Source organism: Acanthochromis polyacanthus, chromosome 5 (genome assembly GCF_021347895.1).
Source record: "Acanthochromis polyacanthus isolate Apoly-LR-REF ecotype Palm Island chromosome 5, KAUST_Apoly_ChrSc, whole genome shotgun sequence".
Classification (NCBI taxonomy): Eukaryota; Metazoa; Chordata; class Actinopteri; family Pomacentridae; genus Acanthochromis; species Acanthochromis polyacanthus.
In genome coordinates, this window is record NC_067117.1 from 26662189 (window position 1) to 26784707 (window position 122519).

Below are 122519 nucleotides of genomic sequence, written 5' to 3' on the forward strand. Positions count from 1 at the left end.
GAACACAACAGATTTTACAAGAGGCTAGAGAGCGAACTGAACTGTGTAGTCTTTGTTCAACAATCTGGCGGGGAGTGGAAGGATGAGCCGGTTCTTATTGTTGAGGTGAGTAATCAGAGTGATGTCCCTCAGCTGTCCGGGAGCCGTAGAGGAGGTTGATTGCCTGAGTGGAGTCAGCTGGGAAGCTGAACTCCACTCAGGCACTGAGCTGTATAGGGAGAGACAGGGCAGAGGAGCGGATGGGAGACAGTGAGACAGACAGGGGTAGAAGAGCGGATGGGAGACCGAAGAGACAGAGTGACCGAAACCAAGGGACAGAGAGAGAGGGGAGCATGAGTGGGAGAGGAGCAGGAGAAGGAGAAAGGAGCAGATGGGAAAGGGGGTATTTGGGGATGTCAGGTGGGAAGGACGGGGGTGAGGAGGGAGCCCTGACACTCTTGTATTGATTTATGCTGATATTTATGTCATTTTAACCAGAAGGTGAGCCAGTAGTTCCAGTGAGACTGGTCAACTCTACCAGTCGTTGCTCTGGCAGAGTGGAGATCTTCCATAATGGTCAGTGGGGGACGGTGTGTGATGACATCTGGGAACTCAATCATGCTGAGGTGGTCTGTCGACAGCTGGGATGTGGCGGGGCTACGTCGGCACCAAAAAGGGCCCATTTTGGGGAGGGCAGTGGACCAATCTGGTTGGATGACGTTCAGTGCTCAGGAAATGAGTCGTCAATAACGGACTGTGCACATCAAGGGTTTGGTTCTCACAACTGTCATCATTTTAAAGATGCAAGTGTTGTCTGTCAAGGTAAAGATGTCATTCTTTTTACTGCAGGAAATTAATTACCATTACAGACATGTACACATCAAATATTTAGGTTCCATGGCTGCTATCATGAAGAGAATGATGGTGTAATTTGTGGCAGTAAATGTTTATATACACTTGAAGTATTCCGCCAATCATCTAAGTTGATGGCACGCTACGTAAAGTCTTATTACAAATCTGATTTGTTTTCACATCATACAGCAAAGTTTGTTTATCAAATATTGAGGCTTTGCCCTTTAATTGCAATTTCTTTCATTTTAGCAATTTCAAATACTTTCTCTTTTTTTTTTTTAACATTCCACTGCTTAAGGTGATGCACTCCTCCAGACCTCTCAACTTGTTTGCTCCCGCAATAGTCTCCAAGTTGGTGTCCAGATAAACAGCCTTGTGTCATCTGGTTTGGATCCATTCTCTGGTCGCATCGATACATCTTACTGTTCCAGATACAGAGGGCGTGATGGTTTGGTGTGGTACGAAGTGTCGCGTCGGGCTGACTACTGTGGAACAGTACTCACGGTGAAAACTGATTACGACTTCTTTTTTTTTAAAATTATAATTGTGTCTTCTTTTAATCTCTCCCTTTCTTGGCTCTTCAATTAGTATCATGTCAACTGGAAAGGACACACAATTAACTGTAGCAGCATTACTCTGTTCATTATTTGTTCTTTTCTTTTTCTTCTAGCTACAAGGCGAAAGTGCTAACCACCACGCCATACTGTGCAGCCACTAGGCAAAGATCATTAAGATTATTTTAGAAAATACGGCTCATGTGCCTGAGACAAACAGCAATTACAGACTGGAATGTTGATCTGTGATACCCAGTATGGCTGCTAATAGAAGTTAGACTAATATGTAAGAAGTCCAGGAATAATGATAAAACCAAAGGGTAGTTGATGGACATGCTTGTGAAACCTGAGTAGAGTCTCCAGTAGAGTGAATAGCTGCTGTCTTTGTTAGAAAACTGGAAGGATGAGAAAGTCTCATGCACATCACTGGGTTATCAATCATGAATTCATACTTTTCTTTCAGACCAACAGCACCCATGCCATCTACTCCAACTCCTTGCTTCTCTTCTCTGCAAACAATTATTCCTCAGATATACCTGAGATTATTCCTTTCTCCTGTGCTTACCCCTTGGAAACAAATGCCAGCCTGAACACTTTAATCATACCACAACAGAAGTGAGTCCTCTGTTTTCATCCTTTATTGAAACACCACATTTATTTTACAATCACTGAATAATAAAACTGTCATTCTTTCTTTACAGTGAAAGTGGTCTTTCAGGGTCAGGTACCAAAGCCACAGCCTACATGAATCTATACAGAGACGCCAGATTTTACAGAAGGTACTCATCAGGCTGGGTCATCCTACCAAAGGGCTCTGCCCTACATGTGGAAGTGTCTTCAGACGAGAGAGATTATAGCTTTGTAGTGGTTCTGGAGAGATGCTACACCACTCACTCTTCAAGCCCTGATGATGCAGTGCGAGACACCTTCATTCTTTCCCGGTATGGCTGTTACACATTTGAAATGATTGTTCGTGAAAGACACGTGGACTGAAATGATGAAGTAAGTTATTGATATGCAGTGGTCCTGTTGACTCAATCTGAGATTTCCTCAGGTGTCCTACTGACCCTCAACATGTGAGAATTGTTCAGAACGGCATCTCTCTCCATGCTCGTTTCTCTGCCTTCAGTGTCCAGAGTGACAGTAGATTCATCTTCCTTCACTGTGAACTAAGCCTCTGTGACGCCAGAAACAACATCTGTGTCCCCGTGAGTCAGACGATCGGCCTGTTTATTATCAAAAAGAATCAATCAGTGCTCTACGCAATTAAGTACTGGGAATAGGTCTCTAAACTTTCTACCTGTCTCTCACCTCACAGTCTTGTGGAGACAGGATACCGCGCTCTGTTCCAGATTCAGCTCAGCTTGATCTCCTCAGCATTGGACCAATTGCCTGTAAGTATAGAATATAAGGTAGACATGTATCAGAGCTGATGTCTCAGCAACATGAACTACAGTGAAGCTTTAAAGGCTTTGTGTGCAACATTCAGAACCACTGTATGTCAGTAAAGCACCAAAACAAACAAGCACGTCAACCACGCCTCGTCCCTCCTTTCACATTTCATTTACAGCCAGAAATGCAATGTCCAACAAGAAATAATCAGCTATAAGCATTAACCAACACTAGCACTGTTTCAAAAATACAACAAAAAAACCCAACACAGAACGTCTTAATGAGTTGTTGCCAAGACATCTAACATTATCTTCACTTCACCCGTCTCTCTTCTCTGCTCACACACAGACCAGAGCAGACCAACAGCAGAAAGCAAGTAGCAGAGTAAGCAGCAAAACAGCTGTTAGGATATAATAAAATAAACCACTCTGGTTTTATGTTCTCCATGTCACGGGTTAACATGGAAGGATCCAAATGCAGAAACAACAGACTGGCAGGTTAGAATACAGAAGAAACTTTAATTAAAACAAACTTGGCAAGGTTCCAAAGGCAAGGGAGGGAACTGAAAGGGGCTGAGTGTTCAGGAAAACTAGAAATTTATAGAATCCACGTGAATCTAAAAAAGGTCACTAATCCCAAAACAAAGCTAATGTGAGAACCAGAAATCCGAAGCACAAAATACAAACCTGGTTAACACAAAGAGCACATCATATCCCACCGAACAATAGATGACTGTTGGTGTTGGTGTGATGAAAACAAATTATCATTAAATCTGAACAAAACCAAGTTCATGATATTTGGAAATCATCACATTAAGCATGAGGTATGTTTGGAAATTGAAAATGTGAAAATTGAAAGAGTCTATGAAATTAAGTTTCTTGGTGTTTTAATTGATCATAAGCTATCCTGGAAACCTCATATTAAATATTTGTGCACCAAAGTTTCCAGAAGTATTGGAGTTTTGGGTAAAACTAAATATGTTTTAGACCAGAAGTCTCTTCAGATTTTGTACTATGCACTTATTGATCCATATCTGTCCTATTGTGTTGAGGTATGGGGAAATACTTATAAAAGCTCTTTACATAAGATTTACACTTTACAAAAGAGAACCATAAGGATGGTTCATCATGCTGGGTACCTTGCTCATACAAATCCTTTATTCTTAAAATCAGGTATTTTAAAATTTTGGGACCTAATTAAATATAAAACAGGTCAGACTTTGTTCAAAGCCTGGAATAAGTTGTTACCAAGTAACATCCAAACGATGTTCATGGTTAGAGAGGGAGCATACAACTTAAGAGGAAAGTGTATTTTTAAACAACCGACCATTCATTCAACTCTGAAAAGTATGTGCATCTCGTTTTGTGGTGTAAAACTGTGGAATAATCTGGATGAGGACTTAAAAAGGTGCATTAACTTAAATCAATTTAATAGTAATTACAAAAAACACTCTTGTTCAGCTATACAGAACTGGACAGCTAATGTTACAGTATGTGTATGTATGTATATATATATATATATATATATATATATATATATGTATGTATGTGTGTATGTATATATATATATATATATATATTTTTAATTTTCTTTTTTAAGAATTTATTTTAATCAGGGTTCTATTTTTATGAAAATTGAATGTTTTTAATCTTCTAAGATCATATGGATTATGAATTATGTATCATGTATCTTGAAATTATGTGATGGCGTAAGAGGGGGCTGAACTTCATAAGCTTTGCTTCCTTTAGCCCCTTCTCGAACTTGCACTTTGTCATAGTGTGCCATTTTTTCCCCATTACACATAATGTTTGTTTTTATGTATGTGCTTGTTTGAGAAAAATAAAAATCAATCAATCAATCAATCAATAGACGTCTATTAGACGTCTAGATTTTTTTAGAGCTAATTTCAACCGTCTAGATGCTGTCTGTTTTTAGACGGAATTTAGACATTGTAGTTTAATCGATTATTCTATATCTATTTATTTAAAAAAACAACTGTAAGGTGCATAGTTAATCTCCAAATACTGAACTAAAATAATTATGATAGCCGTTGAGCTATATTCAGTATAGTATAAATATATCCGAGATTTAGACGTTTAAATATCTATCGCATTTCAACGTCTAGATATAGACCGAATCTAGACAACTGAATTAAATCCATCTTTCAAACGTTGTTAATTTAAAACAATAGCTGCATGTTGCATAACTGATGTCCAAATACAGAACTAAAATAATTCTGATGGCCCTCGAGTGATATTCAGTATAGTATAAATATAGCTGAGATTTAGACGTTTAAATATCTACCGCATTTCAACGTCTAGATATAGACCGAATCTAGACAACTGAATTAAATCCATCTTTCAAAAGTTGTTAATTTAAAACAATAGCTGCATGTTGCATAGCTGATGTCCAAATACTGAACTGAAATAAATCTGATAGCCGTCGAGCGATATTCAGTATAGTATAAATTTAGCCGAGATTTATACGTTTAAATATCTACCGCATTTCAACGTGTAGGTAGTCAGGTTGGAACAGGTAGGAGAACTGGAGATGAAGCCACACGGGAGACAAGATGCAGGTGAAACAGAACATCACAATCAAAAGGGAGAAAAATAGAAAGAGACACGAAGTAAAGACAACAAAAGACACACTCAGGCAGGGAATTACAAAATAAAACAGGAAATAAACAGCCTAAGACTATGGCACCTCAGACTGATGTCTGGTTTTCCAGTGCAATAAGGAAGTTCACCCTCTGTCAGTTTACAAAAATGCAGAGGGACAACAGTTTCAATAGGAGGGACTCACACGCACAGTCATACATAACAATACACTGCCAGCTGCCAACACAAGAAACACAAAAGCTGAGATAGCAACACGAATTGAGGAAGTTACTCCATTTTTTCTTTACATAGCAAATAGTTGTTAATTAATTCCCTATTTGTTTTAAAAATCTCCTGTCTTGCACCATTAAAGGCATTATGGAGGATGTTTTTGTTGTTTAATTTGTCTGATTCACATAAAATGAATATACTGACCTTTAGTGGACTTGTATGTATGGCTTCTAAAAGAATAAAAATTAAAAAAAAAAAAAAACTGTGGACATGGCAGGACCTGAAAAACATCAGCCAATCAACGTGCTCGGACCGAGGCGTTTGCTTTGCTCCCTTTCCTGTCAATCAAAAATCTTCCGGCTCAGGCCTAGTTACGTAGATTACGTACACCTTTGACTTACGTGTTTTCTGTATGTGTTGCTTTGGTATAGCTTCGTAGTTAGCTGGCGACTTGTTTTGCTCATCTTTTTTTTACATAATGGCAGATAAAGATCCAGGGGGACCCAGCCGTAAAAGAAAGGCATTTTTTGAGGTCAGAGAAAATGAAAGACAACTGGATCACGAGAATGCAAAAACAAAAGTGATTATTGGCGAGTCATTTGGGTGATGGCGTCAGCTCAAGCAACAAATGGACCTAAAGACAGATGCCTTGGTAGCTAAATTCCTTCTGGACTGCGGCTGTAGGCAACTTCACAAGTCCTACGCAAGTTTCTGAAGGGGGGCGTTTCTTCGTAAATGTTAAGAGGGGGGAGGTTAGAGGGGGGTGAGGGCGAGGTTGTATGTGCGCATGCGCATGCTACGTTCAAAGTCGTAGGAAATTAAATCTCCTCTAATGCCTTTAACTATACTTCCTTTTTGTTTCCTGATCTTTAGGGGACAAGTGACCTGTTAAAGGAGTGAGCTGGGCAACGCTACAAACTGATGCATGCTTTTTTTTAAAGATATTTTTAGTTTAGATGGTGTTTAATTGCATAATGATTAAATACCCTTCATTTGAATAGTCTCAGTGTGTAGGCAGTGCTCAGCACTGACTCTGTTTTAGCTCCCTACAAACTTTGTAATGTCTAAACTGCATTTTACTGTCATTAAAAAAACTATACAATCCAGATACATTCACGGGAAAATGAGTTGCAATAAATATGTGCATGAAAATATGAGTTGTGGCAATTCATGAAATGACTATAAATGTCTGAGATTGATTGTGAATGTAGAAAATGATGCTGTTAGCTGATTATCAACATGAAACTTTGTAATCACAAGAATAAACAGCAGTTAGCCTTTATACATTTGCCCATTTTGGATACTACTTGTAAAGTGTCCTCAGAACATAGACAGAACCAGACAGAGCCCGACATTTGTATTGCATGCTTTTATATGATATCATTGTTTCATTGGTTTTATGAAAAAAAATTTAAAATTTAATTAATCAATTGCTATTGGACTGTGGAAGAAAGCCAGAGTACCCAGATAAAACCCTTATATGCACAGGGAGAACATGCAAACTCCATGCAGAAAGACCCCAGGCACAGGCCAGGATGCGAACCAGGGACCTTCTTGCTGCAAGGCGACAGTGCAAACCACCAAGTCACTGTGCACGGCACCTTCTAAAACCAATATGAATTATTCTTTAATACCAAGCTGTATTATGAAATGACAGTACTGTGGTTAAGATTAGATTTTCGGCATGAAACTGGTCTAGGTACGCTTGGGGAAATATTGTGATTTGGGTTGAAGTGACTTTGTTAACTTTAAAGGATCTTTGTCATTATAATAAAAATAAACATATTGTTATATCCAGGCTGTCAAGTTTAACTAAGGCAAGTATATGTATTAAGAGGATCGATTCCCCATTTCCTCTTCCTGCAGGAGGACATCCTCAGAATCACTTTGACTCAAATCCCCCTTACGGTGGGTGGACTATTTTGCTGTCAAGTGAACTTTCACAGTGAAGAAGTTCCAGCAAAAACTGCGATTATATTCAACAAACCCAGATTATTTATCGGTTTACTGGTGCAAGATATTTATCATTGGCCTCCATTGCTTATACAGTAGTGGAAAAAGAAGTTTCGGACACCCAATGCATTTGTGAAATATTGCATTAAGAATCACTCTTAGGTCTTCAAGCGTAATTTCTTTTAGTAGTCACAGCCAAAATACCAAACAAATCCCAAAGAAGCCATGAAAAACTGATGGGTTCCAGAATAAGAATAAGAATAATGTGCTTTATTGTCATTATAGAGTGTACAACAAAATTGCTACCACATACTGATGGGGGAAGTTGCCATGCAAGGTGCTAACCACAGCTCATCAGGAGCAGTTAGGGGTTTGGCGTCTTGCTCAGGGACACCTCGACCTGAGCACTCCAGGCCAAGGGTTGAACCAGCGACCCTGTAGTTGTAAGATGGCCACTCTACCATTGAGCCATAAGAAATTTTTAATATTGGGTCATTTTGGTACCAGTGATCCACTAATGAAGGTCATGTTTATAATAAAAGACACATTTTTTGTTGCCATGCTTCATGTCTATATAAACCCAGCACGTATTAAAGCTCTTCAGAGGCAAAAATAGCTAAAAAAAAAAAAAAAAGAAACCTAACGAAGGAAACACACCTGAAGATACAGATTCTCCACCAGGAAGGGTATGCTGCTGCCAGATAGCCAGGAAGTGCAGATGCAGTCCTTCAGCACTTGGATACACTCTGCAGAAATACAGACGAGCCAACAACTTGGAAGACAAAGCAAGGGTTTCTTCAGCAAGAAATGACTGCATCCTGAGCTGCATGTGCAGGAAAACCGCTGAATGACATCACAGGAGCTTCAACAACAGTGGTCAAACCAAACCAAACTGGTGTCCAGTGTTCCACCTGCACTGTACGTGGCCGACTTAGATTGTGGCTTAAGGTCATAGACTGTATATAAAGATGGACGTAGCATCTGTCTCCAAAAATGAAGCCCACCCGGAAGTGTCAAAAACTTGCAATATCACACCATCCACTAGGGTTGGCTCCAAAAAGCTTTTGCTCCATAGACCCCAATTCATCACTAGAAAAAATAAAATTTGATAGACTGATTTTCTACAGCTCAGGATTTTTTCCCGTTAGTTTTCATGGTCAGAATGAGAGATCAGGTGGCCGATCTTAAAATAAATCAATACTGAATTTTAAATAAATCGTTGAAGTTGGCGGAGCCAGGGGGCGTGGCTATACTTGATAGAGTCTTGTCTGGAATAATTGACGGAACCATTAGGCTTTTAGCAGTCTGGCTTCAGTCTGGTCCACCCATAGACTGGTCCTGCCCCTAAGTTGCTCTCTGGTCCAGCCTGTTTGATGACGCTTTTTACGTCACTGACTCCAAAAAATCCAAAATAGCTACCAGGAAGTAGCAAAATCTGGGCTTCATTTTCTCGGCGTTGAAACCAACGGGTGACGTCACGGTTAGTTCACGCCTGCCTAAGGTCCTACAAGGCTGTCAAGAAGCCCCTCATCAATGAAAGAGAGATGTTAGCCTTGCGTCATTGAGCTCAAACACATAAGAATTGCACAGCCAGGAAATGGAAGAAGATTCTGTGGTCAGATGAGTCCAGTTTATCTTCCTTCTGCTAATGTGAGGGTACGCAGAAGGCCAGCCGAAGCATTATCTCCAGCATGTACAGTCAAGCATGGTGGAGGCAGTATCATGGTTTGGGGATGCATGAGTGCTGCTGGTGTTTGTCATCTCACTTTCTGTGATGGCACATTGAAGTCTGCCAAGTATTGTGCCATTTTCGAAACCCACATGCTTCCTTTTGCACGTGCACTGTTCCATCGAGATCAAAACTGGATGTTTCAACAAGATAATGCCCCTTGCCAGTTGCCATACATCCAGGGTCAGTAGAACTTGACTGCAGGAGCACAGTATCCAGGTCTCAAAGTGCCCAGATGTCTGAAAACTTTTTTCTACCACTGTGTATGAGCAAGGTGGTCAAAGCTTCAGTCGCAATATTATGATGAAGTAGTATATCCTGGTTTTTGCATGCTGCATGCAAAAGTACGTAGTACTTTGTGAGAGCCACTGCAGTAAGTATGTGATGTAGAAGGCATTGTGAGTTTCTTTGTGCAGCTTTATATACAGTCAGTGATTAGTGTCGAGCAGACAAATCAGAGTTGTTGCGGGTAACAATGCTGGCATGTGGTGACATTTCTGGTGCATGGCCCATGGGAAGCTGAAGCAGTCAGGAGGTAAGCAGGGCTCAGTGGAAAAGCAGAATCCATGAATGGATCAGAGCCTATGGTCCGGCGGGCAGCAAGTGAATGAACTGAGTTTATATACCTGGAGGTGTGTGTGGGAACTGGTGGGTTGAATGGACTGATTGCTGCAGCTGAGTCTCGTCACAGGGGTGTGAGTGAAAAAGACAATCAAGACAGGAAGACAGACAGACGCAGAGGCAGATGGATGCAGAAAGAGGGAGCCAGAGGGACAAGGAGAGAGAGACATACAGGAGAGAGAGACACAGGAAGAGTGAGGGAGAGTCAAGAGAGAGAGAACAGAGAACAATGCGGATCAACATCCCAGCCCATGATCATTGGTTTGAGTATTCAGAGCCAGTGAGCAACGGACTTTCACAATAATAATAAAAACTGCGATAAAAATAATTGTTGGCTTTAAATTATGCTGGATGCAAGTTGGATTTGGGCATCTTGGTTGATTCAAACATAACTCTAGTCAGCTGTTCTCAAAATTTACCACATACTAATGTATCTGAGTAATGGAGAAATACCGCAGCTTTGATTGACTATCAGCACTGTGACACTGCATTGATGCTTTCATTTTCAGATATATGACAAAGACAAAATTACAGCAAAATGCTTGCCTAAATGCCCCCTTTAATAAATGCTGGGTGTGGTGGAAAATAAACCCTTTGTGTTTTTTAAGATAGGCTTTCAACCTGAACCACTGGACCTATTTAGAATGGAGCCTCACTATAGTACAGTATCCTCAAGTTTCAGATTTCTTCCATTGTTCACACGCATCATTGTATCTAGAATTACTGCTGTGTGATTTTTCTGGCACTACCAACCACTGGCATGGCAGTTAACATCCATGTTTGTTCCGGGTCATTGTTAGGGGCACTAGATAAGCGCCACCAATTCACAAACCGACCAGATGTGAAATATGGTCACAATCTTACCTTCAATTCCTTAGTTAGGCTATAAGTTGTTTTAGACATTTTCATGATTTTCAGTAACACGCTAAAAGTGAGTGTGTTTTGGCTAAAAAAAATGCTTTGTGAATTGACAATAAAGTTGTTCTTTGACCTCTGACCACCAAAATTTAATCAGTTAAATGATGAACAATAGGTGTGTAAGAATGTCTAATTTATGCATATCCACAGCTAATGAATCCTTGTAATAGTATACTGGCAGATCCATCCAGTATCTTCAGATACATTTCAGGCAAAGGGGGCAGATCTAGAGAAATATTAATGGTAATGGGGTGGGGTGGCAAATATATATATGTGTGTGTGTGTGTGTGTACCTCTCTGCTCCCTGCATCTTCCGCCTGCCTGCAGTCTTATTTCAGCGATGTGAGTCAGCTGCAGTAATTAGTTCACTCAGCTCATCTGTGCTCAGTCCCATCTCATAGTATATAAGCTCGGTTCAGTTAGTTACTCCCTGTCAGACCATAGGCTGCAATAGCCCTTATGGACACAGTTCCCTCTCCCCTGGATCCCCGTCTATCTGTAAATCTGTCTCCAGAATCCTCCGTCTGCCTTGTCTTGCGTCTTGGACATTTCTGGAAACTCCTGTTTCACTCCCTCCAGTCACAGTATCTGCTGTAGTGTAATATTTTTTGAGTAAGATGTGCTAAAAATAAGAGATGATATAATTATGACAAATGCTATTAGACTGAAGACCAGAAGTAAACCATATGTATTCAAAACACAATGGTGTAAACTTAAGATATTATAATTTTTAACCTATATTGGAACAATGTGCATGAAATCTATCACAAAATAATAAGGGTAAGACTTGGAGCAAAAAATCTGAACATGTCTGGGCATGTTCTCTGTAAAAGATGACCTTGTGGTGCACATTAGATTTAGGTCTCACACACAAAGGGCAGTTTTATTGTGAAGGGGAAAAACGGGGTTTTGAACCTCCAGGTTTTGGCGGAGGGAAGTTGTTGTGTCCCGCCTGAGTTGTGGCAAGAAGCAAGAGTGGAGAGTGGAAAATAAAGTTGTTGAGACTCCTGGCGATTTTCGTCTCCTTTTCTCCAGCCTCCACATTGGTGACCCCGACGTTGAACCTCACCGGACAAGTGGGGACATGTCGACCGAAGCGACTTCGTCTGGTGCGGCTGCTGCTGCTGTGGTTCCACCGGCTGTGGTTCCGCCGGCTGTCTTCGCAGCTACTGTAAAGCTGCCGGATTTCTGGACACACGACCCAGAACCGTGGTTCCAGCATGTTGAGGCCCAGTTTCACCTGTGTGGCATCACCACAAACGACACGAAATATTTTCACGTCGTCGCGGCTTTGGATTCAGCCACTACTCGCAGGTTGATGGGACTGCTGCGTGACCCGCCGGCTGCCGGCAAGTATGCGGCACTGAAGACTCAGTTAATACGGACATACCAGCTCTCGGATATGGAGCGGGCCGACCGACTGTTATCTCTGAGTGGGTTAGGAGACAACAAGCCTTCGGAGCTGATGGAGAATATGCTGGCACTGCTGGGCTCCGGTGACACTTCATTCCTCTTCACCCACTTGTTCCTGCGCCAGCTCCCGCCTCAGGTACGCACTGCCCTGGCCGCCTCTCCCCTCATCCGCACTAAAGATTATAGGGGTTTGGCTGAAGAAGCTGACAGACTGTTGCTAGCATCCCGTCAGTTTTCGGTGCATGCTCTGTTGCCGGGCGGGTCTGACGGTGATAATTCAGTGGAGGTAGCTGCCGTCACGGAGCGTCGGAGAAGGGAGAGCAGCCTGTGTTTCTTCCACCGCCGCTTCGGAGTGAAGGCTCGGCGATGTGTCCAACCGTGTTCCTTTCAGCGGCCGGGAAACGAGCAGACCGGCGCTCGCTAGCAGCTGCGTGCACCGGTGACAACGACAACAAGCTGCTTTTCGTTGAGGACAGCGCTTCTGGATGTCGTTTCCTCGTGGATTCGGGGGCGCAACAGAGCATCGTTCCCCCCTCCTCTGCTGACAATTTGGGACAAGGACAAGGACCCCCGCTGGATGCAGCTAATGGCACACCTATCCGCACCTATGGCACCAGGTTTATGACTGTGTCTTTTAATGGCCGTGAGTTTAGCTGGGACTTTGTGGTAGCTTCAGTTTCAGTACCTATTCTGGGTGCAGATTTTCTGTGTGCATTCAGGCTGTTAGTAGATGTAGCTAACAGATGTTTGATTAATGCTGTATCTTTTGAATCTTACCCGTGTACTCTGGGGTTCGCAGGGCCTGTACTGGCAAACATGCTGGCTAATGGGAACACGTACCAGCGCCTGCTCGCTGAGTTTCCTGCCCTTACGGTCCCCGCTTTTTCTACTGCAGTAGCTAAACACGGGGTTGAGCATTACATCACTACAGTCGGCCCACCAGTTTTTGCACGCGCTGGCCGTCTGGATGCAGCTAAGTTGGCCATCGCCAAAGAGGAGTTTGCCAGCATGGAGCGGCTGGGCATCGTGCGCCGTTCTGACAGCCCATGGGCTTCACCACTACACATGGTTCCAAAGTCCGACGGGGGCTGGCGGCCTTGCGGTGATTTCCGGCGCCTCAACAATGCTACCACTGATGACAGATACCCAGTCCCCCATATTCAGGATTTTTCTGCGCACCTGGCGGGGGCGGTCATCTTCTCCAAAGTCGACTTGGTGAGAGGTTATCACCAGGTACCTGTCCGTTCAGAGGATGTCCCTAAAACCGCTGTCATCACTCCTTTTGGGCTGTTCGAGTTTTTGAGGATGCCTTTTGGCCTGAAGGGCGCGGCTCAGACATTTCAGCGGCTCATGGACTCTGTGCTGCGCGATATGCCTTTCCTGTTTGTGTACCTGGATGACATATTGGTGGCGAGTGCCTCCATGGAGGAACACTTGTTACACCTTCGCAGACTTTTCGAGCGTCTCAGTGAACACGGATTAATTGTGAACCCGGCTAAGTGTCTGTTCGGTCTTTCAGAAATCGAGTTCCTGGGACACTGCGTGTCGCGACGGGGCGCTGTGCCACTCCCTGCCAAAGTCGAAGCAGTTTCGGCTTTTCCACGTCCTAGCTCTGTGAAACCCCTTCAGGAGTTTTTGGGGATGGTTAATTTTTACAACCGAGCTGCACACATCATGCACCCCTTATACGACGCGTTAAAAGGAAAAAAAAGGTAACCAGGACATTGAGTGGACTCCGGAGAGGTTGCTAGCTTTTGAGGAGGCAAAGGCGGCGCTTGCCAATGCTGCCCTGTTAGCTCACCCTGACCCGGCTGCACCCATCGCCCTGACCTCCGATGCGTCCGATTACGCCGTCGGGGCGGTTTGTGAACAATGGTCTGACGGGGCATGGCAGCCGCTAGCTTTTTTCAGCAGGAAGCTGCGTGACTCTGAGAGGAAGTACAGTACATTCGATAGGGAGCTCTTAGCCCTTTTCCTCGCCACACGCCACTTCAGGTTCCTCTTGGAGGGCCGGGAGTTGACTGCTTTTGTGGACCATAAACCCCTTACATTTGCTATCGCTAAGACATCCGAACCTTGGTCGGCATGGCAGCAGCGGCAGCTTTCTGCTGTTTCAGAGTTTACGACAGACATTCGACACGTGGCTGGGAAGTACAACCTGGTTGCTGACTGCCTGTCCCGTGCCCAGATTTCCACTGTTCATTTGGGGACGGACTATGCTGAAATGGCTGCAGACCAGCTGAAGGACCATGAGGTGCAGGTGCTGCGCACAACCGAGTCTAGTTTGCAGCTGACTGATGTCACGTTTCATGACAGCGGGGTGTCCCTCCTTTGCGACGTTTCTATGGGCAAGCCGCGCCCTTTGGTTCCCGCCGCTTGGCGCCGCCGTGTGTTTGAGGCTGTCCACTCCCTGTCACACCCGGGGGTTAAGGCGTCGGTCAGACTGGTGGGGGCCAGGTTCGTGTGGCCTGGTCTCAGAAAGGATGTCAAAGTTTGGACTACTACGTGCATGGCGTGCCAGCGTGCTAAGGTACAGCGTCATGTTAAATCTCCTTTGGGGCCCTTTCCCATTCCTGAGAGACGTTTTGACCATGTACATGTGGACCTGGTCGGTCCTTTTCCCCCGTCCCGTGGGTTTACTCACCTCCTGACCATGGTGGACAGGACCACACGGTGGCCCGAAGCGGTTCCCCTGTCCTCTACTACTTCGCCTGACGTTGCCCGGGCATTCATCTACTCCTGGGTGTCACAGTTGGTGTGCCTTTGGACATGACGTCAGATAGGGGCCCTCAGTTTACCTCGGAGCTCTGGAATGCGATAGCTGGGAGCTTGGGGGTTAATCTGCACCGCACCACGGCTTATCACCCACAGGCCAATGGACTGTGCGAGTGGCTTCATCGTTCTTTGAAAGCTGCTCTCCGCACGTCCCTGGTAGACAGTAGCTGGGTCGATAGGCTGCCCTGGGTTTTGCTGGGTCTGCGTTCCGCCCCCAAGGAGGACCTGCACGCCTCCTCTGCTCAGTTGGTTCTGGGTCAGTCTCTGAGAGTCCCGGGCGAGTTCCTGGCTGATGTCCCAGGTTTGACCCCTGGGGTTGTTGGACGGTTTGGTCAGGAGGGAGGTGCTGGAGTTTTTTCACCAGTTGCTGCGCACCACTGCCTCCCTCAGTCCTATATCCCTAAGGACCTTATGTCTGCCAAATATGTTTTTATCCGGCATGACGCTCACCGCTCTCCTCTGCAGGCCCCTTATGACGGTCCCTTTCGCGTATTGGAAGCAGGACACAAGTTTTTTCTGATTGAGATGGGGTCAGGTCAGGACCGTGTTTCTGTGGATCGTCTGAAGCCAGCTCATGTGCTCCGGGGCGACGATGTGGAGTTGGCTCACCCTGCCCGCCGTGGCCGTCCACCTAATCTGATACAGAACAGTGACCCTTTACCACATGACAGCCCGCTGCGTGGTATGGTTACACGCACCCACACTGGTAGAATAGTTTGTTTGCCTGAGCGGTATGTTTGAGGATTTGCTGCTTGCATGTTCTGTTTTTGTGTTTCCTTTGTGTGTTCTGGGGGGCCTGTGTGGTGCACATTAGATTTAGGTCTCACACACAAAGGGCAGTTTTATTGTGAAGGGGAAAAACGGGGTTTTGAACCTCCAGGTTTTGGCGGAGGGAAGTTGTTGTGTCCCGCCTGAGTTGTGGCAAGAAGCAAGAGTGGAGAGTGGAAAATAAAGTTGTTGAGACTCCTGGCGATTTTCGTCTCCTTTTCTCCAGCCTCCACAACCTAATGATAACTTCACGCACATATCTTCTGTAAAGTGAGATCTAGGGTGAAATATGGTAACCTGATGTCATGATCTGACCAATAGATTGAGAAAAACATAATGGTGTCAAAGCTGTCCTATTATACGCCCTATAGGCGTGGAAAAATGACCAACGCTCAGCATAAAAGATGGTGCACAGCTCAGTATCTTCAGTTCTTCTTGGTGTGCTATCACTGCTAAGAATTACTCCTGGATTTTTGCCGACAAATAAATCCTGCTGTTCACTGAATGCTGGCTTCTCCTGGTAATTTTTTGAAGATCTTTAAAAAAAACTTTCTAGATGTTTGAACACAGTCAAGTCTTTGGCCTTGATTTGTAACTTAGTTTACACTTCATCACTGCCTTGTCTCTGCCATCACGCCAGCTGCACACCACCTCTGCCCACCTCGTCTTCTCTCCTTACTGCCACTATTCCTCCAAAAGTTAGTTCTTTGCCCAATTGCCAAAATCAGTATAGAGTTTTGTGTTTAGCTTTCCTGCCCTGGTAGTGATTGTTTTATCTGCTGTTTAGCTTTCCTGCCCTGGTAATACTAGGTTCAGGTTAGCTCCTTCATAGTTTTCTTTGATGTATAGTTTCTGCTGTCACTCTATAGCGGCGTGTCCGTTTCCTTTGTGGCTCCTCTTCTCTGTGTTACAGTATTGGAGTTTATATTTGCTGTTATTCGTAAGAAGCCTTTTTTCTATTACCATCTGTCTACCATTTTCTGTGCATGCATCTGGGTTCTCTGATCTATCATGTAACACTTTCTGTACAGATATACTCAGACATACTTCAAAAGCATTGGTGTGGCTGAAACTTTTTTCAGTAACACACAATAAATACAATGTCAGAGGTTGCTGTTCTGCATATTAAAGCGTGAATATCATGTTATGTTTTCATAACAACACATCCAAACTTTGTTGAAAAGCTGCAACAAAATACCTCATAAATACAGTATCTCAGATCATTTTACTGTAGGTCACAAAACTAGTGACAATCAATAGGGTCATAACGGATTCTTTATCAGAAACAGTATCACCTTCGCAAATAACAACTCTGCCTTTGATGTGAGAAGAAGCTATTATCTTTGGCACAGGTCTTGTAAAAACCCCTGAGATTTGCAGCACGGATCCTTAACGTGCAACGGTTTAAAAGCCTAACTCTGTCGAAGGACTGCCAGTCTTCCTCCAGGCACTTCCTCCTGCAGCACATGTAGAAAAGGTAAGAAATTGATGATGAACAAGATGATGGAGGCAATAATGAATGCAATTTGTTCAATGCTGTGAAATGTACACACTCATCACTTTGTATAATGTGCACTTTAGCATAATTTTGTGGATTTGTGTTGACATTATCACCTCCAATTTGAGATTTGGTACAGTAATGTGCTAATTTTGTGCAGTTTTCTCAAAATATCATCTTTCTAAGGCATCTGAAAGTGTTGAATAGTTACTGTTAACTAATAAGGAGGGAGCTGGAGCCTGGAGTTGACTAAGAACAAAGGCAGGGGACACCCTGGACAGGTCGCCAGCCTGTCGCAGAGCTTCATATAGAGACAAACTATCACACTCACACATAATTTAGAGTGACCGGTTAACCTCAGTGTGTTTTTGGACTGTGTGAGGAAGCTGGAGAAAACCCACACATGCACAGGGAGAGCATGCAAACTCCATGCAGAAAGATCCCAGGTTCAGATACGAACCGGAGATCTTTTAGCTCCAAGGCAGCAGTCACGGTGCAGCCCTAACTCAAAACATGAGGACAAAAAATGTACCAGAAAAGCGTATATTTCTCAACATTACATACATTATTGTGAACCACATTAAAAAGGAGTGCGGTCTGCAGAAAATAGAAAACTGTACATTATAGCTAACTGAATGGAGAAACCCTGTCCTAACTTTGGACTTCAAAAAGTCATCTCCAATCAGATTATTTTAAAATTCTATTTTTTGTGTGAACCTCTGTGACTATACCTGTAAATTGTTATACTGTTATATCTTCTGCTTTAGTCATAACTGTCTTACACAATATGCTTCCATTTTTTAATGAGATCACATGAATAAATGTAGGTTGTAATGATCATAACATTGCTTTTGTCCTTCTCAGTCTCATTTCCTGGTCGTGGCACATGATCAGGATGACTCGGGGTATTCTGCTACTCCTGGTTTTGCAGACCTTTACAAGATATGCAGGTAAAGTGACATGTCAACATTTTGGGCTAAGTAGGTTTTGTGTCTCTTTCTGCTTCGATTTCAGTCAAATCAGTCTATTAAGAGCAAAATATAAGAGCGTATTGGTGGTTTCACATGTGAAAATGAAACACTACTTCAGTCCGGACTGTGTCAGATATTCAGATATTGATATAAATATATTCATGTAGTAATGGCCAATAAACAAGTGCAAATCATGCATGCACATCAATCATAAGTCAGGTCGGCTGAAGAGAACAATTTAGTGAATGTGAACTTTGAGAGATTTGTGATATTGTTAAAAAAAATACAGCAATGTATAATAGTGACTAAAGCTGTCTTTGTGTCCTTTCTCATTGGGACGTCCTGTACAACGTCTTCTTTCCTCTTCATGCTTAGATTGTTCAAAGTGGCAGTGTTATATAAATTTGAATTATTTTGCAAAGACTGCAGGGGTTGAGAGCAATAGTGAGTCCATTTGACAAGTAGCTGTTAGAATGTGGGGATAATTTAGAATAGATTCTCAAATGTGTCTCCAGTGCCAGTTATGAAATGTGCCATTATATTAATGTGGGACAAATACATCAGTAGTTGGATCAATGTGTTGCTTCTAATCTTGCATCAGATCGTAGTGAAAGTGAGTGTGAACCACTTTAGTATCAAATATCAGCAGCTGATGGGTCAGGCTGAATAGAGCCGTCTTTATTTGCTGAATTTTCCACAAGTTGACTTCCTTAGGGGAATATTATATCGCACACATTGCATTCAGTTTAGGAGACACTTTTGTCCCAAGTGACTAACAATAAGTACATTCATACCACAAAGGTGCGGGAGTTAATTGGATACCTTCAAAAACAGGGATGTATCCCTGTCAAACAATTGGCTACAGCTGTCTTAAAGTTATCCTTAAAGTAGGTCTTTAGTTCCAAGAAAGTAATAAATTCGAACTGAAGTTCTTAAGATGCAGTTTGAAAAGTAGGGTTTTCAGTGACTCTTGTTGCTCGACTTCAGTAGGAGCTCTTTCTGCCACTGTGGAGCCATAATCAGCGAACACAGAGACTGTTTCCCTGATGAGTACACCAAAATCCCTCAGATTTTGTGAAGAAGGACTCCGTAGAAACACGGGGGTTGCACGTGGCGGCGGCGGAGACGGCCCGAATATTCGGATCCGTTCGTGCGGCGGCGCAGCAGCAGCAGCGGAGATGGGGTGATCACATCGACATATGTGTATATGTTATAGACATATGTGTATATGTTTATGTGATGACAGGACGAGATGAGCCGATGTGGGCAGAAGGCGGAGGGAAGACAGTAACGCTGCATATTCTTTCCGCCCGGTGATGTCCGACAGGGGGGGCAATATTCGGATACCAAATTAATATCGGGATAGTGCCGTAGCGAACGAATATTCGGATATTCAGGATATTCGGGTCCAGCCCTACTGTGTGTTTGTATTTGCAAGATGCTTTTGTCCCAAGTGACTAACAATAAGTGTATTCATACCAAAGAACACTGACATATTGCTGCTGCTGCTTCAGGTCTCTCTCCATCTCTTTGATAGACAGCTTAACATGATGGATTTTCATCTTGAGTTCATGTTCTTCTTTTAAATATTGTGACACTCATAGAACTCTAGAGCAAGTTTCTCATGAATGGTCAGCCTTTTCCTCTCTTGGCCTGCTGCCTGGGCTGGAGATACTTTCTGCTGCTGCTACAGATGTAGAGGGCTGATTTTCTTGACTCTGCTCCGGTTCCTCTAACATCTGGTTCAAGTTCAGGTCATTTTTTTCTAAAACAAAACAAAAGAAAAAAAAGTGACTGGATTAGTGTGGATTAATTAAAACGGGAAATCGGGCCATAGAATTTATCTGTCACTGCACAGAAGACCAATCCAGTTGAGTGTTGTGCTATTTAATTTTACAGTTCTGCCTATTGCACCTTTAACATATTTCTCTTTTGTCTTGTTATATTTGTGATCTGTTGTGAGATTTAAGTATGACACTTAAAATGAAATTGTCATGGTCCGTCCCTTCTCTGTGCTGCGCTCCTGTCCAGCTGACAGCTTCGGCTGATTACGTGCGGCTGCTGAGGAGCACAGCCGCTTTCTATCTGCAATCAGCGACGCTTAAAGCCTGGCTCACCCTACTACTCGGTGCTGGGCCATAACTTGGGGTTCATCTGTCTGGGTTGCCTCTGTCACAGTTGATTCTGCCTTCGGCTACTACTGATGCTCCACCAGCCACTCTGTTCCGGTCTCACCCCTGCTCTGGATTTCCCGGTCTGCACAGTCCTGCCCGGCCCGGCTCCGGAACTCTGCCACTGCCTCGGCTATATAGCCAGCTGCAGAACCTGTCTGCCTCCCACTCGGTTTGGATTTTAGTTGTAAGTCATTCCGTTTGTGTTTAGTCCCAGCCCTTGTCATGGCCTGTTCTTTGTTCATTGCTCTAGTTTAGTTCAAAGCCTGTTCTGTTTGTTTAAGTACCTCCTGTACAGAGTTTTTGTTAGCCTTGGGTTTTTGTTTAATTAAAGTCCTTGTCTGAGTATCTGCCTGCCTCCTAGTGCCTGCTTTTGGGTTTGAAAACCCTGCACCTTAACAGAAGGGCCCAGCCAGCCATGAACCCAGCAGGCACACCTGTTTTTTTTGTTTTTTTTTAAGAACTGCCCCCGTCTTCTGTCTCATCCATGGAGGTATTTTTTGTGAATATCAAGAACTACGATTACCTCATGGACTTATATTGTTTACTGGAGATATGGGAAATGACAACCAGTCCGGAGTTCAAGGATGCTGTTACGAATTCGTGGGAGCTCAGGCACAGGAAATGAAATGTGTGATTTATTTTCTCAAACAAATAATGACTACAAATCCCAGTTTGGGAACCACAACAGGGAATAGCGAAAACGGAACTTGGTCATATTAACTAAACATAACCAGCGACAACTAGAGGGTAGGAAGACTTAATGTCAATAACACAAAATCGCTGATTCAAGATGGTGTCTTCTATGCGAAAAAATATCATACGCACTAAACTATCAAACCACAAATGAAGCTAATGCAAAACGCAACTGGACTGTAACAGCGTCCAAAATACTCCTGAAGCAAGGATACTCTAACGTGAGTCTTCAAAAGATCAATACCATTATTTACGTAACTTTAGCTTAGGAAATAAATCGAGTTTCCTTGGATACAAATTAAGGAACGAACTATGATGCTCGGACCGGGTTCCAACGAGACTGGAGGAGCGTGTTGCTGCTGATTTGGGGTCCAGGTGGTAGGGGGTGTGAAGCGGCCGCAGGTGAGTGGAAGGAACGCCAGGAGACAGGATCTGCACAGATGATGATTCTTTACTTGACCATGGACAGAGAAGTAAGGTGGTGGTTCTGGGCTCAAAGTGAGCAGGAGCGGCTAGACCGGGTAGGGCTGTGTTACTATCCGGCACAGAGAGGTGGGTGGCGTCTGCTTATATTGTAGGGGATGAGGATCTGATTGGTTGCTCCCAGCTGCTCCTGCACCAGCTGATAATGACTATGAATGAGGAACACCTGCTGTCACTCTTGCCTGCAGGACCAACCTAGAAGAGAGAGAAGGGTGGCGAGAGAGAGAGAGCAGGGAGGGGCACTAACAGGGACCAGCTGCAGCTGGCCTGACAGATGCAGCAGTGTTGAAGGGCCGCAGGGAGGCTGCTAAGAAGCCTTGGCTGGCTCCTCAACTGCCTGACAAGCTCCAGCGGTTCTTGAAACCTCCCCCGATCAATCTGCCTCACTCGTTGATCAACTCCTCACCCCCGGTCCTGGAGGGGCTCGACGCCACCTCACCTCCGTTCCTGGAGGGGCTCGACGCCGCCTCACCCTGCAGTTCTCCTGGCAACCGACCAGAGCCTGTTCCCCCACTAACTGTGGAGTCACCGGTAGGAAAATCTGGTCATCGAAGGCACGGTTCCAGAAAGCACCGTTGCGCCGCCTCAGTTCCCAAGTGGGTCGACGCCACCTCCCTCCCGGCCGAGGAGAGGCCCCGTATTGCCTCACACTCTCCTGTCCGGGGTCGCCGCCCCGAAGAGGCTTGAAGCCTCCCCTGCAGCCTTGAAGAGGCTTAAGGCCTCCCCTCGAGCCGTGAAGAGGCTTAAGGCCTCCCCTCGCGTCGTGAAGGCTTAAGATAAGATAAGATAATCCTTTATTGATCCCCAGAGGGGAAATCAAATATTGCAGCAGCACAGGACAAATACAAGGATACAAGGGTAGTAGTATGCATTGGGTTCAAGAATTACACATAGTTTTAGGACAAACCAAGGGTGACATATAATAAACAAAACAAAAAGGGGAAACAATAAAATGATCAGTAGCAGCAAACAGTATGAAGTATTCACAATGTCAAAAAAGTGTCATCTAGGACAACTGAGCTATGCAGTGCAGTGAAGTAAAGTGACAGTGATATTAAAATGATAGTGTGAAGGATGATGAGTTAAATACAGTAATCAACAGGAGTTATGTACAGTAATTCCAGGGGGGGTCAGTGCAGTGATGTACTGTGGCCTCCGCTGCTGTTTAAGAGTCTGATGGCAGTGGGCACAAAGGAGCGCCTGAAGTGCTCAGTTCTGCTTCTGGGTGGGATGATGCGCTGGCTGAACGAGCTGCCCATGTCCCACAGCTCGTCGTGGAAAGGGTGAGAGGGGTTGTCCAGGATTGCCCTGATTTTGTCCATGATCCTCCTCTCTGCCACGGTCTCCAGTTTGTCCAATTGAAGACCCAAAACAGAATGGGCCTTCTTTACCAGTTTGTTAAGGCCTCCCCTCGAGCCGTGAAGAGGCTTAAAGCCTCCCCTCGAGCCGTGAAGAGACTTAAGGTCTCCCCTCGAGCCCTGAAGAGGCTTAGCGCCTCCCCTCCAGTCCGTGAGGGGGATAATGCCACCCCAACACCAAGTGCCTCCCCTGCAGTGGCCACCTCAACACCGTGTGGTACTCCCTCCAGCAGTGATCTCCCCATACCCATTTCCAGTTCTGCCCTCAGGGGTCTCCCCAGCCCTGTTTCCAGTCCTGTCCCAAATCCTGCTCCCCGAGGGGTCCCCAGTCCCGTGTCCAGTACTGTCCCCAGAGGGGTCCCACCGCTGCTGGTTCCCAGCCCAGCCTCCCCCCAGGCCTCCAGAGGGGTCCCGCCGCCACCAGTTCCCAGTCCAGCCTCACTCCTGGCCTCCCGAGGGGTCCCGCTGCGCCAGCTGCCAGGTTCCAGTCTGGCCTCCAGAGGGTCCCCATCGGGCCAGCCGCCGGTTCCCAGTCCGGCCTCCAGAGGGTCCCTGTCACGCCAGCCGCCAGTCCTTAGTCCAGCCCCTGGGCTGTCCTCCAGAGTGGTCCCTCCAGCCTGTTCAGCCTCCAGTCCAGCTCCAGCCTGCCCAGCCCTCAGCCCCCCCCCCCCCCCCCCCCCCCCCCCCCCCCCTGTTAATTAAAGTCCTTGTCTGAGTATCTGTATGCCTCTGAGTGCCTGCTTTTGGGTTTGAAAATCCCGCACCTTAACATAAATACAGAATTGATTCAGAGAAAACACTGGTTTTCTTATTGTAAAAAAAATGTAATTTTTAATAGGAACCTTTTCATTTGTTTGTCCATTTATTTTAAAATAGATTTTTAATTTCATGTTTTTATTTCTGATTTTCACACCAACAGTAACCATGTGCAAGAGTTGCAAGAAAATGCAACTTTATTAGAGGGCACAAATGCTATAAACTGCAGCTAAGCATTGATTTTTTTTTTCAGTGAGGCCTGAAATGTGTGTGCAATAGTTGGTTGGTTACCTTTGTGGATTATACAGAAGTCATATGTTCCTTTGAGCTCAGTGGAATTCTGTATAGATAATATATAGGCTGAACCCAAGGCCAGAAAAGAAGGCTGGCCGATAATATTGCAACTGTGTCAGTGTGGAAATTATTAGCCTTTTCAGTTTCACAGTGTCACATTATCATTAAGGCATGATTACATCTGTCTATAGTTTCATGTCTGCATTCCATTTATTTAATGTATTGTTTGGCCATGTTTAACGAGGAACCAGGAACAACACATTTATGAACTTGAAATGAAATCTGTGACTAAAATGTGTTGACCATGTGCAGGCCAGCTCTTATTCTATGATAAATAATCTGTATTGTACTTTGAATCAACAGAGTACAGTGCTAATAGTTACATCTGACAAAGTGAAAAACAAGCAGGACAAACCAGGGGGACTGTGGATCAGATTCAGCAGTTTACACAGAGGAGTCCTGAGTTAGGGTCTTGACTCCTCTGCTGTTTCCAACAGAGCCTTAAAGGAAGAGCAGCTCCAATCATGCTAGTGATTCACTGTTTAGGAAATGATGTTGGATGTTGTCCTATAAAATATGGAATTGTGGATCTCTGGATAGTGTTAAACAATGCGGGAGCTGATCAAACTTATTCTTAATCCTAAATAAAAAGGCAAAATAATGTCTCTGACTGCATCTAATTATTTGTGACTTTTATATATAATGTTCCTTTTAATCATTTCCACAGTTTCCCAAACCACACCTGGTCCAACATCATCAAATTCTACAGTGAGACTCATTGGGTCTACCAGTCGTTGCTCTGGCAGAGTGGAAATCTTCCGTAACGGCCAGTGGGGTACAGTGTGTGATGACTTCTGGTCACTCAACAATGCTCAGGTGGTTTGTCAACAAGTGGGTTGTGGCAGGGCTACGCGTGCACTAAGATGGGCCTATTTTGGACCGGGCAGTGGACCAATCTGGTTGGACAATGTTCAATGTTCAGGAAATGAGTTATCAATAACTGACTGTGTTCATGGAGGGCTTGGATCCCACAACTGTCGACATGATGAGGATGCTGGTGTCATCTGTCAAGGTAAATGCATTTTTCTATTCTAGGTACAGTCATATCATTTCCAGATGAATTCATATTGATTTTATGTCATTATAAACAGAAATTGGGGCCGTAGTTTCTGGAACTGCACCTGATCCAACATCATCAAGTTCTACAGTAAGACTGGTCAACTCTACCAGTCGTTGCTCTGGCAGAGTGGAGATCTTCCATCATGGTCAGTGGGGGACAGTGTGTGACGACATGTGGGAACTCAGCAATGCTCAGGTAGTTTGTCAAGAGCTGGGCTGTGGCGAGGCTACTTGGGCACCAATTGAGGCCTATTTTGGACATGGCAGTGGACCAATCTGGTTGGACAATGTTCAATGTTCAGGAAATGAGTTCTCAATAAAAGACTGTGCTCATGGAGGGTTTGGATCTCACGACTGTGGTCATGGAGAAGATGCTGGTGTCATGTGTGAAGGTAAATGTCTTTTTCTTCTTTAGATGTAGTAAGATTGCTTCCAAATGATTTCACGTGGATTGTTATGTCATTCTGATAAGAAATTGGGGCCGTACTTTCTTTCACCTAGCATCTAGACTGACAGAGAGTTTTTGTTTCATTTTAAGGAGAACTTGGCAACATCACATCCAGTCCCACATCACCAAGTTCTACAATCAGACTGGTCAACTCTACCAGCCGTTGCTCTGGCAGAGTGGAGTTCTTTTATAACCGCCAGTGGGGGACGGTGTGTGATGATATATGGGGAATTGAAAATGCCGAGGTGGTTTGTCAACAGCTGGGATGTGGTGGGGCTGTGTGGGCACCAATTGAGGCCTATTTTGGACAGGGCAGTGGACCAATCTGGTTGGATGAAGTTCAGTGCTCAGGAAATGAGTCGTCCATCACAGACTGCGCACATGGAGGGCTCGGATCCCACGACTGTCATCATGGAGAGGATGCTGGTGTCGTCTGTGAAGGTATCCATTCAGTTTTATCCGCATTTTAAAATAACATTTGCAGTCTATAAATTGGTTCCTGATGTTTTCATTAGTGTACAGCATCAACATACAAGACACAAGCTGTAACTTACTGAGTTTTAGAGGCATTCATTGGTATATTTAATGTAAACAGAAACACTATTTAAATCATCTTTCAACTAGAATCTAGTGTGACAGACTTTTTTGTTTGTCATGAAGGACAACTTGGCAACATCACATCCAGACCAACATCACCAAGTTCTACAGTGAGACTGGTCAACTCTACCAGTCGTTGCTCTGGCAGAGTGGAGGTCTTTCATAACGGCCTATGGGGCACGGTGTGTGATGATATATGGGGAACTGAAAATGCGCAGGTGGTTTGTCAGCAGCTGGGATGTGGTGGGGCTGTGTGGGCACCAATCGAGGCCTATTTTGGACAGGGCAGTGGACCAATCTGGTTGGATGAAGTTCAGTGTTCAAGAAATGAGTCGTCCATCACAGACTGCGGGCATGGAGGGCTCGGATCCCACGACTGTTATCATGGGGAGGATGCTGGTGTCGTCTGTGAAGGTATCCATTCAGTTTCATCTGTACTTTAAAATAGCAATTGCAGTCTAAACACCCATAAATTGGTTCCTGATGTTTTCATTAGTGTACAACATCAACATACAAGACACAAGCTGTAACTTACTGAGCTTTAGAGGCATTCATTGGCATATTTAATGTAAACAGAAACACTATTTAAATCATCTTTCAACTAGAGTCTAGCATGACAGATTGTTTGTTTGACATTAAGGAGCATTGGGCAACATCACAACCAGTTCAACATCACCAAGTTCTACAGTGAGACTGGTCAACTCTACCAGTCGTTGCTCTGGGAGAGTGGAGGTCTTTTATAATGGCCTGTGGGGGACGGTGTGTGATGATATATGGGGGCCAAACAATGCTCTGGTGGTCTGTCGACAGCTGGGATGTGGTGAGGTTTTGGGGGCACCAAATCAGGCCCATTTCGGACATGGCAGTGGACCAATCTGGTTGGATGAAGTTCAGTGCTCAGGAAATGAGTCATCCATAACAGAGTGTGCACATGAAGGGTTCGGATCCCATGACTGTTATCATGGGGAGGATGCTGGAGTCGTCTGTGAAGGTAAATGCAGTTTTCTATTCTAGGTACACTCATGTTGTTTCCAGATAAATTCATGTTGATTTGGATGTCATTTTAACCAGAAATTGGGGCCGTAGTTTCTGAAACCACACTTGGTCCAACATCATCAAGTTCTACAGTGAGACTGGTCAATCCTACCAGTCGTTGCTGTGAAGGTATCCGTTCAGTTTTAACCATATGTTCAAATAACAGTTGGAGTCTAATCACCCATAAATTGGTTTCTGATGTTTTCATTAGTACTACATCAGCACACAAGATACAAGGTGTATATTAATTAGTTTTAGAGTCATTCATAGGCATATTTAATATAAACAAAATGTTATTTAAATCATCTTTCAACTGGAATCTAGACTGACAGAGATTTTTGTTTGACACTGAGGTGAACCTGGCCACATCCCATCCAGTCCCACACCATCAAGTTCTACAGTGAGACTGGTCAACTCCACCAGTCGTTGCGCTGGCAGAGTGGAGGTCTTTCATAACGACCAGTGGGGGACGGTGTGTGATGACATATGGGGAATTGAAAATGCGCAGGTGGTTTGTCAACAGCTGGGATGTGGTGGGGCTGTGTGGGCACCAATCGAGGCCTATTTTGGACAGGGCAGTGGACCAATCTGGTTGGATGACGTTCACTGTTCAGGAAACGAGTCATCAATAACTGACTGCGCACATGGAGGGCTCGGATCCCACAACTGTTTTCATGGGGAGGATGCTGGTGTTGTCTGTAGAGGTATCCATTCAATTTTATTCTTTTTTTTTTTTTTTAAATAGCATAAAAAAACATAATTAAAAAAAAACGTTTGCTGTCCAAACACCCATAAATTGGTTGTTAATGTTTTCATTAGGGTACAACATCAGCACACAAGATACAAGCTGTAACTTACTGAGTTTTAGAGGCATTTGTAGGTATATTTAATATAGACTCAAACAATATTTAAATCGTCTTTCAAATGGCCTTCAGCTTGACAGATGTTTTTGTTTGACATTAAATAGAATCTGGCAACATCACATCCAGTCCAACACCACCAAGTTCTACAGTGAGACTCGCCGGCTCTACAAGTCGTTGCTCTGGCAGAGTGGAAGTCTTCTATCATGGCCAGTGGGGGACGGTGTGTGACAACTTCTGGGATTTGACTGATGCTCATGTAGTCTGTCGACAGCTGGGTTGTGGCAGGGCTATACATGCACCAGGTCGTGCCGTTTTTGGATATGGCAGCGGACCAATCTTGATGGACTATGTTCGCTGTTCAGGAAATGAGTCATCAATAACTGACTGTTCACATCAAAGATTTATTTCTTTTTTCTGTCATCACAGTGATGATGCTGGTGTCATTTGTGAAGGTAAATTCATTGTTTTATTTCAGGTACTCTTGTATTGTTTTCAGATTGATTTATGCTGATATTTATGTCATTTTAACCAAAAGGTGAGCCAGTAGTTCCAGTGAGACTGGTCAACTCTACCAGTCGTTGCTCTGGCAGAGTGGAGATCTTCCATAATGGTCAGTGGGGCACGGTGTGTGATGACATCTGGGAACTCACTCATGCTGAGGTGGTCTGTCGACAGCTGGGATGTGGCGGGGCTACGTCGGCACCAAAAAGGGCCCATTTTGGGGAGGGCAGTGGACCAATCTGGTTGGATGATGTTCAGTGCTCAGGAAATGAGTCGTCAATAACGGACTGTGCACATCAAGGGTTTGGTTCTCACAACTGTCATCATTTTAAAGATGCAAGTGTTGTCTGTCAAGGTAAAGATGTCATTCTTTTTACTGCAGGAAATTAATTACCATTACAGACATGTACACATCAAATATTTAGGTTCCACGGCTGCTATCATGAAGAGAATGATGGTGTAATTTGTGGCAGTAAATGTTTATATACACTTGAAGTATTCCGCCAATCATCTAAGTTGATGGCACGCTACGTAAAGTCTTATTACAAATCTGATTTGTTTTCACATCATACAGCAAAGTTTGTTTATCAAATATTGAGGCTTTGCCCTTTAATTGCAATTTCTTTCATTTTAGCAATTTCAAATACTTTCTCTTTTTTTTTAACATTCCACTGCTTAAGGTGATGCACTCCTCCAGACCTCTCAACTTGTTTGCTCCCGCAATAGTCTCCAAATTGGTGTCCAGATAAACAGCCTTGTGTCATCTGGTTTGGATCCATTCTCTGGTCGCATCGATACATCTTACTGTTCCAGATACAGAGGGCGTGATGGTTTGGTGTGGTACGAAGTGTCCCGTCGGGCTGACTACTGTGGAACAGTACTCACGGTGAAAACTGATTACTTTTAAATTTATTTTTTTAACACTTGCATCCTCTTTTAATCTCTCCCTTTCTTGGCTCTTCAATTAGTATCATGTCAACTGGAAAGGACACACAATTAACTGTAGCAGCATTACTCTGTTCATTATTTGTGTTTGGTTTTTAAAATACTTTACTGTTATTGATGCAGTTATTAGGGATTTCAAACTGACATCTCTGTGAAAACTGTTTTCCCTTAGTCTCCAACAAGAATGCTCTAAAATGAGAGGTATAAATTTAGGGAGACTTTAATGATTGTAGATTGCTGTCAGAGGACATATTAAATGGAAATCCAGTGAAGAATGAAGTAAAACCATTGTCAGCAGCATGTAATGATGATGGTGGCTTTGATCAGGAATAGCATGAAACCATCGTGAAAAGTGTCAGCGATGTGAAGCGCTGAACTTTTATTTTCTCCATCCAAGTGCTGTGTCACCAAAACACCCAACCCGGTCTCACGGGGATTCATGAAACTTTCACGTAAGTTTTAGTTTCGGTTTCGTGCGCACCAACACGATTTCGTCATGTTTTTCGTGCCGCTCACCACGAAATGTTTTTCGCTGTGGTAATCACATCTGAAAGTGGTTTATACCGGCGGATTCATGACGATCTAAGCTGTCCATCGGCGTATACTGCTTGTGTGATTGCGTTTGCGGCCGCCGGCCGCCGGCCGCCGGACATTCTTGAAATTCCTATGCAAATTGGTAAGTGTACCACCGGCTTATGGTTAGGTTATGGTTATGGTTATGGTTATGGTTAGGGTTATGTTTAGGAACGATGTCATGCAAAATATAGCGTTGGATTCGCCACGGTTTTACATTAAAAATATAATATACACATTCTTTTGAAATACGTTCTGAGTGGCACGAAAAGTCCGCCGTTTAAAATACATTGGTGCGCATTTCGTGGTGAGCGGCACGAAAAACATGACGAAATCGTGTTGGTGCGCATGAAACCGAAACTAAAACTTACGTGACAGTTTCACGAATCCCCGTGAGACCGGGCTGAAACACCACAAAGTGTCTTAAGTGAGCATAGACTTGGCAAAGATCATTAGGATTATTTCAGAAAATACAGGTCATGTGCCTGAGACAAACAGCAATTATACACTTGAACGTGTTGATCTGACATACCCAGTATGGCTGCTAATAGTAGTTAGACTAATATGTAAGAAGTCCAGGAATAATGCAAAAAGCAAAGGGTAGTTGGTGGACATGCTTGTGAAACCTGAGTAGAGTCTCCATTCTCCCTGTTTCAGTGACAAAGAGAGGTTAATCATGTATGTCCGTGTCGACATACCTGAAATGGATGTGTTTGTTCAAATAATGGTCTAGATGGAGAACAGAATCTAGAACTGGAATGATGCTTCAGGCAGTTTTGACCTCAGCGACACTTTTTTTCGAACCTAAAAGATCAGTCAGATTGTCTACACCAGGGGTGTCAAACTCAGTTCCTGGAGGGAACATGCTTTTCCTGACATGCTTTTCCTGACACCCCTGGTCTACACCCTTTGACAGAATCCATGTGAGTTAAAAATTACTAATGGAAAATAAATAATTATTCCTTCTATGATATGAATATGTTATGATAAAGATTTGATTTGGTTAAAAGACAGGTTTTGATTAAAATAAGTACTTCTTTAAGGTTAGAGGACCTTTATTGTCATTGATATAATAAACATGAGATTAAATGGTTTGTAATGCTCATTTATGAGTCATTGTTAATGGAAACAATGCATTATAAGTCAGTATGGGAAATTAACAGGGTCTCAGGGTGACAGGATGTTACAGTCCAGTTTTATTGAGCCACCCATCAACCCCAACCTCCTCCATACAGGTACTTGGCAGTTGTTTAACCCAACTTCTTCTTTTGCTCCTCTCATAATTACGACAGTTACTAAAGCGCTTTGTCACTTTTACAGTAACACAACCACGGGAAGTCAGATAACAGGGAGACTGCGTGTGAAATTTCTCAATGGCATCCATTCAGGGTCTCTTCTCTTTAATTAATTTGTTAGTGGGGTTAGATCATTACCTTCAAACCTACACAATTTCTGCCTCCAAAGAGTTGTGGCTATGACAGTGCTGTGCAGCTCATAGGATGAGGATCAAACTTAATAGGACTTTGTGTTGAGAGATCCGAACTCTCAGGACCACTGGGAAGTAAACCGCCTGTCTCTGTAGAAATGGCCAAAACTGACAGTAACATCACTGTCATTGTAAAGTTGGCTTTAAATAAGCGATGTGTTCTTGTAGAAGAAGGAAAAAGCATTCCAAAAGGACAAATCATGTTTTCATGGACATATTTTCTTTTCTGTATGGGCTGTGATAGATGTGGGCTCTGTGGTGGACCATGTGAATAGCTGCTGTCTTTGTTAGAAAACTGGAAGGATGAGAAAGTCTCATGCACATCACTGGGTTATCAATCATGAATTCATACTTTTCTTTCAGACCAACAGCACCCATGCCATCTACTCCAACTCCTTGCTTCTCTTCTCTGCAAACAATTATTCCTCAGATATACCTGAGATTATTCCTTTCTCCTGTGCTTACCCCTTGGAAACAAATGCCAGCCTGAACACTTTAATCATACCACAACAGAAGTGAGTCCTCTGTTTTCATCCTTTATTGAAACACCACATTTATTTTACAATCACTGAATAATAAAACTGTCATTCTTTCTTTACGGTGAAAGTGGTCTTTCAGGGTCAGGTACCAAAGCCACAGCCTACATGAATCTATACAGAGACGCCAGATTTTACAGAAGGTATTCATCAGGCTGGGTCATCCTACCAAAGGGCTCTGCCCTACATGTGGAAGTGTCTTCAGACGAGAGAGATTATAGCTTTGTAGTGGTTCTGGAGAGATGCTACACCACTCACTCTTCAAGCCCTGATGATGCAGTGCAAGACACCTTCATTCTTTCCCGGTATGGCTGTTACACATTTGAAATGATTGTTCTTAAAAGACATGTGGACTGAAATGATGAAGTAAATTATTGATATGCAGTGGTCCTGTTGACTCAATCTGAGATTTCCTCAGGTGTCCTACTGACCCTCAACATGTGAGAATTGTTCAGAACGGCATCTCTCTCCATGCTCGTTTCTCTGCCTTCAGTGTCCAGAGTGACAGTAGATTCATCTTCCTTCACTGTGAACTAAGCCTCTGTGACGCCAGAAACAACATCTGTGTCCCCGTGAGTCAGATGATCGGCCTGTTTATTATCAAAAAGAATCAGTCAGTGCTCTACGCAATCAAGTACTGGGAATAGGTATCTAAACTATATACCCGTCTCTCACCTCACAGTCTTGTGGAGACAGGATACCGCGCTCTGTTCCAGACTCAGCTCAGCTTGATCTCCTCAGCATTGGACCAATTGCCTGTAAGTATAGAATATAAGGTAGACATGTATCAGAGCTGATGTCTCAGCAACATGAACTACAGTGAAGCTTTAAAGGCTTTGTGTGCAACATTCAGAACCACTGTATGTCAGTAAAGCACCAAAACAAACAAGCATGTCAGCCACGCCTCATCCTTCCTTTCACATTTCATTTACAGCCAGAAATGCAATGTCCAACAAGAAATAATCAGCTATAAGCATTAGCCAACACTAGCACTGTTAAAAAAAAACCCACACAGAACGTCTTAATGAGTTGTTGCCAAGACATCTAACATTATCTTCACTTCACCCGTCTCTCTTCTCTGCTCACACACAGACCAGAGCAGACCAACAGCAGAAAGCAAGTAGCAGAGTAAGCAGCAAAACAGCTGTTAGGATATAATAAAATAAACCACTCTGGTTTTATGTTCTCCATGTCACGGGTTAACATGGAAGGATCCAAATGCAGAAACAACAGACTGGCAGGTTAGAATACAGAAAAAACTTTAATTAAAACAAACTTGGCAAGGTTCCAAAGGCAAGGGAGGGAACTGAAAGGGGCTGAGTGTTCAGGAAAACTCCAAACTTTTAGGTCTGGTTTCCCATACGGGGATTAAACCTTTGTTCTCGACTAAATCACATTGTAAACCAGGACTTTCTGAATTGGCTTTCTCAGACATTGATTAAAATAGTCTCAGACTTGTCCTAGACCTGAGTTAAATAGTCTTTTCTCCTAAATGTGAGACTAGAGCTAATCCAGGTGTCAATCTCGATTTATATTAATCCTGAACAGAGGCAGGTTTAGCTTCAGAGTAAAGGCTGTATATCAGGCTTTGCAAAAGTTCTGTTACACGGTTTCATGATCTTTAGAGACTTTACATGTCGGAGTGAAAAATTCCATTAAATAAACTGAAAGTTCTACCTTATAGGCAGGTGTCCTTAATATAATTTTTTTCTCCGGTGAAGTTGTATCAAGATGGAAGTCAAAAGAGTTGAGATATCTGCTCTCCTTCGTGCTGGCCACAACAAGTCTGACAGAGCCAAGCAGCTGAACATCAGCCGGATGACCGTCCACAGAGTCACGGAGAGGCTCAAGAATGGTGAAGATCTTTCAGTGATCTTTCAAGAATGGTGAAGACCTGAAAGATCTTCACCATTCTTTAGCCTCTCCGCAACTCTGTGGACGGTCATCCGGCTGATGTTCAGCACGAAGGAGAGCAGATATCTCAACTCTTTTGACTTCCATCTTGATACAACTTCACCGGAGAAAAAAATTTGTATTAAGGACACCTGCCTATAAGGTAGAACTTTCAGTTTATTTAATGGAATTTTTCACTCCGACATGTAAACGTCTCTAAAGATCATGAAACCGAGTGTAACAGAACTTTTGCAAAGCCCGGTATGTCATGGTGCATGGTGAAAATGAATTACTTTGACCATGTCAATGAAGCTGAAAGACCACGACCAAGACCAGAAAGAATATTGCTCACAATTACCCACACAATTAACCCACTAAATGAATTTGAAGACACAGATTTGCGTGACCGACACAATTCAGCTGAAATCTTGTTCGCTTCAGACAAAGCTTTCATGTGACTCAGTGAGGGGAACCCCTATACCTCCTTCCTTACAAGTACTTGTCACCTTGAGGATTTTGGCATGTGGAACCTTTCAACATGTAACAGTCAATTTGTGTGGTGTGAGTGAATCAGCTGTCTGCAAAATAATGCACAAAGTCCACGAAGCAATATGTGAACTGATAAGGGATTACATCAAGTTCCCTGATGCTGTTGATCAGACCAACCACAAGGTACAGTTCGGTGAATATGGGAACTTCCCTGTAGTATTAGGCTGTATTGATGGATGTCATATTTCTATTAAGTGTCCTTTAACAGAAGATGCTGAGCTGTACAGGAATTGCAAAAACTGGTTTTCAATAAATGTACAAGGTGTCTGCACTCCCACTATGCAGTTCTTCTTCTTTGTGTGCTTAATTTGAGGCAGGATAACACAGTGGAATCGCACTTGGTGACAGTGGTCATGCACAAATAAACTTCTTGTTCACCCCTTACCTTCATCCAGTCAGAGCTCATATCCACATCAGAGGACCAGTAAAGAGCATATTTAGTATCTGGAAGAATTGTTTTCATTGTCTCGGGAACACATTATGTTTTGAACCAATAAGATGCTGTATTGTCATTGGGGCGACAGCAGTGTTTCATTATTACCTCAGTACTTCGTGGCTGTCCAGACACACCAACCGAATATTGCAATGACCCACATGTTCCCATGGTAGAAGTAGTCAATGGCAAAACTGGACACATTGACAGAGACACCTTTGCTTTGCAGCGCTTTTCAGAAAAACTATGTGGAGTGATAAACAAGTGATGGAAATTGTGTGAGTTATATTCATTCAAAATTGTAGTCTATGCATTCCTTTTTTGTTTTCTGTGGTCAAATCATGATGTTTGTTTTCAGTTATGGAGTTCTCTGAAAAGAATTTCCTCTAAATGTCTTCTGTCTTTCACTGAAGTTTTTTGAGCACATTCTTTTTCCTTTCTCCAGATATGGGGTCAAACTCCAGTTACACATCCATACACTGCTAAAACTTATACTGGAATATTCCACCCCAGGTTTTCAGAGCAGCCTCACCTTTGCACCATGACCACATTTGATTTGGCTGCCAAAACATGATCTCAGTTGTCCTTGATTACCTTAATCTGAAAGTCTGTAGTCTGGACCTAGATAATCTGAAGTTAAATAGCATCTCGGAAAGCAACCGGATTAGTGTGGATTAATTTAAACCACATTAGTTTAGTCCTGGTTTTATTAAAGCCCTGAACGCGAAACCAAGCCATAAAGTCCATGTGAATCTAAAAAAGGTCACTAATCCCAACACAAAGCTGATGTGAGAACCAGAAATCCGAAGCACAAAATACAAACCTGGTTAACACAAAGAGCACATGGATCATATGTAGGTAGTCAAGTTGGAACAGGTAGGAGAACTGGAGATGAAGCCACACGGGAGACAAGATGCAGGTGAAACAGAACGTGGCAATCAAAAGGGAGAAAAATAGAAAGAGACAGGAAGTAAAGACAACAAAAGACACACTCAGGCAGAGAATTACAAAATAAGACGGGAAAAAACAGCCTAAGACTATGGCACCTCAGACTGATGTCTGGTTTTCCAGTGCAATAAGGAAGTTCACCCTCTGTCAGTTTATAAAAATGCAGAGGGACAACAGTTTCAATAGGAGGGACTCACACGCACAGTCATAGATAACAATACACTGCCAGCTGCCAACACAAGAAACACAAAAGCTGAGAAAACAACACTAACTGATGAAGTGTGACTTCAGTCACTGCTAAGGATGCCATTACTCCATTTTTTCTTTACATAGCAAATAGTTGTTAATTAATTCCCTATTTGTTTTAAAAATCTCCTGTCTTGCACCATTAACTATACTTCCTTTTTGTTTCCTGATCTTTAGGGGACAAGTGACCTGTTAAAGGAGTGAGCTGGGCAACTCTACAAACTGATGCATGCTTATTTTTTTAAGATATTTTTAGTTTAGATGGTGTCTAATTTCTTATTGATTAAATGCCCTTCATTTTAATAGTTTCGGTGAGAAGGCAGTGCTCAGCGCTGACTCTGTTTTAGCTCCCTACAAACTTTGTGTGAACTGTGAAAAAAAAAAATGCAATAAAGATACATTAACAGGAAAATAAGTTGCAATAAAAATGTGCACGAAAATATGACTTGTGGCAATTCATGAAATGACTATAAATGTCTGAGATTGATTGTGAATGTAGAAAATGATGCTGTTAGCTGATTATCAACATGAAACTTTGTAATCATAACAATAAACAGCATTTAGCCTTTATACATTCACCCATTGTGGATACTACTTGTAAAGTGTCCTCATAGAACATAGACAGAACCAGACAGAGCCTACCCCCATGTGGACTGACATTTGTATTGCATGCTTTTATATGATATGGTTGTTTCATTGGTTTTATGAACAAAACCGCCTTTCTACCTAGCATTTCAAGACAAAATACACTGTGTATCCTCAAGACCTAACATGAAGTTACCTATGCTACTTTTTAAATTATTTTTCTTTAAATCAAACTACATATACAGCTGCAGCTGTAAGATGAATCTGATTTTAGCTGTTGTGTCAAAGTGAGTCAGGTTGTGTCTCCCCTTGCCCAAACCTAAGTCCATCAAATTAGATGATAGATATGTGGTTTGTGCATCCCTTCTACAATGACATCCATACATCCATTCTCTATACATCGCTTTATCCTCACTAGGGTCGCGGGGGGTGCTGGAGCCTATCCCAGCTGACGCGGGCGAAGGCAGGGGACACCAAAGACAGGTCGCCAGTCTTCTACAATGAAATGCAGCAACATATTCAGATCTAATGCCTGTATCATCAGGATAACAATGTATCTGTTCCTTGTAGGAACATCCATCCATCCATTCTCTATACACTGCTTTATCCTCACTAGGGTCGCTGGAGCCTATCCCAGCTGACTCGAGTGAAGGCAGGGGAAACCCGGACAGGTCACCAGTCTGTCTGATTTGAACTGGGGATCTTCTTGCTGCAAGGCGAAAGTGCTAACCACTACGCCACTGTGGAGCCTTATCCATCCATCCACAATCTATTCACAATATGTACTTAATCCTGATTAGGATCGCCGGGGGCTGGAGTCTATCTGCACTGACTTAGTGTGAAGGCAGGGGACAGCCTGGACAGGTCATCAGTCCATACACATAGGGACAAGCAAGCATACTCGCATTCACACCTATGGACAATTTAGAATTACCAGTTAACCTCAGCATGTTTTTGGACTGTGGGAGGAAGCCAGAGTACCCGGAGAAAACCCATGCTGCACAAGGAGAACATTGAAACTCCATGCAGAAAGATCCCAGGCCCAGGCCAGGTTGCGAATCAGGGATCCTCTAGCTGAAAGTCGACAGTGCAAACCACCAAGTCACTGTGCACGGCACCTTCTAAAACCAATATGAATTATTCTTTAATACCAAGCTGTATTATGAAATGACAGCATTGTGGTTAAGATTAGATTTTCGGCATGGAACTGGTCTAGGTAAGCTCTGGGAAATATTGTGATTTGGGTTGAAGTGACTTTGTTAACTTTAAAGGATCTTTGTCATTATAATAAAAATAAACATATTGTTCTGCTCAGGCTGTCCAGTTTAATTGAGGCATGCATACATATGTCAGGATCGATTCCCCGTTTCCTCTTCCTGCAGGAGGACATCCTCAGAACCACTTTGACTCACATCCCCCTGTATCAAAAAATCCTGACCTGCGTAGACATAAGCAGAAGTGATCTGAGTTTCTTCACACAAGTATAAGGAAGCTGCCTTATGGTGGGTGGACTAGACAAAAGGAGTATTTTTGCTGTCAAGTGAACTTTCACAGTGAAGAGGCTCCAGCAAAAACTGTAATTATATTCCACAAACCCAGACTATTTATCGGTTCCTCTTGCAAGATATTTATCATTGGCCTCCATTGCTTACAGTCCTGCCAGTGTTAGGGGACGGTCATGCTTTGAAAAAGTGAAGGAGAGAAAAAACAGAAGACAAACTGTCATGTTAAGATTACTGTTCGGCTGACTTTTTTTGATCCACCTGTCCATGCTGGCCTGAGAGTCATGCTATATATTAAAGATTGGACAGAGCCACTGGGACATCACTACTACTGTTTTTAATTTGGTCTTGGTATTTGGCTGATATCACGTTGGGTCATTGAAACTGGGAGTAACAAGGAAGTGGTGGATCTGACTACATAACCTAAGCACGCTCTGTGTCAATCACAAGGTACAGTAGCCCGAAACCACCTTAAAACATACCCTGATTTTTGTCTCTTTTACTGTAAATGGAACCATATTTTACACTAATTTACAAACTAAACATCATCTTGTATGTAACTCCTAAACTCACTGCAAAAAAATGTTTACTGCAGCAACACATCAAAGAAGAAACAAGGTCATTTTCTCATTGACTTCTGTGAAAATTGACTTCTTTTTGCAACCAGAAGAGACACCCCCTGCTGGCTGTTGGAAGGAACGCAGATTTAAGGCAATTTGGTGTTGGCTTCACTTTTTGAACATGGAGGCAATGTTCATCTTTTATAAGATCTGCACAGAAAACATTGCATTTGTCAGCTTCTTCGGGGAGTAGATGGTGGTGTCTAAGGTGGAGCATGCCTGGTCTGAATATGTCAGCACATGTTCTCTAATCTTAGTTCTAATCCACATGAATGTGTGAACCGACATTTACAAGACTGAGACGCTGAAGTTCATCCAAGCCCAAGTGATTTCACGTCAAATGAACCCACTTTACAGCTGGGATGCATGAATCTGCTGGCAGGTGTAATGCATCACCACTCTCTGACTTTGACTTCCTATAGCAGCAGCATCTGAAAAGACAACAGCAGATCGGATCAGTGGGCAGCACATCTCCTGGCAGGAAAGCTCTATTCAATCAGCGTAGACGATTCAGTCCAGAGGGAAAATGTCATTAAGAAAGTCTTCATTTTCTACCATCCCCAGTGGACATGAATCCAATGCTGCATTCAATGACTGTAGGATACATTCAACTTCAAATGTGGCCTCACATAAGAGACACTGAAGAACAAAATAGAGCCTGAACATAAACTACTGCTTTTTTAAAGAGCAGATTAAACCCAAGTATTTATTAGAAATCAGTTTTTTGATCTGCCAAATTCAGACAGTGATTCATACTTTAGATTGCGATAAATCATTATGATGTACTTTGTGAGGAAATCATGTAAAAGTTTTTTTTTTATGTTGCATACATTTAAGGATTATGAAGCTCATTTGTGCATCAGGATCCTGTGTTAGTTTTTCACTTTAAAGCTCTTCCAAGAAAAAAAAAAGAGTAGATTTTGCTTACATCTTGCTCCTCTCACAATATGAGCTACGTGCTTGGAACAAAGATCTTGAAACTGGAATTTCAGCATAGGACTGGAAATCTGCCTGCTCTGTAACTCATCCAACACACCCAGCTCAGAGTCATTCATTATAACTGGCTAATGCGAACATACATAACCAGATATATGCAATAAATGCCTATATTTTGGCAGTGTAGAAAAATTAAAACATTTTTGGAGAGCCACATGTGAGAAGATTATTTCATATTTTATTTTTATATCCAACAGAACATAACTATCATAAAAATTAACAAATAATGGTGAACCTCAACGTTCTAAATATAACAAAGGACAGAAAGAAAGAAAGAAAGAAAGAAAGAAAGAAAGAAAGAAAGAAAAAGAAAGAAAGAAAGAAAGAAAGAAAGAAAGAAAGAAAGAAAGAAAGAAAGAAAGAAAGAAAGAATAACTTACATATTTTTAAGAAAAACAAAAAGAATGTTAGGAATTTTGGGGACCTTTTATTAATTTTGTGGTGAACTATGCAGTTTCTGTATAGGATGAATTGTAACCTGTTGGTTGTAGAGAGCAGTTTGTTGCTTGTTGATTGTTTTGTTCTTCTTTTATAATATGTCTACATTAAACAAAAAAAGATATTATTTGGGGGGCAGCTTTTTCTCCAACAATATCTTTGTTCTTTTCTTTTCAACAAACATTTACATGTAGAAAAGTAACCGCCTCTCTCAATTAGTAGATAGTTATCCACATTGTCTTCTTCTTTGTTCATCCTTTATTTTATTTTGCTCTTTTTATGTTTAACTGACTGACTTTTGGATCAAACTGTATGTTAAAGCACAACAACACTGCAGATCTGTTTTTCTTTGGTCTGTGTTCTACTTTGCTAAGAGGGGAACAGCAAAAATGATAGTTCAAAAATTGTAGGAACATCAGTCAAAAAAATTAAATTAAAAATGAGCAGGAAATATGCACAGGTTCTGCCATTTTTTTGCAGATTCTTCTGCATGAAGAAAATGCACATATTGCCCCTCAAAACTCAACACTCTTCAAACCTGCATGGCTCTCAACAAGCTACTCCTCTACACATTTACACCATTCATAAAGAATCCCCAAATCGCCTTTTATCTTCTTTGTTTCCCAATATAACCACCCTTTCTAGGGGTAGGTTTGATGACATTTTATTTGTCCAGCGTCCAACAGTTGGTCTGTGAGCCTTTATCCAAAACAGAACTATTACCTTTTTGGCATTCAGAAAGCCGAGCTTCGTCAATATTTGTTGATTTTTATTATAATTACACCACCAGTCAAAAGTTTGGACACACCTTCTTATTCAGTGCTTTTTATTTATTTTATTATTTTCTACATTTTAGATTAATACTGAAGAGTGACCCTACATAACGCCATATGTAATCTTTTATAGTTTTGATGTCTTCAGTATTAATGTACAATATATAAAATAATTTAAAAAATGATTGAATGAGAAGGTGTGTCCAAATATTTGACTGGTAGTGTAGCTGTATCTTGTGGATATAGGCCAATTAGAAACAATATAGCATTTCGCATGTAGCTCTGACCTCTTCCTAAAATGTTTTCATTTTTCTACACTGTCCAACATAGTGAAAGTGTTTCTTTTTGCTCTGTGCATTTAAAAAATGAAGTCATTTTTACGAGCAACACGTGAAGGCGTCATGATGCTGCGCGCGTAATGGATTTCCCCAGCGCTGCTGCTTATCGGGGACCAGGAGCTGCAGCTGCAGCAGTCCGACCACATTAAATTTGCTCCTCCATTTCATGCCGGTGACCTTGGTCGACGGCGATCACGCCTCTCGGTCTGGGCTTTTCTTCTCGCCATGGCAGCAGCGGACGGCCTGGATGAGGACTGCGTGCTGCAGCGGGGAAGATCTCAGAGTGACCCGAGCAGCATCACCGAGGTCCGGCTGGGTGAAGCGCACAGAGCAGGTGAGAGGAGAAGGGGGGCCTGGACGCTTGTTGGACATCAGCTCCTGATTGGGGGCAGGTGGTCAGTTGGTGGTTGGTTTGGAGGCACATCACGGTGTCGGGGTTCGCCTGGATCCAGTCGGTGATCCCTCTGAATTCGTATGCAACAAACGTAGGTTGTGTTGTAAAACGTGCGTCATTTCGCTACTATCCTCTCCATGTTCTGCGCCGCGAGGAGCTGCTGGCCTTTCTATGTGAAGCTGCATTAATAGGAATGTCACCCACAATGACGTGATGAATCAGGGGAGTTGTTGTCATGAAACATCCCGCATGAGATGCTTCCAACTGGTGTCCATCAAATGTGTGCGTGTTCAGCTTTATGACATGCAGATTTTTAACCATTTGGAGAACCTTCGTGTCAGACCCTCACCTTCCAGCTCCTCATCCTCTCATCTAACCATGATTGAAACCTTGCAGATTGGTGCAAAGAAAATCATCAACTTAGTGTCTTTATGTTCCTGTATTTCTGGAATAAGTGTGTTCGTGCAGTCTGCTTGTAGAACTTGCCATCACACACTGACTGCAGTATGTTGAGCTGAAGGTGATGAGAGTGCTGGTTGTGTATTTGGCTGTTTCCATGGTGATCCAAATGGCAGAAGGCAGCGCTTTGGCTCTCCAACTGTGAGCCGACATGGTGTTTGTCTGTCTGCTCCACTGTGCTGGTCTTTTTCTCTTTCAGTGCACTCGGTTGATGTACAGCAGCCAGAGATTTAAGGTTGAAATGCCACTTCGACTGTGAATCGTGTTTATCTGCGAGGTGGGATTCACATTTCCTGCTTGGGAATCACTGCACAGACGGTGGCTATAAAGTGGTGGTCATAAATTTCACTGTTTTGAAAGGGATTGGAACAGTGGATCAACATGAAACCATGATAAATCATTCATTTTTCCCCTTGATGACGCGGTTTTCCTGCCATGTGCTGTACGTTCAACTGGTTCCACAGCAGAACAAGTGATGACTACAGCAGAGAAGTTGACACAGTGCAGCTGTTGTATCTGGACAAAAAAGACACCCAGTTGCTGAATCACAATCTGATGTGTGCTGGGGGTTGCAGCGTAATACCCAAGATGAGATTCTTGGCTTCATACTGTAGCAGAGATGTCCATTTTCATCTGTGTGTGATATTGCAGTCTGTTTGAACATCAGGGGCCAGCTATCTTTAGATAAGAGGGCCACGGCACTGCAGAAAGGATCCTCAAGTTCTCTTGCCAGGGGCGGATATTGTTGTGCTCATGCCCTCGGTTTCCAGTGCTTGTCACGTTGTCATGGTTGTTATGGTTACGTAACGAGGTTGGTGTATGTGGAACTCTGAGACAATGCACGCAGGCCCGTCCTGTGATGTGTTCTTCATTATCATGTCAAACTACACGTGGAATTCAGCCACCCCCAGATATCATCCGGCATCGCAGCATCGGGCAATGCAGCAAGCTAAAACCCGCCCGTCCTCCCCTTCTCCTCCGTCCATCCCCTCCGCTCGGTGCTAACCCTTTCCTAGCCCTGGCACCCCCCTACTGCGGCTTTGATCCCGCCACTCGAAGAACCACATCCATTAAAGGGGAGAAAAGGGGGGAGTGACAGATCTGTGATGGTGGTATTATCATGGCATCCAGCTGGGCAATGTCACAGTGAATCAGCTGCACAATAGACTGGACTTAATATACAAACGACTTCATCTTCCACTGCAGGAAAATGAAATATTTTCTCTACAGCATGTGGTTGCAGAAAAGAAAAAAACAACAACTTGCCATTTGTGCTGAATCTTCCCTTCAGGACAGATTCTCATTCTGCTCTTTTTGATTCCATATGCAGCACTGATTTCACCTGAATTTCCCAGAAGTTTCCGCCTGACAGACTGACAGGCTGAGAATAAAACAGTGCTATTGATTCACATCTCTTTACATGATGTTCTGTGGATGGTTTCATAAGGAGCCACCTTGTCCAGCACATTCAGGTTACATCACTAGTTCTGCTGGAGATGATGCAGAACAGCAAGTGCAGCCAAGACGTTGTAGCTCAAAGGTGGAACTCATGCTGCATTCAAATTTTTGGCATATGCGGTTTAGCCAGCAAGCCGCATATTCATTACTTTCAATGGATGAAGTGAGCCTGTGCCAGAGCAATGTGGCACTTAACGTGCCAGCAGACAGAAGTTGGCAGAGCGGCTCCAGTTATTTCCAGCTTTTACAGTCTATCCTCAAGAAAGACAAGTGTGATAATGAATCAATTGAAGAGACATGGGTGTGTCCACATTCTAACAAACCAACTGTGTGATCAATCAGGAACTATACAATACAAAAAGATCTATCCAGTGAATGGGTTTGGCTTTAAAATCACACACAATTGTTATTTATATCTTGGTACTTAATTGTCAGCACAACTAGAATTTGCTTTGAAATAAATCTAAAGGTCAATGTTTTTGTATTAGGAATGTAATAAAACCCACTGTCTGAGAATTATCACCAAGTTCAGTTCCCCTCAGCTCTATGCAGGATTTTAACTTCTTTCTGTTTGTTGTGTTGGTTTTGTTACTGCTCTAATTAGCATTGTTTCCAACCAAAATAGACCTCTTATTAGTCAAAAAAGCTTTGATAAACCCTTCGTACACTGCCTAGCTGGACCCAAACAGCAGACAAATATAGCTAGCAACTATGTGGTGAACACAGTCTACCATTTAACAGCTGGAGGCACAGATTGGTTTCTCACATGGTAGCAGTTGAGACCAAAGTGGGGCCAAAAAAGGTTTAATTCGACTTAAACTGTGGAATAGATCTGACTTAGGTGAATGCTAAAGTCTGCTAGACGTGTAGTTGTTTGCTCACAGCAATTATGATCTATTATCAGACCATAATCTGTTAATGTGGATGTTAAAGCATGTTTGTTTGCCCCAAAAGTAGTCACAAAAAATAAAAATAAAATGCAATATAGTAAAAGGGTAATTTTGGTTTATTATATTTGATTCTAATAACACTCTTTATCGTCACACAGTCTCACACACACACACACACACACACACACACACACACATGTACACACACGTACACACAAGAGATTATTAGGATGTTAAAATTGAAATAAGTAACAGGGATTGGAGATAGACCACCATGCTTTTTTTGTTGTTTTAGTTTTTTTTAGGGCCGATGCCAAATATTAGCAATCAAGGAGACAGTAATCGGTATTTGGAACGATATACATTTGCAGTAAAGATTAAAAATCTGGTATCAAAATTTGCAGAAACCTCACTTAAATGCCTTTGTTTAATTAAGTTTTAGAATTGCAAGAGAATGAGAATAAAAAGGCCAAAAATAACTTATTAAAAAAAGTTTTAGAAGTTGATAGGCTATTACTTGTGATGTGTAACCAATCAGTGGGTGGTGTGGGCGGGACATAGAGAGAGAGACGACAGCATCAGAACCAAAATTAAGCATTTAAAAATTTATAACTGTAATATTTTTTTTTTGTTTTAAATTATAACAATATCTGAAAGACACTGAATACTGAATCTTAAAATTGGTAGACCCTGAAGGGATACATCTAACAAAAAAAAGAAATAATATTTTATGCATCAAGCTGATTGATAATATCTGGGAATTCAGTGTCATTGTTTGGTTAAGTGTTCTTACAGGTCAAGATTGCCTGTAAGACGATCAAACCTCCGAGTCAGTCAAGCCTGTGAAAACTGCTTCCCAGTCTTCCTGGTCCAATTCTGACTTTACAGCAGCTGTGCATACAGTTTTCCTGTGCAATGGGAGATTATTAGCAGCATTTTAGGTGCACTGACTTTCAATTTTAAGTGATGTGGAGGAACTAGCTTACCATATGGATTGTTGCAACCTGATAAAGAGTTTGAGACCTTTTGCTTTTTGCTCATCAGATTTGATTGGAGTGATGCTACCAGATGTCAGCAGTCAGTTCTGAGTGATATAATGTCTCAGCATCGTCGTCACAATGTGTGTGAGCATGGATGTGCAATGTGAAGTGAGGCAAATTAACTACAACATCGAATGCTGCAACTGTTTTTGCTGCTTGGTACATAAAGAAAACTTTTCTTATTTCTATGAGAAATCTACAAGAGAAGTCTGACAGAATATCCTTCACTCTGACTTAAGGGTTCTTGAATATACAGTGCAAAAAAAACTTTATTAAAAGACATGGAGTTTGCTGACATACATGTGCACAGCGAAATGAGAGAGGAACAGGACAGAAACAGTGAAAAAGGAGGATTTGGTTGCAAAAACAAATGCAGATGTATTGAAATATTCCGGCTACAAAAGGGATGATGCTGATCAAAATAGGTCCTGTGTCAGCGGGGTTTTCAACATTTGAATCGACACCTGAAGCGGAGTTATTCAAATCATCCGTTGAAAATTCTTCTCTTCTAAGAAAATTTTTGCAATATATGTTCTGCTGTCATTTTTTCCGTCATCGTGCAGCCCTATCAACGATTAACTTGTCACACGTAATCACAACCAAGAGAAATGATGGCAAAATCGTGGTTATGAAATGGAATTTTCCACATAAAATATTCATGTTTGTTTTCATTTCCTCTGCTGAAAGTGTTCGTCAAAGGTAGTTTGGCATCACGAAGGCTCCTGCAGTAAAGACACAAAGCTGAAGGACATCTTGATGCTGCCTGTCGCTCCCTGGTGCTGCCTCCAGCCTGGAGCAGCCTCTTCTCTCGCTCCTCTCATCTGCCTATTTAAGTCAGTGCTGCGCTAATCTGACATGCTGCTCTAACATCAAAGGCGTTCTCCCTGGACTCCTTCGCCATCCTCCAACCACTGCCGCCCCACCCGCACCTCTCAGCACAGATAGGCTCAGTTTAGTCCTCACATTCAGTCCGAGGGGACGAAGAGGGCCTGACGAGGAGATTAGGATTCTTTTTATGTGAATCAGGGGGCCTCATGTTTTATTAATCAGGAAGCCTATACATAAGCCAGTTGGTCGTTCCATATTCAGAGCTGTGATTGAATAGAGAGAAAAGCAAACCTGGCACCTGGCAGCTCGGCCCTACATGCATGTTCGGCTCAGCGAGGAGCACGTGCTAAATGTCTCTATAGCCACAGGAGTCGTTTCACAGCAGAGATGAAGCGAGATGAAAGGTGTGCATAGCTGTGAGTAGAGAAACAAAAAAGCAATGTCACTTCCACTGCGCTCAGTTGTCTCTGCGGAGATGTCAGCTGTACAGCGTTTGGCTGCGTGCCTGGTCACACAGTTTTTGTGCTGTTTCTGGAGTCCATGTCATGGACCAGGGGCTCACTGAAGATGTATCTTTGTCATTTTTTCTTCTTACAACACTCAAATTTCACATGCTTGCAGTGTCTGTGAAAGCACCACGGCGCTGTCATGCGGCTGAGGGTCTGGAGATTTTAGCCTGAGATATTCCAAACTACAGAGAACTAGACCCCTGATCTGTAATAGGAAACTTCGAATTTTCAGGTCATTGGGGTCCTGAAAGGTGAATTTTGCCACAGTAATATACAACTTCATTTAGCAAATACAGTGGTCCCTCGTTTATTGCCGGGGTTACGTTCCAGACCCTCCCGCGATAGACGAAAATCAAAGTAGCTACCATATTGTAACCCTTAAATAATGGTCGACTCACCGTTTCCAAGGCTGTGGGTCGGGCGGGTTACAGTTATCTTGTGTTTTTATGCTCATATCTTTTGCTGTCTTCCATGCTAAACATCCCCACATGACAGTTTTCTGCAGATTATATTTACCGCTCAACGCAACAAACACGGACCGCAGTCATCAGCTGCACCAAAAACAGTAAGAATGCGGAACCAAAATCTGGGACACGAGCAGAGTAATAAGTAAACACAAAACAATAAAATATCTGACCAAATAATCAATGAAATAGGATCCATGCACCATGGGAGTTTGGGGTGTTGGGGGTTTAAATGTCATTACTGTGGTTTTTGTTAGGTTTCTAGTGTTCTTAGTGTTTGTGTTTTATTGTGTTTTTGTGGTTTAGTCAGCCTAGTTAGTTTGGTTAAGTGTTATATATTATAAGTGTAATGTGTTTGATGACTTCCTGCGACAGTTTTGATTTTACCGACGTCTCTGTTTCAAAATAAAAGCATCTGGCAGTTGAAAAGTGCATAAAAGGCAGATATCCATTCTGCAGCGCCATTCTTCAACGCAGCTCACCACAAAATAAATGTAGAAAAATATCTATACCACAAAATTCTGTGATGTGGCGAAACGTCATACCAAATACAATTTAAAAAACCATGAAACAGTGAGAAGTGAAGCACGATATGGTGAGGGATCGCTGTACTTTCATCCAAAGCTACAGACATCTGAGAATAGACACAACATGATGTAGACAAGGACAACTATGTTCTTATCATGTATATTAGCCCTGTAAAAGCATGTGAAACTGCTTTAATATAGTGTAATTTATGCTGGAGTGAGAAGAAAACAGTCCTGTAACTTCTATTTTAACAAGCATGACAGTCTAGAGTCATGATAGGTGGCACAAAAATCTAGCTTCTCATGCTTTCGCAGGGCTAACATACATGATAGGCTGTTCAGTCAACCAGTTTGAACATTAATATCAAAGCAAGGTCGCACAGCATTCATTTGCATCAACCATGCTGAAAAAACCTAAACGGATGAATGCAAACATTTGGCCAGAAGACTCATTTTTATGGGCTGCACAGTGGAGTACTGGTTAGCACTTTCGCCTTGCACCAAGAAGATCCCTGGTTTGAGTCCCGGCCTGAGCCTGAGATCTTTCTGCATGGAGTTTACATGTTCTCCCTGTGCATGCGTGGGTTTTCTCCGTGCACTCCGGCTTCCTCCCACAGTCCAAAAATATGCTGAGGTTAATTGGTTACTCTAAATTGTCCGTAGGTGTGAATGTGAGAGTGATTATTTGTCTGTATATGTAGCCCTGTGACAGACTGGCGACCTGTCCAGGGTGTACCCTGCCTTCGCCCGAGTCAGCTGGGATAGGCTCCAGCACCCCCCGTGACCCTAATGAGGATAAAGCGGTGTATAGAGAACGGATGGATGGACTCATTTTTACATCACAGATCAACATAATATATTCACAACACTTAAAGTCGTGAGCAGAGACATTCTCAGTGTTTTCACATCATGCTCAAAGGAAAAATAGCTCATGGTCAGATGTGACAATAGCAAGCAGGAAGTGAGACCAGAGAATTTTTGAAAGGCATCTTCAAAACCTGCATTCCCGGAGAGCTCCAAAAATGCTGCTAAGTGGAGTCAAGAGCAGTTGAAAGGTGAAACGGATGATGAATCTGCCACAAGAGGGCTCTACTTGGCTGACGGCAAGATGTTGCATAAATGAGGTGAGCAGTCACTGTCACGGCAAGTCCAGCACTGCAGTCACCGGATCTCTCTCAAAGAATAGGGACGAATGGTTTGTCCAAGGTCGTGCTGCATATAGAGCGAGAATGGACAGACGCTGGACTCAGGATTACTCAGCACTGCACCGAAAGATTTAAGATGAGTTGGAATTAGTCTTGAAGTGAAATGCACTTTAAATGAAGATTCCCTCAATGCCAAATCAGCCCTCAGGCAGCATTAGAATAAGCTCAGAAATCTTCCGCGATTCAATCAAAAGTGGTTAAAACGAAAAGCTCCGCACAGAAAATGAAACTTTGCTTAACTTCATGTCCTTCTGCGGCTATTTTTAGAGCTGATACAAGCCCTTAGAGTTCTTCTTTTTGGATCTCGTGTCTCTTTCAAAAATGGAGCATCAGAAAGCAGTGGTGCAGGATTTAGCGTGAACAGCATTGCCATGATTAATGTGGAGCATTGCAGAAGTGATGTGACTGTAATCGAGGACTATAAATGAAAATGCTGCTTTGCTGAGATAGTAATAGTTTGTTCAGTGGGGGAATTTTACCCTTGAGTCCTCGGTGCTGAATTGATTCTTGTTTATTAGCTGGCTATGACTCAGTGGCACAGTAATTCAAAAGCACCCCCCACCTTTTTTTGTGCCAACTCATGCCTTATGCCATCGTGCGCTATGCAGAGACGTCGCTGGGTCCCACTGACTACAGGGCCCTGGGGAGCAGCACAGCAGGCGGGACAAAGCATGACGTCAGCGTGGACCAATGCGATGAGCGGACATAAACACTATTATGTAGGGGGCTCTCACAGTGTAGATACAAGGCCCAAAGAAACCCATCGAAGCCCCAGTGAAGCTTAAGAAAACCAGAAATTTCAGTTTGTTCATTTCAAGGGCAATTTTAAAATCAAGGTCTGTAAAAAGCACCTGACCAAATCTAATAAATTTTCTTCAATAATGTCACAAAATCACAGCTTTTTTTTTTTTTAACCTGTGTATCAGAATGATGGTGAGGTTCAGTCAGACCATTCTACATTCACTGTCAGTGTTAGAGAATGGTCTGGCTATATGAGACTATCACTTTCTGTGACTCTTTTCACATTACACATGCCACTTATTTCTCAGTCAGCTATTAACAAATAGTAATTGGATCCTACATTAACACATATTTCTGCTATTTTTTCATATTTATACAGTGTATTTTTCTCCATGCATTTTTGACTGGTTTGTGTCCTACAATCTTGAGTGCTCGCTGTCGATCATATCAGGCCTGCACTATGAAGCAAATTCAACATGTCCAGGATAGCAATTTTTTATCTGGCTTCGCTAAACCTACCAACATCAGTTCGGCTAAACAATCACGGGTTTCTCAGTCTAGCCTTGACCATGTTCGCATAAAAAGGTTGATGTAGATCAAACGCAAACGTTGGCATCTCTACAGCTTCATATTTCTCAAAAGAACAAATTGTAATCTGTAATCCTAGTCCAGTATGACGAGTTAGTCGGGAAGCAAAACTGGAAAAAAATCGTCAGTTTTTGTGAATGTGTACATTTACAGGGTTATCAATATTACCGGTCAGTTGTAATTTTGTTTGATTTAAGTTTATTATTAAAGATTCAAGATTCAGTTTTAATCATAATTATACATCACAAGATTATATGACAGAATTACAGATGAAGTCCCTTTATGCTGCTTACAAAAGCACGTTATTGAATTATTATATTAAATGTACTCATTTATTTAAAGAATAAATAGCCAAGTAATAAAAATAAAACAGTTTTCATAGTGATGTATAGGATGAATTCAGCAATCTCCCATTCAGTCTTACTCTTATGAAAGGGAATTTTAGTTTTATTCTGTCAGTTGCAATCCTGGCAGTGTAAAGAGTGAAAAAATTGAATAAATAGACTTACTGAAGATTTTTTTAAGGACAATATGCTGGATGTAAGGCTTTGATGTAATCAATTTTATCTTAAAAGTTTCTGGTGATTTTTCTTATCTACTCATATTTACCAGATTTTTTATATTTAATTTTGACAACAGTCAATTCTTCAGGGGATTCACAGGAAAATGAAGGAAATTTTCAAAATAGGCTATCCACTTACTAGGGTAGTGCCAAAGTTAGTCACTGTCATACTTTTTTTTTGTCATCTGCATGAATCAATATGTAGTTAATATCAACAGAATAGCATCTGATAATGTCCTGATTGTGTTTCCTGGCGGGTTATCCCTTTCAGACAGAAAAAAAGAACATAGATAGACGGTCTTTGTCTCCATTTAAAAGCTTGATTGAATGGCATCACAAACAGAAATGGTGAAACTGTACCACCCCATCCCCCACTACATGCACACACTGTCTCCCCTCCCCCGACAACAAAACAATCTGAGATCTCCACAATAGCAATAACAAGGATGCTTCACATACATTAGGATTTTAAGATGCCTCTCTGGTGTGTTCAAGTCCTTGGCGGAAGAGGAAAAATTAAAAACAGTGTGACGACCATGAAGCCATGCCCAAAGAGATGAATGGCTTGTGGCTTGTGTTTATTGCTCTGCACGCTGCCCACAGCCAATTTACTGTTTTCACTCCCAACAGTGCTTTGCTTTTATGCTCCACTGTGCTCTCTGTGTTCGTGATTTGTACAGTATTTGAACGAAACAAAGCCTTTATGCATTTAAATAGAAGCTGTTCTGCATGTTTGTCCTTTTGTTTTATGTCCTTAAAGCGTGTAATATGCAGGAATTGCTCGCACACATGCCATAATATGTTTTATTTCAAGAAAGGAATACAGTTTACTATGCAGAGGCAGAGGTCTACCTAGCGACTGGCATGTTGGGGGAAGCTATTTGACTTAAGCTGTCAGCCATTTACACATAATGTATCTTTTATGAATGTTTCATGTGCTGACCTAATTCCTTTCAGAGCCGAGTAAAAGCAATATGTTGCACATGAGGACACACCAGAGCATCCAGCTGATCGTTTTGACATCCAACAACAAGGGGATAGCAAGGGGAGGCCACATGGAAACGGAGTAGCGATGTGATCACTCTGATGCCCTGGAAAAGTGGAGAACAGAGAATCTTACACCACGCCTGCAGAGTTATTTTCAGCCGTTTGTTTTTACTAAATCTACACTGCATCCCACGGAGATGGGGAACAGAAACAGCCTCACGAGGGCTTTATCTCACAAAGAGATACTTTGCTCGCTGTGGCAGATGTAATTAAAGCAAACGCTTAAGCCCAGAGTGGGAACGGAGAGGCTGATCACTCTGACAGACTTGAATGTCTCAGCAGTGTAAGAGAAGGAAGAGGAGGAGGTGGGGGCAGCAGCTGCAGAAATCAGTCTGCTGAATCTGGGTGCTGGTCTTGAACACGTGAATCTCCCTGTAGAAAAAAATCCCTAAAAAGTCCAAATTATAGCTACTAATCAGCACTGAAACGCTGCTTCAAGTGAACCCCATTAAAGAAGTACAATGTACAGCTGTTTTGACAACAAGCATCCCCCAAACACAGACACGTGCCATTTATTCAAATGGATTAGAGCCTTTTCTGTAGTTTTCTGGCTCAGTCAAGAAGACTGGAGCAACTCTGGCTTCATTTCATGAACTCGGCAGGCTGCTGCTGGACCAATTAGTCGCATCATTAATCGACAGAAAGTTGCAAACTGTCCTCGCAGACAAATGGTAGTATTTGTTGTTTGCTGAGATACCTGATACAGTCTGTGTTTAAGTTTGTCTGACCTCCAGTGGTTTTGCTATTTACAATTCTTGTCTGTGAGAAACAAAGCAACAAAAAGCCTTGTAGAGAGAAGGTTGGGCTTGATGGATGGGTCAACAAAGCACATTGGTTGTTTGTTATTTCTTGTAGCCATGACTATGATAGTTTGCTCACCAAGTAGTTACAGTTAGCCACGTTGAATCGATCTATCAGGCTTTCAGTCCACTGCTTTAGTCCAGGCTTTAATATCTTAACAAGTATTGGATGGATTGCCATGGAATTTTGTACAAATGCTCATGATACATTGGAACAACTGGCTTTTCATCCATTGCCTTGTTCTTATGAAGAAATACCTGCAAAATGAATTTCATTCCTGTCTTTGTATTCAGTGCCAGTTGGCAAATATTACAATGCTGAGACATTAAACTAAGATGACTAATGTAGCAAGTATTCTACTAGCTTAGCACTATCATTGACATGGTTTTAGGAGCCATAAAGGAATTTTTGTTGATTAAATTAATGAAGTTAAGGGCATATTAATTGTTGTTTTTGTTTGTTTGTTTATCGTATTGTTTTGTGATTATGTTAAATAGGTTGATAGTGGGTCACCTACATATAGGCGAGGATAATCAAGCAAACATATTCACCTGTTCACATGGCTTGACGTTTTTCTTTGTTTGAGAGGGGGTGAGCTGGGTCACTGTATTTTTTTGTTGACCGCTATTGTTGCTATTTTTCTTTGGTTACTTTGATTATAACTTTGTGCACATTATCATGAGTTGATTATCTTTTTCTTTAATAAAAGGTTACATTTATTCGTTGGAGATTTCAGTGGATTCTTTTGTTTAGTTGGACAAACAGGCCCAGTCTCAGTCTCTCTGTGACTCTTGTTGGTTTAAATCGCTACAATAGTGATGCAACTCTGTGCCTAACTACAGCCTAACAGAGCTGCTAGTATGATTGTAGAGTTTTGTTTTTACCACAAACCCAGACAAAACTAAATTTCTGGATCCTCAAAAAGCCTGAAGTTAAATGTTTGTTTTTATCTTTAAATTTTGAGCATTTTATGCTACTAGCATTATTGAAAATTACATACTTGTATCTCAAACTAAATTCGGCCCCAATTTTGCCCTGTAGTTATTTGCACATGCTTGAGAATGAAAGAACATGCATGGGAAGCGTGGCCCCTATACTTTTGTACTAGAACACAGCTAAGTCATTTTTGTGCTTCAGCCTTTTCAAACCTTCTCCATACCAGTGAAAGAAATCTAAAATTGTCATCTGATCTTCATCGGTTGGTTGCGTAACAATCATACTTGAAGGTTTTGGAAGGAACTGAACAAGCACCTCCTGCTTATAGGAGTGTCAGATCATTCATCACACAAGAAAATACTCTGTCAGTTGAATATGTTCAAGTTTTAAGCTGTTGGTCAGTCAGAAAATCCAATTTGAACATGCCACCTTGGCTTCCGGAAGGCAATTAATCAAAAAAATAGAATAAGTACTGTCCTGCTCAGTCGAGGCAGCATCGAGTCTGGCCTGAGAATCCCGGCCTCCTCCCAACACTGAAACATCCCCTTCAGAGGAATCCCTGAGACTATTCTGTTTGCAGCTCACGCACTCCACGCAGGCGAGGCCATGTCTTCCCTACTGCTACAGTCCCCCATCTGTCACTGTGACACTGCATTGGCTCCAAGGCTGAGCACGCTGTGGCTGTACCTGATGAATGATTCAGCAGATTTAAAGGGGAACAGTGCTGGAGTGGAGCAGCAGCAGCAGCAGGGTTTCGGGAAAGAAATTTATGTTTTAAATCTGGCAGTATTACAGCAACGCAAAGGCTGCTTTAAAAGTCAAAGACGTCACGAAATCACAGTCAGTCTCCCACGTACTGCCTGTGGAGGAGCTCAGAGCCTGACATGACATACCAGAAAATACTGAATCTCTGCTTTAATGTTCACTTCTGTGTCTTTGGGGTGCATATTTGGATAATATGACAGTTTGCTTTGAAAAAAAAAAGAAGTGTAGTTAAGCTATCCATGTATATTTAGTCACAAATATTTCCAAGAAAAATCCTCAAGGAATCTACAACAAGTGTGGTTCTTGGTATGTGTTACATCAATGATATCTCAGGTTTCTTGTAAATAAATGAAAAGGTATGCCATATAAAGCACAAGTAGTTGTACTATAAATGAGCCCTCTTCGTTGGAATTCCAGACTTGCGACTAAATTATCAGTAATTCCTTTTTGTCAACCCTCTGACATTATGTCAGACTATCAATAACTGTCCTCTGATTCAGTCACTTCGCGGCTAATCGCTGAAGCGCAGAAGCTCTCCTGTCGTTGAGAATGTGACGACTCTGCGGTTGAGGTCTGCAATCAATTGTAAAGTGCTTTGGTGCAAATTGCTCCACAAATGGACTCTCCATAACTGCCGGTTTGAGCAGTTATGCTGCTGATGCACGGCGTGTTTCTCCGTTTTCCGTCATCTCCCCAGTGAATGCAAAACACGTCAGCACACACACTTCCAACACCGCATACCTTCACATGCCGCCACCACTCATCATTTGCATGTTATCACCAGTGAAAATGCAAAGGTGCCAAACTGATAAGGCACGTAACAATACACGGCCATCCTGCAAATACCCTCTGCAGTTTCGTTTTTGCTGATAGAAACACACTGATGCATTACGATTGGATACTGAAAAATCATTATTCTAGTGGTGTGTCATCATCTCATTTTGTACAATTTCACATTACCAGACGACAAACAGCAGCATTACTCTCATACACTGTGTGAAGCTTGTGATTCGCACATGCAGTGTTTGGTTACTGTCAACTTCTAACACGTGACTGCAGGTTTTGTTGGGCTGAGTTCAGGACAATTTTGTTGTTTTGAAGGATAATAATACAATTTTTATTTGTTAAGCACCTGAAGCTCAATGAAAGATGCAAGAATTACCTGAACTTATTGCAAACTTAGACCCAATAAGAAAAGCATGCTCCTCACTTTTTGGAGCTTTAGGTGACATAATCAGGTTGCATTTTGTTGCAAAAACCAAAACCCGAGACTTATAAATTGGTCAAATTAAAGACATGCAAGCTTGCTATTAGCAGCTTCTGTCTGCGGAGTATCCAGATAGCAAACTATGGGTGAATCAATGTTGAATCTATGTTGAGACCTAACGTAGAAATTATACAGAAAGCGCAAGGTTGATAAAATGTTGAGTCAACGTTTGCTTACATAGATTACATGTTTGCAAACACAGATTCAACATTAATTAAACATTGACCTGTCAAACATTTTAATGAAACCAAAATACAACGTAGATTCAATGGTATCTTTTAAACACAAACTTCAATGTTAACAAAATGTTGTTGAATCAACGTTGATCCAACCATCAGTCTTCAACCGTAACCACAATTCAACCTTCTTAACCCTAATTCAACATTGATTTAACATCTTTTGCTATCTGAGTAAAGTGTGATTTATGGTTGAAAAGCAAACGTTGACTCAACATTTTATCAACCTTGCGCTTTCTGTATAATTTCGACGTTAGGTCTCAACATAGATTCAACATTGATTCACCCATAGTTTGCTATCTGGGTACCCATTTATGTACAGACAACTATACTTAGACACTGGAGAAATCTTTAAACCTGGTTCTATGATCTAACCATAATTGTGGATGTTGTTCCCTTCTACTCCTGCAGTAAATTCTGATTACCAGATTATACTTCATGACATTCCAATACCAGAATACTGAAACAAGACTGCCATTTGCAATGAATGAGCAATAAAGATGTACTAATTTTCTCATAGTGGAGCTGCAGGCGTCAAACACAGGTGTTATTAGAGCTGTATTTCCTTTAGGTGTTTCAGTTTGGGGACCTTGTGGTGGTGTTGTTTTTTCCAAGGCAGACATTTTAATTTGTCACCACTTGTTAACACATTATTCCTAGATGGTTAGACCCACCACTGACCTTGTTGTCACACCAGTTTAGAAGCTTAAATGAGCTACAGTGGTTCATTAATAAGTGAAATCAGATACAAACAAATGTCATGCAACGCATTTTTCTCTTAACATAGCTGGTCCTACTAGGAATAATAAATATTATTCAGATGTAACCGTCAGCGATGTTGCCATCGTAGCTGCCTGAAACCCCAAGAATGTCTGATTTGGTAAAGCTGGAGCACATTGTTTTTCATTGGCTCCTTTATTGGGATCCACATATCAAGAAGTGTCCATGTAGCATTATTTTCTTTTATAAAGTTGTGTTTGCAAAGGAGGTATCTCCTTGGCTCCAACCACCGAAGTACTAATAAATATTCTCTATCTGCTTGCATTATGTGAACACTATGTTACTGCAGATCTCTTCATCTTCACGTTGGCAAGCTTGAGGTCGTGTCAGCTTTTTATTAACTGATCACTATTTGTGTGCACAACCCTTTGGCATGCTGGGCCACATTAAAGGAGGCCTTGTAAATATTGGATGAGAGCCTTGTTCGCTGAGTAGCCGACATCATTGTTTATACTCTTTGCTTACTGCTTGTGCGTCCCTGAGGAGAAATCAAGCCACCGACTTTTATCATCTCTGATGTAACTTGGCCCTTCCTGCCATTAATGTATGAGCAGCCCCTTCAGAAGATCGATCTGAAACCACAAAGGCTTTGTTTACACATCAAGTGATGTAGCCTGAATAATTAATAATTAGTCTCAGTTGCCATCAAAGTTTATGGAAGTACAAGAAAATGGATTTTAAAAATAGATTCAACAAAGCAGATTGAGGTTTTCTGTGGAAAGAAATCATAACATTGTACCTTGATAAAAAAAAAAAAAAAAAAATTCAAAGCGGTATTCCTGTATTATTGCAAAGGGATCTGTGGCTTTATCACTGAACAGGGAGTTTGCTGTGACCTGGGTGTGAGCTCATTTCTTCTTTTATCACCTTTGGTGTTTTCTGTGGTGTAAATTTTCTGAGCTAAAGTAGCTGCCTGATGTTTTTATGTTGACTTCCTGTGAGGGTGAAACACATTAGCAGAAAAGCTCCATGGATGGAGATGGGATTGTCAGACTTTTTCTCTTGTTCCACAATAACATTTAGTTTTTTGGACTTTTAGTGATGGACTTTAATTCTCTCTACAGATTTATCAGCTGATTTCCTGATGTGTTAAACTGGAAAATGATTTGATTTATGGACGTTTACCTACAACAGAAAGCTGTACTTATCGTACTTTCCAGCACACTTTTCAGTACAACCTTACAGTGCCAGTGATTGATGTACAGCCCTGTCATGTGATATGTCAGCTTGTAGAATTTAAATATGATTATGTTCGTTTGAGAGGCATAAACGTACAGATTTGCTAATTATAGCTGGACTGATAATGGATTTTGGATGCTCGTACAGATGTCAGTGTTGGAGAGCTTAATATTTGAATTTATTTTTGCATAAACCTGAAAGATAAACACCCATTCTAGATTGGAATACATTGAGGTTAGCTATTGCAGAGTTATTTGAAGTAGGTGTTTATCAAAAATGATAAAAATGTCATTACTCTGCTGACAGTTTTTATAGTATTGGCTACACTCTGTTGTCAGTTTATTTTAATGCCCACACAGTCAAATGCAGTGGTCTTGAAATAAATTATGTTATAGTTTTATAGATTTGTATAAATGGTTTTATATTAGTGCTGATACGATGCTAATAATTAGAGGCTGTAGCTGTTTCACAGTTGATTGTGCGATTGTTTGATTTGTCGAAAGCAAACTTAAACTCAAAGCATTTAGGTTTTGTTGTGATTGTGAGCATTTTATAGACGGAATGATTCATGAAATAATAGAGAATATCGTAGGCATACTGAAAATCATTGTTCGTTGAAACTCTGGGTTGTGCTGCATTACACTGAGAGGTGTTTACAGTGTGTTTGTTCTGACCCATTTTGCATCAGTGAAGAAAAATGGAGCATATGTAGGCCTAATTCAGCAACTGCTGTACAATCTGTGGCACAAACTACATCTATAGAAATGACTGAAATTATCACCTCTAAATCTGCAAGAGCTTCAAATAAATCCACAGCAAAACCTAAATCATTTACACTTTATCCAGTGGAAACACGTACAAACACAGACTTATTTTCACATAAAAGAGAGATGTTTTTATTCTGTCTATGCACTTTTTTAGTGACAATAAGACACAATGTGTGAGTTGCTACAGAATCAGTGTCAACATTCTCTGGTTGGTCAGAAGTGTTTGGTTGTATGGCTATGTCTGAAATCATTCATTCATTCTCAACATCCTATCTAAGAACTACTATCCAGTGAACTGTGTAGGGAACACATTGGAAAAATAAAACTTTTGGACACTACTCGAGTCTTGGCCCTATTTATTATGTCGCTCTATTGAAACATATAAGATGGTAGTGAACTAACTAGCATTACTGTGATAAATTCATATTAAACTAATCATATTTTCCAAAATTTAAAAAATGAAAAGAACTTTTTTCTTGTTTTGTCTTGTGACATATCATTCTGCTTCCATTAAATGTATTAATACAAATTTTTATTAGTATTTTTGCACCATTGTTTATGAATTTGTCTCAATCTTGCTGCAATTTGGACAATTAGAAATTACTCATTTAGAAAAGACATGGTCTGCAGAAAATACATCTCTATAAAATATGTTTTAGCGCTGTAAAATAGAGTGCAACAATTGTACGTTAACAATAAAATGCACACATATGAAACAGTATGTAAAGATTTTGTGCACAGTGTATGTGTTCAAATTAAGATCCAAAATTTGTCACAAACACAATTATGCACAGTATACTGTACAGTAAAATGTATTGGACACCCGTTCCAGACCGAAAAGAATAAAAATAAAGCTTCTGTATGGAAACTATGGTTTTAGAAAAATGCTTCTGCAAAAATATTTGACCAGAAAAACAGTAGTCAGTGGACGTAACTCTACTTCTATTAATAGACAAAAGCCTTAGCCTTTGGTTGTTTGCTGTGGCCAAACTTTAATATGTGGTTGCCACCCTTTAGCTCCGCCCCTGTGCATGACTTGAGTTGCAATTTTTAGCTTTGTAAACACAATAAAACAAATGCACTTCAGTTGAAAACATGTTCACCTTCTTCTATATTAAAAAAAAAACACTACAACAGCAACATTAGTAAACAAAACCGCCATCTGTGTGTGAAAGCATCCAAGCAGCTGTTCAGGTTACTACTATGTTTTTGCAGTGGGAGGGAGCGCCTGTTTATTCGCCCTCCTCCTGCCGTCCGGAGGGGCGGGGTCCACACTACGGCACATCAACACTAGCAGCTAGCTGCAGATGTAAACCCGGCTGATGCTCGCACTTACTTCACTTTCTGTTCACTCCAGCCGCTCCAGCCGCCGTTGAAGACATTTTACGGCTTTCGTAAGGAGATATTTTAAACGAAGAGCTTTCTTTTTGTATCTTAAATTGAAAAAAAAAAATCCACCGCAGCTGCGAAATCATCCGGTCAGTTTGTGCGTTTGGGGACAAATGATGTGAGCCGGAGGAGGACAGCTGTGAGTCCTATGATAAGTAAGTGTTGCAGAAACAATTTACCGATTTACGGACTGCTAATGGAAAGAAATAGCACAATATTACTGTGAGGGGTCATTTGTTTACGTCCATGTTAGTAGTGATACTTCTATGTGCAATGTAGTGTTTGATAATATTCCCATGGTGCCTTGTGGTTTTCTTCAGCTTTAATAGCAACCTGTGCTTGATTTGTGTTGCTTTTTATTTAGTTGTCATCACTGTGATAAATCTGCAGTTTATTATTCCTTTTCTGACTTGTTTTATGCCATTATTTAATATGCTTAAGATTGTTGTTGGGCTCATGACAACAAATACTATGCAATGTTGTGACATTTCCAGCTGCTGTGTTTGGCCTCCTCACTACTCTCCACAGTCACCTATTTTGCTTGAAAGTGATTTCCTTTTCCGATGCCATAAAGAAGCCATGCACACTTAACCACCTGGATAAATATTTCAACAGGACTTAACAAATTATGAACACACCATCTCGCCTGACTTACATTATGCATCCCTACAAGGCGGGATGTGATTGGCTGCAGCTCTGCATCTCTCCGTGTGGCAACAGCCGTCCCATCCACCCAGCAACTCCCTATTCCTCATGCCGTGGTGATTCTCTGCCTCCGAGGACCTTTTTTTTCTTTTTTCTTTTTTCCTTTCTGCAGCATCCAGCGTGGTAACCATGGCAACGGCAGCCTGACCCTGGGCGTGCTTGCTTACAGTTACTACGGGTTTGACCTGAATTTCTCGCCGCATCCCAGTCAGGCATGCATGACTTGGGCGACTGACCTGCTTGTGGCAATTGTTTGGCGACGGAGCAGCTGCAAGTGTCAGTGGAAAGGCGAGGAGCAAATGTGCTGCTTGTTCGTGGATCAATAAACTCACTTGTGATCGGCCTTGTGTTGTTGGAGGAAGTCGGCGGTGTCAGTTCAGAGCTCTATTCATTAACACATGTGCAGTGAATGATGATGAAACAGCTGGAATGGACTCAGAGTCTCTAATAGGGATGGACCGACTACTAGAATGGCAATTGTTGTGGCTGTTATTTGGCATTTTTCACATTATCGGAATTTTCATTGATGAATTGCATGTGTTACCTAAACCGAACACAAACCACAACCCAGGAAATTAGCATCTCTCACAGTGGTTAAGGCCACGCTAACAGCTAAGTTAGGAGGCAGCCTCAGTGTCTGGAGAACAGTCATTATTAATAATGCTTTAAGATCTGAACCTTAGTGGGCAACAAAACAGTGAAAAATTAAGAAACTACAGAAGAACTGCAGGAAACAAACTGATCAGTTGATCCCACATTAACAGAAAAGATCATTCATCCTATTTCAATTTTACATATTTAGTTATAATCACCGTTGTTAATGAAGAAGCCTGGATATCTGTTCCACAAATTGCTTATCTGCCTTTTTGATTCCAAATAATCGACATTGGCATTGAAGAACTGAAAAATCCATATCAATTGATCCCTATTCTCTGCCTTGCTTTCTTTTCGAGTACGAGGATTTACTGCTTTTTTTTCTTTTCTTTTTTTTAAATCTAATGTGTTTGTAGATTAAATATCTGTTGGTTTTGGGCTGCTTCCTGAACAAAAACAAGAAATTCCAAAATCCTACTTTGGCGTTTAGGAAAATCCGATGGCCATATCTTTGTTATTTTCTGACAGGAAACTCTAATTAGTGATTATTTTATGTTTAATATTTCGTCTGCAACTGTGCTCCTCCCTGGCTGCTCCCTGTGTTTTTTTGCAGAATGTGGAAGATATATTTCCTTGTTTTTCATGTCACATCGTGAATATGTTGCACATATACCCACCTGGCAAGAGAAATTCCTGTCATATCCATTTTAAGTTTGTCCTCTAATGGTGTGGCAGGGCCCAGTAATGTATTGTAAGTGTATAAAATTAATTTCTTAAGGGATCTCTGAGCAGATGTTGTGGAATTAATCGACGCTGACGGAAAAATGAAAGTGTTCGTGTATCTGTTGGTGAGCCCACGGCTCAGCTGTAGGCTCCCTGAGGTGTCAGCTTGTTGCGGAGCCAGACTGTGTAGGAGTGACTATTTCTGTCCTTTCTCTGAGGAACCACTCTCTCTTTCTCTTTCTCTGTCACTTGCTGCAGCAGAACAGAAGTCAGCTCAGTCGGCCTCAGTGGCTTTCTGGCTGCCTGTCTGTCATTGTGATCCCTCCTCTACAGCCTCACCTGCAGCCTTAAGAGCCCTTCAAGCAGTCAGAGAAGCAGCTGAGAGGGATGGTTGTTTATCGGCTTTTTGTCCGTGGGAGGAGATCAGAGCTTCTGCTGATTAACAGAAGCAATCTGCAGCTGTTTTGATCGGTGAATTGAAATTACTGGCACGTTTTCAAGTTCCAGCATCTGAAATGTGAGGAGTTCTTTGTCTTATTAACAGAATATCTTCGGCTATGCGAGGTTATTTTTCTTTTATTTACTGCAGTCTTCATTGCAAACACCTACTGAGATTTCTTGTTGAAGCCTCTGACTTTAATCAGAATGTAGTCAGAGCATGAAGCTTCCCAACAGAAGGCTGGATCAGGCTCATGTCAGAAAAGGCTGGAAAAAAAGCCAACATCTGAGGTCACTTTTTTAGTCTGACTATTTTTTCTGTAAAATACCTGCTTGTAAATTATGAAGCTGAAAAGACAGATTGAAGTTTAGAAATGGAATTTTAACAATCAGTTGGTTTTTTTATAATATGTAAATTTTTTGCTGTTTTTCTTGTTTGGTTCCGCAGATGTGATGGTAAGCTCAGTATCTTTGGGTTTTAGACTGCTAGCTGTGTGAAATAGACAATTTATCCATTATTTATTGATTTTTTTTACTGACTGGCATTTTATAGAACACAGGATTAATTGTTGAGTTGAGAAATATTATGCAGATTCATCGATGAAGGAACAATTTACTGCCAGTGATCACATGTGCTCATTATTATTTTTAATGCTATGGTACCCTGATTAGCTTATCTATTTCACATGTTTTTCATTAATATCTACACTGATATTTGGACCTTTATTTTAGATAAGTTCAATTCCGACTAGATTTAAAAGGAATTTTAGGTATATTCTAAGGTAAATTGTCACTTGTATTAATATCATTTTTACTAGTGACAATTGCATTTTGCATTTCAGATTTATGAGGTCTGAAATTAAATGCTTAGTAGAAAAAATTCCAAGCAGACGTATCAGTGGTTTCATTTTGAGTTGTCACAATTGAAAGTTAGATGTCTAATATTGTACTTACATCTTTAGTAGTAGATTTCTACAGTAAATATCACCACTTCTGAGGACTTATTTGTTCATATTAATAATCGATATTTAGACTAGTTAGAATTGAATTGCAGATGTCATTACTTAGAATTGCTGGTAGTAAAAATAATACATTATGGATGTGTTGTGTTGGAGTTCTAATAAGTCAAATTACTGCTACTTACTAACTGTATTCATACACTGACTCTTCCAACACACAGAGAGCACTGTTATTTTTATGTGTGAAGCTTGTCAAAACCATAAAAGTTGAGTATAATCCAATATATTTTTTGTCAGATTCAGTGAATATCTGCTTTCAGTTCAATAACAAAACAACAAAAACTAATTCCAACAAACAAAGTGGCATTAAATGGTCCTCAGAGCACTATTCCAGTGTGTTAAATGGTTGTATTTATATAGCGCTTTTATCCAAAGCGCTTTACATGATACAGCACATTCACACACTGATGGCGGAAGCTGCCATGCAAGGCACTAACCACGACCCACCAGGAGCAATTAGGGGTTATGTGTCTTGCTCAGGGACACCTCGACATGAGCACGATGGGCCGAGGATCAAACCGGCAACCTCCCAGTTACAGGACAGCCACTCTACCCACTGAGCCATGCCGGCTTTCTGGCTCATGTTCAGGACAAGAGGAAATGGAGGAGTAGGGGAGATAGAGGGTAAAGAGGACAGTGGGAGTGAGAGGAACAGTAAATCTGGAACTCTAATGTAAACATGCTAACTAGTTAAATATCAAATAATCTTCCTCCACAATCTCAGACTCCACTGTGAACTTAAAGCCACCTTCCTTCCAAAAGTAGGCCTCCCATTATAACAACAATAAATTATTGTCAGTGCCCAGGAATACTAAAAAATGCAGGACAAAACAAAAAAACAGGACATGGAGGTGCAGGAGGATGTTTGTCAGCAGCTGCATGTAAGATTTGTACGATTCTGTCACTGTGACTGTTCATCACATTCCTGTGTGTTTCACCAAGACAAGTGTGCAGCCTAAAATAGTTCAAAATCTGAAGGTAGTGCAGGATCCAGATGTCCATTCTGGCCAGTTGTTCCGAAGCTGATTTTATTTATTCCCGGTGTTTCTTTCAAGATGTCTTTTAAAAGCATTCCATTGTCTGTGTGTTTCGGTCCAGGAAGGTCTGGCTGCCCTGAAACCATGTGAGTCACACGCAAACAATGCAACGCTCTGTCTTCTGCCCTCCACTCACTTCTCCTTAGAAATTAGGCTGGAATCAATCAGGCATTTACAGTCGCTGACCCACATTTGGCGCTCTCACATGATGATGGGGCATCGGTGGTATTCAGCCAATTGTGTTAGGAGAAATTCCTCTTGTCCTCACAGCTGTTTGTCTGCAGTCTGTTTTGAAGGCGCTCGTGTTTTGTGTTGTAGATGTGATGGACCAGCAGAGGGCGCTGCATTCCGGTTGCCTGGTCTCAGGGGTTCGTACGCCTCCCATCCGCCGCAACAGCAAGCTGGCCAGCCTGGGGCGCATCTTCAAGCCGTGGAAGTGGAGGAAAAAGAAAAACGAGAAGCTGAAGCCCTCGGCAGGTGAGTGTGATGTTGGAGTGTGGCAGCAAACACCGTACTACACTGGCTGTATTTGCACGTCCATGTGTTTTACTCTCGCGTGCAGTCAGTGAACTAGTTTCATGAGCGTTTGTGTTGTGTAGCGGTGGACAAGAAGGCAGCTGTACGGCAGAAGAGAGACGACCTCGTGAAGAGGAGCCCCGGGGAGACGGAGACAGGTGCAACCACATAAATGACTCCAGGCTTATCACAGTCCACTTGTTCAGCCATACGACCCCCAAATGCTGTGCGGACTCATTCGTATCCTCCCTGTGTGCTGTATGCAGAGTCAGATCTCGCTTGTGGCGGTAACGGCGAGGATCCAGACACCCCGACTAACTCTGATGGCGAGGACAGAGATGAGGAGCCTGTGGCGCCTCTGGCCAGCACCAGTGAAGACCTGGGCAGCGATTTAGAGGCTTCCACAGGTAGAGTGAAATCCTGTGGTCAGAGAGAGTTTTTTTTTTTTATTGAAGGGTTAAAGGTGCATTGGGTAATTACACTATCAGGTGGTGCTAAGAAGTAGAATTAGGTGACGAGCTAGCCTAATCCGTAGTCATATATATGAAAGGAATCAAATTACAGTGTATGATGTGTCACATTACAGCAAACCTTCAGAGAATTTGCACCCTGTCTGTGTATTTCATCCTGTTTTTTTGGACTTTATGGCCTCCAACTTTACTGTTCAGTCCCACTTTGTCTCAAAGTATCCTTTCCAGTTGCAGTTGTAAACTGTTTTTAGAGGAAAAAAATCCATTGTACACTCCCTGCTCAACACCAGACAAACACAGTTAACATGATGAACAAAGCAAAGCATTTAGCAGTTAAAGACCCAGATATTTCCTTCAGGAGTTGGTAGAAAACAAATCAGACCAAAAACGGGAAGAATTACAAAGTGGTAGGAAACATAACTAAGTCGTAAACAGGCATGTCAGTATTCGTAATTTGTTTTTAGTTCCTGCAAGTTGCCAAAAATCATCAGTCATTAGAGGTTTAAGGCTGTTTTTATTCTATATTTGTATATCATATGACTATGTACAGTATGAAAGGCATTGCTTGGAGTGACAAACCCATATAAAATCAACCAAATCTGGAAAGAAATCCTCCCTGGCCTTCATAAAATCAGCTCATTTTTTACATACAAAAGCTTAAGTGTATTTAGTGAAGCCATGGTGAATTTCACCCTAATACTATGGATATTTTCTGAGTTACAGACTGTTCAATTGCTTTTAATTTGCATTGTTTTTTCCTGCATTTTTGAGACCTCATACCTTTATAAGCACAGGAGATAGAGACGGGAAATCTTTACGGGCAGAAAAACATGCTGAAACGCTGTTAAAGACTGCAGCAAAATTCATTCTACATCTCCTGCAGGTGTCACAATCTAAAGCCAAAATCTTTAGCTGCATTTCAATGGATTGATCCTTTTGCGTCATTTTGACAAATACCTGAGAGAGCAGCTCGTCATCTACCAGCACATTCACCAGTGTCATGGAGACCTGAGTGTTCTCAAAGGCCAGGACTGAGAAACACTTCAACGCCTGCATCCGAACCTTATAAGAGGGAGAGATTAGCAAAGGTTCTGGATGGCACCGTGATTGAACAGAACCGTTTAGAACTGGTCTACAACCAACTTTGAGCATCAATATCATGAGATGTAACAGTCTGAATAGCAAAACTGCATGGAGCAGTAATGAGCTAAAGAGCGGAAAAGTAAAAAACAAGCAACAGTAAAAAGCAAAATCTAAGGGATCCATATTATTACTACTTTTCTATGGTATGCGTGTCAAAAAGTAATGAAGTATTCTCACTGGATATTTTAAAGCAATCAGTATCAGACTCGGGCTGTACTTCAGCATAGATAGTCATTAAAATCGCATTCACGTCTATGGAAAACCTCAGTTGACTTGAACTACTGACGGGAGGAATCTTGGACAGACAGGTGGACAATACAGACATGGAAAGACTATGATTTTGGACACAGTACACTGTTGACTCGGACATCATTGCCCCTCTTGTGAATAGATTTTATTTAGAGAGTTCATTACTCTGCCAAGGAATGTGGCAGTTATATGATGATCAGCGTACGTTTGTCCGTCTGTTTATCTGTCTGTTTGCTACATTACTCAAAACAGGACAAACGGATTTGGATTAAATTTTCAAGGAAGTTCAAAAATGACACAAGCACCACCTGACTAGATTTCGGCAGTGATGCAGCTTTTAATCCACGGATTTGTTAAATATTTCTGTATCATTGCGAGATAGCAGCATGGCGTCACCGTAACTATGACAACAAGTGAACACTACGTCAGCTGCCTGGTAGTAACGATCAAATGATTGCGATCCTACTACAAATAAACCGGTGCAGACATCTCCGTCAGAAATGATACGACTCTGAGCAGCTTTGGTGGAGTACTGCGCTCTCTGAGTGTTTTTCTTGTTTATTCTGTTTTTATAGTCACATTATCTATTATATGTAAACACCACACACAATTAAAAGAACAAATTAAGACAAGAAAACAAGAAAACATAAATACAAGCAGTATATATTGCTTCAGGTCATTTTATATTCTCTGTATTTTAGAGCAGATATTTAGTGAATAACACCAAACTAACATGCTACTCTATTAGTTTTAATTGTTTCAAATCAGGATGCTTATTTGTTGTTATTGTAGAGTTTTTTATTTTAATCCCAAATTTGACAGATTAAAGATTGATTATTAGTAAAATAGATTTCCTGGTGATGTAAATTAACCCCCGTTTAATGTCCCCGGTTGACCACTAGATGGAGACAGCGTCCTCAGAATCAACCCAAACCTTTGTTTTGTCTTCCTTCATTTTAGTGCAAGATGTAACTGAAGATTCAAAGACAGCAGGAGATCCCAGCCAGAGTGAAGACGGAGATGAAAGCATCTCAGCGAGCAACCCCAATGAAGAGCAGACGATGGGGAAAGTGGAGGCTGTGGAGGGGAAGCAGGAGGCGGCCACGGCCAAACCTCAGAGACGAGCCAGTACGCCTCCTCCTCCCAACCTGCCTGTCAAACTGCTCACCAGACTGGGCAGCTTAGATGGTGAGTTTACCAGGACAAACATTACAGTGGCGAAATCTGCCTCTTGTTTGCAGAAGAACCTTCCCGACTGATAACTTTCCTCCCCAGGTGCTCCTCCAGTGCCACTTAAGAAGTCCCCAGCCACCTTACCCAGGAACTTCACACTCCCCAAAGACCCTCATGGCTCCCTGTTGAGAGGCAGGATCTCCACACCCACCGGGTCCCCTCACCTTGGGGGGACGCTGCACTCACAGCTGCCCCCCAGCTGCATCATTGAAGAATTGCACCGTGCCCTGGCCACCAAACATAGACAGGACAGGTCAGACATGATGTGCTTTTGATTGTGTTATCAAATTAAACATACTGACACTGGAGGGGTTTTTCTTTATTAAATGAAAAACAAATCATGGAGATTAATAAAGAACATTGTATCAGCCCAACCTTTGAATATTTCACACACATGAAATATGGAGAATCTTGACCAAAAACAGAAGCATCTATTAATTCCTTTAGTGATTTTTTATATAGACCACTTCAATTTATTGAATTGTCTAGAAAATCCTATAAAATGCTCTTTTGTCCAACCAAGGGTTCAAAATCCAAAGATATAACAACAGCATTTTCCTTTTTTGACTCGATTAAACTCCTCAGATCGTCCCATCACATTTTCCCTCACTGTCGGTTTGTTTTTCACTCCAGTATAAAGTTCTACACCTCTATGGAAACAGCACAACCGTGGCTAGAAGTAGAGCAAACTCAGAAAGGTGTCCTGTCCATTATGTAAACACAGCCTCCAGTTTAGCTGAAAAGTCCCTGGATTTTTGCAGCTGAGTCACTGATTGTTGTGTCATGGTCGCCCCGAGGAGTTCAGATTTTTTAGGTCAAACAAGTGTTATTATTTTTATTCAGTTATCAAAATTGTCCAACTCTTGAATAATAGTTGAATCACTGCAGCTGACAGCTTACACCTTGGAATTTTTTATTCTTAGTAAATTTTCTAAATTGATTTTTATGTATAGGTCTGATGTTTGAAAGTTAATATCTGAAATATCAATACTAGTCTGTCTTTTTTTGTCACACATTATAATCCTACAGAGCGTATTCACCTTTATGCATTTGTATCATTTGTTTGGGTAGCATCATATGTATTACTGCAGTAAACAACTTTGCAGTTTATGCAGATGCTGTATTGCATGTTAGCTGTTAATTAAAGAAACCTTCCATAAATTTAGATCTTTGGCACCAGTTAACTGTCTCTTTACTTCCAGGGTAAACCACGGTACAGATCGTTGCTTACATTGACTTGTCTAAATTCTCTGAGGCAGTGGTGCCAATATAAATGTATATTAAAGCAGACATGACCTAAACCGTTGGGCCTTCAGTCACTGCTGTTAGTGGAAGCGACCAACTCCTCTAACATCAGCAAACATTTCCTTTGGATTCTATTTTTGTTGTTGTTTTTTTGTTTTAAATTTTAGCCATGCTACATCTCCATCAGTACACAAAACCTAGAGTTGTAATTGACAGGTTTGCCTTGTCATGTGTGATCTCAGTTTTCAGACAAAGGAGACTCGCTCTTCTCCAAAACGCCGAATGGACGGCCGTCTGTCTCGCACGTCCAGTACCGAACGGGAGCCTTCCGGGGAGTCGGAGAGCAAAAAGGAGTCCGATGAGAACAAGGAGAACTGGCGTCTGGATGAATACTTGAGCGATCAGGACAGCTGGAACGAATCTGTGATCTCTGGTAGGTCTGCGGTATGTTTGCTTTACCGTTGTCTGCCTCTTAATGCACAAAGCCAACAAAATCTGTTCACCCCGTCATTGGATAATGAGGCAGCATAATCTCCGCTGATGTTTGTTTACAGTCGGAGCATGACAAGGAGATTTGCAGCGATGATGACTCGTAGACTTTCGGGTGTTAAATTTCAGCGACCCGTCAACATCTGCTCTGGTGGCCTAATTCTTGGCCATTCATGTGGGTCATTGGCGCACAGCCGCCTGCTATTAACATGTCTGTGACTTGGGGGGAAAAAACGTTTAAAGGGTGAACTGTGGCATTATGACGGGCGTGACTGTCACAGTATCAGCATGATGATGCGATACAAATATCTGTCAGCCACAAATGTAATTTTGCAAACATGTAGTGAAGGAGGGTCCAGAATTTAAGAAGATATTTACAAAATGAAATGAGCCGTAACCCTGTATGAAATCACAGGGTTCCACCTAGGATTTAAAATATGTTAGTATGCTTTATTACGTACACCTTGCTACTACTAGTTTGGACCCATTTTCCCTTCAGGACTGCCTTAATTTTTTATGGCATAGATTCAACAAGGTGGTTTTGGTCCAGCGGATTTGGTCCATATTGACATGATAGCATCGGATTTATCAGTTGCACATCCATGACAAGAAGCTCCCATTCCACATCCCAAAGGTGCTCTATCTAATCTGATGACTGTGGAGGCCATTGGAGTACAGTGAACTCATGTGATGTTCAAGAAACTAGTTTGAGATGATCTGAGCTTTGTGACATGTTGCATTATCCTGCTTTAAGTAGCCATCAGAAGATGGGTACACTGGGTACAATGCTCAGGAAGGCTGTATAGTATAAATGATGCTCAATTTGTGCTAAGAGGCCCAAAATGTACCAAGAAAATATCCCCCCCACCTTTACACCACCAGCAGCAGCCCCAACTGTTGATGTAATTCAGGCCAGATGGATCCATTCTTTCACGTCGTTTACACCAAATTCTGACCAACTGAAAGTCGCAGCAGAAATATTCTATACACCCTCCAATTTTCTGTGACCGCTGAGCCACTACACTACAAGGGCATCAGCTGCACATCGGCTACAAAATACAGGAGCACTGATCTACTGCACTCCAAGCAGACTAGAAAATAGTGTTATAAGAACAACTACGTGTTCGTGATGTCTGCAGCTTTCTGTACACACATCCACAAGGGAGTCCCTAATGCAGCAAACATCAGTAACTCAGTAGCCCTTTGTCCCCCTTTCATCTGCTGCTGTGATTTTTTAACAGTGGATTTTACCTCCCAATGTGCCCGTCAAATGAAAGACATCCTCACATTTAAAAACAATTCCACCAAGTGGGTTAATGGGCTAATGTGTCATTAAATGTGAGGACAATGATCACTAACCGATGTACCCCATGCAAGTTTGAAAACTCAAAGAATAGCTTTGAAGTGTTAAAAATGCATTCAAAGATTTTTTATTTTTTTTTAAGCAATAGGAATACAGACTATGCATTTAGAGATAGACGTTAAATTAAAAAAAAGTACCACACATGAAAATGCTATAGCGGTTGCTTTTTCTTTCTTTATGCAGTGTCCTTATAATAAATAGTTTAGCATATGGTTTTGTAAAAGTTTTTAAAGATGAAAGTGTGTATAAAATATAACGTACATTACCATTTAAAACTTTGGGGTCACCCAGACAATTTCATGTTTTCCATGAAAACTCACACTTCTATTCATGTGCTAACATAACTGCACAAGGGTTTTCTAATCATCAATGAGCCTTTTTAACACCATTAGCTAACACAATGTAGCATTAGAACACAGGAGTGATGGTTGATAGAAATGGGCCTCTGTACATCTATATAGATATTCCTTTAAAAATCAGCCATTTCCAGCGAGAATAGTCATTTACCACATAAACAATGTCTAGACTCCAGCTGATTTAATGTTATATTCATTGAAAAAGAATGCCTTTCTTTCAAAAATGAGGACATTTCTAAGAGACCCTAAACCTTTGAATGGTCGTATATATAGAATATAGGATATCATTAAGTTAAAAATGTCTTTAATAGGAGTTTAATCGAAGAAATATCAGGAAAATGTAGTTCATTTTAAAATATCAGCACATTTCTAATGGTTTCTGCAGTCCCTAAATGACTAAATCCCCGCTGCTCTGTGCCTTCTGAGAGTGGAAGTTAAATTCTGAACGGCGTTTGATGTGATGCTCTGAACTTCAGTCTGAATTTATGACGACATTCACAGTTAAACAAATGGCTGGAGAATGCCTCCTTTTACTCATTAACCCAGATTCTTATAATTTAGTTAAGTCTGTGCGTGGGCTGCTCGCTTACATAACATGTTTGCTTATGGAAAAGCTGTAATCTCAGCAGTCAAACTGTGCATTTCTTCATCTGGATATGAGGAACTTTTTCCCAGGGCTCATTTAATACTCAGCCTCGGTACCCATCCCGATATGTCAGTTATTTAATTTGCTAAATCTTCATTTGGTTTTTCTTTCTGCTTTGAAAATGCAAACATTTCCATATGAAACAGTTGTTACTACATTTGTTGTCGTTTCCTGCAGACACAGAAAGTCACTGACTTTAAAACCTTTCATGACTCTTTGGCATACGTTTAGTGAGTTAAATAAAATTATGTGGTCACCTGAGTCTAAAATAGATCTTTTTGACCATCGAACTAAAGCACGGTGGTGGCAGCATCATTTACACTAAGTTAGGAAACCCTTGAACTCCTGTGACAATTGAGGGTAACAGAAAAAGAAATCCTGGCTTAAAACTTGCTGCAAGAGAGCTTGGGTGTAGATTTAAAGTATTTTCCAACAAGCCAACCCCAATCATGAAGCCAAAGCTGCACAAGAATGTCTTCAAAACAATAAATGTTAATGCCTCAGAGTGGCTAAAGAGTCAGAGTCTAGAATTTGTGGCTGGATTTGAGAATTGTTGTTCCCTCATGACCCCCAATGTAACTTAAGAGGGTTTTGTTTTGATGAATGTAGGATTTTATGACTCTACTAGATTCTGACCAGTTTGAGGAATATACCTTCATTTCTGGTGTTTACATTTGTGTTCAGCATATTTACACTGCAAAAACTCAAAATCTTGCCAAGTCTATTTATCTTATTTTTAGTCAAAATGTGTCATCCCACTTGATTTAAGATAAATTCACTTAACAAGTGACATTTCGGCAAGATGGAGGGACTTGTTTTAAGACAATGCATCTTAAATATCTTGTTAAGTCAAACAATTTTGAAATTATCTTGTTTTGAGTTGTATTTTACAAGAAAACTCAAAGTAAGTTTAACCCTCGTGTCATTCTGCGAGTCAAAATTGTCCCGTTTTAAAGTTTGAAAATGTGGAAAAAATATATATTTTCACAGTGGACTGGTGTCCACATTTTCAATTTTTTGGGGAAATCTTTAAACATATTTTGGTGGAAAAAAATATCAGAAGTTTTCCTGATATTTATGTAATCAGTTTAGATATTTTTAGGATATTTACTAATTTTTAAAAAATGTTTACAAGAATTTTCTTGCCAAATTTGGGGGATTTTTTTTTAAATAAAATTGTTAACAAATTACTGGAGTTTTCTTCCTGAAGGTTTTGCAAATTTTCGGAAATTTGGCAATTTTTTTTGCTGATTTCTTTGGATTTTTTTCAGTCAAGGAAACAATATTTTTTGGTGCCCATAAATAAAGACAGCAGGAGGGTTAATACATCTCATATTAGGAGGTTACATGAAAGCAAAAATCTATTTTTGAATGAAAACTGCTATTTTTTTTGGCATGTCTGGTTTATTTTAAGACACCTTAGCTTGGCAATCCTGGTAAAATATAGCCTAAAATAAGTTTTCCCAGCTAATTTTAAGATCTCAAGATTCTTATTTTATCTTATTTAAAGAAATCTTATCAAACCATTTTTCACTTGTTCTATTGGCAGATTTTTTCACTTATTTCAAGGTCAAAGTTCCTTGAAATAAGCTTTTTTTTTCTCGTTTTGAGAGGGGCATTTTTTCCAGTGTAGTTAAAATTTCACATGAAATAAAACAACATGAAAAGGTTCAAAGAGGATGCATACCTTTGCATAAATAATACAATTAATCTATTTTAGCGAATGTAGAAACAGGCACTTGAAAATCCTGAAATCTTTCACAAATGAAGTATTTCTATATACAGTCGTCTCTCTGCTCTTATGAGAAAGCACAAAAGCACACTGTGTGGTGATTAGCATCAGTTCAGTGGGTTTAGCTGGAAAAAACTGTGTGTGGCAGCGCGACAAAACCCACCGTGTCGTTGCTGACCTTAATTTGTGCTCGACAACAACAGGGACCCTCCCACGCAGGATGAGGAAGGAGCTGCTGGCTGTGAAGCTTCGGAACAGGCCCAGCAAGCAGGAGCTGGAGGACCGCAACATCTTCCCCGTCCGCAGCGACCAGGAGCGGCAGGAAATCCGCCAGCAGATTGAGATGAAGCTGGCCAAGTGAGTTGCTCTGTGTGGACCCAGACCATCAAACCATCAGACCCCCATCCCTCCCATCCTGCCCTGCCTCATGTATGTCTGCTTCATCACTCAGCATCACTGGTGTCTACACTTTGACTCCTTGTTTGTTTCCCTTTTGCCGCCCACTCTCCCTTAAATAAGTTCTTGACTAGCTTTGTACTATACTGCTCACAACATTTACTAGAAACATTTTTTCCATGTGCAGAAATGCTCTTGAGCTCTCGTTATCAGCTGCAAAGGCAGATAGGGGGCAACATTTTTATTTTTTTTAGAGTTTAACCCCTTGAAACCCAAAGCAGTTTCAGGCTGCTTTTTTTTCTGCCCCTGTCTCATTTTTGCCCACCGTGGGCTAATTTTTCACTGCAATATAAAGTCCTGCACCCCTATGGAAACATGACAGCCATGCCTAAAAGTAGACTGAACTAAACATGGATTGTGTGCATTATGCAGTGCAGTAATAAAACCATAACTCATAGACAAAAGACAGACGGGAATTTAAAGTTGTTCAAAATGAGAGAGATTAAACCCGGAAACCATGTGTGCAGCAGATATTGCCACTGCAAAACTGGTGGTGGCTCTACATACGACGAACATTTTACTACTTATAATTAACTTTTTTCCTTTCTTCGTCTCCTATCTGTGGTATTCAAACACAGTTTGCAGTTCAGTCGAAAACTCACAGAAATTTTGTCACGTGACTGTCTGAGCGCACAACTTTTAGTTATTATTTTAATTTTTTTTACAGAATCTGGTGCAAAAGAGTTTATTTTTGGCTGAATTCTGTTTTTACAGTTTCCGGCTCTGATAAACGGTAAAAGATACCGTAACTTTTAAAACTATCTGCAGGTTTTTGAGTTTAGATTGTAAACCACCTTTGATATGCTTAGTGGGTAAAGATTTAGAGTTTTCATACATACATGTACTAAACCTGACCCAGGATCGGATGAAATGGGGAAGCTGGGACTGCACACAGCTAGACAAAAACCAAAACCAGAGGTGGTTTTTAGTTGAAGCGACAGACTCGCAGCGCTGATACAAGAGCTGAGAGACTTGTTGTCAGATTCATGTTCATTCATTCATTTTTATGGTAGCTTAAGAAAAAAAAATCTGCAAATCCTCCTTTAGATCATGTGTAAGGCTGTTCACTGACACCTAATAAGGGCAGAGCTGCCTCAGTATTCTGTGTTGCTAGCTGATTATCTACACCTGAATAGCTGATTAACTGTAGCTTAAAATCCAATATAATAATAATAATGAATCCTGTTCAATTTATCACAACCTTCCTGCTGCGATGGATTAATTCTACATTTATGAGGCTTATCAGCTTTTATTGAGACTTTTGATTGAAAAGTGCAAGTTTGGCTATGTTGAAGATTTTCTTCCATCTATTATCTATAGGCTGCTTTATTCTGTAGATTGTTGCAGTTTCCCAGCTAACTGAGGATAAAGGCAGAGTGCACCATCCATCACTAACTCAGAGAGGCGGACTACCTTGCATGATCTCACCTGAGGATAATTTAGAATCACCGTTTAACCTCAGAATGTCAGACGCCGGTGGTGAAAACCCACGCAGGTGCACACAAAACACGTAAACTCCACAAATACAGGCTCCCAGTCGAGACTTGAACCCAGTATAAGGCTACAGCGCCTCTCCTTGCACCGCTGTGTTGCCCCCATCCTACTCAGTGAAATGTGTTTCATTAAATTTAATGAGGGGAAAACAATAGCACATCTTTCAGTAGCAGTACAGTGAATTGCAGTGAGCAGGTAGAATGAGGTTATGTACGGCTATGTAAGGATAAGTAACATGAGAGTTTAGCTCCTGGGTTTACTTTGACCAAGAGTGAAGAACAAAGATTTATTTTTTTTCTGCTTTTTGAGGTTAAAGATCTCATTTTTGGAGAATGGAACAAGATTTTCAGAAAAGCATAGGAGGAATGCAACACGGAGCAGAATCGTATTTGTTGTGTTATGTAAAAGGCAATAGGTTGTTGTTATGGTGACTTTAATAGGATTACAGTAACAGTCAAATTAGGTTCATTTTTTAGTGATTAGTACAGTTGCAGGGTGAACTGGGAAGCTTATGCAATACTTGTAGTCTTAGGAGGAATGTTCGCTGCTGTGGAAACATGGTACATGATGTATAGTTTGGTAACAAACTATAGTTAAGTGCCTGCTGTCCTCACTGCAGCTCATCACGTTATGGTGCTGGAGAGAAAAACGGCAGCGCTCTTGACAGCAAATGACAGTTTGACTTGTTGGACTCACGTGGAGCTCAATCTGTTTTTGTAGCAGTTTGCACATTTCCCCTCGTGGACTATTAACACATTTAGTTGTTTTTCATACCTTTGTTAATTTAGGCCCCCGCGATAATAGCCTGTTAGCGAAACGTGTGCACTGAAGGCTGCTGAGTACTTTAATTCGAGGTTGACCTGCTTTCATCTGGTTGGAACAGAAGCTTTTGTTCGCATAAACCCACAAACACTCTGGAAACTTCTGGCGAGCATTTTCAAATGCATCATGATCAGAAATGATGTGCATTTGATAACATCTTTTGTATAATTCAACATCACAAGAGCTTGACAGACATATTATAACTTGATGTATCGTAATAATATGCAGAAATTCATCGAAAATTTGGTTGAGCAAATATAACTTCTGCAATTAAAAATAAATGTTGGTCAAATTTACGGTACATTGTAGCATTTTGTGTATTTGCATGAGCAAATCTTAATATATGCATACTGTGCCAACCCGGTCTCATAAAAATTGGTGAAATTTGGTCACAAAATTGAAACTACTTAGCAAACATTTTCCAATAAATTTTAGGACAGTTAGCATGACTTTCAAACCTGAATTATCTATTGTGCAGTCAGTCAAGACACCTGTACTGTTTTGCTGTTTATTATTTAACTTTAGGCTCTAACTGCTACATAACTTGACATTCATTTTTTAAATGTAAGCTTTATGATCATTGTTATGTTTTTTAATGCTTTTGTTGAAGTTTACAGTTTTAAATTTGTGCTATTCTTTATCTTAACAAATGTATATGCAGAATAAAACCCTATAAACACAAAGAATATTAAAACAGTAAGTTTAGTGTACGCTATGTATTGAAACTCTAACTAAAGAACATAATTATGTAAAAATTACAATTTAAATGATTGTTATCTAAGTAGAAGTTTAGATAATTATCACTTAAAATCAATTGACAAATAAAAATTTAAACACAGTTTTATGATTAGCTGTAGTTGGCTTAATACTACATTGCATGCTAATTTAATGTATTTGATGGTACAGTGCTAACTAATTTGTTAAATATAGTAGTTTAAATTTATCCAGCTATTATATAGCTAACATTGTGAGGAGTCAGTTGCTCCTGCTGCCTCATATTAAAGCACTACAGACATTTAATATGTGACACTGCTGCTCCATCAGTCTGTTAAAGTGATGCCATTCTTCATTCACTTTTATGTTAAAGTTCCTCACGGCTTCATTCAAACATACCAATTTTCTGCTGTTACCCCAAATGTATAAAAGCACACAGCTCTCTTGCTTTTCAGGCACTCATGTGGATCCTAAACTCAGAGGAAAGACTCCTACAAACAGCTGGAAGCAACAAACTAAATTTATGCTTCTGTTACCATTTTGTCAAAGCCTAAATTACATTCAGAAGTCTTTTGCTCTCTGTGATGTTTTTGGACCAGAATTGGTGCTGAAATGTGAAACATGCCTCACCTAAATCCCTTCACACAAGTCAAAGTGCTGTTGCTGGTGTCTGCCTATCCGTTAATGTGACGACATGCAGTCCAGACTTGCTGAAAGCGGTCCTGAAATCTTGCTAGATCCGACCTCGTTAGAATACCGTTGCAACTTATACAGAAAAGTGACCAGGGTGGTCATTCAGACATTCAGATGCTGTCAGATTAGCAGAAAAGACCGTCTGTCTGAAAGGGGCTTAAGATAAAGCTTCTAAATTGACGGCTGAAGTAATGTGTGTGTGGTGCCTTGAGTGGTAGACTAACAATTTCAGTGGTTGAATTTGTGTTATACACAGACCTGCTTTCAACACACAGTTAAAGCTCTTACAGCTTAGTGTGGAACACTTCCTGGAGGGAAACTGGAATATACGATAAAACTGACATGAATGTGGCAAAGCATCTGATGGTGACATGAGGTTGGCTGGACTTCACCGGTAGATGATTTCACATTACCTGACAACCTACTATCATCAGCTGCTCTCTAACATCCAACCTGAACATTTAAACAGCGATGGACAAAGATACATGTTGTTTTCTTTTGTCTGATTATCAGCTGGAAATTTCTTCCCATCAGAATTTCACAGTGGCACCATTTTGTCTTAGCTCTGCTTTTAGTATGGATAGCCTTGCAGTCTCATCCCGAAGCCTCTAAGTCTGATGAACTATTTTATATTACAATAATCAGGATTGCAGTTGCACCCAACAAAGACACAGCAAAAAAAAAAAAAAAAACTTTAATAGGAGACTTAACCTCACATATTTTGTGGAAATTGCCTCATATAGAGAGCCAGCTCTCTACAGCCATGTTCACTTGCTTTACCTCCTCTGGCAGTTGTTGCTGCTCCTTCCTGGTTCACTCTATTTAATTTTATGGTAAAAGGTGGGTGGAATGGAAAGGAAAAAGGCTATGTTAATAATGTAAACGTTAGAAATTTTGTAGCATTAACTTGACCCTTTGTAACTTGGCTGGCCTGTGATATTGAGGCAACACAGAGGAACCTCCATGAAGTCTCCTTTACACACAACTAATCAAATAAAAGCAGTGGCGCCTTGCAGTGTATTCTCATTATTCTCTTAATTTGATTTTGGAGTAGTTGGCAGGCAGACGTAGTTGCAGTGGGGAGGAAGTCTCGGCTGGACGTACATTAAAACTGGCATTTGTCACTACGAGTCCAGACAGGGCGCTGTTCAGAGCCAGAAAGGAACACTGATAAAAGGCAGCATCTTCAAAGCAGAGGATGGAAGAAAAATTTGAGGTTTAATAATGAAATGTCTAAGAAGTAGATATGGATATGGCTGTGTAGGAAAATAAATGTTAGACTAACTCTTCCTCTGCACTTTGTACAATGTTCTATTAGCTTTCTGATGATCTGTCTAGGGAATCCTGCAGAGATGACCTTAAGTTCCTGAAAGGAGGTCAGTCGGTTTAATGTATAGATCGTTGAAGTGCTGACAGAGGCTGATGAACAGCTACTCCTGAGGAGGTCCTATCAGTCAGGGGTTTGCTGGTGCAAGCACATTAGATGAACATGTATATGGCTGAGGCATGTCGTAACACCCTTAGAACAAAACAGTGAATAAGTAGCTGATTAATACACTTTTACCACATACTTGATACAGACTTTAAAACAGTTGTTCCATCTTAACTTTGTTAGTGTTTGAGAAACACTGAGTTCGTATCATCTCAGTGTAGCATTCATTAGCTTTCATTCATGAATTCTTTAGTGTAATGGCTACATAATTAACATTTACCTTGCTATAAAATTGCGAAAATCTGTGTGGGACAAAAAAATGAAGTCTGTCTTTGTCTTGAATAGTGAGGACACCATGTGCTATAGATTAGGGCTCAACGCTAGTACAGTTGAAGGCACAATGCCACAGCGCACTAATGTGAAAAAAGATTAAATCCAAACAATGAATGAATTAAGATAACTGCTTTTTGCCTGGAGACACGGTGAAGTTTGCCGCCTTCACAGTTTGCAAAGTGCAAGCTGACAGAGAGAAAGAAACTGCTCATTTACATTATTTTTAAAGTGTTGCAAAAACACATCTGAACAGGAAATTTCGGGGTTTCATAAGAATGTATCTTGCTCATATGTGCAGTATCTACCCCCCTCCCCTTTAATGACACACGTGGTTGGAGGAATGGGTTCAAAAAAACCTATGAATCACACGTTCCCTGCGGTGGAGTGGGTGTATTTTCTGTGCTGCAGCACATTACCGTCACTGCAGAAGCACTCAGGAAGATGCTCTCTGTACCTAGGGAGGAAAAACAGAATTATTCTAATAGAATGTATTATTTTAGGTAGAGCTCTCATATAAAATACTTCAACTTAAGCTACTCTGAATTATGTATGACTAGGTTTGATTAGAGCATGGTGTTTGTCTCTGTCACCTCACACTAGATTTACTCTTCACATTTATCTGCTTTTCCTTTGGTTATCCAAGTTTTCTCACACCCAGGACATGCATACATCTGTATAGGAGGGCACTGAAAATACATGATAAGCAGGCCTACTGAAGGTAAAGAAAGATTAATGTTAATAATACCCAACCTAAAAACAAGTTTTTCAGAAGGTAACAGCCTCTTTCTTTTTCTATAAGGCATTTTAGGGGGTATATTCTTACATCTTTTAGAATTTTGAGGCTTTTGCAGCAAAAAAGATCATATTTCTGTAGATATACTAATATACTAATTATTTATAGCATTTAATTTGTGTTTGTTGACTGTTTGATTTATGTTTTCACCAGTTATTCTAAAGATTTTGTGGTTCTGTCTTTCCAGTAATACAACAATTAACTTATACACAAATAATGAAACGTGTGAATTAATTTAATCACTGTATGTCATAGAAACTCCCTCCTGGAACTGACTAAATCAATTTTTTTAAAACATGATTTTACTCCATCATTGCAATATGCAATAATTTGTAATATGCAGTTAAAATATTCACTGGTAAATATACTTTTGCATCAATGTGGGACAATGAAAATGACTAAAACAGACTGTAACTACTGTCTGTACTGTTGGTGTAAGCTATTTTTTCCTCATACATGGCTGTTAAAATAGCAGAAACTATAAGACTATAACACCTATGGGGACGAAAAGAAAGCAGGACTGTACTGTCTGTCGCTTCACCCTCTGCAGATTGCTCCGGGATGCTTTTTATTTGTGTATGGCAGCTGTCATTTCCAGTTAGCATTGCTTACAGAGCACCACATTGTTGATCTCTGTCTAAAACACTCCCACATTTAAGATGATCTTGGACATGGGTTTTTACTTGTAGCTTGTTCTCTCTGGGAATCTATACTTTGACCAAAGTACAAACACAGCAGTGATGACGTTTTAATGTCGTTGAGTCATTCCAGCCCTAACGCAATCACCAACTGCTGCTTGATGTTTTTATGTTTATCAAAAACTGCTCATCCAACAAACAACTTCACACTCGTCATTGCATTTCCTCGGGTTCCAGGCAAGACATATGCCGAGTTAGAAGGAAAATGGTTGAACAGTTGCTGGGAAAAGCGAAGAACAGACACACACACACACACACACTGAGGTTCTTCAAATGAGTCGAGATTATTATGAAATATATATATATATATATATATATATATATATATATATAGATATATATGTAAAATAAAATAAATACTACAATCAAATCCTTGTTTAATGATTAATTAATGCTATTACTTGCTCTGGACAACATCATCTTACATCTCTGCAATTATTATTAATCAATATTTCTTCTGTAAATGTGTCTAAAGTGAGCATGTAAGTGAGCAGTTATCTAGAAACTAATCTTATTGCTGTGAATGACCTAGATTTATTGCATCTGATAAATATTTAGTGGTTTCAAAAAAGTTTTGATTGATATCTAGAAATAGTCATCAGACGGTCTATTAGTACTCGTCACAGTGGAATCAGTGAACTCCATGGAGAGGTCTCCTGTGTGTCCTGGGTGTGGTTTCATTACATAGTCAGCACCATCACAGGTCAAACAGCTAATTAGAGCTGATGAACACATTGAGTTGGTTTCAGTTCCTGTCTAACCCCAGTGAGAGCGAAACAGGGCAGCGAGTTTTTGATGAAGCTTAATTAATTTACAGCTGAGCCTTTGCAACCTCGCTGTGAGAGATGAGTAAGGCCGGGTGACATTCAGCATTCAGACAGGCTAAATAATATTTCCCATGAGCTTCTTTGAGCCTGCCATCGTGCTTCTCCGCGTGCCTTGTTTTTTTTTTCCTACGCCTTCGCTCGAGGCATTTCACAGCTGCTTGTCAATCTGGACGGCTGCGGTCGCTATCTGTTTGCGTCCAATGTGACGTTATCACAAACCAAAGCTGCACCGAGCACGCTTCTTTCCATGTGAACCTCTCAACGATCACATGGACGTATTCCAGCATGTGATCGCAGAATATCAAAGGACATTATAAGATTTATTAGTGAATGTTCCAGAGAGGAGGCTGGAAGCAGTTCGGTCTTGAGTTTGAAAGAGGCATTGTCGTGTCACACAGTTTATCACAAACACTACTTATGTAAAGTGAACTCCTCATTACTCTTGCATAATGAAAGCAGGAAGTGATCAATTCTTTGTTATCAGGGTGTAGCGTGACAGTGGCATGCAGGTCAGTCGATGTGTTACATTACTGCAGTGATTAGTTTTCTAACTGGAGCTTCTGGAGTTTTCATAACTGCTCTTCAGGAGTGAAATTATTATTTATTTAAATGCCGACTACACACAATAATATATACAGTGGCCTCTAAAGGTATGTTTACAATAGAGTGAAATGTGAGGTTTCTGCTACTGTTTGAATTTACGATCAAAACATGACCATGAGACAAAAGTGGAGACTGGCTTTTAAGTTTTATTTGCTCCATGTCATTCAAAGACACCTGCAATTTGACATTTAACACAAAAAGCATGTTTGTAAAGCCTGGTTTTATTCAGGTGTGCAAAAGTAAACACTTAAAGCCTGACAGATGTACTCTATATCCCAATGCACATCTTAAGTAAGCTAAAATAAGACAAGAATAGAACGGTGAAAATAATGCTGGGATTTATGCTGAAGTAATAAGTAATACAGCTTACAGCTTTTGGTCAATTTGCTTTATCATTTAAAGCAATAAAAAAAAGTGCAATTCCATCCCAACAAACATCAGAGATTCAGGAAGCTTTGCAGTGTTTAAAAGAAGCTTCAAGATTTGGCTGAAGGCAGCACTGAATTGTCACCACCAATGATTAACTTTTGTTGTTTTTACTGATTTTATGTAGCCTAGCCGTGCTAGACAACCCACGGCAACGAATTTAATTCTCTGCCAGGGAGGGTCTAGTTACCCTCCATAAGGCTCGAGGCTGGATTCTCCTAAAACTGGCCGGACGAATCACCATGAAGTGTAGAGTCAGAAGGCGGGCGTAACGAAGTGACGACAGAGGCGTGACGATTCTGACAGAAACAACCGGCACACAATAAACAGTTATCTTTCGACTCGGCTTTGGCCACAGCCCTTAAAGATTTGAAGCTAAAATTCAACTTGAAAGATAAACAAAGGACGGCACTTAAGTGTTTCATTGAGAAGAAAGACTTATTTGGACTTATGCCGACGGGATATGGCAAATCCTTAATACACCAGTTGGCTCCGCGGCTCCGCTGGTTGGGAAGCTAATGGGACTTAGCCACACAATCCGCTGGTGCTCTCGGAAACACGTCAGCCTATTCGTTGCGCTGATTGGTTGTATACCTACCCAATTGCTGCAGAGGGATTTGATAGACAACCTTTTAGCCCGCCTCCCTCCCTGTCGAGCAGCCCTAGACCCTTGTGCCGTCAGAAACATGGGTATAGCATGGCTAGGCTAGATTTTATGTGTTGTGTATATTGATTTTGCTCAGTATCTGTCTCTAATCAACCTTTAAGTTTCATGTTGTTTTATCTAGTGTACTTATTGCTCTGTGGTTGTTCTCTCTTTCTGTACCAGCCCAAGGACAACAGATCCAAACTAGAAAAGCACTCAGAGAGTGCAGACCTCCGCCAAGGATAGAGAGGAAAGCAGGAAACCCATGCAGTAAAGGATCATGAGCTGGAATCAAACCCGTGTCTCTGACACAGTTCTGTTTACGAATCACCTTCTTAACCAGTTGAGCTATCTGGACACCTTGTTCCAGTTTGTTGGACGACATACTAACCTATGATGTTTTTGTCATATGTTGGACCACATACTAAAACATACTAAAAAATTCAAAGTGATCCAGAATCCAGGATCCTCTCCGGATTGCCACCAAAATTAAATCAGGTCTTCCTCTTACCATAGTCTACATCCCCTCAAAATTTCATGTGACTCTGCCCAGGCCTTTTTGGGTTATCTTGCTAACAGACAGACAGATGGACACACAAACGCTGGGTGTCACATAACCTCCTTGGCGGAGGTAATTAGCTGCTAGCTTACTCTGGTACAGCTACGTTTAACTGTGCACTGTCCCCGCATGAATAAATGAATAAACTAAAAAGAAATATTACACACAAATGTAGCAAAACCATCAAATTTCACTCTCCTTTTGAAATATGTTTTGAAGTAAACACTAAACTATCATATAATTCATCCTATTTAGTTTGAATGTGTCATTGTAGCATAGAATGGACTTGCGTTGTCAGAAAGCTGAAAAAGTACACAGCTCTGTGCAACAAGTGCCCTATGCAAACCATTAAAACTCAATCAGAGGTTAGTGTCACTGTGCAGCTCAGTCCAGACGCTGTGTTTGCAGACTGGCTCAGTTCACACAGGTGCTGTGACTGGCGGCAGGACTGGCTGCTCATCAGGACTGAACTGAGTCAGTGCTGTGGACAGCTGAGGCATGCCATTGTTTGGGGTGACGGCACCGTCCGTGTGTCCACCAGCGTCTCCGTCCTGCTGACTCTGTGGTCTGCCAGAGGAGGCGACACGTCCCTCCTGGCGGCTCACAAAGCAGCAACAAAAGCTGAAGGGACCCTCTCCCATGGCCACTCTGTACACACTCTGAATGAATCATACTGAATCTGTCGCAGTGAGTAAGTCGTGCTGAATCGAACAGAGCTGCTGTTGTGGAGGTGGCCAGCACTTTGTGTCCTGTCTGAGGCTCTCGTGGTAGCCTTTGAGTGCTGCGAGCTGTTTGTGCAACATCAGGAACAGAACGGCCTTCATCAGACAGGGACTGTCAGCTGAAAGAGAATGGGTACTCTGTTGACATTTTTAAGCTGCTCTGTGGGGAATTCAGTGTGATTACAGCTTTTTATTTCTGATGGAATACCTTTTATTTATTTTTTGTTGTAGAACAGTTTATCCATCCTACAACTCCACACCCCTTGTACAATATGCTCACAGCTACAAGCAAAAAATCATAAAAAGCTACCTAATATCTTCAGCAAAAAGATTGAAGTTTTGAACTCTGATGTGTTTAGTTGTAAAATGAATAATTTTTATTACATTTCCGCCTAACAATCACAGTCTTTGGGTATTTAAGGCCCCTCTAAAACTGCTGCTCACCCTGTTCTAGTATGAAAATTCTCAGATTGAGTTTGAGTGTTTATGGGCATAAACACAACCGTTTAGACACTGAGATGGAAACACCCCTGCTCAATTTGTTACTGGGTGCAAACTGTCATCATTTGATTATTTGTCACACTCCTTCTGCACGAACATTTCTGGAAGAAAACAAAAACATCCGCCTTGACGTCCAGTTAATTCAACATCAACACGTAATGCATCTTGTTGTCTCTGCAAGCAGCTGTTGAACAGTTGAGGAAATATCTGGTCCTACTTTTCACCATCACTGTTCTCTAAGTAAGCAGCTCTCTGCTTCATATTTATAACAGCATGTGCGTGTTCTGCATTTATACATGTGTTTTCAGACATGCTAGTATACAGGGTGGGTCAAAAGTAGATTTACACTTCGTAGGTAGGATTTCGGTAAATCAACCACCGAACCTGTGCTTTCAAATGTATTGCTTTTGAGATAAATTGCCTGCCATGAAGATGAGGGAGTGTTAAAGGCTCCTTACCGTGATGTGTGCACCTGCTTGGCATTTTCACACTTCCATTACTGCTTTAGTTTCCACTTTCTTTGCTCTTGATTGAATTTCTTTGCCATTGCTCACAACCCCTGTAAAAACAAACAAACAAAAAAATCAAAACCAAAATTGGAAGAAACAGCTTCATAACATTTCCAAAATGTGAATAAGAGATATGGAATTATGGTTTGAATCAATTACACCTAAAACGTGAAACAAGCAGCGAAACAACTATAAGCCTACTTTGGCCCACCCTGTACACAGATCAAAGCTTAAATGATGCTAAAACATTTGTCTGGAGTGAGATATTCTAAATTGCCATTTTGTTTAAAATTTTCTGCACAGAGCCTTTAAAAAAGAGTTTAGAATTTAGACACTTATTCTCTTAATTAATCTGAAAAAGCAGAGCAAAGATAAACATTATCGCAACCCCCTCGACACCCTTTGTCATGGAGAAGAAGCCAGTCAGAATAGGAGGGAAGTCCAAAGGCAGCTCTAGTCCCTTGTCAAGCCGTAGTGTTTACTTTTCTTCACTTCTCTGACTGACAGAATGCTGTCACTTGAACAGACTGATGACACAGCAATGCTTCTTATCCCATGTATGAAAAGAGCTTTAGTGGCAAAATTGTATCAGATGCAGTTAAGAAATACCAAGCTCAGTCAAGATTGTTTTTTTTTTTTGCACAATCAATACAGAATAGACAACGAATATGTGGCAGCACTGTGGCGCTTAAGGAGCAGTGAACATTTGTCTATACAGAAGCATTGAAAATAAGAAAAATCCTAAAACACTTTTAAAAATTCGACCTGTCCAGGGTGTCCCCTGCCTTCGCCCGAGTCAGCTGGGATAGGCTCCAGCACCCCTCGTGACCCTAGTGAGGATAAAGCGGTGTATAGAGAATGGATGGAGGGACTTTTAAAAATTCCCCCTAATGCAGTGTTTTCTTTTGTGCTGTGATGTAACACATGCGCTGATATACTGTACACTGAGGAGCACATGGTGTGTTGTATTGATTTACATTAATTAAAGCTGCAGCTGGCAGAAATGTGTTCAAAACGATCTGAAAATGTGCAGCCTTCCTCCTGCAACTTTTCCCTCCCCTTGGACCAGATGCATATATGCTTCAAATGTACACAAAAAAAGTCGTTTGTGGCTTCAAACCCCACTGTCCTGATTGAAAGTTGTGTTAGTGCCTCCACATCCTGTTCTCACAGACTTTGCTGCTATTTATATGACCTCTGATTGGTACAAAGCTCTATAATTGACTAAAATCCCTCATTATGGGCGACAAACCTGAAAAAAAAAGAGCAAGGAGGAGGTTCAGAAATCTCGTTTCCTCTCAGATCACTTGAATTACAACACACTGAAGGGTCTGCGTGGAATTTTTGACCAAAAGATGCCAAAAATTGTTGTCTACCTCAGCTTTAGGCCTGACACTGCAGCAGAATGCAGAGCAGTAGGCTGGCCCAGGATAGCAGAAGGGAACCCTCTGTTTCTAAATTTAGCTCTATCTGGCGAAATGGTGCAGTGGCACTCATAATCAATGTCCTGTCTACGTCAGAGCCAAGCTTCCCTTCCCTCTGTGTTCTCACTGATCATTGCATTCTCTCTTCCCCTAATTGAACCATCCCCATCCCCCTGCGGGGTTCTTCTGAAGAACTGGCCACAGTGTACCAGAATGTTCTATATCTCCATATCTGTCCTGCATTATGTTCTGTTGTACAGCCAGTTTCAGCTCGTGCCCTCAGCTGAGGACATCATTATATAAAGCTGGCACCGTAAAGACCTTCATTTAGAACACTGCTGAGACTTTGCTGCAGCCCGCATGATCCTTTGTGAAGTAGCAGCAGGGTCGTGTTCATGCTGATGACTTAGTAAAAATCCCAGAAGCATCTGATTTCACCACAGAAATGTGGAGCTGCGGGTTTATTCACACAGTATGTGTTCCCATCTACCTGTCATGTGATGGATCAGTGGCTAAGAGAGGAGCTGTAGCCGGAAACAGTAATATAAAGGGAGGACAAGTAGATATTTTGAAGTGTTTATGTGCAAAGTGGAGGTTTAATTCTACAGACATTGTTTGGTGGCAGAGATAGGGACTGTGTCAATTGATTAATCATCAAAGAGTTGAAGTGGCTGAAAACTAGTGACAAAGGCAGGGTAATAAAATGTCACAAATCCTATGAAGCTTGTGCTAATATTTAAAATGTGATGATTGGTGATTTGAACATTAATGATCCACCCATTAAAAGTACACCAGGTAGTGTGTGATTTACCATTTTCCAGTCATGTAGTGTGCATGACTGAGAATAGACACAATCTGTGAAGTTTCTACACGTGTGTGATATAACCCGATTTCAAAATCTGTTGTAATGTATTTCTAGTCTGAATAGCAAGAATTCATGGCTTTAAACCATCTTTCCAACATGCACTCCTTTCCTTTTAATCTGGTTAAACTCATTTTAGTTAAAGGGCCACATTCAGCCCACTTTGATCTCAAACACAGCCTAATAACCTATAATATCAATATCTTAGATTTTTCTCTTTGTTTTAGTGCTAGAAAGTACATTCTGAAATATTCACATTTAAGGAATTATCTTTTTTTTTTTTTTTTTACAAAACATTATGAACAACCTGAAATTTGTTCAGAAAAATAATTTCAGTGTCAACAACATTATGCATCAGTTTATCATTTACATAATACAACTTACAGATCACAGACTATCTACAAAGACACAAACATTTTGTCACAGGTATCTGGAACTGAATGAAACAGTATTTTACTTTAAAAAGGCAAAAAAAACAACAAAAATGACAAAATATTACAAAAATGAGACACAAAATGACAAAAGCGAGAAAAAAAATGACAAAAAATGAGACAAACAATGTGGAACGAAACAAAAAGAGAGAAGAAATTGGACAAAAATGTTACAAAGCAGCAAAAAAAATCAACAAATAAGACAAAAAAATTTGACAAACAAAAGACAAAAACGCCTGTTTGATACCCTTGGTTTAATGTGTAGACTTCTTATCCGAATGCACACCTTGGTCCAGTTTGTGTAAAGGTCGCAGTAGTATAACTGTTTACGAATTCGAAGATAAACTGGATTGTTAGTAATTTAAAGACTTTCATCGGCTGCTGTTAGATTAGGTGTCGTCTGTTGCATTAGCCTGTGGCATTAATTTGCACTAACATAACTTAGTGCGTTTCTAGTCTGGCGTGAATGACCAATGTCCTGTGCGTACCACGGCTTTCTCAGGCACTGTGGTAGGTATGTTTGAATGCAGCATTGTTCCACATCCCATGTCTGAAAGGGAGTTCACAGAAAAATGAAACCAGCAGTCGTATATCTTCTGTGTCTGAAAGGGCTCATTAGACGCTTCAGTGTAACCCTCAACTTAAAGCTTTCAATCATGACGACTTCTAGAGCAAAATGACAGCTTAGCATATATGTGCTGTAAAACCACAGTTTGGACTCTCAGGATGCGATCAGCTGCACTGTTTTTAACTTCCACTCAAAGTTAGACTCTATAAATGATGAGATGAATGGCTACCTTGTGCAGTGATGTTGAATAGACGTAGTTTTCATGACTTTTCTACAGTGTACCAGACTCCAAAGGTTGAAGAACCAAAAGCACTGTGCAACACAAATATTTGAACCCAGCAGTGTCAGTGGTTCCATTTGTGAAATGGTTTAACCAGATCAGCTCGTCTGACCTTCCAGGTTCGGTCTAGACGCATAGGATAAAGATATCCAGATAAGCTGTTTACAGTTGTCAGCAGGCATAAGAGATTATTAAAATCATGTTCAGAATTTCAAGAATAAGACTGTTTCCATCGATGCTTTAAGCTATAAGTTAAATTTGTGCAGCAATACAAACCTCTTTGGCCTCATTAACTCAACTAACAAGATTATTTTTGCTACCAGGTCTGCCTCAGTGAATTGTCCGTACAGATCAAATTTCAGGCAGCATGTGTGCCCGTTTCAGGAGGTTTTATGGCAGATAGTGACATGAGCAATGGGAGGAAGAAGCCTAGCAGTAACGGTGACAATGACAGGACCCTACTCAGTATTTGCCTGAGCCATGGAGGAGCCAATAATTGGATATTTGTGGCACATACACCAATTTCTGCTGACACAACTCACTGTGTGAATCGGGACAGAGTAACCAACCACAGCTGCTGTCTCAGACTGCTATAAATAACTCAGACTTGCATCGACTACACAGAGGCTGAATGCAAGACAGCAGTGTTAGCATCTAGGAATCCCAATGCTGTGAGTTTAGGTGTTTGTTTGGTTTTTTTGCAGTCACTTTAGCGGAAAATTATATTATGTTCTGCCGAACCAGAAAGGTAAATGTCGAAATTAAAGCAAACCGAGGCTGCGTTGATCATTTAACTGGCATAAAAGGACTTTCCTTTCAAATGATACTACTCTGTACTGTATTCAACACAGTAGCTGTTTCCAGGCAACCAAGGCTGTCAGATGGCGCCTGACTGCTCTTCCTTGTGGCAGAATATATTTTCAGTTTCATAATCCCCTTTCACCCTGGATGAAATATTAATGCAGGCTTCACTCGGGCTTCCCTCCCTTTTTTCTCTCCCCATTTCTGCTGGTACAAAACTCAGTGAGGCCAGTGATTCCTCTCTCGAATTCCGATGTGTCCTCAGTGTTCACCTTTTACGGTAGTGAAGCGCACAGTCATGTCTGATACAAGCAAAGGTCTGACCTAGTTTGTGCACAAAACGGAATAATTAATTAGGATACACAGTGTAAGTGATGTACAAACCAGAGCTAGTAATTGTACACCTGCAGTCACAACTGTGTCACCTATGGTCAACAAAACTCTCCTCAGCATCGAATGGAAAGTAACAATTGCTGCTATTTAGAAGCTTGTACCACCCACAGCCAGTGAGTGTTCAGTTTGTTTTTTCCTCCTGTTTGCTTTTTGCCCTGCAAAAGATAAGAGTGGGTATTTTCTGCTGAAGAGTAGGTCATCAAGTGTCCTTTATCCTCCAGAACTGTCCTTCTTGTTAATTTGGAGAGAAAACAGAAACTGCAGGCTGTCACCATGACCAAAAGATTAAACAAAATGCAAATGCCCATTTTTGTCATTGTTTTTTATGATGTTGGTAACAAGACCTGTTTTATATAAACAGGTTGTATTTAAGATGTTCTAAGATTCACATTCCCTTATTGAAATCAATTTAGGAAGTTAAATCACAGCAGTTTTATCTTATTACGCAAAAATACCCTATCCTGTTAAAGCAGCATGAGTTTCGTTAAAGCTGAACTGTTTTGTTAGCGGCACAAATCATTTTAATTTCAAAAATGTGTTTTAAAAAATCACATTTTCTGCATCTTTCAAACTGACTTACTTGTAGAAAGGACAAGAAATAGCAGCAGGGTTCCGATTTGCAAATGTAAACATATTTATGTCGCCACCTACAGGCAAGGAAAGAAACAAATGCTACGATTTTAACAGTTCCCCCACCTTCAGGCACTGAGGCGCACCTTTAAAGCTAACGTTTGATGAATGATGACAAAGTATTCAATGTAATGTGACGATAGCACAAAGGACAGATCATAAAGAGCCATAAAATCAGTCAATGGACTCATTTGCAGTGTCTTTCTATAAATTTCTCACATTAATTAGCATTTGCCAGTTTAAACTACTGGTTATATTATTAAAATAAACAAACCTGTTGGAGCAAAACCTCATAGTCATACTTGAAGCCTTAGTTAAGGTTATGATTTTCAAAGTGGATTACTAGATTGATTATTTTTTATTTATTTTGTATCGATAATATTTTGATATTTAATTTCTACTTATAATTTTTTGCATTTGCTAGAATGTGGCACAAGTGTTATATTACAAACACACTAACCAGCACCTTTTTAAAAAGATGCAGCAGCCCACACAATGCCTGAAGGTGATGCAACCGTTGAAATTGCAGCAGCTCTTCCTTTCCTTGCCTGTAGGTGGTGCCATAAAAATATCGACATCTGCAAACCTCAGTCGCTGCTGACCAGACAGCTTTACTTTTAAGTGAATCCACAAACTGCTAAATGTGAATTAGTGTCTTTGTATGTGATCCACAAGCTAACTGTATTTTACAGTTCAGACATTTTGCTCAGTTTAAAAGCAGTGCTTCAAGTGAGAGCTTGTCTGTGGGAAGCTAGGGGTTAAAATAATGATTCCTGTGTGCAGCTTCTGTCTTTTTGGTTTCTCATGAGGGACGTTTTTCTCAGGATGTGCTTCTCCGGTTTCTATTTGTGCCTTTATAGTGAGCAGCATCACAGCCGGGCATCATTCCAGTTACAAGGCTGGAGTTGGCAGATACTGTAGAGCAGTTAGAAAGACGTAAGCACCGGATGACACTGCCTGCACATATATGGCATGACGCAAAATCCTCAAATTAAATGTTGTCACTGCAATAGACCATCCCTGTCCCACAAGCAGTAATTAACATTACACAATGACTCTTTCTCTAGAGATCTTGCTGCAAGTACCCTCTAATTGAAATGTCAAAAGTCTCAAAGCCTCTGCGCCCCCTCTCTGAACACTTGGTTGTGTTTTTTCTTCTTTCTAACCTCATTCAAAATTATGGTTAAATCACCGGTGATCAGAGACGTGACCCATGACATGCAACTGCTTTTGTTTGCTCGTCATCCATTGTTACGTCTCCTGGCCTATAAATAAACAGTTACAGTATGGTGTGTGGCCACTGTGTACACCCAGCACTGATTACACTGGTCTACAACCAAAAAGCTTCTGAAATAAAAGTAGTCATTTCTTGTGTTTTTTTGGGTCAGTGAGAAAGAATCTGATGTTTAAAAGTGTCACTTGGTTCTAATTTTTGAGATACACAGGAGGTCAGTATGTACGAGCCTTGGTTCAGGATAATACATAAGTTACGTTGTGTTAAGCATAGAAGAATATCTCAGAAAAGTAGTATATCTCTGAGTGGAGCTCTAAATAAAAATGACAATAACTCTGTGCAGAACGTGAAACTTGTATATGTTGGAGGTATAAAGTGACATGATATGCAGCGATGCCTCGCACATGCATCAGTAACGCTGACTGCTTCTGCTGCATTTGTGGCAAAGTGACTTTTGCATCCCAAACGCGCAGCATAACCCCTATGGTTAAGAACCCTACCATCTTTATTTTGGCTGTAAAATTGGTGATCAAGATAAAAACTGGGCTCTACATATATGTTGCAACACTTGTGCAACAAATCTGCGACAGTGGCTCAGTAAGAAGAAGAAATCACTGCCATTTGCTGTTTCCATGGTATGGCGTGAGCCAGTTGACCACACCAATGATTGCTACTTCTGCATGGTCCCTCCAGTTGGGAAATGCTTGTCCAGAAAGAAAACGTGGACTGTGCAATATCCCAATATTGCATCAGCTTTGCATCCAGTGCCTCATGGAGAAGGACTGCCAATTCCTATACCTCCTGAATCATATTCACTAGAGTTTGATGAGGAGGAGGAGGATGAAACACATGATCCACAGCCATCAACATCACATGATCCAGATTTTTTTCAGCCAGTGTCACCTCACCCTTACCTCATTACCCAGTTTGAACTGAATAATCTGGTCAGGGATCTGGATCTGCCCAAGAGTGAGGCAGAACTACTGGGCTCCTGATTACAGCAGTGGAATCTCCTGGCTGATGACGTTGGGATTTCTTCATTTCGTTATCGTCAAAAGGACTTAATTTTATTCTTCGACTTGGGAGGTGACCTGGTATACTGTCATGATATTGAAGATTTGATGGCAGCACTCAAAACTACTTATGACCCAAATGAATGGAGACTATTCATTGACTCTTCGAAGACAAGTCTAAAAGCTGTATTGCTTCACAACGGCAATGCATTCAATTCAATTCCAGTTGGCCACGCAGTCCATATGAAGGAAACTTATGACAATATGAAGCAACTTTTGAGATGCATAAAGTACGCCAACATGAGTGGCAGATTTGTGGTGATCTGAAAGTTGTTGCCCTCATACTAGGCCTGCAAGGTGGTTAAACCAAGTACTATTGCTTTCTGTGTGAATGGGATAGTCGTGCCAGAGACTCCCACTACATAAAGAGAGACTGGCCACTCCGACAGTCACTTGAACCTGGGAAGAAAAATGTGCAGCATCCACCTCTTGTTGACTCCAAAAGATCTTGTTGCCACCATTACACATCAAGCTCGGTCTAATGAAAAACTTTGTGAAGGCCATGGACAAAACAAAAGCAGCTTTCAAATACCTTCTTCAAAATTTCCGAGGCTAAATGAAGCCAAAATAAATGAAGGAGTCTTTGTTTGGCCTCAAATTTGTGAGCTTCTCCAAGATGATCAATTCCTCCGGGTGCTACGCGGAAAAGAAAGAACTGCATGGGAAGCCTTCAAAGCAGTTGCAACCAAATTTCTTGGCAACAATAAAGCAGAAAACTACATGGAGTTAGTGGAAAATCTATTCAGAGCACACAGGAGGCTTGGCTGCAACATGTTATTGAAGATCCATTTCCTGCACTCTCATCTTGATTTTTTTCCCACTGAACTGTGGAGCAGTGAGTGATGAACATGGTGAACGCTTTCACCAAGATATTGCAGTCATGGAGAAAAGGTACCAAGGAAAGTGGAGTCCATCAATGTTAGCTGATTATTGTTGGACTGTCATCAGAGATGCGCCCACTGATATCTACAAGAGAAAAGAGAAGAAGTGCTGGAGGGATGCTGATTCATAAAACTGTATTGTTTAACTGTTTGATAAACACACAAAATTTGTATCATCTTACTACCATGGTAAAACAGTAACTTAAGCATATTAAGTAACTTTAAGAATGTTAAAAAGCCTGAAGTAACAATTTTGTTGGGAAATTTCACTGTTCGCACCTTAAAAAAGGTTAAAAAAAACACGTGTCAGATAACTCAACAATGGTAGCTAATCATAAAAAATGGTTTTCATATTTGAATTCAGCACATCAAAATACATAACAATTGATACAATTTATTTCAGAAGCTGACAACTTTTAAAAATTGTAGACCAGTGTTATGGGCTTCCAGTTGAGAGTAAAAGAATCAGAAATTGATTTTTAAATAGGTTACATCTTCTATGTTGGCTAATGGATGCCTATTGGTTTTGATAAATCAATGTTCATTCACCCATTTCAGGGCACTTAGCCTGCATTGAAGGGAAAAGATGCATAACTTGGATTTTTACCCATTCTAGATCTAAATCATTTATTGGTCTGACAACCATTTTGGTGATTTCAACATGTCACTTGTCTTGCATAAACAATAATTGCCCCAAGAGGATGTGCACTGCCCACTTTTGGGATCATTTGACTTTTCCCTTTGGGCCACCAGCAGATGAACATTTTTGTCTTTTATTGAAATGTCTCGACAACTATTTGATGATTGTCATGTCATTATTGGCCATTTGACATTCATGGTCCCTAAACTATGGCCTTGAGCACTTGAATATGGGCATTTTTCTAATTGGGTATTGTTGTTTTCTGTAGCTTGGGGAACAAATGATGTCCTCAAATATAATTTCAAAAATTTTCTCAGTACAAACAAGAATGCAAGAATGACTAACAAGCATTTGGGGCCAATGTACATGAATAAATACCAGAGGAGATAATTGCTTCAAGTGGCAGATCCAGTAAACAATATAATATAGTGGTGCAGGAATGCCAAGTTATGTTGCAACCTTGTAACTCCTGGTGCTGACCAAACAAAGAATCTATATTGTTGCTGTTCAGGCTCATGCTCATTACACAAAGCAACAACAGATACATGAATCGAGCTGCAACGTCGTGTTTTGCAACCTGTTCGCTAAATAATACACATGAAGTGGATTTTGTTAAAAGTCTTCACTTTAGAAGCTGATTGAAAAATCAGATGCTGTTACATGTGGATGAGACGCCCAAATGTCGAGGAAAATGTGCATTTTGTGTGGATGTCTGTGTAGGTTCTCATTCATCCAGGTCATGGTTATCCAAAGTTGTTTAAATCAATCCACTGGACTTTAAGAAAGTTCCTTGAAGACGTTTCACCTCTCATCCAAGAGGCTTCTTCAGTTCTGGTGGTGGTTGGTGTTGCCTCAGCTTTTAAACCTCTGTGAGGTGTGTTCAGGGCTATTATTCCAATGACCAATACCAAAACTCATTTGACTATTCAACGATGGTTGTTGTGAGTATCGGTGGGGGTGGTTGAAATGCACAGATGTCACTGAGCCCTCGTGTGCTAATGGTGGTCATTAGCATGAGTCTGCTGAGTTGTTCTTTTGGGGAGTTTTGAAAGGACCTGATTGTAAATTGGCGAAAGATGATGTCGCAGACCCCCCCCAGGCAACACCAACCACCACCAGAACTGAAGAAGCCTCTTGGATAAGAGGTGAAACGTCTTCAAGGAACTTTCTTAAAGTCTAGTGGATTGATTTAAACAACTTTGGATATTTTGTGTGGATATTACCTCTGACTTCTGCAGACATTGATGATCCCCAGATATTTCTTGTGGCGCCACCGTGATGTTCAGTTTAGTCATTTTGAGTGAAATATTTTCTCAGCTATTGGATGGATCCCCTTTGTCATCTTTCATTGTAGCTCCGCTATCCAGTCAAAATTTTTGTTTGTATTTGGTTGGTTGTACGTTGGTCTGCATGCATTTTGTTCTGCACTAATTAGCCAAATTTAGCATGCTAAAATGCTAAACTAACTTGGTGAACATGGTAAACATTATACATGCTTCTGAACATTTTTTTCATGAAGAAGTTCACATTTACCTTGAAGTCTGCCTGTGCCTAAACCTAACATCACAGAGCTGGTAACAAGGTTGCGGACTATTAAACTACGTATGCATTAAATCAGTTATGACTTGGCTCACAAAAATTGTGATTTTGTGCAAATGTCTACCCCGGGCATTTAGCGTGTTTCCATTTCTTGAAATGCTTTGAAAAGGTCCATGTTTTGGACAGAAATTGCTTGATTTAAACAGGAACCTCTGATAGAACGTTGTTGGTGTTTTCATTGTGAAAGGTTATGGCTTCTGTTCAGTAACTTCAAGTGTTTTTCTGTAGTGTGACAGTAGACAGCCAATGTACAGTAACCTGTAGTGAAGCAGGACTATGCTATTTGGAATTGCCTCCTCCACACTGTGCTCCCGGCAGGCCATTCAAGACCCAGACATGATCCCCTGCTTGATCTGTGGACCTGCAGTAAAGGGCAAAGCCTTGGAGACAAACAACCTGCTAGATAAAGAATTGATTCTTGGTTTCATGTCTGAGTCTTTGAATGTGTCGCATTCATGAATCATCAATAGCACAGCAAGCCTTTTAAAATAAGTTTTACAAGGTAGTTTGAAGAGTTTTTCCAATTTTCTTTAGTATAGTGGTTAAAACACAGATGTATGTCCCACTAGCATTCCCCTCAAAGCCACAGTCTTTCATATTCATGTGACCCAGTAACAGCGTCAGACATCCAGGTCAACCCTTCTACTCAAACAAGTCCTGAACCGCACGCAAGTTACATAAATGGTGAGCTTCTGGTAGGCTGCCATTAAAGAAGGTTTCTTTAATTGTTCCTGGCAACAACCCCCCAACTATCCCGCGTCCTCTGGGCCTTCCTGGCCTCATGGAGACTCCACATCCGACGGTGGCTCTGCCGTCCTGGGGCTCTGTCACTGAGGGGTAGGAGCGAAGGATTAGGATACACCTCAGTGGGCAGTAGCAGGCCGCTGCCTGGCCCGTGGCGCCTGACTCATCCCATTCTCCTCCACTTTTTATGGGCTGACATTCCCATCAGCCCCTGCTCTTACTTGCGGCTCATTGCTTTGACATGCTGTTGAGTTCTCCAGCAAAACGAGGAACTTTTACCTCTGACCAAACAGAGTGGGTGAGCACTTGTGAAGCGCTGATCGCTGCAGGAGGCTGTGACTAAAAGCCCATTAGGATTGTTTGGTAAAATAGAAACAGTCTGACTCACTTTTTCTTTTGTGATCCTTTGATTTTGTTGTTGCTTTTAATCTGCAGCACCTAAATTCTCTAATGTGAAATACGTGTGATACAGCTTCTCTGACTGCTTCACTCTGAGCTGAGCCAAATGCTATTGACCTGAAATGCTTTCTGCAACAGACCACACATCCCACTATAGTTGTACTCCATTTAGCACATCTACTCCCCCCGGCTTCCAATATTGCCATGTCTGTGGTCCTGTTTTGTAAGCCCTCAGTGGTCCCAGTCACAGCTGAAGCCATCACAGGACAGGAGGCTTATTTTAGACCTGGAATCTAGGTGCCAACCACCCTGTCATTATTTCCACAGCGGTGGACCAAATGTTGCAGCTTAGAAAAAGGTTTCTATTATTTTGTGTTTGTCATAGTCTGAACTCAGCTCATGTTTAGCAGCAAAGTCGTGTATTATAAAAATGTGACAAAATGCATTTTAAAATAAAAAGTTAAAACTGGAATGCACCTCCAGTCACAGGTGCCCTTGTGACTTTTTGATTGCCAGTTTTTGGTATGTACCAATCTAAGTCTTATTATTTCGAGCATCTCCTGATACAGACTCATCTGATACAAACTACATTTAGATTTATTAAGCATCACTGCTGGCCATTGCGCACTCAAACTACCAGCTAAAAATGAGATCAAATAGAATTAGTTCTATTCTTAGAGTATCTGCTGATCATTGGCTGATCTTGGTTCATTGCTTTGAAGTACTAATGACAGTTAAAGTGAGAGAATGTGTCTGGTGAAGCTCATGTGACTGGATCAGCTGCACAGAAGATGTGTCACTCTGTTGGAGTGTTTGGGACAATAGAAACACTCATACAGGAACTGTGCAGCTGTGGCACAGAGTGGAATATCTTCCCTCACACCGACTGCAGAGTAGTGTAATGCTGGGCTGCCGTTGGACAGTTGACATGTTCTACAGCTGGTAATGTTTAGCTTTGTACGCTTATGTGTGCTAACAGAGATGAGAGATTAGATTTTAGATTACACATCTGTTCGCACTGCACCTCAGTCAGTCTGTGTGTGTTGCAGGTGTCACTTTCAGCTCTGCACCCTATAAATGTTTCACACAAACAACATTTCCACTCGTGTTTTTCACAAACTGTAGGCTGTCGTAAAAGAAAAAAAAGTGTTCCAACACTAACCAAGGAGACAGACATAAGAATAAATATTCATCGACATGTCTGACAAGTAGCACAAGGCAGCATATTTTATTATGAGTGGGTACGCATTGTGCTGAACTGATGGGCATTTGGAGGTGGCAATTAGAGTAAAAAATACCAACAAGGCAGCAATGTTGCATATTTGCATTTATAATAATCGCAGAAAATGTGTCTTTGGGTTGATTTTGTGATTCAGTTAACAAAAACTATGCTGAGTCATTGTAATGTCTGGCTGCCTAGATGGCAAAGTTTATTCCAACAAGATTTGGGGAGAGATGTCTCAGGGCTCTTAAAGGATCATTATGACAAGCTAAAGAGGATGCCGGGCTTTCCTGCTGTAAATCCAGACTAAACACACTGTCTACCTCAGTAATGTGAAGAATTGCTTTTATCCTCCTGTGATAGACACACTGTGTTCCCAGTAAGTGTAATTTTCCTTCTCTCGGTCTGCACTTCAAGCACCTGAGTTGGTCAGAACAACATCTGATCTCATTCTCTGCTCTCCTACACTGAGAGACAGCTTTGAGCTAGTTAGCTTTAGCTGGAATTGAGCTTTAGATATGGAATATTTAACCACAGGAGCAGCTGTAGATGCTGATTTACAGTTTTGAGCAGCAGCAAAGCAGATTTGCACCCGAGCGGGGGCTAACTGAGCAAGTAGGCAAAGTTTCAATGTATAATATGAAGAAATAATGGCTTAAAAATGAAGCACTGCACTTCTGATTGAAGATAGGAAAGTGAGTCCTGACTGGTGCTGTCATGACAGCTGCTGGGTGGCAAATTTAGTGTTTTGAGGAGGGGCGGGGTGGAGGTTTATCTTGGAAAGTCATGTGAGGAATCCTACGATTCAGATGATGTGGAATGCCGGGTGTCAAAGGCTAAATCGGGTTTTGCCAAACCACCCTAAAGCTGCAGGCATTTAGCACATAAACACGAATGCTATCAGGGGCCACGTATGTGTTCCTGTTTATCCACATGACTGCATGTAAAGCATTATGTTGCATAACCGCTTGTAGTCCTCGTTGGTGCTGCAACGAGTAACTGAATATTCAATAAATCAAATATACCTGAACCAGATAATGGTTGAAATAATTAGTCTTGTCGGATGGAGGTACTCAGCTGTGAGGATATTTTACTTTTTCCTATTGATAATCTTAGCCAGACCAAAGACTTTGGCTCATTTCTCACAGTTTTCTGACGATTTACATCCTCAAAAGTTAATCAGAATAAAACTAATCCTGTAGAGAGACGGCATTAAAGCCTACCTGTCCTGCTGATCTTTTTACACTATTATCTGAAGGTTTCTAATTGGTACAGATGCTTTATTTTTACTTTTTTGTTGGAAACCCCTCTCATAATTCCATATAACATGCTGCAGTGTGCATCATTATATATAAATAGAAATGTAAATGTACAGTACTAACATACATAATAATAATATACCATATTTACATCGTGTTTCCACTGTGATCAGCATGTAAATATAAATTAAAACTTTTTTCTTCATTTAAAATGTATTAACTGTAAATAGCAAACATATAATGATGAACTTTCCCCACTGTGGGATCAATAACGTTTATCTTATATTCCATAAATAACATCTTTATGATCCACAACTCTGTTTAACATTTAAAAATAAAATACCCAAAACAATAAAGGATAAAAAAATAATGGATTTGGAATATTTATTCAAAGGCAGCAATGTGTTGATTGTTTAATATATTTTAGGGACTAAGAAAAATAATTGAACACAATGTAAAAAAATAAAAATAGTTGTAATATTTATGGTATCAGTGTAAAGTTAGAAAAACATACACTTGGCTGAATAAATTCAGTAGCTGCTCAAAATACTGCTTCATGAATTGCTTTTTTCTAAATCTAGTCATTGCTAAATCCTGACTGAAACTCCTCAAACTATTTCTGTGCAGATAATTACACAATTTAATTTTAGAAATAAAATAGAGCTTGGATATAAGTTTATAATTGACTAAAACATGTAAAACCTTGAAAACCTACAGTATGTAGCCTGTTAATAAAAAGATCATGTCTAATACTGGAGTGGATCTAACAGACATGTTGGCTCTTTAGAAGAAGTGAATATTGACTTTGAGAGATTTACAGTCCAAATATCTAAAATAAAATATAGCAGTATAGTCCTATGGATGCCTCCAGAGCTGCTGCACCTAAAGTCATGTTCATGATTTTATCTCTTACATTCAAACTTTTTCTTACAAAGAAGGTAATGAAGTCATCACTACTTTTTTTGTTCAGTTTCCACCATCAGTTTTGACTCTGAATGGTCATTCTCATTTTTTTGGCACCAAAAAAGCTGCAGATTTCACAGTTTTTCTTCAGTATTTTTGGAAAACCGGGACACTTCTGCTAGAATTTGGCTGCATTTTAACAGTAACTTATCACAGTCAGCTCCCTGTGCTGCAGCAGGTTTGTGGGTGTGTGTTGTGGGATTGTGTGTGTTTTGAGGGAATCTCCTCCTCAGTCCCTCCCCTTCACATTCAGCATGTGATAAGTGGAGGCGGGCGGTGCAGCTCCATCAGTCCACTCAGCTCCAAAGCGCAGCGTCCTCCACATTTCAGCAGGGAAATCCAACCACTTCTCTTCAGCCTACACCTCAGCGCTCCTGGAACATCCGAACCAAAGCTGCTCTTTCCACGGAGAGGCTCCTTAGGTTTTCATTTCACACTGAAGCGGCTCTTGTTGTAAAACGCGCCGCCAGACTTTCTCTGGTCCCGATGTGGAGCCGCTCTTTGGACTCGCGGTGGGACGCGGTGTTTGCCTTGTGGATGTGCGGATCTTGGAGCTCTGCACACCGGCAAAAGCTCCCGAAGTGCTGCTAGTATTAGTGTAGGGACTTGAAAGGACTGCGAGGAGCAGCGTGGGAAGGAAACATGGTCCAGAACGTAATTCTGGTGTTTTTCCGCAGGAGACTGAGCCAGAGGCCGGCGGTAGAGGAGCTGGAGAGCCGGAACATCCTGAAGCGTAAGTTTGTTTGTTTTTTGGTACGAATCATTTATTGTCAAATGCCATCATCACACATCCACACTGCCTGCGACTTAAACAGACGTTCTACATGTTTACATACTACAGCGTAAGTAGTCAGGATGGATCCTAAAATCACTGCATCGCTGATTTATTCAAAGAAAAAAAAACACTGTTAAAAATGCTAAGGTGCAACCCTAGACAATTCAATAAAAGTTCAATAAAATAAATTTTGAAAATATAAAGTGAAAATTCGCTGTATTTCCACGATAATTCCTATAATATTCCAATCTGTTCTTATTTGACTTTATATTAATTTAATTGCTTATTTGTTCTACTTTTTAAATTTATTTAACATATGTATATATATATATATATATATATATATATATATATATATTACCCCTGTAGTCACTTTCTTTACACTACTGCGTTGTCAGCTTATATTTTAACTTAAACAGATATAAAACCTTTTATTGTGCAAATGCAAATTCAGAATAAAATTCCTCTGCACCTGGCTCACAAATGCTATATAAATTTAAAAAATATATATTTTCATATTTTATATATAAATGTTATAAAATAAATAAAATATTAAATTAATATTTTAGAAAAGGAATTGGACAAATGCAATGTATATATTTAAACAAATAAGAATATTTTAATTACTTAGTTGAAAAATAAATAAAATAATAACTCAAATTAATATTTAAGAGAAAACAAAATAAATAACAAATAAAATACTAACTTCAATTAATATTTAAGAAAAATAATTACACAAATGAAATATAGATTTAAAAGTATATGAATATATTCATTTGTTTTAAAATAAATCAAATAACTCAAATGAACATTTTAAAAAATAAAATAAAGCAACTGCATGTATACTGTATGAAATTTAATTTTTTTCTCCACTTCCAAAAAAACTAAAAAACAAACAAAAACATGCAGATATTCTCTTTTTCTCCGTTTCGTTTTGTAACTTAAATGTCATTGTGTGTTGGGCTGCCCTTCAGACAAACTTGTTTGATCAGCATTTTAAATATTTTTCTGCACTTCATTGTCATACTGATCATTGGAGAAAGCTGGCTGCAGCTCTGTGAGAAAACAAGAACACCCTGTAGACGTCACTCCTGACCACAAATCCCCCAAAATCAACGTAACGTTAGGTCCCTGTAGTTCCCCATCTGTGAATTGGCATTTTAAGTCCAGCTTACGCCTGCTAGAACAAAAGGTGTCATATTATCGTGCTACAAACTGTGAAACTAGATCCTGCTGTCCAGACAGAATAGAACAATTATGAAACAGTCATGTGAGAACGAGTCCCACATTTTGCACTGATCAGAGTTTCCCACTTGAGACGGCCACCTGTGAGCTCCGAGCAGCTGTTTGTATCCTCGTCTCTTCTGCACAGGAACACGTGTTCAAGCTCAATGCAGCCCCGTCTTATCCACAGCACATTTGGTGTAAAAACACAAAATGTTTCTGCTGTTTTCTGTTTGTGCTCATGCTGTGCCAAATGCAACAAACTACGCTCAAACGGCGACAGGTGTCAGCCTTGCTTTAAGCTGCCAAAGTAGTTCACCGAATTTATTTAGGCTGAAACCAGAGAGAGAGAGATTAAAATAAATGAAGTGACATCCAGGGATCTTTCTGCTCTATCTAATAAAAGATAAACCCTATTAGTGCACTAATCTGCTCGTGTCTCGCTCATGAACTCGCATTCAGCAATAATGCAGAGGGCTTCACTGTGGAGCGCTGGAATACAGTATTAGCTCTGTTCATCACGCACAGAATCTCCAGACAGGATGAATATGTGTAATTACTGTGATTCAACCCTTTTTACCTGCTTTTTTGGATCTAATTTCCATCTTTCTTTGTGTCAACAGAGAGAAATGATCAGACTGAACAGGAGGAGAGGAGGGAAATTAAACAGCGGCTGAACAGAAAGGTAGGCGGCTGCTTTGATTTGCTAAATTTCCTCCCACTACCTGACCCACTTTTGCTTTTCTCAAAAGCAAAAGGTGAGTTTCTCTCACCTATGTCTTTAAAGGCATTGATAAGGTGACGAGCCTGACGTTTGTCTTTATCTTCCAGCTGAACCAGCGTCCGACGGTGGACGAGCTGCGGGACAGAAAGATCCTGATTCGTTTCAGCGACTATGTGGAAGTTGCAAAAGCTCAGGACTATGACAGGCGAGCTGACAAGCCCTGGACCAGACTGTCAGCTGCTGACAAGGTAGCTGAAATGTCCCGCTGTGTGTTGCATTCAGGGACTCTAAAAAGCTCTCAGAAAGCGATGCAAAAGTTGAGGATGCTCATTAGCTTCTACTGGTTTAATGCCAATTTATTTAAATTTAAAATGTTTTATGGAAGTCCAGGTCATGCTACTATAATTAAACATATCATTAGCATGAGAACAATCATTCTAGTCCATATCACCCTACTGGTTTTCCATCATACTTTGTCCGATATGATAAAAAAGCCGTTAAATGATGTCTTATGTGGCCCACTTTCACTTTTCTTCCTACAAAACCCAGTTGACCTCAAATAATCGGCGCCTAAACAACACGTTTCTCACAGCATTCTCATTTCACCGCCTGAGTGGCTTCATCAGTGTACGAGGAGGAACACCTGAGCTCACACTTGATGTTTCTTTTGTGTTCCCGCAGGCGGCGATACGGAAGGAACTGAATGAGTTCAAAAGCAATGAGATGGAAGTTCATTCTTCGAGCAAGCATTTGACGAGGTCAGCATGGGCGCCCATCATTGGCTTTTCTGTTCTCGCTCTCTTTTTGTCAGCTATTGTTAGTGGATGTCTAAGAGGGTCAGTGTGACATTGTGCAATGATTCCAAGGTGCATTATCCAACGGTTTGACATCAATAAGTGCACACCCTGCAGTGCAGAGCCTAAATTTAGCGGCTACGTGGCCCCCTGGGATATAAAAGTTGCACCCTTTTGCACCACCTCTCTGCTATAATGGATGTCCGTACTCATTTGGCTTACGCTTTGCTTATGGAAGGACTGTAGCTAAAAAAAAAAAAATGAATTGAACCCAGAACCGTTTCATGCTTACGCAAGACCCTGTTCTTGAAGAGCACTATCCACTGAGCTAATAATAGTATCTTGATTAATGACACGCTAATATGTGGATATTTCAGTCCACGCTCACACTTTCCCCCCTTTCCTACCTTTGCAGGTTCCACCGGCCTTAGCAAGGTTTCTTCTGTGAAGAGTTGCTTATATCTGGTCCTGTCAGTGAAGACTTTGCACGGAGTCTTCCAGCGCCTTGGCCCACAGTCAGTGGGTGTCCTGATATTCGGGTCCAGCGAACCTTGGAGGCTATGTCTCTAGAAATGGATCTGCCGTTACAAGAGGACGCATGCAGCAGCCTCCACTTCTGCTCAGAGGAACATCTCCTTAACCTTCACTTCACCTTTTCAGAGGAGCAGGAAGAATCGTGGATTCGCCATAGACAAGCAAAGACTTCTTTTTGTAAACAGACTCTTTTGAAAGACGTCCTTTTTGACGCCGCAGAGGGGCACAGTGCATGTGACCGAGTCGACCAGTCCCACTCCAGTATCAGTAGTCACATCCCCGAGCCGTGTCTGAGTCTCACCGATTCAGTTGACGAATTTCATATCGACAGTGTAAATGTTCTTAAACAGAAACCTTGTCTGTGTACGAGACAAAAATCCCTTTGTAAGCACTATTTATTGTCTGCACAATACAGGTTTTCAATTTGTAACAAACTCGTGTCTGTCTTGTGTGAAGAGTGACTGAAGTGGACTTTTGGCACGCATGATATTTAGAAATGTGATTTGAAAGCGTTTTTCTCACAGAAGTCAGAATTAGGGTGATGACAGTTGACTGTGCCTCATGAACGGGCTCTAATCCTTTTACATTCATCCTCACAACCTCATCACTGGTGCGCTTTAGTAAGCAGATAATAAAATTGTAGTGAAGTTCACCTTGTTCTGTCGGATAAAGCGGCAGTTTGTTTACGGAATGCAGGCGGTGACCTGTTTCTTATCATCGCGCTCTATTATTCTCAGACAAATTAGGTTCTCTTGCAGCATGTTAAGCGGGTTAGCTTCTCTTGAAAACAACTTCATCTGACTGTATTTGTCCAATTCGGGGCAAGCTGATGATCTAATAACTGTTGGTGCTGCTGTGTCACACTTGAACCAGAATAAGAACAAGTTATTGTTATTGACTTGGGGACACGTCCATGTGTAATACCTGATTAATCCAGGTATTAGATAGGTTATTACAGTTACTCATCTTGCTATTATTCTCAACACATAGAAATGAAAAAGGTCACTGATAAAATGCTTTTAGAAAGTTGATATTCAAATTTCTAAAAAATAAAAATAAAAAAAATCTCCTGTATTGTACAATCTGTGTCATGCACGTTCACATGGGCAGTGCAGTTTTTAGCTCGCTCTCTGACATCAACATGCATGTGATGTGAGTCACAGCCTCGGTCCAGGAACAGATGGCAGGTCCACTTTGAACTCCAGGACCTCTTGCTGTCTAGAGTAAAGAAACCAGCATCAGTCCAGAACCTGTGGAGCTACGTGGGAGGAACAAGGGATATCCTGACTTCCGGGTGTTTTTCCGATGGGCGAAGGCCAGGGGTGACACAGGCCGAACATATGTTCCGCAGTTCTAAGCCAAGTGTAAGCGTGACAGCTTTGTGCTCCAAAAACATGCTCATATTCAGGAAAAGCACGTTATTCCCGTCGTTTACGTCACTGCTTTCAGCCGCATGTTGCTTCTACAAAAACAATATCCTCAAATCGATCAAACAGTCGACTCTAACAGTAGAGAACTGTAGCAAATGACACAGTTCTTTTATTCCAGATCATGCAGGGCCGTAATGGTGTTTTAATGATGTAACCTGACATCCCTGGAGCCAATGATGCTTTATCAATTTTTACAATACAGTTAAAGTGAGTCCCCAGAGCAAACGTCAAAGCCGAGCATCATGCCTGCTCCTAATATGGTGAGTTCTTATATAACTACCGGCAACGAACAGAAGATGACAGCCCCAAATAAAGGCAACAGCGCTGCATGGATCCCAGCAACACACTGACTGGCATGGCAGCTAAGACTGCTATGAAGAAAATCCATACAAACGAGCACCAAAACAAGGTCGACGAGAGCCAGGCGGCCTCCGAGAAGTTTGTGTTTGTCGGTATTCAGTTTCCAGCCCAGTAGAAGCAACTACAGTAGAGCAGTGGATCAGAAGGTCAGATATCTTCAATGTGTGTTTACAATGTTTACACAAAAAAGTGAAAATAAACATTAAATTGCTCTGATATTCAAACAGTAAAGGGAATATGTAGCCTAGAGGGATTCATTTGAACAGCATTCTGAACAAAAATATACAGGCAGCATGCAATATCTTATTAAATTCAATCCATTATGTTGGAGGTTTGGGAATAAATGTTTGTTTTTCCAACATGCAATGAAACGATCAAGGACGACTATATTGGAAATGAAACAGTCAGGTGGGGAGTGGGGTCATAGAGCAGAAATCACAAGTCAGTCATGAGTCAGTGACGTGGGGACTTATTGAGGCTGTCGAAGTTGTTTGCTTCCTGAAGATCATGCAGTCATACATCCAGAGCCACGATTTTTTGGATGACAAATAGTGGAGTTGTACACATTCAGGCCATGGTGCTGACATTGTCTCTTGTCATCTGTGACATCGTGTCATTTTGATAAAGCTGCATTTTGAGTTGGTTAAGTAATCACTGGTCGAAGAAGTGGTTACTCTATCTGGTCATTGTCCTTTAAAGCCACATCTGACTAACATGTGGATTAACTCAGTGGTCGAGAATCTGTCACCAGTCAAACAGCTCACAAACTTTGTGTGCACAATTGGCTAAATTTAACCCCTATGTGAGTCAGATAAAAAAAGACCATTTGCATGCTGCATGTATATTTTTGTTCAGTGCACTCTTCTTCAGACTATTTTCTTCAGTCCACTACAGTTATTTACCAGCTTTAGTTACCAGTTCCCATGCAGATCATTAAGTTTTTATACAAAACCTATTGTCATCCTATAAAATATGACAGATACATATGATAGAGGAAAAGTAACAAAAAATATTTACTCAGACTACAGTATTGTGTATAGTTTGCGTAACACTATAGTAATAGTAACTACCCAGTAATATAAGATGATGCGTAATACTACATTTTGAGTCATATTACTTTTTCTTTTCAGTACATTTTTACAGATGATTACATATAATAGAGTCTTTGTACATTGGTGCATAGTGCTGGTTTAAAGATAAGCACATAAAAACACAATCTGAAAACTTCTGGAAACAGAAATATGAAATCTCAGACCAAGATTTGTCGTTAGTTTTTTACATGGATATACCGGATCCTCAGGCTGAGTAATGGTGCCATCTAGTGTCCCACAAACACATCAGTGTCTCTGGAGTAAGTGACCCAAGAGTGGATGGTATCAGTGCTACAGTAATGACAACAAATATCCAGATAGTCTGTAGTTGTTGCTACTGGACACCTAAAACTAGAATCATATTTACATTAGTCTTGAGGACCTTATTAGAATCTACTTTATCTTGTTTCTCATGTGATTGCAGTCGAAAACACACACATATATTCACATATGTGAATAAACTGAATTGCTTCCTGTGGTGGAAGACATATTCCTATTGCTAAACAAAAGTAACACTACAGAATGAGTGAAAAGTGTTATGTTTAATATTTACTGAAGTGTACACTGTATGAAATGTATTTGAAGTATTTTTTGTACAGAGCCACCATGTTTTAGCATCTAACGTATAGAATTTTGATCACATGTGTGCATTAGAATATCAACTGATTCTGGACTTCTTTCTGGCATATTATTAGACTTGGTTTAAAAACAGAAGCCAAATCAGTTCAAGAACTTTTTTCGGAAAGAGATTGAGAATATTGAAAGGAAACAGAATGAGGGGAAAACGCCATGTTAGTCGGGAAAATAATTTCTTTTAAAACAGACTGACCTTATAACCAAATTCAAATGAGATGTTTCCACGTGCTGTAGAAAGATAAGACTTTTTAACAACCACATAGCAGTTTGAAAATTCTTGCAGTGTTTCTACAATGCAAAATCTGGAAAGAAACAGCATTTGACCAGTGATAATGACTGATTAGTGACTATAAGAGGACCTGACATTCTCTGCAGGCGGTCAGCTGAGGTGACTGCTGTCATGGTTAAAACATGCACACATACAGCTGCTGCGACTAATGCAGATGGAAGAATGTCCTCCTGTGAGCCAAACCCCAGCGCCTGCCAGAAAGTGCTCTGGAATCTGGGCTCCCATATCAGTGGAAGCATTTTGGGGAAAGGTCAGCACTGTCTGGGATCTACGAGTCAAGTAAACCCTTTCTCCTGTAATCCTCCTTCTTAAAACAAAACAAGTTGCAGAAGAATGGGGTCAAGCCCTGTTTGCAGAACGTACACGAGCTGCTCAGGTTGCAGCAGGTCTTCTGGGTGAGATCAGGGAAGAAAGTGTTCACTTGTTGCTTTGTGTAAATTCTGTGGTAAGGTGCAACAACTCAGACTGTTAAACTGGGTCAGCGGCTTTGCAAAAAGTGCAGAGTGAGTGAATTCTTCTGCAAGTCGAGGTGGCAGGGGTTTATTCTAAATAAAAGCCCAGCAGGAGGACAGAAATCCCCCCCCCCCCTGAGTTCAAACAGTGGCATCATGTAAAGGGGAACTCAACTGGTTATATTGAAACTTTCAAAATTCAACATAAATCCTGTGTTATAAGTTTCATGCCAGGCTTCAATAGATGCTGAACTGCTCTTATGTTTCTCGCATCTTATTGACACACTACAAAACTGTCAGCATATTTTAACCTCAGCTGCTTTATATGTGACCATTTAAAAAAAAAATTTGTCTGTAAGTGCGATACTAAAATCAGTGGTGACAAAATGACCCAACTTTCACCAAAGAACATTAGCTGTATTAAAAAGCAGTCATTTGTTTATTTTCTTTGTGCATTTTTTGACACTAGCGATAAATTTATAATTCCATTTACTTTCATATTTGGTACAAATGATCAGATAACCCAAGAAAATAACATTCCTTACAACTGCTTTTACTCTTTATATTAACCCTCGTGTTGCCCTGCGGGTCAAAATTGACTTGTTTTAAAGTTTCAAAATGTGGGGGGAAAAAAAATCACAGGGAAACTTCTGATGTTCACATTTTCAACATTTTTGGGAAATCTTTAAACATTTTTTGGTGGAAAAAGAATGTTAAGAATGTTTCTTTCATTCACAAAAAATCAACCAAAAAATTGTGACTGTTCTTAAAAAAATATTAGAAGTTTTACTGATATATGTGTCATCACTTTAGATATTTTTAGGATTTTTTTTGGAAGATTTTTTACTAATTTTTTTGAAAATATATAGAAGGATTTCCTTGCTAAATTTGGGATATTTTTTAAAAATAAAACTTTTAAGGGAAACTTTTAAGAAATTATTGGAATTTTCTTCCCGAAGGTTTTGCAAATTTTCAGAAATTTGGGCAATTTTTTTGCGTAATTTTTGGGATTTTTTTTTTTTTTACAAGGAAACAATATTTTTTGGTGCCCGTAAATGAGGACAACAGGAGCGTTAAAAGCTTGACTTACTCCAGCGTTGTATTCTTTATACAACACTACACTGTGATTACAAGTAAAAGTCCTGCATTGAATGTGCTTCTTAGTGCAGAAAATGTGAAAACATCTACACAAATTGTTCCTGAAAATATGGATATATTTAAATTACATTAGGCAGCAGATCAGTGCAACATCACTACACATTTTTATTTAAAATGTTAATATGGAAAAACTCCTATAACTACACATCAGATACATATAGTGGGGGTAAAGCATGATAGACTTGCCTCTGTAAAATTGCAACTGAACTAAAGTAATTGCATTTACTTACATCCCAGCACTTCATACATGAGGGTTATTATACTAAGAGTTGCTGTAGAGGAAGTTGAGTTTTTTGTCGGGTGTTGCAGCTCCCCCATGTGGACATTCAGGTAAAATGCAGCATGCTGTCTTCACACTCCCTTGGCACAGTCACTTTGTAGCTGTGGCATGACAGTTTGTAATTGTGGCCGTTGTTGTTGTCCCAGTAATCACATCCTTTTACGTGATAGCAGATTGCAAATTCCAGCATGGCTCCTGGCTGCATGATGAAGGGCGGGACGGGCAGATGAAACCTGAAGATGTCTGTTTCTGGAGCATTCGACTCCCCCCAGTGCCCACTCGATACCCAGGATGCCTTTGTGTCTGAATGCGTTCTCCAGTTGGTGAAAGAGTAGTGCACCGTGACCTGTTTCTCATAAGCTAAATTCAGTACCTGTATTGTGCCTGCTATCCCCTGATCTGAACACACAACCTGCTCCAAACACACCGTCTGAGAGCAGAGATGCTTCAGAAAATCTGGCTGGGCTCCCATGTTTTCAGGAAAGCAGGGTTTGAAATAAGGCAAAGACAGCTCCATTGACTTGCCGAAAGTCCATTCAGAGCTCATCAGCAGCCTGAACATGACATGTTGCGGTATTAGGGGTTTTTCTTGAACTTTAAAGACCTTAACTTCCTCTAGCTGAAGGCCCAGTGAGTCCACAAAGCGAACCTGCAGCCTTCTAAGCTCCCTCTTCCTCTCTGCAGATGAAGTAAGAGATTGAGCTCGTCTCCTCATGATTGTCTTAGTTGGAAGATCGCTGGGAATGCCTTGGCTCAAAAGAGGTTCCTTTACGGAGGGAGTTCTCGGACTTGGCGGGCGGATCCGGACGGGTGCCTTGGGAGGTTGAGGCTTGGGATCATAAAGGTCTCGAAGACGGACAGTGGTGGAGGCTCTCATGAACTGAAGCTGGGTCGCACTCTTTTCACCAGCCATGCTCTTCGATTAAACACACCTTAGGAAACAAACCAATGCATAACCCACTAATAATTCTTACTGTACGTGCAAGTACCAAGGTATAAGAGCCAATTTCCTAAACAAAGCAGCAATTATTTGACACAATCCTTAACCAAATGCTTAAAATCTAAATCAAGAAGGACCAAACCTTGACTGCAGTGTTGTGTTGTTGAGCTTCTTTCTTGCATTTGACCTTGTTCACTGTCAGGAAGTTGTTACAAACCCAACTGCAGCCACATGACAGACAAGAAGAGACCGACTCTGCCAGCAAATACCAAAAACATTTCACATGAAGCCAGATGCAACATCTTGAGCAAAGGTTAATCAGTCGCATACAGCACGTGATACAGTAAGAAGACCCAATCAAAAACACAATCTCCCCACAGAGCCATCAGAAACTATACTGACTGTGAGCTCAGAATGACTCTGTAATCTATGGCTCCCACCCTCAGAGCTCAGCCCTTGACATATAACATGAGCCACTAACTAAATGGGGGCGGGAGGTGTAGAGTGAATATTTATAGCAGGTATTGGTGGACAGTGTCCCTGTGAAGTTCTGTGAAGGTGCCTGTCTTGCTTCTTTATAACGACTGACACGACACAGCAACTGTTTACAAGGCTTAAAGTGGAAAACATATGTTATAGTTGTTGAGAATGTGCAACTTTGAGGTGAATTTTTGCATAAAGCTATTTATAATTTTCATTGAATTGTAAAGTGATTATATTTCACTTGTTTCCTCAGTGAAAAGTCTTGATCGAGTACTGAGACATGAAATGGAGACATCTCAAGCGGTGTATGTTCAATGTTTTCAGAATATTTTATATATTGACAGTGGCTGAGGACTAATGTGGAAGAAGTCGCGCATGTACAGTATAGAGATATGAGATAGATACTCAAAGTGTAACTGACTAAATATTATTTGATTTATTTTCCATAGGTATCTAGTCATTTTAATTATTTTGTCAACAATATGGACAAAAATGTGCCATAATATTACAATTTAGACGTTGATTTTGAATTTTCACTTTTGATTTGCTTTGTACTGTTGACAGGATGTAGTTAGGAATTAAGATATCTATCATCTTAGATTAAACACATTATATACTTCTTCTTCTTTTCCTTTCGGCTTTTCCCTTCAGGGGTCGCCACAGTGAATCAATTGCCTCCATCTAACCCTGTCTTCTGCATCCTCTTCTCTCACACCAACTACCTTCATGTCCTCTTTAACCACATCCATAAACCTCCTCTTTGGTTTTCCTCTAGGCCTCCTGCCTGGCAGTGGGAAAGTCAGCATCCTTCTACCAATATATTCACTCTCTCTCCTCTGGACATGTCCGAACCATCCCACTCTGGCCTCTCTGACTTTATCTCCAAAGCCTCTAACATGTGCTGTCCCTCTGATGTACTCATTCCTGATCCTATCCATCCTGGTCACTCCCAAAGAGAACCTCAGCATCTTCAGTTCTGCTACCTCTAGCTCTGTCTCCTGTCTTTTCTTCAGGGACACTGTCTCCAGACCAAACAACATGGCTGGTCTCACCACAGTTTTGTAAACCTTTCCTTTCATTTTAGCTGAAACTCTTCTATCACACATCACACCTGACACTTTTCTCCAGCCGTTCCAGCCTGCTTGTACTCGCTTCTTCACCTCTTTTCCACACTCTCCATTGCTCTGGACTGTTGACCCTAAGTACTTAAAATCCTCCACCTTCTTGATCTCTTCTCCCTGTAACCTCACTCTTCCACTTGGGTCCCGCTCATTCAGACACAGATACTCTGTCTTGCTGCGGCTAACCTTCATTCCTCTCCTTTCCAGGGCAAACCTCCACACCTCTAGCTTCTCCTCCACCTGTTCCCTGCTCTCACTACAGATCACAATGTCATCTACAAACATCATAGTCCATGGAGACTCCTGTCTAACCTCGTCTGTCATCCTGTCCATCACCATAGCAAACAAGAAGGGGCTCAGAGCTGATCCCTGATGTAGTCCCACCTCCACCTTGAACTCCTCTGTAACACCGACCGCACACCTCACCACTGTCTTACAGTCCTCATACATGTCCTGCACCACTCTACCATACTTCTCTGCCACTCGAGACTTCCTCATACAAAACCACAGTTCCTTTCTGGGCACCCTGTCATAAGCTTTCTCCAGATCTACAAAGACACAATGCAGCTCCTTCTGACCTTCTCTGTACTTCTCTATCAACATCCTCAAAGCAAATATTGCATCTGTTGTACTCTTTCTTGGCATGAAATCATACTGCTGCTCACAGATGTTCACCTCTGCCCTTAGCCTAGCTTCAACTACTCTTTCCCATAGCTTCATCGTGTGGCTCATCAGCTGTATTCCTCTGTAGTTGCCACAACTCTGTACATCTCCCTTGTTCTTAAAGATGGGCACCAGCACACTTCTCCTCCATTCCTCGGGCATCTTCTCATTATGTAAGATCCTCTTGAACAACCCAGTCAGAAACTCTATTGCTACCTCTCCGAGACACTTCCATACCTCCACAGGTATATCATCAGGACCAAGTGCTTTTCCATTTTTCATCCTCTTCAATGCCCTCCTCACTTCATCCTTACTAATCTTTGTTACTTCCTGGTCCACAACAGTCACCTCTTCTACTCTTCGTTCTCTCTCATTTTCCTCATTCATCAACTCTTCAAAGTACTCTTTCCATCTTCCCATCACACTATTGGCACCTGTCAACACACTTCCATCCTTATCCTTTATCACCCTAACCTGCTGCACGTCCTTCCCATCTCTGTCTCTCTGCCTTGCCAACCTATACAGATCAGTCTCTCCCTCCTTACTGTCCAACCTAGCATACAAGTCATCGTAATCCCCTTGTTTGGCCTTTGCCACCTCTGCTTTCACCTTACACTGCATCTCCCTGTACTCCTGTCTACTCTCTTCAGTCCTCTCAGTGTCCCACTTCTTCTTAGCTAACCTCTTTCTCTGGATCCACTCCTGCACCTCCTCATTCCACCACCAAGTCTCCTTATCTCCTTTCCTTCCGCATGACACACCAAGTACTCTCCGACCTGTCTCCCTGATCACATTTGCTGTAGTTATCCAGTCATCTGGAAGCACATCCTGAACATCCAAAGCCTGTCTCAACTCTTTCCTGAAAGTCTTACAACATTCTTCCTTTTTCAGCTTCCACCATTTGGTCCTCTGCTCTGCCTTTGCCCTCTTCATCTTCTTCACCACCAGGGTCATCCTACACACCACCATCTTATGCTGTCTGGCTACACTCTCACCTACCACTACTTTGCAGTCACTGATCTCCTTCAGATTACACCGTCTACACAAGATGTAGTCTACCTGTGTGCTCCTACATCCACTCTTATAGGTCACCCTATGTTCCTGCCTCTTCTGGAAGAAAGTATTCACTACAGCCATTTCCATCCTTTTTGCAAAGTCAACCACCATCTGTCCTTCTGCGTTCCTCTCCTGGATACCAAACCTGCCCATGACCTCCTCATCATCTCTGTTTCCTGCACCAACATGTCCATTGAAGTCTGCACCAATGACAACTCTCTCACTTCTAGGGATGCTCTGCATCACTTCATCAAGGTCCAACCAGAATTTCTCCTTCTCCTCCAGCTCACATCCTACCTGTGGAGCATACCCACTAACAACATTGAACATCACACCTTCGATTTCTAGCTTCAGGCTCATCACTCGATCTGACACTCTTTTTACCTCCAGGACATTCCTAACTCCTCCTTCAAGATAACTCCTACTCCATTTCTCTTCCTATCTACACCATGATAGAACAACTTGAACCCTGCTCCTAGACGTCTAGCTTTACTACCTTTCCACCTGGTCTCCTGGACACACAGTATGTCCACCTTCCTCCTCTGCATCATGTCAACCAGCTCTCTATCTTTTCCTGTCATAGTTCCAACATTCAAAGTCCCTACTCTCAGTCCTAGACTCTTGGTGTTCCTCTTCTCTCTCTTCCTACGAACACACCTTCCTCTCCTCCTTCTTCGACCAACAGTCGTCCATTTTCCACCATCACCCTGTAGGTCGACAGCACCGATGGCGGTTGTTGTTAACCCGGGACTCAACCGATCCGGTATGGAAGTCATACATTTGATTCGCATGTTTGATTTGGCCCAAGTTTTACGTCAGATGCCTTTCCTGCCACAACCCTCTGTATTTATCCGGGCTTGGGACCGGCACAATAAGACACTGGCTTGTGTCCCCTTGCGGCTACATTAATCCCATTATATACAATATATAGCAGTGGTTGGCAATTGGCGGCCCGCGGGCCAAAACTGGCCCGTCAGGAATAATATCTGGCCCACCAGATGATTTTGAAAATTTTATTTATTTTTTCAATGTAGGAGATTATTAAAAATGAAGAATCGATCGCACCCATACACCGTGTTTCCACCCGCTGGCTCCAGGAGCTAGTGCTCGTTCAGGGCTTAGTTGGTTCATTATAAAAACCAGTTTGCGTTTCCACTGGCACGGAGCCAAGCCAGTCCATCACCGCAACACGAAACTCTCGTGGTCGGCTGCTGCCGGGCATTTCCGCGTTGGCGCTACTGGTCGGACATGGTTGTACCAGCCAGATTTCACTGAGCAACAGTGTGTGCAAAACGTGTGTGTCTCGGGAGTCATTTTTAATACATCTGTGATCAGAATTGAGACGTGTGTCCCAAGCAGTGGTGATCAGCTGTAGAAGCTCCGCTGCTCGCGGAGCTTCTACATATAAACCACCAGTGCCCATATCAGAATTAATCCAGTCCAGGAGAGCAGAGTCCAGGCTACATCCCCCAGACTGTCAGTCATTCCAGATGAACTGTCAATCAAGTAACCATGCCCCCTTGTGTCGCAAAACTTAATAAATAAAAAATTTATAATGATTTATTTTAAGATCGACTACTTGATCTCTCATTTTGACCTTGAAAATTAACGGAAAAAAACATTTATATACAGTCTATGCATCGTACTCTGTTTGGCTCCACCCTTGCCGATGACAACATCCGGTCTCAGAAAATGAAAAACAGGGTTTTTTTTGTTTCTGTCTCTTATTGATTTTATTTTTTGTTATTGTAAATATAAAATAAAAATCAAACCATTTTTAAAATTTCGTATATTTTAATTTTTGTATTTTAAAACGAAAATCAAATAACCACTCCTTTTTTGTTTTTCAATACCTGCTTTAGAATGGAAAATCCAATTACCAAAATATACACGGACCGCTATACTATAGGCTTTTTTAATTGACATATTACTGTGCTTTTTTTTTGTTGTAGTTTTTTTTTAGGAACATATAAGAATTTGAACAGTTTTAAAAATTACTATACTTTTACTTGTGCAATGAACTATTATTCTATGGCATTTTTAGACGACATATTACACTCTGATGTTTTCTGGAATGACATACTATTTTGACAATATACAGTGGGGATCCAAAGTTTGGTCACCCCATTTAAAAATTTGTCTTAATGTACATAAGGAAGCCATGGAAAGATGGAAAAATCTCCAAAAGGCATCAAATTACAGATATGTAAAAAAAAAAGTTAGATTTTATTTCCATCATTTACACTTTCAAAATAACAGAAAACACAATAATGGCATCTGCTAAAGTTTGGGCACCCTCCAGAGTTAATACCTTGTACTGTCCCCTTTGGCAGGTATCACAGCTTGTAAACGCTTTTTGTAGCCACCTAAGAGTCTTTCAATTCTTGTTTGAGGTATCGTTGCCCATTCTTCCTTACAAAAGTCTTCCAGTTCTTTGAGATTTCTGGCCTGTCTGTCATGCACTTCACAGGAAATTGTGAAGGCCATGGCAAAAACCTTCAGTTTACGCCTCTTGATGTAATCCACCGTGGATTTTGAGGTGTGTTTAGGATCATTATCCATTTGTAGAAGCCATCCTCTCTTTAACTTCAGCTTGTTCACAGATGGCATCAAGTTAGCGTCCGAAATTAACTGAAATTTTATTTAATCCATTTTCTTTCTACTCGTGAAATGTCCCCCGTGCCACTGGCTGCAATACAACCCCAAAGGATTGATCCACCCCCATGCTTAACGGTTAGACAGAGGTTCTTTTCATTAAATTCTGTGCCCTTTCTTCTCCAAATGTACAGTATCTTTGCTCATTTCCACCAAAAAGTTCTATTTTGGTAGTATTGGTGGTAGTAATAGTAATGTGACTACTACTAGTGGTAGTGGTAGTACACTAACTACCGCTGCTGATGCTGTCACTGCTACTACAACTTGTAATACTATTACAAATGCTGATACTACTTCTACAACTCTAACAGCTATTTATACTACTACTACTGCTGTTGCTTGTACTTTTAGTATTACTACTACTGCTTGTACAACTATACTACAGCTACTATTAATCGTGTGGTATTTGATTGTCAAGCTGCTAGCTCCCGTTAGTGTTTTGCTAGTGGCTAACTAGTTAGCTCTCATAGACTGGAAGCTCTCAACAAGATTTAATAATGAAAAAAGAGCCAAAAACTATTCTTACCTATGAAAAGTCATTCCAAGTTTCCTTGTCTCAATCGTACGACGTAGTGTGCAACTGTATGCAGCACAGTGAGATGACATACTTGTTTCTGTCTTCATGCCGTCTACATCCACTGAATGCTCTGAAACTTTGCCCCCACTAGCACACAGCTCAAAGGGGTGTGTCCTATCTACTGATTCAAATCTAGGGTCCTATTTATTGATTCATATCTATGCACACTAGTCTGGCCCGATGCAGTCTGGATGATGGCATTTCACGAGTACATGAGAACTCAAGTACGGACAGTTACGTACTGAGAAACGGCCATAGTCTTCTTACCGCAAAGGTATAAAGCTGCTCCTCTTCTCCTCCAGCATCAGGAAACATCTTCAAAGCTTCTTCAAATCCAAACCAAATACAATCAAAAGATCAAACTAACGCCAATGATACATTCAAGTTCAGTCGGAAATCGGAGTATCAGTAATGTAAATTTCCAACGAAAATTTTGAAGGAGCACAGGAGATGGCCAATCAGATCACAGGGGGGGTCACTGCCCCCCCGAGCCCCCACAGAAGATCTGCCACTGCCCGGGCAGCGCTCATGGACTGTATATAAAGTCTATGGCAGCGCGACACACAGGATTTCAAACACAGGTGGTCACTCAGAGACAGCCTGACAGATGCACAATGACTGAGGAACGTGTAGGACGGAAAAATGCGGACCGGATTTTCACAAACCTGGCGTTCTCTGGAGTAAAAACGGATTTCCCCAAAGGTTGAATATTCCCATAACAGCAAAGTGGAACTTTTTTTTTTTTTTTTGCCGTGTGATATTTGGAGTGTGGCGTGTGAAGGGACTGAGTTGGGTGTGTCTCACGGCCAAAGTGTGAGAGTTGGCAGCCCTGCTACTGTATTATGTCCCAGTAATATACTTTTTTTTTAATTTAAAGAAAAAAAAATAAGATTTTTAACCGTTTCCTAAGTTGTAATTGCTGTTTTCTATTTACGTCAATGGTATATTTTGATCCAGACAGCAAATCAGCTGCCATCTTTTATTTTAATTAGGAAACTGGTAAGATATGAAAACTTGTTTTGAAAAGTTCTTTTTCATTATATATTTTCACTCAAATGGTTCGAAGAGTTTCAGAGGAATCTAGAAATTTCATTCAGAACAATGGGAGGTGCTTGTTATTGACCTGGGCGTTTCAAACTTCCCTAGTTAATTCTCAAAAACAACGATTATCTCTGTGGCTAGCATGTAGGTTAATATATGAGGCACACAAACTGGAGCCATGTCACAGTAAATTATCTTGTAGTAACACAACGCTGTTTGTAGCATGTAGCAAGCAAACAAAAGCGTGCTGGAGGACAGGTTGACAGATCGAAAGACAAACAATAGTGGGCTGGCTGGCAGCTGGATTGTGTGAGTACAGAGAGAAGCTTTGTACAACAATGGATCTCAGCAGCAGTAGTTGTCCTGTCCCGTCCTAAACATGGAGGAGACAAAGCTCCACGTGTCCTGCAGAGAGTCCTCCACAGTGATCTACCTCCAGGTGCTGCCTTCATACCTGCTGGCTGGGCTGGGCATGGTGTCGGCCGGTATGCTGCTGGACTGGGTACAGGTCAGTGACACAATGAATGGTGTTGAGTTATTGAATTCTGCTCCCTACACACAAAAAATGCCCTAAAAGAAATGCTTTTACAGTTTTATTCACTTACTTTTTTATGTGCATAGCTGCAATCTATCATCAGACAGTATATACCTACAAACTACAAGTTGTGCTGCACACGACTGTTGATTTTTCATTATAATATAGCTAGGAGGCTACTGATTGATACATTTTTGCAAATTTTACTGTTTGTTTGACTCCAGTTATTATTCATTACAAAATAACTGCCCTTAGAGGGTTTTCCACACTGACTGCCAGTAAAGATGGACAAACACTTTGTGATATCCCTCAAAGATTTCATGCAGACTGGTTTTTGTGTGGTGGCTCCACCTGTTGCCATCTTGGCAGTACCTGACTCTGATGGTCCAAAAATGTGCAAAGAGGTGGAGCATGAGTGGAGCTGAAGTGGGCCATGAATTTTCTTATGACAGTTCTAACCTTTCATTCAAAGTGTCAACATCATGCATAAGTTTAAGCCTTAAATGGGTGAGTTATCTTAAAATTCACCCCCGTTACAGTTGTCATTTCTCAATCCTAAAGGCAGCAGCTTGGTTTTTTATTATTGTTTGATTAATGAGACTATGAACAAGCTTATGAAATGTCTGATGTTAATATCTACTTCAAAGCATGTTTGATGTGAGGAACCCTTGTATGTGTTTTGACCACTGCAGTGCAGATTCAAGGTTACCTGTGGGTGTGGAGGTCAAAGCAACCAGGTCAGCCTGTTCAGTGACCGCGTCCCATGGGAGTAAATAAAGAAGTGCTGGCAGTAAAGTACATGAATCCTTCTCATGGATTTACTTACATGAGTTTATGTGTAGTATGCAGCGGTGGTAAACAACTGTGAAGCAAGGCCATGTTGCAAAAATAGAAACTCGTACACGCATTGACAGAATGTGCAGCACTTGCCACACACTGGTTAAAAAAGACTTTCATGTTGTTTGTCAAAAACCAAGCTCAGAATTTTCCTATTAAACTTAGTTCTCAACTTAATATTGAATTTAAAGTTTCCACATTCGCTGAGAAAAAACACATTGAAAATTTGCTTTTATAAAATACAATGACATATGAATAATAAAAAAGTTTCTGCAACAAATTCTTACAATTTACAAATTTAGCAAAGTTAGCTCCTGTCAGTGTAACATCCCTGGCCCGGCAGGTGTCAGGTGGGTGTGTTTGTAAATCCTGTATGTGTAACCAAAGAGACACCACGTTTTAGCGTTCATCCAGCTCTAGCTGCAGGGTTTATTCTGCTTTCTTTAACAAGCAAAAAATGACACAAAATATTTCATTAACTGTGCAAATTACATCAACAGTGCCTCTAATTTCACATCATAAACAATTGTGGGCTTAATAAAACAAATGTACACAAATCTATCCAGGCAAACTTGTCACTGTCACTTACGTAGTTTTGACATCACACCAAATTACACATGAAACAATATTTAAACTAACAGTGTCAAACTTAACTAGTTCTGTGTTAGCAACTTACTTAGCTTACTAGCAACAGGTCTGCTAGCCTAGCATGGTCGTGCTCGGCAAAACAGCTACATTTCTACCAATAATTTCAACATAACTCAACTTTACACATTGCACATTATATCCAACAATTCACAAAACAATATGCCCTTATTCTGGGGTACATGCATGTGGTTTTGAGGAATATAATCCCACCTGTACGTGTAAACAAAGAGAGACTACGTTTTAGCTTTCATCCAGCTCTGCTGCAGGATTTATTCTGCAACAAGTGTCTCAATTCGGTTTTATGCATAGATATATACAAACACAAGATGGCTCATGAGCGCTGTCAGCCTATGGGGAGT

At 41.0% G+C, this 122519-nt stretch overlaps 3 protein-coding genes, 1 long non-coding RNA gene and 1 pseudogene across 6 annotated transcripts; 4 read left to right on the top strand and 1 right to left on the bottom strand.

Moving 5' to 3' along the window:
* Positions 1 to 239: 239 nt before the first annotated feature.
* Positions 240 to 6765, top strand: LOC110951294 (uromodulin-like). The gene is made up of 7 exons (XM_051948690.1): positions 240 to 249; positions 1130 to 1335; positions 1849 to 2000; positions 2087 to 2326; positions 2440 to 2593; positions 2704 to 2779; positions 6482 to 6765. The coding sequence occupies exons 1-7, from the start codon at positions 240 to 242 to the stop codon at positions 6490 to 6492; spliced, it is 849 nt and encodes a 282-aa protein (XP_051804650.1). The 3' UTR covers positions 6493 to 6765.
* Positions 6766 to 22980: 16215 nt separating this feature from the next.
* On the top strand, positions 22981 to 32545 carry LOC110951293 (deleted in malignant brain tumors 1 protein-like; annotated as a pseudogene).
* A 44-nt stretch (positions 32546 to 32589) lies between these two features.
* On the top strand, positions 32590 to 36806 carry LOC110951263 (uncharacterized). The gene is made up of 3 exons (XR_007942272.1): positions 32590 to 32687; positions 32798 to 32873; positions 36362 to 36806. It is a non-coding gene; the product is annotated as an uncharacterized LOC110951263 (long non-coding RNA).
* Positions 36807 to 41491: 4685 nt separating this feature from the next.
* phactr3b (phosphatase and actin regulator 3b) lies at positions 41492 to 106342 on the top strand. 3 transcript variants are annotated; one of them, XM_022194256.2, is made up of 13 exons: positions 41492 to 41770; positions 65103 to 65261; positions 65384 to 65458; positions 65567 to 65707; positions 68123 to 68350; positions 68438 to 68648; positions 69883 to 70073; positions 74430 to 74583; positions 102535 to 102590; positions 104480 to 104541; positions 104688 to 104828; positions 105262 to 105338; positions 105790 to 106342. In XM_022194256.2, exons 1-13 carry the CDS (start codon positions 41662 to 41664, stop codon positions 105803 to 105805), a joined length of 1620 nt encoding a protein of 539 aa, XP_022049948.1. In that variant the 5' UTR covers positions 41492 to 41661; the 3' UTR covers positions 105806 to 106342. The 3 variants fall into 3 exon arrangements, with proteins under 3 accessions (XP_022049948.1, XP_022049950.1, XP_022049951.1); XM_022194258.2 differs by lacking the exon at positions 41492 to 41770 and adding an exon at positions 60175 to 60423; XM_022194259.2 differs by lacking the exon at positions 41492 to 41770 and adding an exon at positions 62581 to 62807.
* A 5151-nt stretch (positions 106343 to 111493) lies between these two features.
* Positions 111494 to 112526, bottom strand: ppp1r3db (protein phosphatase 1, regulatory subunit 3Db). The gene has a single exon (XM_022194272.2). The coding sequence runs from the start codon at positions 112515 to 112517 to the stop codon at positions 111651 to 111653; it is 867 nt and encodes a 288-aa protein (XP_022049964.2). The 5' UTR covers positions 112518 to 112526; the 3' UTR covers positions 111494 to 111650.
* Between the last annotated feature and the right edge of the window lie 9993 nt (positions 112527 to 122519).

Bases quoted from the DNA above. Each gene is read 5' to 3' on its own strand.
- ppp1r3db (XM_022194272.2), bottom strand. From the start codon at position 112,517: ATGGCTGGTGAAAAGAGTGCGACCCAGCTTCAGTTCATGAGAGCCTCC.
- LOC110951294 (XM_051948690.1), top strand. The intron at 2,327-2,439 runs GTATGGCTGTTA...AGATTTCCTCAG, and splicing joins GACACCTTCATTCTTTCCCG to GTGTCCTACTGACCCTCAAC. The intron at 2,594-2,703 runs GTGAGTCAGACG...CTCACCTCACAG, and splicing joins GAAACAACATCTGTGTCCCC to TCTTGTGGAGACAGGATACC.
- phactr3b (XM_022194256.2), top strand. From the start codon at position 41,662: ATGGCAGCAGCGGACGGCCTGGATGAGGACTGCGTGCTGCAGCGGGGA. The intron at 65,262-65,383 runs GTGAGTGTGATG...TGTGTTGTGTAG, and splicing joins GAAGCTGAAGCCCTCGGCAG to CGGTGGACAAGAAGGCAGCT. The intron at 65,459-65,566 runs GTGCAACCACAT...TGCTGTATGCAG, and splicing joins CCCCGGGGAGACGGAGACAG to AGTCAGATCTCGCTTGTGGC.